The 121,896-nt window shown below is 47.0% G+C and overlaps 1 protein-coding gene across 2 annotated transcripts; it reads left to right on the top strand.

Annotated features, from left to right (window-relative positions):
• Positions 1-2,063: 2,063 nt before the first annotated feature.
• LOC135366873 (serine/threonine-protein kinase 17B-like) lies at positions 2,064-110,068 on the top strand. Of its 2 annotated transcripts, none has more exons than XM_064599830.1 (8): positions 2,064-2,434; positions 23,785-23,902; positions 96,777-96,989; positions 97,084-97,222; positions 98,896-99,022; positions 102,744-102,792; positions 106,095-106,274; positions 107,505-110,068. In XM_064599830.1, exons 2-8 carry the CDS (start codon positions 23,787-23,789, stop codon positions 108,088-108,090), a joined length of 1,410 nt encoding a protein of 469 aa, XP_064455900.1. In that variant the 5' UTR covers positions 2,064-2,434; positions 23,785-23,786; the 3' UTR covers positions 108,091-110,068. The 2 variants fall into 2 exon arrangements, with proteins under 2 accessions (XP_064455900.1, XP_064455899.1); XM_064599829.1 differs by lacking the exon at positions 2,064-2,434 and adding an exon at positions 20,882-21,151.
• The last annotated feature ends 11,828 nt before the right edge of the window (positions 110,069-121,896 follow it).

The following is a 121,896-nucleotide window of genomic DNA, read 5'->3' as shown; positions in this document are numbered from 1 at the left end:
TTCTTCAGCACGAAGAGGAAGTAGGCTCGCCATGGTATGTGCAATGTGCTGTCGAATGCGTTCGAACGGTTAGAGTACACATTCGTGTTCGAGTGTTATGGCATGGTGTTCCCCTCCCCCTCAAACATATAGGAGACACACATTCAAGAAACGGCGCTGGTGCTCGAGCTCTGATTTCCTTCAGGACTCGCTCTCTCGATTCCAGCTCCCGGTTGGCTCTTGCTCTCCTGCGGGTGCTAATGTCATTGGCCGGATGTTCGTTGACGTCACAGCTACGTATATATACAGTGTCGTCTACGGAGAGCTCACTTGCTGCGCGCTTTCTTTCAGTCTGAGGCCAGTACTCTTGCTTTCATAGCGCGTATAGAAATGTTTTAGATTCTTTCGTCCCGGAACATGGTATGATTTGTAGTGAATATATATGAGCGCACCCGAAAAGTATACACACAATGGTACAGTGTTGATGCAATAGAAGTGTCCGTTGAGTTGAGTTGAGTTGATAAGAAAAAAAATTGAAAAATAGACACTCATAGGGAGCCGGCTACTCTTACATGCTGATAAAACGCATTCCGCGTGCGAAACGTTTGGTCAATAGTACCAAAAGAGCGCAGAATAATTTAGATTAAGAATTTATTTATTTTATTTTTGTCTTAATTGCCCAAGGGGTATTACATAAGGAGGAAAGAGGGGAAAACAAGAATGGAAATACGAATGGTAGATTGTACATATTTTTAGCAGTTTGATATTCTTGTAACGATAGTTTGCACGCAGAACATCTACGTTGTTATTGTGTTAGTTAAAAGCAAGGTGTACTCTGAGCAGTTACTTGTGTACCTAGATAATTATGCTAATAAAATCTTCTGAACAGAATAATGGCAGTAGTATCACACCACGCAATGACAAAATGTATCACATAAAACAGCTCTGAATTGGACAGGATTGGGTATAGTAACACGAGAAGGTATAGTAAGCCTGAAGTTCGCTATGTTGTATAATATAGCGTATAAATTCAGGCTATCTGATGGGTGAACTCCATGGTAAACAAGCCTGAGCATGGGCTCAGGCTGGTTTACCATGGAGCTATCTTGTATACTACATGCTTTCACGCTCATTTTAATGCAATCGCCATACTTTTAATACGTGTGCCATACGAAAAAGGAATTAGATGTCAAAATTTTATCTGAATTAATCTGAGCGCCGTACGGTCACGATACAGATGAACTGTTATAGTTGCTGTCTTTAGCACTGATGCCTATCAATCAATCAACAATCATACCGTTATTAGAATCAATCAATCAACACACATGCCTATCGAAGTACCTCCGTATTTTGGATGCTCAACGGTGATTTCTTAGGCAATTTGAGGCTTTGTTTGTGTCTGTCCCTTCTATGTTGTTCCAGCCTCAGAACATCAGTTTCCCTCTGGTGATTTCTTGTCACATATGTGGAAATCTCACATTTTCCCTACATATCTTCCTTGCTTCGCCAATTTTGTTGCCGCTGGCAACATCGCGGATATGATTACATTTTTATTAACCTGAGCATTACAAAATTAACTTTTCGCTGTATGCGCTCAGGACAAGGAAAGCTGTGTTGGTGGGTTCCTGTTTCTACTGCGCGTAACACCGCTGGTACCAATGCAGCTTTTCGAGCCTATAAACTAAAAATAAGGCATGTATCAATAATTTCTTGAGTGGAGCCTCAAGGTACACAGCAATAGGAACGAATGGGGACAAGAGGCTACAGCAGAAAAAAAAAAAAAAAAGGAAAAAGGAATCATTATGCTTTCTTCCTTAGAATACAAATCTCGTGTTGTGAGCCTTGGTGTTTATCCTGGCATGTAATTCACCCCCCTCCCCTCACCAGTCTTCGGACACTTCAACCTGCCACGTTACCTCAAGATCTGGCGAAATCACTGCTGTCTGACGGCAGTACAAATTCGGAGAAAAGAACCACTTTGCGTTCGGTCAGCTGTGCAGCGCATTACTTCCTCCACTTTCCGAGAGATGGCGCCAAAGGTGCTATCCTCCTCGAATCACCCTCGGCATTCATTTGTTCCGTGCTGTGTTGTGGGGAGGTAGAGGAACGGCTTGCGACCGGTTATTATTTCAATGACCGTTGTGGCCGTTGGACGTACGTTTGCGAAAAGCACTATCGATTTGACGTGCTTACACGCTACCATGGCTTATTGTTTGCCTCCAGTGCCTCGCGTCTTTTGAGTGATAGGTTCGCGGCATCGCAGGTAACTGCCACCGTAGTTCCGTGCCGGTTTTGACTGTGCTCGTTTGCGTGCCTTTCCGACGTTGTTGTGTGTTCGAATCAACAGTGCCGGCTTCAACAGTTCTCTTTCCTCTGTTCGTCGCCAGCAGCGATTTGAGTTCACTCGGATTATTCTGGACACTTCTGAGCAAGCGTTACCCGTGAACTTTTACAAGTAAGTTTAAATATCGCTGTGACATGCGAGACGTTTTGAATTCTGTTTTGCATGCCCAAGACAACTGCGCCGTGAATTGAACTAGGTATGGTGAAATGTGGCGTACAATATGATCCATTCAAACATTATATTACGTGTTTGCAAATTTACGATGCAAGTTACGAGCGATAAAAAAAGTTTTACTTTGCGGGCAGCAGGGCTAGCGGTAGCTTGGGGATGCGTGATGCCGATTGCGATGCACTCCCCTAGCTTTTTAAATCGTTACCTGGAAGGTATGCAGCTGTCGCCCTCCGTCGTTACGTTGGCTAGACAGCCTCGTGAGTTCGGTTTATAGAATTTTTAGAAATATTTCACGCGTCGATCATTCATGGCAATCATGAGCAAATATTCACCGGGCTTATTTCCCGTTGGTATTTGCGACGAGTAAGGTACATCAACAGAACTACAGGTAGAAACACGTTTGAGTTTCGGTGATCGTTTTATAAAATGGAGATGAGAACACATGTGGCGCCGCATACACTGCAGTATTTCCAGAGAAGCACTTCAAGCGAGCAGGTGATTGCGTTTGTTGGGCACAAGGTACGAAGTGATCCTGTCGGAATTGGTATCACACCAACGCGTCATTATTCCTGCGCGTGTGTGTGTGTGTGTGTGTCCGTTTTGCTTATTTTTGTTGAGCTGCTGAACGAAGCGCATGGCCAACCTGTATGCAGCGCTTTTGTTCTCCCTGAAACTCATGGCTGTTTAATGCATGCTTCTTTCGCTCTTTTTGTTTCTCTCGTAAACTCCTAAATTTCACGGACGTTTGTAAGTTTGCAATACAAGTTCGCAAAGGCGTCAAACGCGCGGAACTTCTCGTTATCGCACGCGTCAATATCTCCGCTATCAGCCGATGCGGTTGTTGTTATTGTTAGAAGAAATGCCTCTGCGTGATTCGTCCACCAGTTTTATCGCACTGGCAGAACTTTTCCACAGCGGCGTTATCGATGGTTATCCTGCGGTGCGTGGAGAAATGCCTGGTGGTCAGGCACAGAAGCTTCGTACAGCATGATCCCGTGGTATGTCCCGAAGCGTGCACCTAGAAACACAGATCGCCAACTGGAATCTGGTTTTCTCCTATTGGCAACCTGCACACCGTTGCTCTCATGGAGTTTGCTAAGAAGCATGACCTCAATCGCGACTTATAAGTTTCAAGGCTCAGCAAGTACTTTCCTGAAATAAACTGTTATCCTTTTTTGTTTTTCGCGGCCTGCGCAACAGCTTCACTCGGGCCAGTACTAGTAGGGTCTGCAACATGGTATTTGTGATGCAGGGAAAATATATAGCTTTACAATGTTGCGACATCCTTCAAAGTATTTTCAGCTTGAAAACACCGTCTACATGCGCGAGTCGCCCCTAACGACAATGGCTCTATTATCTGTTTACATTTCACCTGGAGCAAGCACGGGCGTGCCCCTGGAGCTGTCAACGGGTGATGCCTATCTCACGCCTCGTTTGGGTTGTGTGTTTTGAGAGAAATCGAAAGTAAAAGCACGCTATTGCGCGCCTGAGAACTGCGATTCTGTCTCGCTTCGTGACCTAGGCCACATACCGTGCTCGTTTGTTGAACAGTGACTGAGTCATTCTTTTGAATGAGAGACATATAGCAGCAGTCGTCCCCGCTTGGTTAGCTTGCCAAAGCTTCTTCGAGCCTCAGTTCTTCTTCCTATTCATCTCCACTTTCCAGACGTTCGTCCTGGGCTTGTGGCGTGGTACTCAAAAATGGAGATTGAGAGATACTACTTTGAAATCCGTGTGAAAGACGTCGACATCGCGCACAATTGTTTTCTCTGTTTTCTAAGTCAGGTCCTGTACGGAATCGTTCTTCTTGCCCGCCTTGAATGAGCCTCACTGGGACGCAGGACATTCTGGATTCGAAGATCTATCTCTTCCAGTTAGTCTTCAAGACGACAGTTGGCGTGTCTCTTCAATTTTCAGTTGCTTTGGTGCCTTGCCATCCAGGTCGAGGCACTTACCCCATGCCCAGCTGTTCAAACGTGCATTGTTTCATTTTGCCGCACAAAAAGTTGTGGTTAATACCCGTGGGAGTTTGAATACCCGTTCCTAAATTTTGACAAGCGCGCAGTGTAGTACACTGTCCGCAAACAATAGAGTAGTGACCCGTGGGCTCTTTTGCACAACAACACTCTGGGGGAAACTTTGCAGCGCACTGTTGAGCCAGGTACATTTTGGGCAGGAGACCCGTCCATTGTGCGAGCGTCCTATACGGCGAGGATGACCGCTTCGCTCCTTTTGTGGCAGCGGCCGTGTGCGACTGGACTGCGGGCGACAAGCATTGTCTACCCTGTCGTCGCACGGTGGCCTGGTCACAAGGAATGGGACGATGATAGGAAGGCTCAAGGAAGTGCTTAGTGTAAAACTATTTATAACGTTGAAGGAAGGTGTGGTATTGTAGGGGTGCTCAACGAGCGTGTGAAGACGGGTTCTGACAGGTAATAAAGCTAGCACATGCCTTGACGTGTTTCAGTCGGGATTCGTTTGGCTTTGCTCCCCAACGAGCCAGTGTCGACTGAAAAACTTCCTTGAAACTTGTTTCATCGTGCGATGGGCAATTGAAAACCGTCCTCTTCATCCAACGGCTGAATTAAAGCCGTCATGTCATGCGAGACGCCGATATTTCGAACTGTTCGATATATCGGTGAGTGGCATTTCGCGGGGCTGGGCTTCGTTGGGTGTACTGGAAGTAAATGTTACCTGGCTTTAAAATGGACAGTCGCGCGCGGGAAAATGCCAACAGCGAACTTAGACTAACCTGGACATGACCGGCCGCTGAAATTTGGCTGTCCTTCGCTAAAACGACTTGGACAGACATCGAAAACCCGGGAATTTGGCAGGTTAAGTAGTAATATCGGATTTCTAAGCGCGGCATGGGTCATCTTACGAAGCAATCAAGCATTTTCCTTGTTTCGAAACCGTGAATGTCGAGATCGGGAATTTCGCAACCGGGATTATCGAGGTCCTCCCGGCTTCGTTTCTTTTTCTTCTTTAAGGTTTGAAGGGATTGTTCATTTGTGCAGCTGTGGGATTCTCAGGACTGAAGCACTTTTATCGCATTCATACTTTCCATGTATAGCTGCACTCAGTTATACTCGCATGCCGACGTAGTGCATTCAGATTCGACATTAACAACGAACATGAACATCGGTGACATATTTCGGCCCGCACATTTTCAAAGATGCTTACTTCTGTCTCGCTTGTATTTCTTTTCTGGCTGCAGCGTATAGGAATGGCAGGAATTTAATTCGAAGTGGCCTTCGGAGGAAAGTTTACAATGACCCAGTTCGTGTCGCCAGGTATATGCCGTGCAATGCAAACACCACGAACGACATTCTTCAGCCTCCACGATTTGCTGCGTCACGGAAATGCAGTTCGATTCTGCTTTGGCGTCAGGATAAGTCATGGCGATCACAGGCTTAACCATTCAGATTCAGATTTGCATAATGCGGGTTCCGTTGCAGCCTGGACGAGGATGACGTAACTCCAAGTTTTATGAAATGAAAATGGCTTACATAATGAAGCCCATTGCAACAGTTGCGAAGAGCTGAAGTCTGATTGCTGGATCGTAAAGATACGTTGGGCGACCTTGCCCCCTCTTCAGCCGTCTGTGCTCCCGATACGGTTGTCCGTTGTGCACTTACATCCATGTTGATCTGTTTTGTCACTGCTCTGACTCACTTTGCACTCGTCGGTCGCTTTTTATGTTCCAAATTGCCAGAGATAAGATACACAGGGTCATGACTCATGTGGGAGAAGCAGGTTAGGGTCAACAAAGTGCGTGATAAGCTGCTTGTATGGGAGTTCTTCTTTCTCGGCTGCCGTCCTGTGCTGTGCTTCAAGCCCGGTCTAGAGTATCCCACAGCCGTTAAATGATGATACCATGAGTTGTTTTCCCCGCTGAGTTCCATAATGTACAGTACAATGTAGTACATCCTTTACCAGCACCATAGTGATTAGGATGAGCGCTTTCCACGCTGAGACTGGGAGGGGGCGCGGGTTCGAATCCTGTCACCGGTTGTGCTGTCTGAGGTTTTCCCTGGGTTTTCCCGAAGACTTTCCCGACGAATGTCGGCACAGGACGCATACTAACCCTCCCCCACTCCTTCCTGCTGTCCTCTCACCATCTGTCCACATCTGTACGCTGCTCATAGCCACAGTTGCTTCGCGGTGCTAACATGGAATTAAAAAGAAGTACATCCTAATACACACCAGTGCGACTACGACTTCGGACGTGAGGTCTCTGCTTCGGCCTACTCATATAATCTTATCTTACCTAATCTTATAATCTATCAACCTCATATCTCATCTCATCAGCCTACTCTCACGGGATCGCTGGATGTTCTACTTTTCGATGGTATCGCAGTGTCATTTAATAATTCAGCCGCTCGTTTTCGTGAAGCGTATATAGTGTAGTGTGCCGGTGTGGGTTGAGCCTAGAAGCGAACGAAGGGCGAACGGAAGGACAAATGCAACGCAACGCACGTTTGATTAAAGCGGCCGTGTGCCTTGCGGGGCGTCGACGATTGCTCACCAAAAAACTGCTGAGGCTGGACAATTGCTCACCACAGAACCGTTGAAGCCGGACAATTACTCACCGCCTCTTTCACCACACTTACTTATTGTGATTTTATTTCGCGTTTATGGCGTTTGACGTTTTTTATGTTCGCTGAACTTCTTTTTTAGCTGTCTAAGTAGCAGAAGCGTATACGAAGAGGGGAGTCAAGTCCTGTAGATCACATAAACAAAATACAGAAACCGACACTGAAGATTTTTGTTTAAGTTTAATTTTACTTTACTCCACGCGAAAGCTTGTACAAATTAAACTTAAACAAAAATCTTCAGTGTCGGTTTCTGTATTCTGTCTAAGTAGCATGAAATAAGTCTAGGAAATTCACCAGTGAAGAGGGTGAGGCGAGAGGCAGGCACGCCTGAAGCGTCTTTGTCAGGACCTGCGTCCATGGGGCGTTCCTATAGGAATTTTTTTTCCAATGGGAATTTTTTCCACGTTGCCCCCCCTCTCGGTACTCCCATGCCTGCGTCACCAGGATCTTCCAAGACACAAGTCGGGGGAGATTTAAGAGCACATTACTATTTAACCACTCAAATCCACGAATTTTCTATGTCTGTCCAAGTCGGTTTGACGAACGCAAGCCACATTTTAGCGCCCGATTGGCTTAGCAGGGCGGAACAGTAACATGAACTGTACGCTGAACTGTAGGCTGAACAGTACGCATTACGTTAGCCCAAGTTCAGTGTTTGCATTGCTATGTCCAGGTTAGTTCGCTTTTGACAGCTTCCTGCGCGCGACTGTGCATTTTATAATCGGATAACATTTATTTACAGTGTTTATTTTGCAACGGGAATTTCGATCACTTTATTTCGAGGTACACCCAAGTTTAGCTAACATAAAAAAGTCAAGTATGTGAGCGTTATCAAACAAGAAATAAAATCACATCACATAAAAACGTGAAATAAAATTACATATAAGTGCGCTGAAAGAGGCGGTGAGCAATTGTCCTAGATCCGTGCTTCGCAAACTCGAGCCAGTGCAACTTTTTCTGCGCGAAAACGACCAGCTGAATTCGCTATAAAAGTAAGTTCTACACTGGGCGAAGCAATAATTTTTCTGCTGGCAACTTGTTTGTCCCCACATGGTATCCGGGAGTGTATAACTTCTGAGCGGCGTCGGAGGGAAGCCCTAGAAAACCGAAACCTTGAAAGTCGGACATGCTTGTTTCCGTTTCTATATAGCAGGTCGAGATACGTTTCCCTCTTGGCAAGAGTTTACTATTGTTCCATATTGTGTCTGATAGCGCCCCGACCTCCATAAAACTATGTTTTGGTCGCATGCCACGGTTCGCATGACGTCATCCGTACGAGAGCGCCACTGCCGCTAGCAGATTTGCCGCGATAATGTATAGGTCCTCAGGTTCTGACTGGTCCAGGTCTTCACCCACATCGCATTCACCGTACGTTTTGGTATTTCAACGTTACTGTACTGTATTAATACGGCAACCCAAGTAATTTCCATGTTTTCAACGAAAATAGTCCTCCAATTGCTCTAATTGAAAATATAGTCTCGCAAGATTGCTTGGTCCCTGGCCACATTCAGCCCACCAACACTCTGCCCTCAAAGCTCTCTTACCTTTCTTTATGCCATAGGGCTTCGATCCTTATTGTGAAGGGGTTCATTATTTCATTTCTCGCATCACCACCAGCAACGGGGTAGAGTATTGCCCCTGGCTATGAAGCTCAACATTCATCATCTCGCAATAAAGTTGTTGTTGTTGGTCCTCTAAATAGTGTAAAGGGAGAGCTAACGGAAACTGGAACCAAACTTCGAGGGACCCACATCATGGCGGCGGTCTCGCCTTTTTTCGAAGCTAGTGCCCTCTGTCGGAATGACGTCAGTGAATAAACCCTATACAAGAAAGAAATTGCCTAACTTTCGACGTTCTACAGAGTAACGTCAGCACACATGCACGCAGGCAGGCAGACAGGCACGCGGCCAAGTTTATACGTCGGCCCACGCTGTCCAAATTTACGTCGGGCTTCCAGCTTAGCTGTGAAAATTTTGACTGAGTATACACGCTGACACGTAGTCCTCTGCGTGCCCAGAATGTATGAGCGAGACGCGGAAGAGGCTTCGAACTCCGCTGACTTTACAAACAGATGACGTCAGGGGGTTTGCTGACGAACATCCTTGTCCTGCGTATAAGGGGAATGCCAGACATTCACTCGCCGTCTTTTTCGCTTGCTGAGAGGAGGCTAACTGAGTTGTGCCTGACACATTCTTACGAGCACTGACTTCTTCGTTTGACGTGCTTAAAGCCCGCACAGTCCTGACAAAAAACAAACGAAGCCACGTGCTTTCTTACGATGCTCAGAGCCATCGGATTGGATTGCTAGAGTTATCGTTGTCACGACGACGTCACCGTAAGGAACTTCCGGTTTCTTTTATAACAATCGGTCGATACAGAATTTACTGGCTTTATCATGACTTTATAAAATAGTATTCAACAATCATTATACCCCACATCACACGTCCTCGTGATGTCCAACGAGTTGCGGTATACGCCTTCGTCATCGTGAAACCGAAACCGGATGTGATCTTGCCGATCGTGTGTGCGTTGCTTATCTCAAAAATGACGGCGCTTTGCTGGGCGGAGTTTGCATTTTGCGTCTGCACGTAGCTTACACTGCAACTACAACTCCTAATTTCAAAATAAATAAAACTAATAAATTAATAAACCGACGATAATGGGAAGGCCTATAGAGTGTTTTTTAATTGTGTGTTAGCGCCGCGAAGCAACTGTGGGCATGAGCGCCGCACAGATGTGGACAGATTGAGATAGGACAGCAGGAAGGAGTGGCAGAAAGGGAGGTTAGTATGCGTCCTGGGTCGACTTCAGGGGGAACTGTGCCGACAATCGTCTGGAAAGGTCTTCTGAACACCCAGGGAAAACCTTAGACAGCACAGCTGGTGCAAGGAACCCACCACCCCCCCAGTCTTCAGCACGGACTCGGCTACTCTGCAAAAATGTTTAGATGGGTGGAATTGTACGTCACGATTAAGACTTATGAAGTGTGACTAAACTTCGTGTCGAACGAACAAAGTCGATAGAGTTTGAAATCAGGCGAAATTAATCGCCATACGAAACGACGACAAATTATTTGGAATTTTCAGTTGTCATTCTACACCACTCTGCTGTTCATTGCTTTTCTTAATCTAGGCCCTCCAACGCAACACAACTAAAACATGGTCCCCTTCGAAGGTCTCTCTTAGCAGGCTCTGTCGATCGGTTCCCTCACGTATAGCTCTTTTTTTATTACCTAATTGCAGGCTACGTGGGAGAGGGTGGTAATGACAACCTTCCGTCGCTTCCTGTCAGAATGGTCGTGGTCCGTAGTAACCTTGGCAGAAGCATATTTCCGCCGCAGGCCACAGCCAAAGGTCGCTCTTCGTGCTCCGTGTAACTGGATCCAGGACAAGCAGCTCGCCCAGCCGCCGTCGCTGCAGCTGTGTCGCGGCGGCGACACTGCAATCTTTATAGCGGCGACGACGACTGCATGGGCCGACGCCATATTTCGGAAATATGTTTTATGAGTCCCAGATTGATTGCGTGCCACGATAAGCTATAAAATGGGCCCCACCAGACACAGGAAAGAGGCATGTGTTTCGGTGGTTACCATGCTTATTGTGTCGATAGTTGAGCTTATTTTAGCCGCGTGTGTTACTTTCTGGGGAGCATGTAGTATACTTCGGGACAAGTGAACTCCTACGGGTCAGCTCTGCGCGCGAATCGAAAGGCGTCTGTGATTGACTTTGGCCGGTTCATGGCGCCTCCGAGTTACAACGTAGTGCCCCGGCATGCTTCAAACTGTAGCTTCTACACTAATCGGGTGTACCTCGAAATAAAGTGATCGAAATCCCCGTTGCAAAATAAACTACCATAAATAAATGTTATCTGACTATAAAGTGCGCAGTCGTGCGCGGGAAACTGCTGACGGCAAACTTAGACTAACCTGGACATAAAAATGCAAACACCGCACTTAAACTAACCTAATAATGAACTAACCAACATGCTGCTCAGTCTTGTCCGACCTGCTAAGCCTAACGGCTGCTACAATGTCGCATTCGTTCGCCTAAACGACCTGAACGAACATCGAAAACCCGTGAATTTGAGTGGTTAAATAGTGATGTAGTGTTTTTAAACACGGCATATGATCTTACGAAGCAATCGAGCATTCTCCTTTATTTTCCTGTTTCGCGGACGAATGAATTTCACGCATTTTACGCTTGTCTCATCCTACAGTTGCCAATACGAGGAATTTCAAGAATGATCTAATCAGCCAACAATACAATAATGAATTTCAAGTTCGGGGATTTCGCTACCGGGCATATGGAGGTCCACCCGCTATCGTGGCACGGAAACACTCGTCGGACGCGACGTACTTAAAACACATTTGCATGTCTTTAAAGCAGTCACATCAAATTACGGCTGCTGATTACGATACGGCTGCTGAAAGAATTGCTATATGAAGCAAGCGACCTGGTGACCACTCCGCATGCCTGGCGTCCGCCATCATCCCTCTCTCAATGTGCGGGCTACATTCTCCGCTGGCGGAGATTTACCTCTGTGACTGTGACTCCCCGAACGGGGATTCTCCCGGCACACCCTATCATTCCCCAAAATCTAGGAAAAACCTCCCAAAAATACGTGCACGAAGGCCAAAATACCTTCCAAAGAGGCCAAAACGCTAGCAAACATGGGTGTCACAACCCCCTCCCTCTCACACCCAGGGTGTCGAACCGAAAGGTTATTTGTTCCGGTTTTCGTTTCGGTTCAAAGAAAACGGTTCAGTTCCGGTTCAGCTCCGGAGTAAACAAAAAATAACGGTTCGAAACGAGTTCGAACCGGTTCAGTTTCGCATGGTGTAAGGAGAATGGATTGCAGCGAAAATAATCCCCTTTATTCTTTATTTTTCTTTTATTTTTATTCCAACTCCCTTTATTCTTTCCAACAGAGAGAGAGAGAAATAAAGAGAGAGGGTCCAACCATGTGGCTTACAGACAAAAACAAGGAGCCCGTCTTGCGCTCTGGCACATTGTTGTAATGTGAGGTTTCTGAAGTTTCCTACCCAAACACCCATGGATGCCATGTATTGTGCACTTGAGGTCTTGCGTTACATACCCTTGAGGGCCAAATAGTTCAATTTTCCATTTGGACCGAAAACATATTTTCGAAAACCGAAAACATATTTTCGGTTCCACTCCGGAGCATAAAATTTTGTTTCGGTTTTCGTTACGTTCCGGTTCGTCCGAAAATAACGTCTTTTTTTTTTTTTTTTTTTTTCACTTCAGGTTTTTGGTTTGCCCCGAAACCCTGCTCACACGACTTACCTACTTCCGTCCACGTCTGTATGCCTCTCTAAGCCACAGTTGCTTTGCGGCGCAAAGAACGAATGTCGCGAGCATACAAAAATCCTCTAGAAAGAGGTCGACTTGTTCCCAGTGGTATTTGCGGATTGTTCTTCATTACTGAAAGCACCGTCGTTTAGCATTTCGCTCCGTATACATGGCCATCTTTAGTGGGGGTTTGTCCTTGAAAGTGTGCCTTTGCGACGCCGAAAGGGCAGTCTATTTGTATCTTCAGCGAGACGGGAAAGCGGAAAGGAATGAATGTGATAAGCCGTCCGATGGCATGCGCTCAGTCCCAGTTTCCTGTGCTGAGTGTTCACAGCTGTTGACGCTCCGCATTGCCAAAACAATCCGGGAGTTCTTTAAACCCTGAAGGCGTTGATGGCCTTGCCTTTCCGAAGGAGTTGTTGAAGCCATGCCAAGTCCCGTTATGTGTTCCGGGCAAGACTATGGACGCCATCGTTCATCGTCGCTTCTGGCGCTGCCGTTCTGATTTGAGAGTTACTGTGCATGCAGCATATCGATCCTTGGTCTTTGGGCCGAAGTCCACACACGTCTGAGCTTCTTCGTTTCTTCCTTTTCTTTTTTTTTTTTTTTCGCCAGAACTAAAGGGGGCCTGATAATCAGTGTGTTGATACAGCAGATCATGGAAGGAGATGATCCACCAAGTATCACTCTATTCTGGAGTTGCAGATCTTTAACTGGTTCGAGCACTGACAATCCTTGAACCAGACGAACGTTTCGTGTAGACGCAACAAAACACGAGGTTCAGAACCAGCAAACAGCAGAAGTAGGCCCTATAGAGAGTAGAAAGTATGCCTTCTATCACTGTTTCTGCAGTCCTTTATAACCTCCATTCTACAGACTTACATTCCTCGATTGTCCAATAAGCCTTCTCGCCGGTTCTGGAGCCTTGTGTTGTGTGATCTATTCGCAGAGTCTCTCCTCGCTCTGAACAAAATGTTTCCAGTCTCAGTGTCAAACCAGCCAGTTTGCTATATCCTTCTTGCATCAACAACTTCGTTGAAGTATTTTCGCATGAGTAACATTCATACAACGTTGTAAAGGAGATAACTCTACACAATTTTCTTTCACGTACCGCTATTACAGAACGGGGGGAAAGGGAGCTCAGGCGGGTGACGCGACTTCTGCGAGCCCCCTCACCGGCTCATTTGCAATAACGTCTGGCTCCCGTAGCTTTCACTAGCACGCTGTCCAAACGCGAGACGCTGCAACTCAAGTGAAAATGTTCCCGTCCACGTTCACCATCAGCGTGATCCATTATGGGACCGCAAATAACACCTCGACTGCAAAGGCGCGCCATAACGAATGAGTGGAGACGCGTAAATCCTTTTCCGCCGTCTGTGCTGAAGGAAGCACTGAGGCTGTAATTCCCGAAAAAAAAAGAAAAAAGAAAAAAAAAGAACGACCGTTTGCAGACGATGGCATCGCGCATCCATCTATAGCTTGCCGCTGGTGTGTGTTCTTGTCTCGGTGTGGTTGCGAGGCAGGTCGTTTCCGCTGGAGGGGCGACCTTGAGTCACAGCTATGAGTCATAGCCTGTGCATCTGCTGGGAGGCGATAGGCAGCAGGTGTTCACCCGATTTGACGGTTGGAACCGAGGGTGGGTGCTGCACATGTCACTCGGTTTAAACGTCGTTAGTGCAAAGATGGATCACTTCATAATGGCAGTTGTGGCTTTTGCGAAGCTATATAACAAGTCCAATTTTTTTTTTAAAACCACGAGGCGCGCTCCTGTAGGTTTAAAAGAAAGCCGTTGCGGCATTGTGTTCTGCCACTCAAGCCATTGCGTTGTACTGACGCATGATCCTTCGTATACTCAACGAGGCAGTAGCACTGTAGGTACTGGGTATTTTGGAGAATATATTAAGTTTTTGAAATTCAGTGCATTATATTCAGTAAAATAGTCAATTCATTTGAATATATATTCAACGTAAAATTTATTCTATTTTTACGGCACTGGTTGGTTGGTTTCGTGTGTTCGAGGCCACACCTATCCAAAGCAACGGTGGTCGTAACTTCTTTGTCTTGTCAAGCATGGTACGCACTGGGCCTTTACGCAACTGGCGCATCTAAAGGTCTTCGCGGTGGCACGATCTATTGCGAACCTGTCGCTTACTGGATAACTTCTTCGTCTGTTCTGCAGTTGCTGTTGAATGTAACCGCCCGTTTCTGACCTGTCTTTCGCATTGTGTACCATAACTGCTCATAATCCGAAGAACTACAGCTCTGAAGATATGGAAAGCGTGTCAATGTGCTATGACGTCATTCGGAGGGAGCTTGAAGCCTACGTGGGCGCCATCTTTGTCGGGCAAACAAACAGCTCGCCCACGTGACGGTTGTAAAACAATTTTTCACTCGTAGAGTTGCTCTTATAAGTTCAGACAGGTAGACATAGAGATCTGGATCTCTGAGTCAGCAGGACGGTTGCAGTTCTCCTACGCGATCTTTCCCGCGAAGTCAGTGAAACGTGAAACTGCGTTGCCTGCCTTCTCTTTATCTCGGGTTTTGTTTGCCTCTTCTGATATCGAGTAAGAGGGGGCACAAAAATATGGGCTTGCTAAGGCGAGGCACTTAAGGTTGCCCTTACAGAAGGCAAGATATGCCCTTGTTTTCAAGTGGTAAGCCTTACTTATTTCCCCCACGTGTCATTTCATTGAATAGACTGTCGTTTCTTGTCTTACAGATTAATTTATTTCATTATTCGCTTCATCTGGTATTTTACGGTGGCATACCCTGCTTCTTGCTGACTAGCCCAGAATACGACAAACAAGGCCGTCCTGGTGTGATATATGATAAATAAATGTAGCCCATGTATATTTCTTTATATTCAACCGTGAACCCTTTAATTTGAACTCGCATCTATCTCTTCAATTATTTTTTTTATTGCGTGTTGGCGCCGCGAAGCAACTGTGGCTATGAGCGGCGTACAGACGTGGACATATGGAGAGAGGACAACAGGAAGGAGTGGGGGACAGGGTGGTTAGTATGTGTCCTTGGCCGACTTCACGGGGAACTGTGCCGACATTCGTCCGGAGAGTCTTCGGAAAACCGAGAGAAAATTTTTATGTATCAATTTTTTATTTGTCTCGTGTAAATGTAATGTTGTAAATGTAACGTGTAAACGGCACTGATGTAAATTGGCCACATTTCAACGGTCGACGGCTTCATAATCAAGCCTCGCTGCATCTCAGGACCTTTCTTTTTTCCTTCTTTTTTTACGTCACAGTCGGCGGCCCGTCCAGTTCATTCCGCAACTTAAAACTGACATAAAGAAAGCATCCTGCACAGTTCGTCTGCGTAACTCCAAAACTGAGCCTCCCAGATCAAACGGGCGCAGGCCAGACCACGTCGTCCGACTGTCGGCGGTACTCGTTCCCCCTCGTAATGCTCTTGCTCCTTTTTAAAAGACAATGGCAAATGCACACGGACTGGCGACCTCCGTTGGAATGCACTCTATCTCTCGGGCCGCGCTCTTTGATACACAGAGGGAGGGGAAAAGGTTACGGGATTGGGGTCGATATCGACGGCTGTCGTCTCGTAAAATCATTATATCGTCCTCTCCATACTTCATCCACGGCCACGTTTAGCTTCCGGGTACGTATCTACTGTGTGCGTGCCGTCTGTTTTTACTCCGTTCTCTTTTTTTCCGAGATTTTACGATGTTCCTCTCTGTCGAATGTCTTCAGGAATGCACTTCGCGGTCTCCTGCTACGAGCTGTAGTCCGTCTGCGGAATTGAGTGTTGAGCAACCCTTTACATCGCGATAGAAGGTAAAGCTGTTTCTTTTTGTCCCTGGCAGTCACGCTCATTGTTTGCGCTCTGTAAAGCGGTTCCAACTGTTTCTTTGATGGAAAGACGGGGATGCAGTGAAGGCCACCTGCTTTCGTTTCAAACGGTTTAGGGCATTGTCTGTATCTCGTGATGTGCAAGAAATACTGGTCGAATTGACGTGTACAGCTTTTTAAGAACGCGTGTTGATGCTTCTCCTGTCCTGGTGGTGACGGTGAAAGCGGTAAAAGGGCTCGCCGTCGTCGGCCTCACAGGTGTGGGCAACTTCACGACTGACGCTCTGGGGGACTGTGCCGACATATATCTGAAAGCGTCTCCTGTCCTGCCTATGCCTAGCCTGTGATCGGAGTCAATGGTGTGACGTCCCTGGTAAGTCTGTTTTGGAGCCTGCTTCATGCGTCCAGCCTGTTAGTAAGGCCGAGACGACGGCGAGTTGATAGTTCTCGTATATAATCGGTTGAACGTAATTAGCCAAGTCGTTGTTCTATTCAACGTCAGCTGCCTCGAAGACATTTATATCCGCCCTGTTTCAGCAGCTGGTTTCTTCAGGGACTACACGTAAGGTCGACCCCCGTTTGATCAAGACCGATCGTTTGACAACTCGTCGATCCGTCATTAAGGCTGCAACCTGGCTTTGTTCCATTCAGCGAATTGTAAAAAAAAAAAAAAATTAAAACGCAACGGATGTCCAAGCAGTTCGGCTCCGAGCCACTGTGTCCATAGAAGTGTTATGAAATCTGCCGCCGTGATTATAAAGCTTGCGAAGGACACGCGGTTCGTTGCTTCTCCTATAGTGCAGGGTGAAGAAGGTTGACCCAAATCGGTTGTTGCTGGTCGAAGTAGAGAGAGATTATAAACAATTCAATATTCACGGGAGCAATCATGTCTGGAAGACAGGAGTAGGTCGTTCAGTGGGAAAGGACACCACTTCGATTCGATTTCAACGTCGCTAGGTCCATTAAGTCACGCAAAAAAAGTTAAAAAAATCGTATGCAGGGGGTTGTCTGTACCAGCGAAAGCAATGCTCCTGCAGCGAATTAGCGTTCCCTGGGAATGTTCCATTGTTGTCGCGCAGCGCGACTGGTGGGAAAAAGAAACGGGAAACGGATTCGATTGCTGTCTTGTTCTTCGCTTGTTTTAAAACGCCGCGCGGAGCTGTGGGAACGGCGTCATCATCCGATGTGGCTGGGGGTCACGTGGGTGCGTTTAAGTCTTCGACGACTGCGTGCCGCTCTGGGTACTCAGCCTGGATACTCACTGGGGCGCACGCCCTCGTTTGCAATTCAATTCAATTTGTATATTTTTACTGCGATCATGAACACCCAGGATAGTAATAACTATAGCCGAGTGTATCAAAGCATGCACTCGGTGGTTGTAGCCAAGGCCGTGCTGAAGACTGGGAGCTGCTGGGTTCGAATCCTACCCGGTTGTGCTGTCTGGGGTCTTCCCTGGCCTCTCCGGTAGACTTTCCAGCCGAATGTCGGCACAGTTCCCGCTGAAGTAGACCCAGGACGCTTACCGTACCCCATGTCTCCAACTCCTTCCTGCTGTCCTCTCTCCATCTGTCCACGTCTGTACACCGCTCATACACACAGTTGCTTCGCGACTCTAACACGGATATATTTTTTTTTAATGAAGAAGTGAGGATTCTCGAAACTTTCCCCCATCGTTGTTCAGGATGTCATGGAGTAACCCTGGACACCAGTGCCGTGCACTTGGCGCTCTTCTTTCCTTTCTGAGGGCCACCGGCCTCCTTCACGAACTGTTGGGATTTCCTTCCCTCGTCATCCTTTCATGTGAACCTTTTTGGAAAGGGGTAGGGTCCTGCACTCAACGCAGGGAAACATCCCACATCACCATCATCCATTCATCTATGTTGTTGTTGTTCAGGATGTGTCGGGGACCACATGTTTCTATACTTTGTGGAATACACGGTGACTCTGCAACTGAGCCGGTCTCAAGGCCGCAATGTAGGTTTTCGTGCCTTTACACTCCACTTATTTCAATGTGAGTACCTTTCCCTGTTGATCGAGAGCAGCTGAAAAAGCACAGAGGCGATCCGCACTCCGTTGCAGGCTGAGCGTCTGCCAGGCAGGTGCTTCCGACAGACTCGACACGGCTCGCGTCGCGCGAAGTATATACACCTGCGCTCACCTTGGCGACGCCAATTATATTCGGCAACACACGTGCACTTCTAGAATTCCACGCTTCCCATCCGTAACTATTTTACAGCTCCGGTCAACCTTAATAATAACACAGAAAAAAATAAAAAATAAGTGGTCTCGTTCCGGAACGCGATTACAGCAACCCTTGGGGGTCATGAGGAAATGTCAATTGAACAAAAATTATTCTGTTAGTTTAACGCGAGGATTTTGTTCACTTAACATTCCCCCAGTTCTCCGAGGGTGGCTGCTGGGAAATGAGACCTACTTTTTTTTTCAGTGTTATCATTAAGGTTGACTGGAGCTGTACAGTGTGCCATAGAAGGAATGCCGGGCGACCATACCGCGCGACTACCTCCACTTTCACTGCCTCCGTCAACAACCGTGCACGAGTAAGCGCCTGAGGAACGTGCCCGTCGACGGAGTGAAAAAAAGCTCCAGTGGCGAAGTTTTTCGTCTAGGGCGCCCCGAAATTCGGCTACCGCCGGCCGACGACCTGCGTCAATCGCGTTGGAGGTCAGGGTCTTGCTTTCCCGCGGCCTTTTTCCTCGCGACGTTTACCCTCTCTTTTTCCGCCCCAATCTTGTGCCCTCAGCGTTTCAGACATATCTGGGCTGATGGTTTCGACTGCGGTGACTCATACCGTTGGGATGACTGGGGTGGCTAATAGGAGGTATGAGAATAGAACAAGGGGGGGGTTCAAACACGGGGATGTATGATTTGCAGCTTAGTCATGTCTGTGCAATGTCGTTTCGAGCTGCCCATAATGCGTCGTGCTGACAGTCACTGAGTGTTTTTGAATGTTTCCAAATTTGCGTGCAATGTGAGGATGACGAATGTCGTAGGATATTTGACTGCGTCGATTCTGTTGCAGCTTTCGAGCGGTGGGATCTCAGTGTCAAACGTATCTTTGGCACTTCGCATTGCGCAATACAGATTTCGTGAGCCACGCAGTCAGTCTCTAATACCCTTGTCACACGGGCACATTTACGGCCTTTTATCTCAACTGTTTTATTAGATAGGGCAACGAGTTCGATGCCGCAGAGAGCGCGAAACAGTGCTGCGTGAATGTTTTCTATTTCAATTGTGGAATTTCCAAAAGGCTTTGAGATAAGAGGTCCTGAATGTGCCCGTGTGTCATGGGTATAAATTGTATGCCATTTAAAGCTGTACATCTCCCTTTCAGCTGATCTGAACCATGTTTTCAATGTGTAGTCTCACACTAGGGCTGACTTGCTTCCCATCGCATTAAACGCATTGCACCAACATGAATCGGATACACCGATCGTCGCTTTATGTTGCTATACCGACGAGAATTGCTGAATAAGTTCCTAACTGCAGATTGTAGAATTTACGGTATCTAATCCAGCTGTATTGTGTGGCCTTGGGCTACAGTCGAACGTCGAAAGACAAGCAAAGTGCAGCCATAATGTGCAGATAACGTAATACCGTCAAGATGGAGACACAAAGCAAAGCAAGGTGTTACCACACCACACGGGTCTTGCTGGTTTTTACAAGTTGGTCTTGAATACGTGAATCTGTACAACCCTGAAAAGTCCTATTTTATCATATTTGTTTTTATCTTTGTTGTGTGCGAGTTTCGGGTAGCGATATCGCCGAGAAGAGGATGAACATATTTCTCAGGAAAAAAAAACTTCCTGGCACTTGAGAGCGATACGCATGATTACGTGAACAGGGGCTCAGAGAAATGTAACTGGTAGCAGCCTTAAAATAAAAAACATTCCCTTTCGCGCAGCTGATATATAACATCCCCGTTGTATCAGCCTCATGGCTGTTATTCATTAGAAGGAAGAAACAAATCAATTTTCCCAGAACGAGCTTCTCGGATGAAATATTGCGAAGATTGCTTTCCTGGTTCGTGTCCTCAGATATCTGTGTCTCTTCTTTCCCCCGCATTTTTTTCTGCAAATAAACATGTTTGCGCAGACATATTTTTTTGGCACGCCCACCTTTTCAAAACCCGATATCCCCCCGTTAGAACCAACGCAGCGGACTCTCTAAATTGAAATCTGTCCAAGATAGACACGGCGCAGCAGCTCAGCAGAAACAAGGCCATTGCCATCATAATCCGTCTTCTGGTATGCCGGAATGTTTTCCCACCTACTTGCTGATATTCTATAGTTAGCGCCATCTCTCGACTATCTCCCACGATTTCACCTTCAGACTAACCGTTTAGCTTTTTATTATTTATACGTCTAGCAGCCTAGCAGATTTTTCAGCTGTGCGTGTCTCTGACTCACAGTTCCCGTATCTGACCATGTTTGCTCTTTCTGCGCGTGAAATACAGAGAACAGAGATTTTGCAACAGTGCCAGCGATATTAACAGGGGCTAGCTCACTCTCACTGTGTGGCGCCTTCCACGGTTGCCTACCGTTATTTTGCTCCGGTTTTTTTTTTTTTTTTTTAAGGGGGCGATGTCAGCAAGTGCGGGACCCGGGGTGGATATTTCTGGCAACGAAGGTCTGCTCTTGGAGACTCGCAGATCTCTCTTCGCCGGGCGCAGTCCGAGCTGGCGGGGCTCACGGGGCGGACGTTTCCCTTACATTGAAGAAATTGCTGCTAGTTTGTCGCTTTCCCATAGTTTCCATAGTTCGTCACCACCGTCCGCCCTGTGGATCCTCGTCGTCGTTAGTGGTGTGAGTGCTGAACGTGCCCCTCGGTGTTTCTTGTGACCCTCTACTTGAGGCACCGTGAACCTTGTTGTATACGCCATGGGAAAAGGTGGAGACATGGACGACAACGGTAGGTTAGCATGGAGAACTTTGTGTTGACGTGTCAGTATACCTACTCAGTGCTGAGATAAGAAGTTATCTTCGTCACCTTCGTCGTCTTATGGCAGTTCCTGAGTTAGCGGTCCTATATGACTCCGCGACTTTCCTATATGGTCCTATATGGTTCCGCTAGTTTGCTCCATCTTACTCATTCGATGGGGGGGGGGGGGGGTTGACATGTATTTATTATAAAAAAGAGAGAGAAGGGAAATGTTCACAAGGGGGATGGAAAGGTGGAGGACTCATTCGGCTTCCCTTTCATACCCTTTCATAATCTCCTCTTCACGATAGGCTAAATTATGTTTTGTCTCGTGTAGCATGTTAAATTGAACGCGAATGTGTTGCTTACCTGTCCTTACAACATTTTCTTCACAACGTTTCGTAGTCGCAGACACACATGTGATGGTCTGTTATTTGGACGCATGCTACCCGTAGTACTTACCTCTATACCATCGGAGGGCGATGTCATCAAAAACTATGTCATCAAGGGAACGGCGATACCATTCGCCATCACGTAACGATGAACGTTACTTCTAAGTGTTTCGAATTGCGAAACCAGACACTACACGTCGCTCTATACGTCAGTTCGCAATTTCAAACTAAGAAATTTCAAAGTAAAACAGTTTATTCACACCAAGTAACACCCATGCTTATGAAAAGATGACTGAAGCAAGCGAACTGATGAATGTTTATGTAAATCTCTCGGGGGTTTTACATTACGCATATACCCATACTTAATTTTGTCATTGCTCTATATAATTGTTTGTACGTGCCAGCCGTTGAAAGTTCTTCATTAGGCAGTATCAACTCGTTTGCAATGTGGATTATGGGAATTCCTCACGGACCGTCGTACAGTCAAAAGTTCTTCATTCATTATTATTATTATTATTATTTTTTTGTGGGCGTGCAATAACTGAGACAATACCTACGCCATTGTTTATGGATTACTTCTAGCACGTGATTATATGTCACCTGCTATTCTGGCACGTTGGTCACGACTCAGTATATCTGTATATACCGTCAGCACTTCGCAGTTGCCTGTATTTTCCAGTTTCTCTCTCCTATAGTTGCACCTCTGTAATATTTCTGTGTTTGATATCGAGGAATGATATTGAACACAGATATTAGATGGATACAGTAGATAGATAGCGCTGAGGGTCCGAAGTTGGGGAAGTCGGTACATGACAAGTTCACACCGCCGCAGCCAGTTTCTGGCTGCGGCGGTGTGAAGATAGATAGCGGATAACCATCGATGAATTATTGATGTGCCAAAAAAAATCATCATCATGATCATCATCACCATCGATGAATAATCCGGCACGCGAGGAAGCAAGCGCAGCTTCCTCGGTCGCGTAATTTATTGATGGACGTTCGACCTTGTTTCCGTGCGGTCTTCCTGTTTCGGCGGAAATTTTTCCCGACTTTGTTCGCGCTCATTTCTAGTGACGTGTGTGGGTCGCATGCACTGTGCCGTTTCCTGGATGCAATGCGTTCCGGCATTCTGAGCGACAGTACCGTGTCGGTCTCGTTAATTAGGCCTAATTAGGCTTATTCTAATCGGACGCATCGTGTTCGTGCGACAAGGTATACCACTTTCGTAGAGTACAGGAGTTGAGATTTATTTGATGAAGATAACGTCAGATGAAAGGATAGCTTGCTAAGGGAGTTAAAAGCTGACGAAAAAATCGCTAACGATGTCAGCACGAACAGGCGTTTGTCTTATTATTTTGGAAGGCAGTTAGCCTTATTAATTAACTATTCTTATTGGTTAGGAAGACACGCATGTGCGTTTCATGTTGAATTCATGTTTTGAACGTTGAAAGATGTCATATTGCACGCGGGCATTTTTATGGCGTACGGGCGCGATTGCTGGATGTGGAGATTCTGGCTGCACAAGTGTGGAGCTGGCGGCTGCAGCTCACTTGTAGCAACAAGTGGTGGTTCATAGCACATATAGCACCAGCGGCTGGTGGGCTTAATGATTGCGCGACGACAGTAGAAGGAATGAAAAATCAGAGGTGACTATGAAAGGATTGAAATCGTGCGGTTGGTCTCAAGGTACTCGTACACCAGTGATGGAACACACCACTTGCTTCTCTATATTTTTTCTTTTTCAATCGATCAATTCACCCACAGTTTCCTTTCACCAATGTCTTCTTTTCCACATTCGGCTGACCAGGTGTAATGACATTGCTGATATCGTGTATAAATTGACCTGCGCTAGTAATGGCTACTGGAATAATACGTCGTCCCCTCCGTCTTGGCATCGACCCGTACATGGGAAAAGTTAAAAGCACCTACGCAGCTACATTAATTCTGCCGACGATAGAGTGGTATGTCGTGCATAGAGCGATGCTTCACAAACGATGGCCTTCCATTTTTCCTGCTCACGTCATTTGAATAGCATGGCAAGCATTCCATAAACGCAGCCTCATGCGTCGGTTTTGCTTTCCCTTTCCTTTTTTTGTGTCTCGTGCACGACGAAGTAGCTGAATGTTTATGAATGGTGTAGAATTATGTAACCACTTGCGTGGTACCACCTGTCCGTTGCCAGTAACACTTTACGTGCAAGGATTGATGGATGAAAATTGATTTCTCACGCAGAAATGACCAACAGCCACCAGCAAGGGTTCCTGTCGGAGGCCAATTGTCCTGTCAAGGTCACCGTTCGGTCGGACCCCATCACAGACCACTACATCATTGAGCCCAGACCGTTTGCAAGGTGAGTTCCCTGAGAGATTTTTTGTCTCATGTATCCCGATGATGATTGAAAGGAAAAAAATGTATCCTGTTCAAGCTTGTTGTATACTCCTGTCAAACAGGCACACTTAATGCCTTAAGGTGCTAAGCCCGCTAACGAAAACTGTGATTGCAGCGATATAAGGCCTTCGCGGAGAAACTGAGTTCGCAAAACTCCGCGAACTCCAGCCTATATACTCTCGGACGCAGAAGGAAACGTGATATTCTCGACAGCAGGCACAATCGCCCATGCGCGCTAATTGTCTTGCCGGCAAAACTGGACTACGCTCCGCAATATTTCGCGATCGCCTCCAAATTTTTGCACATCAGAGGGAAAGGCTTCGTCGACAGAAACGGAATCTACAACGCTTACAAATATATAGAAGGAAATATATCGGAAACCTCCAGGCTCCAACAGTGCGTCCTGTTCACCAGCAGATTGCTATTGAACTGCAAACATCGGAGTTTAAAGAAATACTGCAGCAGGTACACAGGAAGATCGAAAATTTAGCCCTAGAGTATGAATTTACATGTACATGAACATACTCGTACCTTGCCGTTGAAGCCCAAACCAATTCATAATTTTCTGTTGCTGTGCTGTTTTTATCTTCCTTTTGTTTGTTTGTTTGCTTTCGGGAAAAGCAAGCCTATATCACTGCTAACCTTTCCCTTCTGTTTCTCTTTTTTTTTTATCAGCATTAAACATATCCCCTCCCCCCAAACCAACAAGGAATGACATCACCATAATTGACCTTTGCCATTGCCACCTGGCGGCGTGCTACCGCGAATACCGCCAACATACCAGCTGCGGTCTTTCCTCAAGCCCCATAGTCACGACTCTGTGCGTCATGGAGGCATGATGCAACGTATAGGCTCCACATGATGTCATTCCAGGAATGGATAGAAAGTCTCCCGATTCCCTTGTTGCAACAGACAGCATCGCGTTTCACGGATGCGATCGTGCCTTTTGCCGTGAAAGGCGACGCTTCTGCGCAGGTGTGGGATGTTTGTGGCACAGGAATGGCGGCCCAACTCTTTTGTTCCCCGCCGGTCGTTGTCTTCGTTTACGCCGTCCTTTGTTGTACGTTCAGCTCGGATGCCCGCGCTGACACATAGGGCCTTTCCTTTCCTTTGGTATCGCCACTATTTATGTCGTGCAAGTCGCAGTCGTATCTTCAGCGCCTTTTTGTATAGGCAGAGTGGATGCGCGTTGCAGAAGGCCAGAACGCGTGCGTACCAATATCGAAACAGGAATGTGGACGTCTAACGAACAATAAGAACTGGTTGTGGTGCCAGATCTGTGGTTCTGTTCAGTCCGTTTTTGATCTCTCTAAATGCCGGATCGAGAATACCTATTTGGAAAAAGCAAGCGCCACCTATGGCACGCAAGGGCTCATGTAAACTTAGAGCTCATTGAAACATTATGAGACGACCGGAGGCGGAGGTACAGGAAGAACAACAACATTCCGGGTGTGCTCAGCAGCGGCGCCAGCCGGGGTAAACCATAACCAAAGCAGACGACAGAGCAGTGTCCCTCAAAGTTCCCATGATGCTTTGCGCCGCACGCTTGGTGGCGCGCGCATCTTTTTTAAAATCGTCTATTGAAGCCATATCATTTCTTATGACTTCGTCTTCTTGTAAAGTTGGAGGTAGGCTTTTTATCGGAGCGTGAGGGAAGAAAGGCAGGAGCGGAGAAAACAGGGCCTAGCGTACAGGGATTCACCGCACTGTTATGGTTCTTCTCGGTAGTCCCACTAGCGCCTAGGGCGTAGTGCGCTGCAAGGAGCCACCTCAGCAGCCTTGCAGGAAGCGTTGCCAAAGCTATTGAGGAGTGCACAAAGAGCTAAGGATCACTATATGAGAGGAGATTCGGTGGCCAGTGTTGTCCGAACCACGTAAAATACTGACGTCTTTCTTGTTCTTTCTGCTTTTCTTCTTTAGAGCAGCATTCCTGGTGGGCGATTCTCTCTCACCATCTCTTTTCCTTCTTTCCGATTTGTTTTACAAAGCCTCTACCACATCCATGCCTTGACCAGAAATGTACCCCCCGGAGCATTTACTCCGTCGCCGCTATGGTGCGGGCGAAGTTCCCGTATGCAGATCATGCACTGTCCCGCCTATACTGTGCTTGCTGTTGCACAGGGAAGTTGGCGACGGCCTGCGGGTGGTCGTAAAAGACATGCAGTGTCGCTGTATCTCTACGGGCGCGAGGAACAGGCGGAGTCGGCTCTGTCCCCATCGTCGTTCCCAGGCCGGTGTATGTCGCTTCGGTGCCAGAAGGGGCAAGTGATTCGCAGTCACGTAATAATGGCCGGTCGTCAGGTTTCCGCCGACACGCCCCGAGCGGTTTGAGTTCCCCTCGTCTGGGTCACGGAGTGCCACGAGAAGCGAACGACGCTCGCGGGCTCCTTGCGTTGCGTGAGAGTGCGCGAATCGGGGAGGGTATCGACATCGGCCCTGTCCTTGATGAAGCTGCGCCATGTGCATGTTTCTTTTTTTGTTGAGATTTACTAGGCTGTACATCGATTGTGACCGATAATACTAGAGTTTCATTCGAGGAGGCGTTCAGATAAGCAAGTACTAAACGAAACGGAAGCAGGCTTCTTTTTGCGTGAGTCGGGAGCTACAATGTATCTTGTTCTTCATTTGAACATTCAGGCTTGCAGATATTGCAGAGTTAGATGCACCGAGTGTCTTTTTCCTACCCATCTGTAGATAGTAGAGTTTACTCGTTGGTGTGGCCCCACTAGAGGGCACTGCATGTAGCTTGCAAATGGCGCGATCGCTATAGGTAAAAATTATCTATATCATCTATAGGTCCGCCGAAGTTTAGTTTCGTTTTTCGTCCTCTACCGTATATGCTATTTAGAAGACTAACATTAACGTGGTAAAAATAATCATCGCACTGTACAAGAATACCATCTCACCAAAGAAACACCATCTCTACACGTACTTGTCCATGTCGTCTCTCACTCAGACGCATTCCGACGTTTCCGCACTAGTCCACAGTCAGCCTAAATTATTTTCATTGTGCAATCGTTTGGAGTCCCTCTTCTTACACGTATTCACTTTCCAAGTGAACAGGTCGGCTGAAAGCCGAAAACGAGAAAGAGGCGGTTGCTTCTCGTCCTACAAAAAAAAAAAAGAGGAGGAAAGAACACAAAGACACGTAACATGCGATGAAGCTGTTTCTCTCGGATATTTCATCAACTTGCAGTGGACGCGTGAATGCATTGTGTGAAGAGCAACAGGCCGAGGGGTACCACCCCGTGTAGTCCGCTCTAGCATCCTTCCTGGTCTGGGCGAACTCCTTTTGTTATGCAGATGAGAGCAGTCGTGCCCGGTTTCCGAGGGTGCGACCGTGATGGGTGCCTGATACGGTGTCTGGGGTCGCCGCCGCCACGGCCCCATTACCTCGTACACCGCGCGTCATTACATAGCAGAAGAGGTATACGCCAGAGAAAATGAAATGGCAACTGGTGCCGGGGTACGTGTGGACTCGTTGTTGTAGCTGTTGTTCTCGAATCGTTATTTCGACTGGCATTAGAAAATATGGGCTTCGAGTTGGGCGTCGTCGTCGTTGTTCTACTTCGCTGTATTTTTATTATTATTTTTTTTCTCAGGGTCGTAGAAATAGGATTACAATGATTACTCGGAACGAACAGGAAATTGCGACTAACTAGAACAGACGTAGCCCTCCTCACTCTAAGAAGAAAAAAAAAAAGACTGATTTTAGTCCTTCGGTGTGCTTAATGCATTGCCATAAAAATTAGTCCCTTTAGGGAGTAAATGAATGTCACAAAGTGAGAACCGCATTTCACGCTCTGTTCTAATACTCCCGGGTACATACTTCATGTGCAGGAACGGAAACACTTTGAGTCAAACCGTCAGCCTGATATGTCGAGTGACATAAAATCTTACGACATGCATCGGGCACAATTTCTCAAGAAAGAACCGCTAAATATTTTTTTTTACTCTGTACGGATGGAAAATTGCTAGGTCAGCTAAGTTATATAGCCTTACTCCATCAAAATCACGAAGAGCACATATTTACGTAGACTCTCGCATTCAGGAGACCATTTGCGAAGTTCAGTGACTATTTGTAGTCATGGGAAGTAAATTTCGTTGTCAGGGGACTAAAAAGGGACTAAATTACAATCTAGGGGAATAGAAGCTGCAAATACTACCCGTTTTACTCCTTTTTTTTAACGATTGAATTGATTAGATTAGATTAGATAAAGCACGCGGTACCATGTTTGTGAAAAGGTGCAGTCCCAGCATGGACCTCCCCTTTCGCAAAGACACATGTGGAAAGAGCCGACTAGGCACAAACCTCAAGTTGTTTTTGTCTGTACGGTATGTTGTGTAAGTTACCGTACAGATACGGTACAGATGCGGAAAATGCTACACACTTACTTATGGAGGCAGTCTAACAACCCAACTCGTTTTCTACCTTCCTCTTTAAAGCCGCAGCTTCATAGAGCATGCCATCTTGTAGGTGCGTCCGTGGCATACCGTGCGTCCGGTATGGTCATGTGGCACCACGTGATCGCCGGACTGTGTTTGCTGCACCTTGAAATTCTGCAACCACCAGTAGCAGTGCAAAAAGAAATTACACCGGTTTCAAGAAAGCACTAGAAGGCCTTCGATAAAAGTTTAATACAATTTTTAAAAAAAAATTATCCCAAAAAATTTACCTTCAACGGTGGTATAACTAAGGCAACAACTTTTGAATGAGTTTGGCACAATGGCCAGAGAGTAGAGACGCAGCCCTTTTTCTTTCTTTTTTCTTTTTAATTTCGTTTATTATTACTGCCAGCAGCATCAGGAAGCGCTTTTATAAAGATTGTGGTTATCCGAGTTTGTTAATAAGGGGCTGAAAACATTGTATACTGAAAGCAGTTTCTCCCTGTTTGGGCCCGGAAGGCAACTTGGCGTTGCGTTGTTTGTTTGAAATGATTGACAGTACGCGTGCACGCAAATTCAGGCGCCGCGACAGATCAAAACTCTACATATAAACAACCTTACTTCCTGACGCATGACGCTTGCGAGGCAAATATAGAAGTGTGCATGCTCCCATTGGGTGTCAGGGACCTTCCCTCCTTCCGGTGCCCTTGGAACTTGTATTCGTCTTCATTACGGCGGCGTCTGAGGCGGCAATAAAGCTGTGCCCCAGCAATTACGCCGTTCAAGCCGGAGGAATTGTCATTAGGGCGACGAAAGGGTTGCCCGTGAAAAATTGTGCACACGTTCTCTGGCAGGCGACGCACGATGTCCGCCATTTTCATTGAAAGAATTGCAGCGTCGAATATCCCTTTCGTCGAATGTGACCGTATTATCGCTGAAAAATAAAATTACGTTGTATGAAGGTTGTCATGCAGGGTTTTTCTTATTCCCCCTTTTTTTTTATCGCTGAAGCTTGAATAATGGTTACATATGGCTGGAAAAGTGACTTCAAATAGCTTGAGACATGCATTAGTCGAGCAAAAAGAAACATCAACCTTTCTGTCTGCGGTGCCGTTGTGTCGATCCACAAGATGTGCTTCAGATTCAGCTTAGGTCAGCTCGATGCGGTAATAAATATTTTGAAATGCATGAAGCCGGTCGGGTTAACTCTAGTCAACTGACCAGCTTTCGGAAAAACGGAAATACCATTCATACCAGTATAGCGAGAATGGGTTGTAGTTTGCGAGTGTATAGTACGAAAGTCTTGTATTATCGTTATCATTATTATTACGTGTTTACTATCCACTATACTTTATGACTGCACGTTCGCTGTCTGCTTGAACCTGACCAAAGGCCGCGGTGGCCATCTCCTTGGTGTTGTGGCATAATTTAAGTGCACATCTGTTTTATATAGGTGTATCCAGCTCGTTCGTGTTGCTACATGCGCATCCTTACGGAAAGTGCCCTTGTCTCTTCTGCGATTCTTTTTTCTTTTTTCGTAAAGTCCCCCCCTTTTTTTTTTCTTCAGCCTGTGTAAGGAAACTGCTAGTTATTATTAACGCGAGACACCGATACCTCTTCGGCTAGATCTCAGCGGGTGATATATATAGTTGCCGCATCTCAGTTTACCTCAATACGTTTAAAGGTCGGATGTATGCAAATGGCACACTGCAAAGAGGCATTTTTACGAGTCAATACCTATTTTAGACTTTCCGTAGCGGAAGCCGTGTCGAGGAAGCCAAAATGGCATTTCCAAAGCCCACGCCCGTGGAAGCTCCCTGAAGTAAATGTGCTAGGTTTACGTCGATAAAGGGTTGAACACCATATATCAGTCTGAAAACGGAACGAAAAAACTGCAAAACAAAACAAAAAAAAAAGTCTCGTGGGTGAATTTAATAATGAGAGTACGATCGAGTGCGTAGTTGGAAGCTGAAATAAACGAGGAAAGTGTAATAAATATTATCGCGAGATGACCAACCACACATGAAATGCAACGCGCGCGTGAGAGAGAGAGAGAGAGAGAGAGTGACAAGGTGTGGGTTATGCCGTGGGTACGCGTTTGAACATTTGTGATTGGTCATTAAGAGTTCGTTGGTCCGATCTGGCCGGCGAACCCTGCGACAGCGCAGGCACGGCACCCTTTTACTTCGCGACCTTGTTGTGCCACACGCGCAGTGTACGTGTCGAAATCTCTGACGTCATTTATTCTGCATGGCGAAAGTGGCGTTATGAACAGCCAGGCATTCACGTTGTGTTGGCTGTTGCTTCGTCGACGCGGCGCATTCTAAGTGAATAAAAAGAGGCAGAGTAATAAATTATCGCAGTATCGCAGCGCCTACAAGCGTCGTCTTGCGACAGCTCACTTTATGTGTTACTACAACCTCCCCGCTCTGTCATGGAACGTAACGTCGTGGAAATTGGACGTATGGGGCCTTTGCTCTTCTGCAAGGCGTCAGCAGTTACCAGAGCGGCTGTTTGTCCTGCACGGGGTCGTAGTCAATCCTGGTTGTCAGGTCAAAACGCAGAAAGAGAAGGACACGCAAGTTCTTGTAGTCTAGTAACATTCCCCTGAGTCTGAGGAGCTATGAACAAAAGACGTACACAAACCGTTTTGTGTTCGTCCTTTGTTCACAACTCCCCAGACTCAGGGAAACGTTACAACGATTGAAAACTCACCACGCGCCGCGAGGAAGCAGTAGCCAAAACTAGCCATTGTAGCCCATTCTGTAGCCATTGGTGGGCACGCATCATATCATTTATGAAATGAGCAGAGCGGAACCATTGCCCAAACTTATGCTCCACAACCATCTGAAAGCACCCAACTGGGATCCAAGTAGCTAAATCTGGCAACCCTGATAATTCAAAGCCAAGACTGTGTTGAGAGCCCCCTGTATAGAAACCGGCCTGTATAGATGCTGAACCCGGAGCCCTCGCTGCCCGAAGGAAAATGCTCGCACCGGCACATTAGGTCATTTTCTTACGGGTCATGTGTCGTACCGCAAACGTCAGTACGCACCCCGCAACAAGAGAGTAATGGAATGACCGACGACCCACAAGCCGCAACGTACAATGAAAGCGGATAAAGCGTGAATGCAACCGCTAATTCAGCCGTCATGCGATCGAGTCGAGTCTTCCGCAACCCTTCATCGTCGGAATCGGCCACCACGGTCAAGCTTCAGACAGTCACCCTCTCGTCTACATAAAAGGGACCTGATTGAAAGAAAAATCCGTTATTCACTTCTTCACCGGCGGTGTGCTGCTATGGTGTGCGGGTGGGCGGTGGCATGACCTCCATCGTTCAGCAGTGACGCGAAAATTGAAGACCTCGTCGTGAAACGCGCTCATTAGCTGTTCCTCTGTCTTCGAGAGGATGAGGTCAGGAACACAAAGACCGCGGCGAAACAATAGATTCGCCTACCCTGCCTTCCTCCTCGTGCTGTTATGCGACCGGAAAGTAGGTCCACTGGAAATAGTTAGCGCTGGCGGTATAAGTCACGGGCAGAAGGCAAGGCGTGTCTCTGCTTGTTCACGGTGTGTGTTGTTGGTATACATCTGCGGCAGGAAGGCCGTAGGGGATGGACTCGAGCGGACGAACCACCGGACGAACGACGCACTCTTGTTTCGAAAGCGTTGCGGCGGTTTGATATTGGGAGAGTAAGTAAAAATTAAAAGAAAAATCGGGGCTCGGTGAAGGCAGCGGAAACATTTGATGGCAATATTAAGCGGCATGTAACTGCATGGAGAAGACACAAAGTGTAGGCTACCTGGTGAATCATAATAGAAACGAAAACATCGAGACAGAAATCTGTTGCGTCGTCCCTGTGTGTTCCTCTGTCTCGTGGTTTTCGTAACTGCACTCTTGAAGCATTTGGTGTTACGTTTCATTGAATGCGAGACTATACGCTTCGGACTGTGACACTTTCCGCCCTGGCGCGCTTTCTGAAAGACGTAGGGGCTGCGGCAATCTTTTGAGACAGCAAAGCTCACAATGTCTCAAGAGCGACTGGGGGTCCTGAATTAAGACGCACCAAATGTCCTGGAGTAGCTGATTGCACCGGAACGGCCAGTCTACATGTTTTTCTTCTCTATACCTCACTCCGTGTGCGACATGTTCACTACTCTTACATGAGGAACAACGCAAAATAGGAACTGGTATTGCGCGAAGTGGACACCTCAAATACCATGATAAATTGTATCAACCCCATCGCCTTCTTTTTCTGGCTTTTCTCTCGCTGCCTGCAGCGGAGTCGCGTTCGCCAGTGAGGATTGGTTTCGTACACATTATCTCGCTTCACCAATTTCATTACGATGTGCTTAGTTTTTTTGTTACGAGCCGTGCAGTTCTCCCTTGACTATCTCACTTTACCCATTGCATTCCCTCCCCCTCTTTCCTCCTGTTTTTTCTTTGTTCGAATAAATATATCCCCCCCCCCCCCCCACCGCATTACCCCTGTTTCTTCATCTTCCTTTTTGTTTGAATGCCTTTGCTCTTGGGAATACGAAGCCTATAACATCATGACTAACCTTTCCCTTCTTGTTTATTAGCATTAAACATATCCTCACCCCCACGGCATTAAGATGTAGGTAATACTCTTACACGATGTTGCAGTTCCTATTACGCGGAAGTTTATTAAACGTTACGAGCACGCATGCACAAACATTCCAAGACACTGTTTGCACGCAGAGACACGATTACATAATGCTATGGCGCCCCTGAGGACTATGCTGCTTCAAACACGAGGAAAACAAAGTTCACCGCGTCATATTAAATTTTCCTCAAACACAAAGTTTATGCAGAGAACCGTCTAACATGTAATTTTGCAAAATTTTAGTCTTCTTTATGTTTCTGTCGCTTTTAACGGTATAAACACATGTTTGGTTGAATATATGCGTTCGCATGCAAGGATGGCTGTGCTGCTTCGGTGAGTATAGGGATGCATAATTACACGCACTCACATTCAGCGAGACGAAACAAGAGCGGCGGCACACCGTCTGCTCATGCATATTCCGAGCGGAAATGAGTCAGCTCCATTTGGTACATAGAGGGCGTTCACTCACCGCGTGCGATCCCTGCTTCCGATCCCTGTGGAGTGCGTCCGGGCGGGCGGGCGGGGGTTCCAGCTGGGGGTTAATTGGAAGAAAGGGTTCCGGATGAATTTCCACGAGGAAGAGGGTGTTGACACGTTATCATCCTGCGTGGGACGGTGCCTCGCAATTCAACCGCCGGCTACCGGTTGGGAAATATGTACATGAAAACGAGAGTTTGCAGATTAGAATTCCGTTCTGGCGTTGGCATACTTAAAGGGGTTACGAAGAGAGTTTTACTCTTTTGTGTGTGTGTGGGGGGGGGGGGGCGAAATCTTAAATAATGGGAGAGGCAGGAAAGTGTTTGTTCTGTTGAAGTACTGTGAGGGTTTATTTTTTTATTTTTTTCGTTTTGCGTGTGAGCATGGTCGTTCGCTTAATCGCTTATATACTTGAATTTTGTGACAGCGCTGTCTTTGGGTGTCCGCCCATTTCATCGAACGCAGTTTCATCGACGCACCAGCTCCCATGGCATAGTGGTTAAGATGATTGCTTTCCACGCCGAGACTGGGATGTGACACGAGTTCGAATCCTGTCACCGGCTGTGCCGCCTGAGGTTTTCCCTGGGTTTTACGAAGACTTTTCAGACGAATGTCGGCACAGTTCCCCCTTAAGTCGGCCGAGGACGCATACTAACCCCTCTGTCCCCCACTCCTTCCTGCTGTCCTCTCTCCATCTGTCCACGTCTGTACGCCGCTCATAGCCACAGTTGCTTCGCGGAGCTAACACGGAATTTAAAAAAAGTTTCATCGACGCCGTTTTATCGAACGCCATTTCATCGACGCCTGACCAAGGTTACTTCAGGAGAACCTTTTACGTATATTTCACACGTTGCAGCAAGACAAAGCGGGGGCCACCGATTCGAAGAAACGACATTCGATGATACGGCGTCACGGCGATCATGGACGACCATCGGCATCGTCAACCTCGTCTTGATTGATTGATTGATTATTTAAATTATTATTATTTATTTATTTATTTTATTATTTATTATTTTTTATTATTATTTTTTATTTAAACCTCGTCTTCTTGATGACAGCCTGCATCACTCTCCTGTGTTTGCGCTAGCTGGCTTGCTCTATGGCTTGCTTGACGAAAAATCTGCTCCTATGCATTCCGCTTACCATTCATAACCTGCCGTTCACAACTTCTTACGCATTCTGCTTCCCATTCGCAATATATTTCTTGTCTTAGCAATACGTATACGATGCCCAGAGGAACACTTCACTGTCGTTTCTGCATTATTCGCCCATGTAAATTATCTACCGCGACACATTAGGGAGGCAGGCAAAGCGACGACGAGTCTCTCGGCTCCCGTGGTTTCATAACAGCCACTGTTTTTATCGCAGCTACTTCCAAACAAAGAGTGAGCCGAGAAAAACACACTCCTACGCAGAGACCATTCACCAAGATAGATAGAAAACCGCTTTCTGCCGGGCAACCGTCCAAATCAGGAGGCACAACACGCGGGAGCGCACGGATCATGAGGTTTGCTTTTCGCAACCCTTTTGACGCAGGCCTGCCTATCATTCGCCAATTAAATGCTCTCGCTATTAAGGAATGCTTCTCTTTCTTTTGTCCGTATTGGCTTTGGAGAAGCGGATGCTGCTAATTACTGGTCAGATAATAAAGTGTTTTTCTTCTCTCGTCGCGCTAAAATTAAAAAGAAGGGATGCCAAAATCCACAAAGTACCCCACTGGAGTCTCATTTGAAGCCACCCGAAATCCAAACACGTGCTAAAGGAAATAACGCGTAGGCGTCAAGGGACCTTGGCATTCCGATGCTTCGCCTCCCATAACAACGCCTTCTCCAGATGAGGCTGTAATAAAAACAACCGCTTTCGATGAGCTTGCGCAAATGCCATTCTATACACATACCCTTTCATATAGCTGAAAAAAAGAAAAGAAAAAGAAACAATTGCATAGAAGAAGAATAAAAGAAGCGACGAATATTCTGAGGGCTGAAATATATCCTTCCGGTGTTGTTGCGGATGGTGTTCATAACCTTGACAGTCGCCATGGGTCGAACAAAGTCTGGCTTTGTGTGGGAAACTACGGTCAAGGCTCCAAGAGTTTGGCACCATCGAGTTCGTAGAGCGCGTCTCCGAACAAACGTTAACCGTTACAGTTACGAGTTAAGACTTCTAAGTTCCCTTCCTAAGTTCCTAAGTTCCCATGAGCCTTTGCGTGCCATAGGTGGCGCTTCCTTTTTTTAAAAGGTCTGCTAACAACAACAACAAGCTACGCTAGCTAACGCTTGTCCCATCCTACAGTTGGCGATACAAGGTCTGTTGGTATCAAAGGCGATCGCCACTGTCGCGGAGCGAATTTCATGTAACCTTATGCTCTAGCTACAACAATTTTCGGCACCCTGGTGCCACATGTGCCGTCAACCAACGTCACAGCGGCATAGCATTACATACAGGCGTGTATACACTCACGTGAGGAATAACTCAAGAGAGGGAGAGAGAGAGAAAAAAGGAGCCTGTCCGTGTGCCGCAAACAAATCCTCCATGCAGCGCTTCTTAAAGACAGATGTCAGACGGTGGCATTGTAGCTTAAATTAGCCTGGGAAATTGCACGACTGACGCTTCCATTTATGGGCCATTCATATAGTAGACAGCTAGCTCAGCGGGAAGCTTTGGTTGCTTTGCATTTGGCTCACACGAATGTTTGTCCTGTTTTGCTGTGTGTCCTGGAAATGGAGAAACGTGAATTGTGCTGCGGCTGACGAACGGTGGTAGCCTTCGTTTATGGCCGAACTTTCAGAGCTGTTCATTCTTGAAGAGGAAACAAAGCAAATGCAAGAGTGTTTGCCGAGCAGTGGTATGTGACCGGTTCTGTCAGTATCTGTTCTCCCCTTGGCACGAGATACATCCTTCCAGCGTATTATTAAATCGACATGTAGATGACCGGTATCGATAATACAGAACGCCTGCAAGTGCTTAATCCTGTGCTATCGGTGAATCGTCTTTAGTCATCTACTGTTAGTATTCAGTAAAGCTACAACAGATACTGATGGCCTCGGCTGGGGATGAGCCACCCGTTACAAATAAACCATTTCGTGTCTCGTCCGGGACAAGGCCGCAGTGGGATTTGTGCAGGCAAGATTAAGCGTATTAAATAAAGTCACGATACGAGGAAGTCTGCGGTTCGTTATCTGTGCCTATCGTTCCGTTCCACGGCACGTGACATTCGAAGCAGTCTCGGAATTGGTATGCTTTATTCCCTCTCCGTCAATATTATAGGTTTGAACTATAATCTCGCAGACGGTAAGCGGTTAATGTTGTCGTGTTACCCTGAACGGTGCCGGGCGCAGCACGGATGAAGAAAGAATTTTCTGTCTGGCAAGTCTGGCAACACGCGTTGCCGCGAGGCTCCTGCTTCGTGATTGGATGGTATACAGAGCAGACGACGCTCATTGTGAGGTCGCACGCGCAGGAATGTCGCACGGTGTCAAACACGTCTGGACGAATTGCTGTAGTCGAATGTTTCAGGAAGAGACGTCTGCAAGGTGGCACGCTGTGGTAACTTTTTGTAGGGTGCCTCAATACTAGCTCCCTCTGCGTAGGGTGAATACAACCGCGTCGTCTGCTACGAATTTCCGCCATCTTGACTCCCACGCACAGCTCGCGATGCGCTCACAAAAGTGTAGCTATACGCTTAGCGACACACAACATTTTAGAGTTGAGTAGATATGTAGTAGCAGAGGAGGTTTGAAAAAGTTGGTGACATCGGTACACAGCGTTCATGCATGGTCAGTGTCAACATGGCGGCATCCGCTTCTACAAAGGGTGACTGCATTCTGCACAGAGGGAGCTAGTATTCATGCACCCTAACTCTTTACGGGTTTAAGTGTTACCGGTTAGACAACGTGTCTGCAGCTAACGTATATAGAAGCTAGATCTGTGTAATAGCGTTGTGGTCTACTTTAAGAAGATGTAGCTTCTGAGGCAAGGTTGAATTACGATCGAAGGTTATCGTCTCAAAACTTGACTCTCCAGTAATATGTTTTCTATAGCGTACTTTGTGTGTATTAAAATTGTTCAGTGCGTGGTACAAAACGGAACCGTGACCTTGAGCGCCGGACCGTTGCGAAAAAGAAACGGACAAACAAAATCGTTATTCATCTACAAATACGGTACAGTGACCGACGTTCCGCTATCGCGTTATCGGCGTTGATTTCTTCGTTTTTTTTCTTTTTCCATTTTTTTTTCTTTTTAACTTCAAGACCCACTACTTCGATATGCACTATTTGACTTGCTGCCTCGGACTTCAATACACTGTAGGTAAATACGTTGCTCTCCGTGTATGCATGTTCTAAAAGTAAACCGGTTCCGCGCGACGGCAGCTTCCGAACGAATCTGCCTGTCTGCACGAATACATTTCCGGATAAAGGATCACCGTAAAATTGGAGGTTTGCAGTGACGTGTGTGCGTACAGCCGGTAGGCACACACTGAGGGTCACCTGTCGTACAATTATACTTGAATACGTTTTATGTCTTCTTTATTTTTATTTTTATTTTAAACCCTAACCGGATTCATGGATGCATCCCTGGCGCTCCAAAGAAAAAAAAAACTCCTTGGAAAAGAGTTCAAGGTGGTCGGCGCTACTGTTGCGGATACATGTAGAACAATTAGGTCTGCAAATTTCCAGGCGGTATAGTATTTTTCTGTTTGGAGTTCGCGCTGGCGTGCACTTCGAGGGTATTGTTCTTTTGTCCTTCGCGTCCTTCGGAATTTATTCGCGCCGTGGCTCTTTGATGAGCCAGAGATAAGAGGGGTGCGGTTTTGGTTGATGAGGTGCGAAGGTATATCGTGAATGTCTGTTTTTTTTTTTTTTAATTCCATGCTAGCGTCGCGACGCAACTGGGGCTATGAGTGGCGTACAGACGGACAGCAGGACCGGAGAGAAGACAGCAGGAAGGAGGGGGGGGGGGGGCGGGCGGGGAGTTGTTATGCGTCCTAGGCCGACTTGAGAGGGAACTGTGCTACATTCGTCTGGAAAGTCTGCGGGGACGCAAGTGTTTTATTTTTGCGGCGGGAGCGTCACTAGGTTGGGATATTATCGTTCATACTGGCGTCGTGCTGCTCTCGCGTCCCGCTGCATCTACAACTATGAAAGCGTCAAACGGAGAGAAACACGAGACAGGAAGCACAAGGACAGGACAGGACACGTTCTCAACGACGACACGGTCGATGGTCTCGGGGGTTTTCCTTCGTCTGCAGTGTACCACCTCGCCTGCACCCTAACCCCTTTGCCAGTGAAAGTGTCGTCTGCAACTTAAATAAGGTGAAAGGTTAGACGCTACCCACTACAACGACATTGTGTTTCTGACGCATGCATCAAATATAGCTGGCGGTGGTTTTGTAACGTTACCGAGTGATCGGTCTTGCGACATGGCGGCATGGTACCTATGAGGATGTGGAGCGTGTGATCTGAACTTTCTTCACGCAGGGAACTCTACAGACATTTGTAAGTGTAGGAGGATAGACACAGAGAATACGGCTGCACATCACAGCCGGTGCTATACAGGTCGAACGTGAGCTACCTCCCAGTCTTAGAGCAGGAGGCGGTTGTCCTTAAAAAAAGAAGAAAAAGAAACAAGAGAAAAGAAGAAGAAGAGGCATCAAGGCGACAAGAAGTTGTTTCCGGAAACCGACTGGAAACGCAGGGCTGCGCGGCACCGTTCGATGTGTCTTACACAGCAAACATGGCATCCATTTCATCATCAGCTCGTGGTTGCGGCATTAATTTTACTAACGCCGGAAAACTCGTTTCATTTTGCACCTTCCCACTTGGTGTACATATTGCCGGGAACGGGAGCGCCAGCACTGTGCGGTACATTACGTAATAGGAACTCAAGCCCCTACTTTGCTTTATCTTTAAATATAGTATCGGTTACATAAGGTACACCTGGAACTTGTGGTGACTTCCTCGCGGAAGTTGCGTAATCTGCGGCATGGCCACACGGAAACGTCCACAGCACCCTTACAGTGTTTACCCTTGGAGCACGAATGGCAGACAGTAGGACACTCTACAGGCCTGTCTCGGGGCATGATACACATCGTGTCCAAAGATGTAGTACAACTGGAGCCGTGCTTTCGAAACAAATTACGTCGCTTAACAACCTGCTCTATAACAATTATCGGCCTTCTCGCCGCTGGCCCCTGTACCGACTAACACCTCAAGGGCCGGTCCCTCAAGGGGGAGAAACGCGTTCGTACTCTCTTTGTACAGGTACGAAACTAGAAGCACCTGTTGCCACTTCTTTGTGTTTGTATCTTTGGAGTCGAACGGCGACGTTAGTGCCTGGGGGAGCAACATTTAAATCTGACCGACCCAGATTGCTATTGACCCACGATGGAGGGTTCGTCTTCAGTTACTCGGTATTGATGGCGACGGCTTTTGTTTCGGTTCCCGCATGCGTTCTTCCTGTCGGGGTGTAGGTCACGTTTTGGAACGTGTGACAGTCAAGATGATTACTATTTCGGTTCGGTCCGTTCACGCCTGTCGACGGTGCTTGTTGAAGACCGTTTTGACGGTTGCGTTGACAGGGAGTGAAAGCTTCATGTTGCGGAAGGACATTGTAAAGTGATGATGGAGGAAGTCGCTATATTTTGCGGCATTTCTATCTCTGTTCAGTTGTAGTGAGGGACTAAATAGTAGTAGTCAAAACTCCTAATAGTCAGGGTCGGGTGTCTCCTCTGTGATAGTTCCCTTTTGTAGCTCTTGCACGCATCGATCTGAGTCTTCTGGGAACGGCGGATAGCGAAATATGTACTGCAAAAGTAGTAACGACGCATATGTGGAAGAGTTTCGGTTCATTTGAAGTGTGACATTGCACATCTGATGTGCGGTATTCGGCGTGAAATCTCCATGACATTTACCGCCCATGACTGCACGTCAGATACGCAAGCTAACGCGCTAAAAGGTCACGCAGGTTAACGTACCAAATCCGCCCAAGAGCTTCGCATCAAAATGCAGCGCGCAAAATTTTGCTCAAATACGAAGGTAAATATGTATAAGGTCACGTGTGACGAAGCTAACGGCAGTTCGACTCAAATGTTCCTGATGAACTCGTGCAAAATAGGTTCGCCTCCCAGAAATGTTCCATTGTGGTATATAAGACTTACCTTTATCACCTTCAGCATTTCCCTCTTTGCTCAGGACGTTGATTCGACGAGCGGAGAAAGAAAAGCAAAAACTACCTTACAAAAAAGTGCCAAATAGGCCTGAAGACGCGCGGTGTATCCTACAGACCGTGTTGTGACACGTATCGTATGAATTATCGCATTGACACTTCACCACAATTTCGTAGTTTTTATCCTTGCTTTATTCTTTTAGGAAAGTTATTGAACGTCAACAGTAGTACACTATTACACATTACCTCTTCACATAAATAGGTAGCCATGTAAATAATGGAAGGAAAACGAACATTCGTTCTGCTGAACACAAACAACGAACACACAACACTGTTCAACAATTCAACTGTACACGAACAACTGTTCTGAGGCTGAAACAACAACAGACGGACAGAACACAAGCCGCAGGGTGCCCAAGAACATGTCTGGCTTTTTCGACGACGGCCATTAATTAAAGTGTGCGGTTTGATTTTTTTGTTCTAATATCCCGCAGCAATTTATTCTTCAGCGCCACATTGTGCCGAGTAGATTTCCGGGACCATTGTTTGAGACTCCGCGGACTTAGTAGTCACCCAGGGCCAGGTGTATGTCACTCGTAATTTATTGCAGAATGCGTAACGAACGAGAGACACATACCGCACTGTGGCGTGCTTCACGCTGTGTTCACGTATTCATCAACGATGTGCCGCGCCTGCAGGCTCCTCCGACCTCCCACGGTACCCCTAATCCACGCTGTATGTCGTCGTCGTGACGGCTGACTCACCCGCACCACCGTCCTGGGCGCCCTCGACGCTGCCGCGTGAGTGAGCAACACGAACCGCACCTCGCCGTTCACGGACTGCCCCAGCTATAACACGGTAACCTACGGCGAGGAGCCATTTTTCACGGCCGGCCCCGAACACTTCATCTTCCGGCACGCCCGGTTCCAATGGCCACTGCTTCTTCTCTGGAACAACAGTTCGGGACCGATGGGATCCGGAACATCCGGGCACCGGCTCCGTAACCTTTAACCCTCTTTAAGATCCATAAGGCTCGCAATTAAGTCGGCTTGCTCTTGAGATTACAATACGATGCCGTTGTTCCTCGCTGCGTCCCGCTAGGCAATAAACCTTGGCCTCCCACTCGCCGTGCATGGTACAGCTGGGGTAGCCAATATATTTACCGTGCTTGTGCCGCTCAAAGAAGTGCCGCCCCTTGTAAAAATGGTCTTAGGCAGATTTGTGTTTATGCGTCAAAGCTCGGAAGACAAAGCCAGAGGGGTCTCGGGCGTTTTTTCATCCGTACTGCGGACGACGTGAGAGAAAATAGGCTACGGCGCCCTTATTATTGTTGTGCCGAACGTAGTGCGCCGTAAAACCTACGCTCAGGGGGCACAGCTACGTCACTCAAGTCATGGTTGTGCAATGGGAGTAAGGGTCAGTTTATTTCAATGGACGTATAGTGTATCTCGCTCGTACAAAAGGAACCGCACGCGATGCTTCGATGACCGGGAATGTCTTTTGGTCGTACAAGGAAAACTGCACTTCTCGGGAATACTCTCACATGCTTTTTCCTTTTTTTTTTAGAGAAGAAAGGCCTTTAATTATATTCCGAGCTGACCGAACAGAATAGGATTTCTGCGCGTCCTTTTGAAGGGCAGAACAAGCGACACCGTGATGCCTGGCCAGTCGCAAAAAAGGCCTTGCCTGTTTTCCATTTCCGGCATGGCGTTTGCGGGGTCGTACTCCACGCCCGACCGCTTTGTGTATGAGGCAAGAGACGTCCGTCGTGGTCATGGGGAGTGAATCGTGTGACTGCTGTGGGGCGTGGTCAGCACTGCCCATTTTATGAAAGTGTCAGCCGGTCGTTGCTCCTCCAGTTGCATGCTTGGACACCCATCTTTGTATGCACATGCACTTGGACTTTCTGCTCTTCCATCTCGCAGTCGTGTCACCAAGAGCGACTGTACACGTTAGATCCGCCCGGAGTGGGACCAAGGGGTGTGTCTGTGGGTCTCGTGAACCCTGCTGCATCTGTGTGCCTGGTTGGTACATGACGAGCTTTGTTAGGCGAAAGCGCGTGATAGGTCTTGGCTTCGTGGCCTATGACATTTCATGAAAATTCCCGTAATTTTTCGACGTTTTGTTTTAAATACCGGTTTTACCGGTGCGGGCCGAATCACAGCGGGAAGACCCAGGGGCGGATATAGGATTTTTATTAGCAGGGGTATTAGCAGGGGCAGGGAATATAGGACAGCCTGCATATACACTGCCTAAGGTCAATTGTAGAACTCAGTGACGACGACAGAAATTAAGGGGCACTCCCCACCGAGACAACGAAACACTCTTCGAACCACACTGATACGCCAAGTCTTGTTGCCGCACAAGGTCTAATTCCGTGGCAACCCATTTTCTGTATGACTATTGCTGCGTTGTCACCTCACGCTCAGCATTTCGAGACAAGCATCTTGCGCTGTCGCCGAAACAGCGAAGTGACGGGAGACCGCACGGATGCCGCGTTCCACGCTGCTCCTGTTGCAGACAGGAGACCTCCCTGCAGGAGCTGTAGGAGCGTTGTGTGTCAAGAAAAGCGTGAGTGTACACTGCTCCTCTCGTCTTTGATGGACGTCGAGAGTAAAACGCTGCAACAGCTTACTGTGGGCTGTGTCAGGTTACGGTCGAGCGCCTCTCGAGCTGCGGCAGCAGGAGGCCGATCAGTCGGTCGTGCAAGGCACTACGGCTTCCGCTACCGGGAGCACTAAGAAAAAAGGCTTCGGCCAGCGGCAATCGTTACGCCTCGAAGAGCGCATCACGGACGCTCTGCGATGTCCATTCAGTGGTTGCTGGATGGTCCCGTGATAGATTTAATAGGGGCAGTTTATTGCAGCTTCCGGATGCAGGGGACACAGAGTAAAGAGAGCAGGGCGCACGACACGGTATAATGAGGCTGAGGATTGCAGACAAAGGCGCCGTTTATCGATTTGCCCGAAGCGTTCCTGTCTCCACGTTCTTAGTAGTACTTCTGGAAGATATAGTTAACAGTGTGATTATCTGCTTTGCATATTGACTTTCTCGGTGTCTTGTGTACATCGCTCACTTTGCCGATAGGCATAGTGAGGACGCACCTTTAGGTAGCACAACTTTTCATTTGGGGTTTCATTTGCTCACTTGAATGCGTTCCATGAAGTAACGCTGAGCCTGCTTTTAACCAGACATAGGGTGTCTTCGCGTGTATAGGGCGAGAGAACAGTACTTGCGTGAGCGGAAGTCTAGCAAGAGCTTCTCGTCCACGAATTAACGAACGGACAGAGTGCCGTCTCTGATTGTGCCACCGGATCTTGACTCGCGACTGAGCCACATGGAGGCAGGTCTTCTTTTTTGTAGTGTTTCGCAGCTTTAAATGGTGCCTCTAGCGCAAGATCTTCGGGGCTTCCGCTTGGACTCTTCCTAGCCTGAATCTCTGAACGTGCTACTCGTCACATGATATCACATGATCGGCTTCAATGGGACCTCAGTTCCGAGGAACAGTCTGTCTTTGCTTGCGATATTTGCAAATTCCGATGGTGACCAAATTAGACACGGGTTTCCAAAAGTCGCTAGTGGCATATCATCATGGCACCCAAGGGTCATGCTCCCCTTGCTTAATTGTGCGACCTTCCATTTCTCTTTGGTGCCTTCCGTGCCACAGCTCGTTCGCGATACGGCAGAGAAAGGGAAAAGGAAAAATCTCTAAACACAGAGCAGCTTAAAAAGGGGAAACTTCATAAATTATCGTCGTGTGTGCAATTCTTCCAGACAAGTGCGACCATAGATCTCACCGAGGTGGGCCTTCCAGAATGCTGGTCACGCTCCCTCTGTGCAAGAGGCGACAGTTCGATGGGCCACCTCCCTCGAATCCTCGTGTACTTCCTCGACTGGATAGCAATCGGGCAAACCTCACCCACGCATACATCTCCCCAAAAAGCCATATGCCGTTACAGAGCAAGCGGTTATCCTTTGGACTCGTGCGCAGAATGTATTTGGACGAGTTCAGTGCTCTCCGCTGATCATGGCACGGCGAGTTCCATTTGATGGACGCCGAGCTGAGAAAATTTTGAAGTCCACGCACGTTGTGCGTCGTGTACCAGATGGGCTATAAATGTCGGATAGTAGGAGATTTAGCCCACGAAAAGTGGCTTTCACTGCTGCTGTGCGAACCGATGAACTTGCCGTCGTGGTCAGCTGCAAAATGTCGGTTTATTTTTGTGCTTGTATCACTGATGGCCACTCGGCAGCTCGATTAGGCTTGAAATGAAACTGCGCGAAAACATAAACATACTCGGCAAAGGGATCGACATATCGACTCAATTAATTATATATATATATACGTATACTACTATACTTATATATAATTAATTATAATATACTTAATTATAATTAATGCACCACTTACGACTACCCTTGTGCGCATGCGCAGCCACCTGCTGGTGGCCGCCATATTAATTGAGGAGGAAGCACTTCACATCATTGGTATAATATCTCATAGCGTTGTCTGTGAGTTACGCGCAACAGCAGGGACGCACACATGGCAGAGATCCGTGCAGCGCAGTGCGGTGACGTGGTTACGGGGAAGCCAAGCGGCCTTCTGGTCGGCCTTGGGCGCGTGGCAAGGTCCCCAGAGGTTGTCCATAAATGGCTCCCGGTCGCGCGGGCGACTCCGTCATGCTTTTAATGCGCGGGGAAAAAGAAAGCCCGCTATTATGAATCAGATGTTGCTACGGCATATAGTTGGTGGGCGTTGTCTGCTCGAATGCATCCGGGCAGCCAGCGCTTATTAGTTCGATATGAACCGTTAGCTTTGTGTTACAAGGTTGAAATTTAACGAGCGCGAATGAGGGAGTGATCAGCAATTCTCCGAGCATCCTGTATGATCGATATGTGGCACTGTTTTTGTTACAACCCATTAGCTACTGTGCATGCGTTGCCGAAGCAGATGTATTAGGCGTTTTGTAGATCGAGCTCTGCCCAACTGATATATCGTGATGTCGAGGACGATGAAGGTAATAATAAGCAGTGTAATAAGTTATATTCCTTCCTGAGAACATTATGGTGGCAGCAATACTTGATACCACGTGGCCACCACGAAGTGTTAAGCTCCAGGATGTAAAAAAAAAAAAAAAAAAAACGCGCGCTTGCGCCATGCGCTCTTGTGGCGCGCATAGTGCCTTCCAGAGGAAGCAGAAGGAAACCTCGTGGGAATGTGGACGGTTCTATGTCTATGTCTCACGGCGCCAAAGGCTTTTCCTTCCTTTTAAAGCGTCGCTCGTCCATGCAGGATATGGCAATGAACACGAGAAAACTGCAGGCATGTATAAATATACCCTGGATACAAAATGGACAAAAATCTGATGTGCCCATTCCCAACTGTGCGTAAGCCAAAGACGAGATATCTTGATTGCTCATAACAATATTCTGATCATTAAAGGCTTCCTGGGACTATTGTGCTGCTGACAGTTTAGCTCATACCTATCCATATCTTACGCATATTCTGGTGCAGAAAGATTACAGTGTACAGGTCGATAGAGTAAGTCTATATAAAAATCATTCTGGAAACACTTCGGTTAATCAAAGATATAGGAAGGCACTGGAGGAACTCCAAGCAATCTTTTAGATATACAACGTTCCTGTGTACTTCCAGCATTCCTGTGTACTTCCCATGCTGCTATCACTGTTTTTGTGCGACTTCGGCGTATATCGAACTGCCGTTCTGTATCGAATTTCCCTGGTCCTTTGGAATTCATTATAAGCGGGTTTTAGTGTGTATACTGGGTCTAGTATTTTTTTTCGTATGTACTTGACTTTAGTGCACGTACTGTGTCCTGCAGAAGAATTGTCAATTGTCAATACAGTGATCGTACGAGCGTACGCAGGGTCTCAAGCATAAGAAATGTACGAATGGAATAAAGACATCCTCAGTCTGCATAGTACAGTAATTGTTTTCTTACGAAGCCTTGGAAATGATGACTCCACTGATGACGCCCATGAGCATTACAATGCGCGTTGTATTGTATTATGGTTCGCTAAGGAGCTTGCCTTGCACATTGTTATGAAACATTCACTACCCGCAGTGCACGACGTCATATTTGAAGTATGCCAGTTATCCGATAGAAAATCGGTCCTCTCATGACCCGCATTGTTTCATTGCTTTCAGTCGTGATCCCGCGTAGTATGTGACGTCACTAATGTACTTTCTTTTCCTCTGTTACAGGTAAGAAACGTTTGCGCAGTCTATCGACATCTCATCGGCTTCACGGTGCAGTAGCGGTCGTCAGGACCGGTATGGTTTCATTTACGTGTGCAACATGTGCTGTAACTATGTAATCCAACCCGTCTGGAAGCCGTACGTGATTTAAGCAGTGCTGAGCACCTTTGCAAACGTCACACATTGCACGCTCTTGGTATCATATACTTTGTTTTTGGCTGCCATCTCTCGCATGAACGACATCAAATTATGGTATATTTTGTTGCAACCTGTTATTTGGCGTATCGTCAGAATCAACTTAGACCACGTAGCGTGCCTTTTGTTGTTACCGTACAGTATCGTTTTCGATTTCGCGTGGTGAATCTTGGACCTCGTAGCACAGCGAATGCCGGTGCGAGTGCATGGTAATATGGGGGTAGCTCTACATGTATATCTGTAATGACACTCAAATGAGGTAGAACTGTGGGTAGTTTCAATGACCGTTTGAGATCTCATCGCATTACGGAAAGCAACTGCAGAATCAAATCAGCTGACCTTTGCTCTTTTGATATCCTTGTTTGCGTTTTTGCTGTTTATAATTGGTAATTTGCTATAGTTCGCCTTTTCGCGCTTACACCCTGAAGAAAAAAAAATAGTAAATTGGGCGTCTAGTCACAGCTTCTAGTCCCCTAAGTCGCAGTTACTCTCTGTTTTCGCCCATTATCCCCGAAATTTTCTCCTCAACACGGGAAGTAATCCCGAACCTCCCCATATAGACTTCCGGGCATTTAATTCCTAAGGGGTGTAATGGTTGAGTCAAATCATCTATAGGCCCCTAAAGGACTAAGGCTACAATTTTTTTATTTATTGGCCTCAGATGTTATGTTTGTCGTTGATGTCCTTCGCGATAGTGTCCGCTATGGTCTAACGAAATGTTGTGAGAGAAACTGAAAGGAGATAGAGAGAGAGAAAAAAAAAAAGGTGTCCGGGAGAAGTGTGAACAGCTCGGTGTTATTGCAGCTTGGTCGGATACCACTTGACCGTGGCAGCCGCGATATGTTTAGCCTTACTATCTTTTAACACATAATCTTTCCGACACGTACTCCGCTTATGTCCAAAGGTGCGCCTTCGGCATTCTACAGAGGCTGGTCAGTGTAGAGGTACAGTCGGCAGTGCCCTGTCTAGTGTCAGGTTTATGACGTCGTAATAACTTCAGCAACGCATGCAGGAATTCGCCGTTTGTTCATTTGCGAAGCTCTGTTAACGTGCACACGAGATGCTTATTAGGAATGGGCAACATAATAATGAGACATTATTTCCATGAAGCACTCCATCAACTCTTGACGGCTATCTTTTACGTACGAAGATGGATTCTTGCACGCGGGGTCGGCCATTGTGTTCCTGGGACAAAGGGAGGTGGACGATGGTTATTGGACACGTTGATTTGTGGAAACCGTAACCACGCCCCCTTAGCAACGACTGGTCATTCTTGATTACGTTCGGCAGGCCATTAGCTCGGGGCAGCTCTGTACAAATCAGTCGCAGTGTCCGGTCTCACTCTCTTCGGTTAAGACAGCAGAGAGGTGGCATATGTAGGTCGGGCGTTTCCTGGTGATCGAGGCAGTTGAAGGGACTCGGGTCGGGGTTATGATGGAGCAGCACGTCATGTGGTCATTACAGGTGACCTCTGATAAAAGTGAGGCACAGTGCTTCCGTACAACCCGTCTGTGGTTCGCTCAAGCGTGACAAAGTACATACTGGTTGGTGTCGGGAATGTACACAGCGCGAAGAACAGAAAGACCACGAAGTGTACACCGGGGCATGCTCTGGTAGCGAATGTAATGCATACTATCTGCACCGCCATTTCACCTCCTCTTGACATCGCGCTGCTTGGAATGCAACAAGTGGCTGAAATCCATACAATAGAGGAAAGAAAATAGTGGGACGTCCCACTGATATTTCAACGTTCTTCTTTTCTAAAATCATTATTATTATGATGATGCGAGACGTCGCTTCAAAGGGTCACCCGCAGTAACCTGACTCAGCAGGAGTTGAACGCTTGATGTCGCCTGTGGCCAGAAAAGACCTCCTCAAGGTCTGGTCGCCTGGAAGCCATCATGAGTGGTTCGTTTTAATAAGGGATCGATGATCGTACCATAGAGGCCATACGTGGGTGCCATGTACAGAAGAGGCCCACTGCTGTTGCCCAGCGATTCCCACCCACAGGGCATACTCCTACTGTGTCTTCGGGGAACGGGCTCTGTGGGCCGTGCCGTCCCGCTCAGCAGGGGCCACTAGAAGATGACGCGTGTGCATCTTCAAAGGTTGCTGGGGAGACCGTGCTGGGTGCAGCCACCTACTTTTACTTTCAGAAGCTATATAACGGAGTGAGCATGCGCCCAGCATCGCCGTGGAAGATTGCGTCCTTGACAGTTGATTGATTTGGAGTGTCGTCGTGTGGGTAGCACCGTGCATCAAAGCGATTATGCGCATGATGGAGAGTTACTGTTCTGAGGCTGGAGGCACAGGCCTCAACTTGCCTATATGAACGTGAAGGATTGAAATGTGGCAGTTGTCTGGGAGAGCCACACCGACAGGAATCTTAACCACTCACATCTTGATAGCCGGTTAAATGCGTCAGCAATTGCGCTACACTGACACCGCTCAGGTGCGAATAGACCTCTACCCCAGAAACGTCATCATGACGTTGGTAGACAGACTGACACCGAAACAAATCGGAATGGGAGGGCTGGGTTCCACGAATGGGCACTTGTTCGCTCCCTCCTATTAACAGAAAAGTAGCACCGAAGGTTGCGTCCCTTTCAGGGACCATGGTAATCCCCTCAAGACCGTGGCTTTCCGGCGCGGCCTTGTTCGCCCCTAGCTTCGAGCATAGTTCAACTCTACCAAATTGGTGGCGCTGTCGAACACTATGACGTCATTCGTTTCCAAACAGTGAGAGTCCTATTCTGTGTCTGGACAAGCAAGATGATCTCTAAATTCAGCAGGCTGTACGGTTCCCTTGTACTTCTATAATATCATCTTGTTCGTGTACACTGGATCCAAGAATAAGATTATACAGGATGCACATTAAGCCAACGACGATGATCCGTTCACTGACGTAAGCGAGACCTCACGAACGAGTGCCAAGTAGTACGACGAAACGTGTCGTTGATGTGAGGCTGTCGAACTGTGTAGTAACTTTGATCTACTTTCCCCACTCTTTCTGCTCGTCTGTCAAATACCGACCACATGCAGTGGAAGCGTTACATCAGGAACATGCTTCGCCTCGCGGAAGTCCTGTCAGCGGTGTCAATTTGTGTGCAAATCCCGACGGAAGTGATTCGTGGGGGACCTGTCTCCACGCAAGGTCCTCTGTGGCGGAAGCGTACGTCCGTGCATCCCCCCCCCCCTAACTCTCGGCCGCGTGCCAAGTGGTTTCCAGAGGGGTCGGTCCTTTTTGGCAGGTCTCTCTTTCGGAACGGCTGGAACGCAACGCGTGTGCTGCAGAAAGGGCTGCGTGATAAACAAAGTACGAGGAAACAGACCGTGTCAATGCCTGCATTTCTGGGGGTGCTCCCGATCGGGGCATCAGGAATTCCGGGTTAAATTTGTGTCATCATCGATGTAGATATCAGTGCGTGCCAGGCGTTTTGTGAAGGCCGTCGTGGAAAGCCGGCGGAACGGCCACGGAGTGCAAATGTCACGTTCACCGCGTGCGGAGTGTTCACCCACGATTTCCTTCTGTGCGAAAAGCGATTCCGCACGCATGCCGTGTGATCTATCTTCTTTCTTTCTGCTCTCAAATATTGGAGAGCTTCAGTTGTAGCGCACGCAGTCGTCTTGCGTACGCAGTAAAAAGAGTATGTAATGGAAGAACTCAATTCAGGTGACCTTTCTCTTGCGCAGAGTAACTTGTGAATGTTAATGTTGAAGCGTCCACATATATGAATTAGTAGAGATGGGCCGAATCCAGAATTTCCCGAATCTCAAATCTTTCTAATCATTTTTTTAAAGAGTTCAAAAGCCAGGAAAAAAAATCACTTCTACTGAAACGTGTTTTGAAGCAGATATCTTTGTTTCATGAAAAACAAATTATAGTTATAACGCCGGGGGTATCCTCTAAACACCAGCCTTTACCTCATTTTTCCATATGCATACCTACCCAACATGTGTTCACGTATGCATACACTTTATTATTATTTTTGGGTGATACAAGTCCTTTGCTTGCATACACATATATTTTTATATGTATTTGTGCGTGCAAATCAAAGGGCTTCCATATACGTGTTGACAAATTGATGAAATATGCAGTATTTTTAGTAGTGGTTCGAAGGTACCGAAGCAACTTTGAGGAACCCGTCGTCTGCTCCGTTCATGTATACTCACAACCTTACAAGCTGATGAACGAGCCATTCTGACAACCGGTATACGGCTATATGTAATTAAGAAAGTTCATCAGCGCGCATGACAATACTTCTGCGGGACAAACTGTTCTGATGTCGTGTCCCAGCAATACCGCGGGTGATGTTTTACAGTGCTAAGTCCGGGCTGTAGATGGCGTCGGAGAAAGCGTCTTCTGGTGGTTCATCGCTATGCTATGGTCTGTTCGCTTGAAATGAAGAACGCCGCTTGCTTGTGTCTCGCAAGACAAAGCGAAAATGAGACTGCAGATTACCTTGGGGAATATGGTGAAAGCGGCTAAATCAAAGCAATGACGCGATTCACACGTGTTCGTTGGGCGAGAAAATGGGACGTTAATTCGCACCAAAGTGCATTACCCGGGTGAGGAACGTATTAACAACTCGTGGCAAGGCTACCAAGGCTGTTGGAGTCATAGGCACGCCGCTCACATCTACATCGAGGTCGTTCTCCTTGCAGCGTGATACGCTTTCTCTAACCAGTGGACGGTATGTGGCCGACTGGCATGCAGGTCAAGTGAGCGATTTGGTTAGATGTATGATGTCGCAGATGACGCATGCAGTTATCTTGGCATTCTGGTTGTGCGGGTCAAACGCGTCAACTAGTGAGGAACAAACGGCAGGAGGGTCGAATTCGCCGAGGCACGCTATACTAAACATGGACACGCAAACACTCTTGAGGCTCTTGTAGCTCATGGAGGAGCCATGCTGGCGTGGTGTAACTGTGCCATATCCCTTACCGGAAATCAGGAGGGTCTAGGTTCGGGTCCTGACGTCAGCACCTATTTCCATGTTGTACGTATTTCATTTGGCAGAAGAGCTGTAAGGTAAGGATGTGGGGCTTGAAGTCTGAGGGTAGGACACCACGTGACGACTAGCGGTTGGTGCCTTTTCTGATTGGTTCGTGAGAGCGAGCAGTAATAAACATACGATGGCCCTGGTGAAGCGTGAACCCTAAGAAAAAAGAAGATAAGGTAATTTTGGACTAGGTGCATTGAAGTTTATGCGAAATATAGAACCTATTTGCAGTTCTGGGAAGTAAATTTCAGAGTCATGGGACTAAACTGAGGAAAAACATCAATCTCGGGGACTATATGCCGTACTTGATACCCTACTTACTCTCTCTCTCTCTCTGTCTCTTCTTTTTTTTTTGAATGTATGTGTAGACCGTTGCTCCGGTATCATAAAAAAACTTCGTTTCAGAACCATACTGTAGTCGTGTGCAACCTAACAACGTCACGTTGCAGCACCCGTCTTACGCTGGTTCATATTGGCTACAGTAGCCAGCCGCATCACTCTACGTCGCAAGAAGTAGTGCGACGACACCGAAACTATCCGAGTCATATAGGCAGCGCCTGGTGTCGCTGTAGTACAATTTCTCCGACGGAGTAACTCCGTTATGGTTGATGGAATACATTTCCAGCTGTACTTACGTTGAACGTGGGTACGGGCGCGCATATAGGGAGGGAGTATACTGCGGCACAGTTCTTCCGCAGTGTTCCATGCGTTACAGAAGCCATAATGTGAACGTGATATTGCCGTGCCGTGAAGACTATCGCGATGTAGAATGGTATCGACCTCCCTCAGTTCGCGCAGAGGTCGACAGAATCGCCCGCAAGCAGAAATATGGCGCAAAAACCCCGAGAAACTCGGAGGCCATTGTTACACCCTACGCTTCGTGAAAGAACCCAGACCGTACGGTGTCCTGCTTCTTGCAGTTTTACGACCTTCACAATTTAAGGCACACTCCCATGCAGTGACAGAGAAGTTCTTTGCCGTCTGCGCGCATAGTGTATACGGCGGACGCATATCCGTACGTGCTGTGCTGCATCCAATCTGGGTCAAGTTCGCTGGCAAATAAACAACACCATTTCGGTGTGTGTGTGTGTGGATTTGACTGAGTCACACGTCAGGAAGATGATGGGTGTTGCAAAGGTCGCAGCCTTTGCCAAAGGTTTTACAGCTGTCCCCGTGGCGGAGGTCGCTCGACCTCAATTGTGTTTGGATATATCACTGTGTGGGGGTGGCAAGCGGGAATGGTTATCGCAAATGTCTGGTGTGGGCTGTCGCGGACAGCAGGGCCTTGACCCTTTCCATAGGCGTCATTGGCTGTGAGCTTTCGAGAGCTTGGGTGTGTGTTCCGAGGAAGGTAATGGCGTTAAATTATTTCCGAGGCATATACGAGGTGGAGTCGTGTAGGTATGCAAGGATGATTTTAGTCGTCAATTAGACAGCGGTTGAGAGGTTTCTAGGCCCCGCTTGAACGAACGTTGGGGAGGTTCCCTAATGCTGTCCTCACAGTAGCCTCGGTAGTCCTTCGAATACAAGCTTCTCGGAGCTGCTCGTGCGTGAGGAGCTGCCAGAGGTACTGGGGACCCCACTGAGAAATTTCCTCGACATTCCTGCAAGCGGGGCCCGCAACTTCTTACCATGATAAGTATTAACCGTGACGTCCATGGTAAGAAAAAACAGAGTAACCTTAGTCATTTGGGCGTCTAAATGCATTGCCAGGACTATTAGTGTTTATTTGCGGGGCCTCAGGGTCGACTGTAGTGGCCGTTGGCAGTAGCCACTACAGTCGCCCCTGAAGAAAGAGCGGAACTGGCTCCGAAACGTCGGGTATCGCCTTCCCGTACCTTGGTTGGAGATCGTTTCGTTTTTACCCAACCAGACACACTGGTGTCGAAGATGCTAAAGTTTCTACCAATACGCATTCGAAATACGTGAGACTGACTGAACAGATATCGTGGTCACCCGGCTTAAGTAGCAAGAACATGAGACAGCGAGCGCGGGTGGAGGATGGGCAGCTTATTTCAGGTTGCATCTGTAGAATCATCCAGCGTGGATGTGACTCACGTTCCAAAAACGTCGCCTTCTGTCACAGCAGCGATCGCCCGATTGTCGCCTGCTATTTTTATAAACGGGGAGCTCTCGGCATGCCGACCCCGCGGGCTTATCGGTCGCGCCGGACGGATTCCCCACTCGGGTGACGAAAAATATTCGGACGCACCGAAATTGGCTTTTGGCGAGATGTCGACACGGACGCCTCGCCATCTAACTGTCGCGTTCGTCGTAGTGGCGCACACGACCAAGGGTACTTTTGCTCACCTGGTACTGAATGTCCACGTTCGCCGTCACAGTCCTAGACTGCGTTTTGACTGCGAACCACGAGGAAACACGTACCTTCTTACGGTAAACTCGTTAAAAATGATGTTTTTTTTTTGTTTGTTTTTAAGGGGGGTCTTAGTAACTTCCGTCAAGAGCACGGTGCCCCACGTTCCAGCACGTCTGTATCAGTCCTCCCGCTGGCGACTCTTTACGGGTTCCCTAACCCGTTTGACACCGTGACGCGGAAGTGCAGTCTCACACTATCTCTGCCGGTTGTATTCTCGTTTCTGTCGGGACACACATAGCTCTGTACTAGAACGTGCGCAAGAGGTCGCTTTGTGCCGAAGCCCGCCGATGCACCGGTTGAATGAGATGCATTTTAATTAGACGGGTTAGGCAGAGTGGCAAGAGGGGTGGAGGTCGGAAGTCAAACCAAAAATTTTGGACTCGCCTTCTGGGTGCGCCGTGAGCGATTCGATACCAATCGAAAGGTGACAGCAGAAATTTTGGTTCGGGTCAGTTCACGCGTAGCTAACGGCGTACATCTACTAAGCTCTATCGCGCCGCTTTCGTTATGTGTGTGTGGGAGAGATTTACCAAATGAATTTCACATGTGTACTGATACAACAAGCACAACACTTAAGCTTTCGTTCTGTTTGAGAAAATTTATTAGACGACTGCACATTCTCCGAGACAACGTAAGAGCTACAGTCGCAGAGGTGTACCTCCACCACCGGATAATGCCCGCCAAAGCCAATCACAGATCTGCTTACATCCGTTTGCGGAATTGACCGGAAGTAGCAGTAGTATTGTTGTCTTCTCTGTCTGTGTACTTATATGCTAGCTTCATGCTATACCACGGTCACTTCACTGTAACAAATATTTGACACTCGGTACCAGGAATGCGGAATGTGGTCACCCATTCGATTCCAATTCCATTCAGAGGAATGGGGATTTGTGATAATTCCATTCCTTTCAATTCCTCGGAATGAAAAGATATGATCAATTCCCACTCCTGGAATGGCTCGGCTACCCGATTCCATTCCTTTAATTCCATCATGAAAGAAAAAGGACTGCTAACCGGGCTCGGTAGCCCAGCAGTGCTACAGGAGATTGACATTGCCCTTGCATCGTAAAAGCGCAAAGACTAAGTTGGAGTTGGACGGACGAGGTTATTTCGCTCTTGACCGTGTGCAAGTGCGGTGCGTATGGGCGCGAAGGCAGAAACCAGGTGTTGAAACCAAAACTACCACCGGGACGCACAGACTGTTCCGTTCCAATTCCATTCCTGTGAAGAAAAAAAAAATAAGGCCTAGTTCCATTACATTCCATTCTTTGGGCAGTTTCCGTCATTCCATTCCAATTGCATTACGGGCTCTTATAAATCTGGAAAGATTCTGAAACTCTCGAGCGGCAACTCCGCAACCCTTCTCGGTACTACTTAACAACAAGTAACACTTGCTGCCGACCCACTTGGCGACATGTTCAGGAAGCTTGCCAGAAGGTGTTAATCTGCCCTGTTTGTTGCGCGAAAATGGTTATGATCTTGCCTAGAATGCTGGGTGCTTCGAAAGAAACGGAAATAAATGCGTAAAGGAGGCCACACGTTCGGGAAACATTCCAATGACCTGGGCACCTCGGCAGGGTTGGGGTTGATGCCTGGCTCATCCAAAGGGAGACCGAGCATGTGAGGGGCGGCTATTCTGGGCGAGCGAGCGAGTGAGCGTGCGTAGGCGCTACATCTGTGTGCCTGCTGCTGTCCAGCCGCCTAGGATAACAAAGATCCTGCTTGTGTAGCGGATAACAGCTTAGACCGGAAGTGACCTTGCGCTCTGCCTGACCCTTTTCACTTTGACTGCGCTTACGTGTGCACATGCAAAGCACCCGAAAGTGGGCGTCATATGAACTCCATAATGGTCTGTTTCAGTTTTTATTTTATATTCGATATACAGCTGTGGGCCGTTGACACCAGCAGCGGTTAATAAAGGAAGCGCTGTTTTTGAGCCTGATCTCAAAATATGATTTGCTGTAAACCAACGAGAACCGGGAGGGGAGTGAATGTTTTACCCTGTTTTCGTACAAGCGTTTGTGCACCATACCTTTCTGACAATGCAAGATTGATAGGTCTTGTTCCATGTAGAGTCTAGTGTCTAGACGCTATACATGGAACATGGAATTCTTGCATTCCTAGACATGCAGACTGTCTGCGTTAGTTGCGAAAGGATAGATGCACCTGCAAGAGAATGAATTGATTGATTGATTGATGTTTATTTATTAGTGCCCGTGAACGACGCGAACGTCTACGTAATGGTGCACGAACAAGAAAGAAAAGGGGGAAAGGCTACAGCAAACCAATGGAATTACAACTGCGAAACGCGCCAAATTTAAAAGTTAGGATGTTTATATTGTTAGTGAGCCTATGCAAATGAGCCGCTCACTTCTCAGCTCTTGGCCAACGTCCCAAGGATCTTTATACAAAAAAAAGTTCTTCGGTGGCACCACCTGTTCACAGATTATTCGGGGAATTCAAATCATGCGTCAGGGAGGAAAACCGAAAGTGTATAACTTAATGGCTGGGGGACATATTGTGCTCTTTCGGTAGTCAAACGAGTGCGACGCGACTCATGTGACCAGTGGTTTATCCAGAATCCCAAGCATGGAGGGGTGTTGGAAAAAATGGGGGGGGGGGGTCATTATTATAGTTAATCATTACACCTTAACATATCATTACCGACATGTGTCTAAAGCCGAAATCGCAAGCGCAACCCCTGTAGGGGTTACACAGATGAAAAGGTTGGGGGGGGGGGGGGGGTCATAGAACACTTGGGGGTGTTGGGGGGTCTGGATAAATCACTGCATGTGACTATTTCATCACATAGCTCAGAAGTGCTTAATGTTTCGCAGTTGTAATTCCATTTGTTTGCTGTAATCTTTCCCTTTTTCTTTCTTCTCGTTCATAAATAAACAATCAATTAATCAATTATGGCGGTTATGGTTGAGTTGGGTTGACTTTTAATGTAAAAAAAAGAAGAAAAAGAGGGCGCGGTTATGGTAATTATGAGCATCACGTGGCCCAGAGGCAACATTTACTACTGTGTCTGAAGATAGGCAGGACGCTGTGCATATAGACAAAAATGTCGGAGTATAGCACCACGTGACGCATGTAGAAGTGTTGCTGACGCAGTATAGGTACCGCGTCGAGGTTGTATACCGTGGCGAACATGTCTGCAGCAACAGCTGCAACTCAGAGGTTAGTTTCGTATTGTTGCACTGACTTATTATCAATGGCTTATTATCATTCTGGCTGGAATGGAATGGATGGAATTATGCCTTATTATCAACACTTGCTTGTGATAAAGCTTACACACATTGCTGGAGGTGCAGTGGCTATACTCTATACATTTCTCTCTCGCGCGGATAAGGTCCACCTTTATGTAGGAGGAGATATGTTCTAATATCCAAGAATACGTTTCAATATCTAACATAGTCTCTCTGTGTGTCTGTATATGCTGTCATTGATCCCGTCACTTTGCGTTGTCAATATTCTGACGCATTTTGACATACGCTGCCCTCAACTGTTTAAGCGCATTGAGCATCCGGCTTGCAAGTAGGGCCGGTTTCTGACATGCGCAACGAGAGGAGGGCCAAACGGATTGCACTTCCATCATCTTTGCTGTGTTTGTATCCTGGCTGGCAGGTTCCCAAATCGGTCACTGGACGCGTCTTGTTGCTTATTGGCAGGTGAATCCGTCCCTGCTTGCGGCGGGGACGGATAAGGGAGCCCCGCCGTAGAAGCACATAATCGAGTTACAGTCACGACCGCGGACGTGAATTTGCATAAGGTTCTCCTCGTTTCTCCATCGTGCTCGTGCTCGCGAATATAAGGAGCTCTGCGTTCTTGACGTCTCTGGGCTGTGGCTCCCACACGCGAAAGACGGATCGCGAGGAAACTGTTATTGGTTCTACTTTGATGATAGTTTTAAAACTGTTTTGATGCAACGTGAAGCTGCATTAAAGAACGGCGCCTGATGAAAAAGGCACCAGCAGATTGGGAACATAGGCACACCAGCAATATACTGAAGTACATGAGTTTCAGTTGCTTGAGCTTCGAGAAACAGCTTTCGGATATGGTACCCAAGCGTTTTGGGGCTCCGAAGACATAAGGAGACATTACTGGGCATGACGCAAAGCGTTGTTTGGGATCTTGTTATGCGCACTGAACGAAAATTTATTTCCATGGGGCCCCAAAGCGCTTGCGTACGCTATGGTTCCGTTTTCGTTGAGAGTCGAATGTAGACACGTAACTTTGATTAAGTGTTAGACGCTGGCGCTGTGCGTAATCGGTACTACTCGGGGCTGACGTACATGAGTTTTTAGTATATACTAACTTTCTTGTCTTACATACCGTAGCCTTATGGCTGGCTTCCCGTATAGAGCCGGATGTGCAGTACAACTGCACTGCAGACGTCCTAGGAGCCTCAGTTCCACCTGTAGCTAGAACAGCACATGTTAGTGTCTCCACACTTGCATCACATGTACTGTGTGCTCAATAACAGCCTACACCTGTTCGCCTACATTCAGGGTAACACAAGATAATATTGCATGAAGGTGCAATCCAACTTGATAAGCACCTTTGCTGGTGTTGAAGTTGTTCATTATGAATCTTTCATTATTATTTCGTTGTAGAAGACATCTACCCAACAGTGAACGATTTTTTCTCAACACGCAGTTCAGTGCCTAGAAAAAAGGAAACGCTAATAATAATAATAATCAATTGGGGAACAAGTTACCGCATCTAGTCCCTCAGATGTTGCAATCACTCCCCATTTAGTTCCCTTACCGCGAAATTTACTCCCCTGCATAGTGTCCCTAAACATCCATACATTTAGTCCCGAAACGTAAGTACACAGATCGTTATCTGCCGTGGTGATTTTTTTCCCGAGACATTGATGCAGACAACACGTTTTGGTGGTACGACTGTTTGTGGGTTTTGTTGATCAATGGTTTCTGTGTTTTGTGACAACTCTGTTTTCGAACGTTTTTTGTGGGAATCACCACCACCATTAACAATCATCATCGCCATCATCATCCTCGTCATCGAGAATAGTGAACAAAATCAGCAGCAGCATGTAGCATGCAGCACAATGTACCTGGTGCAAGTGATGTGGAATTGCTGCTGGCCGCACACTAGTGAAGCCACAATCTCAATTTTATGTTTTCTTTAAATCAATCAATCACACAGAACAAAGACTACGAACTCACAGTAGTACACTGCACGTGCCCTTCACTCTTTTACCATGGACAATGATTGACCAGCTCCCGTGGCATACTGTCCCCCACTCCTTCCTGCTGTCCTCTCTCCATCAGTCCACGTCTGTCCCCCGCTCATAGTCACAGTTGCATCGCGGCGCTAACACATAATTTAAAAAAAAAAAGTACAATGATACGTGAAAGACGCGGCCGCGCCGTATAGGCGGTCAGCCACTCTTGTAGACGTGTATTACAAGACCACGCCTTAGGTACTATAGTATCGAACCCTCCAGCGCAGCCGGCTTACCGAAGCGATGAAGGCTCGTCTGCGCGTAATCCCCCGACTGCACGCTTTCTTCGACTCAGCAGGGAGATACAGCAACAGCGTCCAGAATATCGACGACGTCTCTCCGATAAGGCCCCCTCGCACTATACTTCGCGCAACTGAGTTCCCAATTAGCATTGACGACGCATCGAACTTGCTTACCCAGCGATCTGTAGTGAACGATAAAAATAAGGTCTCCGGTCTGTCGTACGGTGTGCCGAGATGATGAAGGAAGACATGTCAGTGCTGGCAAGGTGCGTAGAAAGGGGCTCGGGGACGAATGAAGGAAATACGAATATCTGCAGGGCTTTATGTAATTGAGCGTTTCTCGGACTCGAGGGCATGCGGGGAGAAAATGATTACTGTATGTTAGTTAGGTACGTCATGATTGGTGTGGGGAGTGCTACTTCACGCAGAGATCCGTATATAGGAAGTCATTTTGGGGAGTACACGCGTTGGTATTAGTCCTTTTCAGGACTAAAATGCGAACAAGCTTACGCGAAGTTTTATTATGTAAATTTTAGGGAGTACACGAAATTTTAGCGAGTATTTGCAGCGTTGAGGATTAAATTTCGTGGTTACGAAACTGAAGATATGGTTTGGTTTGGTTTTAAGAAAAAATAGAATGGAGATTTTGGCTTTTTCACTAGTGTGAGGCCCGCAACTCCACATCACTTGCACCAGTTACTTTGGTGGAAAACTCCTGGAATGATGATGCCAATGAACGTGAGCACGATGACGGCGATGATGATGCTGATGCTGATGATTTGTGCTGGTGATGATTTCGACAGAAAACGAGCACACGCACACTGAGATGTCACAGAACGCGCAAACACGCAACACGCAAACAGTCGAACAGCAAAACCCACAAAACACACATAGGCTCAAAACGTGTTGTCTGCATCAATGTCCCGGAAAATATGGGAAGTCACTGCAGCCTAGAGGAAGCTGTGATTTCTCCCAAATTTACTCCTTTTTTCTCAGTATCTTCCTTTGTTTTTACCACGATGCGCCGTATCCTGAACACATCAACAAAAATTTCAGTACCATGCACTTTCAACAGGGTACCTTTGCACCGTTCCTTAAAAACAAGACATGCTATCTATGCCGTTTGCGTAACTCATCGCGTGACTGAACCCTGGATGGCGCATTCACTCTTCTTCTTTTTTTCTTTTTTTTCGTGCTGGATAGCTCTAGTATTGTCTGCCTTGCGCGGCGCCGAGGTCGTCGAACGGCCTTGCCTCCGGCTTTACCTATCAGGGCGGATGGTTTGGAAATAACCACAAACGACCTTGCTCGCATTTGTGGTGGATTCTTTCGCGGCAGCGTTCTTTGTACGCGATTCCTGTCTTTTCCTGAACGTAGATCGAACGACGTGTTTGTGATGGAACGAGTCTCGATGCGATTTCAGTTTGAAGGGCGTTTCTTTGCTGTGCTGAGCGTGGGAGTGGGACTGGTAGTGGTGGGGACAGCTGCCGCGTTCAACCTGAACCGGCACATTCGCATTATACGATGTGTTGGTTCGCGGACGGATCCAGGTTTCGTGATTTCCTTTCGTATAACCGGTGAAGGGTTAGTAATATCAATGTGTTTTCTATATATCGAATTCTATACTTCGAATTTTGAACAGGCTGCAACATGGAGTACTGGCAAATATCTTTTTTTTTTTCGTGTTAGCCCCGCGAAGCAACTGTGGCTATGAGCAGCGTACAGATGTGGACAGATGGAGAGAGGACAGCAGGAAGGAGTTGGGGACAGGGGGGGTTAGTATGCGTCCTGGGCCGACTTCAGGGGGAACTGTGCCGACATTCGTCTGAAAAGACTTCGGAAAACCCAGGGAAAACCTCAGACAGCACAACCGGTGACAGGATTCGAACCCGTGCCACCTCCCAGTCTCGGCGTGGAAAGCTATCATCTTAATCAATATGCCACGGGAACTGGTAAATATCTTTGAAGAATTTCGGAGCTACGTCGGACTTGCGCAGGATGAATATTCGCTTCGTGAAATGAGGATGTTGTCCTTCAGATTCCGATCAGCCAGCGAATGGTATAGCGTTCACAGAACTTTTTACACCTTTCGGGCGTAAATGCCTTGTCCTGTACGGCGCACACCTTTATGGTGTAAGTTTCGCACCACGCAAAAGAGGGGTTTGTGAAACGTCCTTATAAATGGTGTATTCTAAAAAAAGGCGCCGATTCGAAGGGCATTTTCTGCAGAAAGCACCATTTCAGTGTGATGTATTCCATTTAAAACACGGTTTGTTTCAAATGGGCGTTCTATAAATACCTTTCAATTGAGTCTGATAAAAAAATGGCGGATACACCCATATACACGCTGAAAGGTGTAAAAAAATTACTGTATGTACTGGTGACGTGGAATCTTGTTCCGTCAGATTCAGGGCATAGTTCACAAGGACTGTTGGTGAGGGCTGGCGTGTGTCTAATTTTGGCATGGCCTCCACTTCCAGAAACTGTCCACCTACGTAACGAAGGTGCGGACTACGCCGTACAGACATAATCCAATCCAATCCAGTTCCTCAGGTTTACCATGCATTTGTTTATGCTACTGTTTGTCTGCTGCTCTACGGATCTGCCAATGGTCAATTTATAACATGGTGAAACGCCGAATAAGTCGGCAGATAATTCGGGCCCGTTTGGAACAATCGTTCGTTTACGCCAAAGCTTCCCTCAAAAATGAAAATAAAGAAATAAAAAATAACTCTTGAGGTTACCGCAGTGATCGCCGTCACTTGAGACCATCAGCGCCAATTTCCAGGCTTTGCGAACCGAGTCCCGGATGCCCAACGAGTCAATGGCCAGAGATTGAGATAAAGCCGCAACGAGACAACATCAACTCTGGAAGCTTCCTTTTCTGGTACCGTGGGAATCGGCGCTGACCGTTGGCAGTATTCTCCAGCGACGGAGCTTCCTGTCTTTTGGAGTCCCCGCTTGACACAACAGCGGAGGCTCTCTCGTTCGTCTTCATTTCTTGGTCTCTCAAGTATTGTTTTGGGGTCTTAGGATAGAACCTTCGCTGCTGAATGGGAGAGAGAGAAGAGAGAAGAGCGTCTCTGAGACTATCTCTGTGCCCCCTGCAAGAGGCGTGTTCTGCGGTGTCTGCAGCGTACGGTCGTCAAAAAACATCCCATGGCTTCAGCTTAACTGTTAATAATAATAGCTTTACTTCGAATATGATAATTGGAATGCTTCACTGCCACAGGCGATACCTCAGCCCAGTGGTTCTCAACCTTTGTTATTTGAGGGAACTCGTGATCGTGCCAGCACAACCTCAAGGAACCTATTGATTGATTGATTTTAAAAGAAAAAAATGGAGAACCTCAAGGAACCTATTATACTTGGGCAACTGTGTAGAAGTGGGTGAGCGAACTAGATGTCGTACAAGTAACAATTTTTTCAAATTTAATTAAATATTTAATTATATAATTAGTTAAAACTTATTGTTTATTACTTATATTTACTATATTTAATACTTATTATTTAAAAATTATTGATTTGTTTAGGTATAATTTAATTGTTTCTGTCCGAAGTGAGCCTTGCTATAGACGGTCATGTTACACTGGCGGGAGCCGTGCAGTGCGCGGAAGAAGTTTGCAGAACCTCGGTTGAGAAACACTGCTCTAGCCTATCGCGCGCGGTAACCTGGTGAAAATTTAATGACGTTCTTCGCGGTGATGACAGAAATGCTACATTGTGCAGAAAGGTTAGTATAGTGCTCCTGTAGGGCGTAGCTTTGGCCATGGGGGGGGGGGGGGGGGGCGGGGGGCGGAGGAATATGTTTAATAGGGTGAAAAAAGGAAAACGGAAATGTCAGCCAGGCTATTGCCAGCTTGCTATTCCGAGAAAGAAAAGCCATGGCCGACCATGGACCGAGTACGTTGGTCATAGAGAGATAGCTATGGAACTGAGACAGGTCGTCATATAGGGTCATATGGGCCATAGGGTCAGGTGTTCTATAGTATAGCTGGGGAGAAGACGCGGCAAGTGCGCGGGCAATGAAGAGGGATGTGTTCCAAATTTTCCAGGACATATGACAGCGATGGCACCTCGGCGGATCCACTATAGGCCCTGCTAAGGACAGTCCCTACAGAAAAAGCTATTGCGCGCCTTCGCAATAAGAACCATTTGGAAGGCAGACGTTTGCAAAGTCCTGACACCAGTACTCGCGAGTGGTGACGGTGAAAGGGCTAGTCATTGTCGGCCTCACAAAGGTGGGTAACGTCATGACTGACTCCCTGGGGTCATGTGCGTCATGGGCCGACTTCTAAGGGAACTGTGCCGACGCATGTCTGACGAAAAACCCCGGACAGCACAACCGGCACTGGGACTCGAACCCGGGAACCTCCCAGTCTCGACGTGACGTGGCCAGCACGCTATAACCCCTGAACCACGCGTGCTCGCGAGGTTCACTCCATGAACTACAAATACACAGCTCATTCGACATGCCAAATCGCGTGACGTATACGGACAAACGATTTTTCAAATTCTCTCCAGGTACTGTTTATGCCACGGCGGACGCGGAAACACGTGTCGTGTGCAAGATACACGTTTAGATTAGTGCCTCACTGCGTAAAATATACTGCATTTAAAATGCTGACTTTTCACAAAACAAAAATTAAAGTTATCGCAAATCTAGGGTGTATCGCCGACGAATCGGAGGAGTGCTCTCGGCGAGTGCGATATATATCTCCAGTTGAAATCCCCTAACCCGACGGGTTCCGCCGTAATTTGTGCCACGCCCGTGCCCCATTCTGTGCAGTCTCTTGGTATAGGCAAGCGTTTGCTGAGACAAAACGCTTTGCGGGGCGTGCTAGGAGAACGGAATCGATAAACTAACGACTGGAGTGACCATGAGTTAGACCATGAGAAGGCCGTTTGGGTGTCTACCATAGGTGGATTCTGGTCGTTATGTGTTCTTTGACTGTTCATTGGGCCGAGCGGGAACTTCCTCTAGCTCTCTCTGCGTGTGTGCCATAAAAGTTATCCGCCTGTCTTCATCGACGAGGAAAAAAAAAAACGTCGATGAGTGATATGGGAATCGAAATAGTTCCGGTGCTGTGGACAGGGTGTGTGCTTGTAAGCCTTTGCCATATAGTGACGCACGCTGGAAAAAGGTTATGGAGCTGCCCTTCTTTGTGGATTTCTGAAAGACATGTGGTTTAAGAATGATGGATATCTGCACTGGTTTTTGTATTTGTTTCTTTGTACGCTTGGTGCATTCTGGTGACGCAAGACACTGGCTCCTGAAGAAGTCGGGAAAATTTGGCCTCTACGTCGTGTAGACATAGCCAGACACCCTACCCTTTCAACCTGTAAGAATCGAATTCATCACTTTGAACCGGGAATAACGCTGAGGCTCTACAAGTTTGGAGACTGCTATACGCCAACTAACTTCAGGATTCGTGGCGTTAATGATGACGTGATGACAGCATAAAGAATGAACAAACGTCTTGAAACGATAAAACTGGTTCACGGGTATGCAAGACCTCCATGGGTCACCGCAACGGTCCACTGGCTACTGTACTGGCACCGTGCGTCAAAACGTTTTGTCCGCTTCGGTGTCCCAGGAACATTGCCGATGCCTGGCTTGCGGGTGCCACGGCCCGTGTACTTTATAGACACTAAAAGGCCGGCTGTCCAGTGCTGCCAGCTCCTACCGCAAGAGGCGACGGACAGAATATCGTTGCGCAGTGACTCGTAGCTTGAAATATAACCTTATAGCTTGCGTGCTTTGGCGACTCGTCCAGTCGGTCAAGACCTTAGAGACGTTCACTGCATGTTTTTGTTGAACGGGGTACCGAACGCAACTGAACCGAGTCGTGAATAACGAGCCCTCCATCTAATTCGATGTTGGCCGACGCTCCGGTAACGAGCAGCGAAACATGTTAGTATGTACGGCTCGCATCACAGTTAACATGAACACCGTTCCAGCCTGCGAAGCGGGAAGAGAGCCTAGCAGAGAACAACGCCTTCCTAACGGGGGTCACCCCCTCTAACTGTAAATATATGACTAGAACACCCTCCGCCGTCATCTCTATGCTAAGCACAACCAGGAGCCACAGGCCTGAATGGCGTTCAAGTTAACCCTGACGCAAGCTGTACGTTATTCTTCGCGTTTATCCAACCTCCGCCGTCGTACAACGATTCGTCCGGGATAAGAAACAAATTCGCTGTTCGCCTTTACAGGACGACGAGATGCGAGGACATGATATCGCCCATATCTTCGTATTCGTTCCGACTCTTTCGTAATCATGTCATTCTTTATAGCATTAGAAAAGTATACGTCCATTTCCAAAATTACTGACAATCCGTTGCGCTGCCTTTGAAGGTCTGTCGGCAAGAAGGAGATACAAATAGCCGTGTCTTCGGGTTTCGCTATCCGGCCTTTTATTGCTGGTGTTAAATTTATTATCTCCGCGGAAACGACGGGTTGGACACTTATTTTTGGCCGCCGGGAAAATGGCATTGGCAGCCTCGTTGCGTGCCATTAAACTGTATCTGGGGGGACGCATAGCTATAATGGACTTGCACTATCGTTGGGCCGAGCCCTACGTTGCCTTTTGACAGGTGCCACAGCATGATTAATAAGTTATGCAGGACGTGAAATAAATAATCCACGACTAAAGCCACATACATCTCTGCGCATTGCGGATAACAGACAAAAGAGTTTATCAGCGCAAGGAAGGCCAGGGCCGACGTATACGCCATTTGAATAATGCTTAATCGTTCAGTACCTCAGAAATTAGTTTTCTTTTTTTCTTTTTTTCATATTTTCACACCTTCGAGGCAGATCATCTTTTGTGCAGTTAAAAATATTGTTAGTCATTCGACCATATGCCATGTAAGTGTACTGTAAGCATATTTTGTAACACGGTGTGGTAAAACATTACTGTGCAAGTGACTGCGAACTCTGTTGCCGGTATATGTGCCGAAGCCACGTGCAGTGCCTTTCTTTTCTTTTTTTTTTTTTTTTGTTGGTTCCAACCTCTTATGTAGGCTGAAACAAATATTAAATAAACAAAATAAATAATCTATATGCTGCACAATATTACGTTTTTTAAATATTTTTTTACAGTGCACGACCTGCCCTCGAGGTAGCAGATCAAGTTTTCTGTATATATTTTAAAGCACATGTTGCGTTTTTCTGTAAAAATTGTCCATCGTAAAATTGGCCGTGCATCGTGCAGTGGACTGTACTCTCTTCTGGCGAACCACGGCATCTAATTAATTGCCGTTCGCACAGCTGGGCGCGCCGCAGTCTTGCGAGGCGTGTCCACAGCATGACGTCTAGCAAAGGAGTCAACGGGTTAAACCGTGCACGATAGCCATCGCCGCAGAGCACACTCGGCGTGGGAATGCAGGTCTGAGTAGTGTGTCTTCGGCTACGTGGGGCAGCCGGTTTGTTTTGTTTGTTTGTTTGTTTTTCGCCAGCCGTCCCCTGTGTGCGCGCTTCTGTAAGGTATATGCGGTTCAACGGATGCTGTGGTGTCCCTCAATTACGATACTTGTGTAACAGATGTCATCGGATATCTCTGGTGCGTTGAGGTTCCGTGAGTCGCGAGGTGTATTGATGGCAGTTACCTCTAGGGGATCGATAAAAGAGACAAAGCGCTGACACGCTGGTGCATGATCAAGGACGGGAACCTGAGACAGGGATGAAGAGACGACACAACAAATTCAAATTTTGAGAATTTGTTGTGTCGTCTCTTCATCTCTGTCTTGGGTTCCCCTCCTTGACATCTAGGGGAGCGGGGAAGAGGCAATTGATTACGACAATAGGTAGTGTTACGATCGTCGTTATCGTCAGCGCCATCGCCATTGTCATCATGGCCGTCATCAGCCACGAGACGGTTCGGAGGGGCAAGACTATGGTGGCAGTTGGGTTTGTTACGGTGGCAAAGCAAAGCCAAGGAGCATGACAGGTCCACGTGACATTCCGATTCCTCTGGTGGTCAGTGTTTCTCTCAGCCACATTTGTTTCGTCGTCATCTCATGTCATCTGCGTTACTGCCCAGAGCTCTCGTACACTGTGGCCGTGCCACTCTAGGGGCAAATCCCAAAATAGTGAGAATAAAAGCAGCACTTTACTTCATGGTACATGTCACCATATCCTGTCACAAGACACCCCTGTAGGGATCTCCTTATCGACATTATCAACCGGTCACCTTGATCATTATACATATGTTTGCTTATTGCCCAACCGGTTGCAATCACGACTGCCTTATCCTTATTGGGTTCACCTTAGTACGGCGGCCGGAAGCCGCTCAAATGAAGCCGCGAATAGTGACGTGGGTGCGACGCCGCCATTAACGCCACCTCATGATGAACGACCGTGCACCTGTCATGTGGACCGCTTACCGTTTTGATGGGGAGCAGTTATGGATTGACCGTAAAGATCACCGCACGGCATCAAGGCGTTTGCGCCCACATCGACCTGATCGCTTGCGAAAGAGAAAATGATCATACTGCAGAGCACACTCCGGACCCCTTTGACGCCGCTTAAGTCCCACGGAGAGACGAAATTGCCGCCCCTGCGTAACCTACTTGCTCTACGCACACGTTATGAGTCAGAGGTCGCGGAAGATTTCCCCGAGGTGTGGATTGGGTGAGATACACTTAGAATGGTCCCACGTTGTTCTACGGCTGGGTCACATAGGACTTGTGCGTGGTGCTCGTTGACGTACGTGGAGTACCACGCTTAGTAGTTTTGCTTGCTTTGGTCAGTACGCTTGCGGTATACTTTCCGCTTCTGACGAAGGAAGACGCGTGAAAGCGTATGTCACATCAAGGCTCATTGTAGAAGTCATGCAAGGACTGTCTCCAGGAAGTGTCACAAGAAGGAAAAAAAAAGAGAAGAAAGACACCGGTGTTATCTCCTGGACACATTCCCAATGACATGCTGGGGGCTGTCACGCTAACATTGGCATCTGTTCTCGCTTTGATGACAAGGGCAGACATATCCAGTTGCAATGTTGTCTGCTTTGAAGGGGGAACTGGTAGAAGGGTGGTAAAATATGCAGGGCCGGGGAGGACGTCCCGCAGCTGGAGAGTCAGTTCCCAAGGGCCCAGTCGATATGCAGACACAGCGTGCGAAAATGTCCTTGTTATGTCCTCCGTTCGTTACCGGCCGACATCGCACCTTGGCGTGGTTTCTTGCTGTGAGCTGCCGTTTTTTGTCAGCATTTCGTTAGCAAGGCGTGAAGAACGTAATTGAGCAAACGTACAAGATACGTGCGTCTGACACGGAAAGAGGGGTCGTAGAAGTGCCCTTGATATTGATATGACCTTATTCCTTTGCCTGTGGTCTTTGTCGAATCGCTCTCTTCATATCTCAAAGTGCTTGGACCTCCTCCCAATTCACTCCGCCGCTGCCTTCGAAATCGGAACGACCTTCTGGTACATGCGTCCGCAGGTGAGGAATGCTCCCGCAGTCAATATATCAACATCACTGAAATGGTCGACTGCTGCGAACTCGAATTGTAGCGTCGCATTTGCCCAGGCAGCCAGCCAAAAACGTCTGGTCTAGCTGCAGCGGCAGCATGTCTCCAGTGGCCATAAACCAGGACTAGTCGGATGTTCGGAGTTTCCGTACACGCTTTCAAATAAAATCAACCGATATCGAAAATGTCTACACTCTGTTTCACCATAAGCACGCGGGGTGCTACGGTCTCCCGCGTGGATTCCGAATAGGCAAGGAGACAAGAGGTCGGAGAGCAGCAATGAAATGCCTCATCCGGACGATGCGGCGCCTTAGCCCGTGTCTTCATGATGCAACGTCTGGCTGGCATAATAAAAATCCCGGTCGAAGACCCCTGCGATGTCTCGTCGTCCTGAGACAAACTCCCCGGTGCCGGCAAATTTCAGCGTTTCCTGAGCCGGGTGCCTCTTGTGCAACAGCGCGTGCAACAGGGGCGGAGAAGGAAAGAGGAGTTTTCGGTTGCCCGTCGCACGCCTGATATTGACCAGATACGCAAGAAACGTGGATCTTCTCGACAGGTGGGGTAATCGTCTCTTTAATGGGTCGGTGGCGACGAACGACCTTCCCCCAAGGCCGGACGTGAACGCCAGGTGAGGAGGAGGCTTCCGCCGCGCTCGTATTTTTCCGTCCAGGGGCAAATCACAGGTTGGCGGCAACAATGGATGCTGGCGAAATCGTGATGAGTGGCCGTTGCTACCTGCTGACTCGGGAACAGGGTAACATATGACTGAAAAGACGATGTTTGGGATGAAGTATCGACCGGTATCTGAACGTGGTTAAGTGCAGGAAGATGTCGTCCAGTCCTGCAGTGTGCTGAAAAAGTCCGTCGGTACATATAACACGTGTAAATCTATACTTAAAGTCTGTGGCAATGTATCATTTTTGTACGTGTTAGAGCGAGCCCTTGTGTCTAGACGCTCTCCGGTTGCACCAGTGTTGAGGAACTTCCTCAGTGACGTCCTCAGTAGCTTCGACAAGGCTTCACGCACGAACCGCGTTGAGGACTGTAGCGCGTGCTCGAAGCATTAGGGAAGCTATTGAGGACGCTACTGAGGAGTCTGCTCAATGTTCGAGCTAACCCTTCCTTGTGTGTGTCGTATACTGTCTTAGCTGCTGAGTGATCATTTCCTTCTGGAATTTGCGTTTGATCCCACTCTCCTTTTTGCACTTGATTCGCTGCTTAATTGCGCCTCGTTCTTCTATTTCGAGACGAATCGCTGCGCAGCGGGAAGCCATAAGACAATGCTTCTATGCCAGGAAATCCTGTCTGTAAAAACTGTCTTGTCTCATTCTTGACCACTGCTAAAATTATAACTTGAAAGGCCTCGCGTGCGCTGTTATTTTTAAGACATTCCCATCACGGACCCGTCGGTGGCACGCAGCTGCCGCAGGACATTGCGACGGCCATAACGAATTCGTTATACGGTTACTGGCATAGGTATACGCCTTTCGTAACTGCGTTTATTGCCAACTACAGGAAGAACTGAATACCCGGAAGGCTCGAGCCAATTATGAAAACACTGCAGGTTCCAATATGGCACCCCCTGGGGGAAATGGCAACTGCAAAGCTATACAGCAATACGTTCGAGTTTCCTTTCCGTAATGAATTGCTGAGCCCAGATCGTTAGTGATCAAGTGATCGCAATCAAATCCTTGTCAAGGTAATCTCCGGGCCCCCTGGCAGAAGCGTGGATGCGAAATACCTCTGCTACAAGAGAGAACTAAATCGCGTTCAAGGACTTTTATCAGCGTCGCTTCGCATTTTGTTAAGCGTAATACAGTTTCGTTTAATCCGTTATCGCGGGGTAACTAACGTTGCACCAGGGGATGACTGTCGAATATGAGAGAAGCTAGAGGCTCGCTTGTGTACCCGCCGGGTGTTTGTGTACACTGGCCTGTTTTGTGACAACCATTTTTGGGATTATCCCCATAGCATATCGTCGCCACCGTTATCGAATCGAATTTCGATTCGAAAGCTTCTCCATAGTTGATGTGACCAGATATGAAGCTGCCGATGCTGAAGCACGATAATGCTTCCCAATGTAGCACAATGTACTGAAGGTACGAGTGCATAGGGGGAGGGGGATAGATCAAGGTTGTTCTCTTCGTGGGCATCTTTGTGACATGGAGTGCCGCGCTCACACTGATACGACCTGCCAGCGCCGACCACTATGTATTAGAAGAACTTTCAGTGCGTTGTTGCGCTTGGGTTCATGTTGTTCACTGACGATATGCAGGCTGCGTTGGAAACATTTATGTATATTTTGTGAGGTCGAAGCGCCGTATATAAATACACTCTGACAGCAACAGGTAAACATCAGTCTTCAGTCATCGTTGTAGCTTAAAATCAAACCAAATCATCGTTGCGGCTTGTCCCTTCCATTCAATTCCACGGCGATTCCTTCTTGTAATTGCATTCACTGCAGTAGTTTTCTCGAACATATTGTTCACGTGCAATGAAATATTCTCGAACAATGTTTCAATTCAGACACATTAATAACTGTGTTCTTTTATCCTTCCAGGTAATACCCGTTTGCTGTTCTATGTCCCCTGGTCACTGGTAAGCTTATGGCTGTTTGCGATACACTTATTCCGCACGCACTCTCGCTGCAAAGTTTCATGGCGACTCCCACGCAGACGAAATATCTCGCGCGTATGACTCCACGGTTGTCGTGTCAATCTCTACGGAACACTGCGAGCCGTGTTCCCTTCACACATTCTCATGGTCCCGACGTTCCACATAGTCGATGTTCCGTGCTTCGTGTCGTCTTCGTTCCCGTTGGTGAGGTCGCCAGACTATCCGGTGTACGGTATCGAAAACATGCACGATTCGACGGCTCCTGCTGGGAACGGCGGCATCCCATAGCCTTGAGTCTCATGACTCACCGAACGCTTCCGTTCTGGAGATCATCATCCCCGGGGAGATTGATGATGCAACGGCTAAAATCCGTTGCACTGGGACGCGGAGAACCAGCATATATTGTGTCATCCTCGAGGATAATCTCACAGTATGAATCCGCAAATGTTGTGGAAACTTTTTGTGTGGTCCACCATTCGCGATGACTGCTCTGGGTTCGCGGTATTGCCATTGCACACTGTCAGAAACGTTTAGTCCTTCCGGGGAGTAGATGCATTACCCCCCTTAGTCCCCTTAGCATATTGCATTGCCTCTTTAGTCCTTTTCAGGACTAAAAGCACGGAAGCTTACGCGAAGTTTAGGCAGTAACACAGTAGCGCAGAAGGGAAGACAAGGACGACGAAGTGACGAGGATAAGTTGATAAGTTGGCATTAAAAAAAAACATGGAGAGTAACGAGGACAAGAGTTATCCTCCCAATATTTTCCCCAATAAATCAGTTGGAAATGACAAGTCATCGTCGCTTCAGGTGGTCGAAATTATTTTACTCCGAATTATGAAATCACTTTTCCTCGTCACTTCGTCGTCCTTTTTCTTTTCTTCTGCGCTACTGGCTGAAGACTGGATGCTGGAGGGTTCGAATCCTACCACCGACTGTGCTGTCTCAGGTTTTCCCTAGGTTTTCCGGCAGACTTTCCAGACGAACGTCTGCATAGTTCCCCCTGAAGTCTGCCCGGGACGCGTATATACTATCCCCCTATATCTCACTTCCTTCCTGCTGTCCTTCCTCCATCTGTTCACGTCTGCACGCCGCTCGTATAGCCACAGTTGCTCCGCGGCGCTAACACTGAATTTAAAAAAAAATCAATTCAGTTGTTTATTTTTCTTTGTGCTGCTATAAACATAACGAGGGAGTGCTACAAATTACTCCTGCTTTTGTTAGAATGCAGCTCAAGGAAAAAAAAAAAGAAATCGGAAATAGTTTCTAGCTATAGTAAATAGTTTCGCAGTGTCCAGGGAAGCGCTGTCACTTCAGCAGCTTCTAAAACTGCTATATAATCCCACAATGCTTGTACATACCGCAAACGTGGCTTTGTTCCATCATTGTAATGCTAACACCGTATTCCGCGGCATCGCCCATGGCATGCATCGCTCCACGAGATGCTTTACAGTGTGGGTGGGCCCGTACCTCCACAGCACTGTACGGTGATGGGAAACAGAATGCACTTTTGTTTTTTTCCTTGATGCGTATCACCGTTGCGACTTCATAAAACGCATTTTTTTTTACGGTCCGACAACGCGGCAACCCGCACTTCACGCAACTCAGGTTACAGCGCAGTGAACTTGGAGACATTTCGCCACGGTCGTACGCTCGCTTATGTGCCCTTTCCAAGAAGAACTCTTTGCTGCCTTGAAAGAGCCCTGCATTCCGGGCTCCGTGACATGAGAAAGTTGTGCGGGTATAAAAGCATCATACTCGGCCCGGCGCGTGTCCCGCATGCAAAGACGTTGGTATGCGACCGAGCGTAACATCGTCTGCCTTGGAAAGGATGAAAAGATACATCCATTTGCATAGTCTCTTGTTAAGCCGGCGCTATGCAGTCTGAGAAGGTTAACAGGACGATTGGCCTTATTGATAACCCGAAGGTGTCTTCAGCTATGACATCGCGAATGTTGTGAAGGAAGACTTATTGGTGCCCTGACCCGCAAAGACGCCTTCATACTTGAGTAGCTATTCAGTTCTTCGCGGCTGATCTTGCGAGCAGTGAGGCACATCGTCTCCGCTTGCCCGTACTATGCGCGGACTTGTTTACAACTTTCCTTTTATGCGAAGGTTCTTCTGGGGTTGGTAAGCATAGCAGGGATCTACATCCGTGAAGGAAGGGATGTGCAGACAAGGGTCAGAGTCACGGAGGCGTCGCGAAGTTTTTCCCATGTTTGATTAGGTGGCGAAAATAACTGCAGGTGCCGATATGCACTCATGCATGTGCATGTACCGTTACGGTAGAAGATTCAGAAAGGAACTCGTAGAGTGGCCTACGGGCAAGCGGATAGCGCGTGATAAGGGATGCCTTGGGACCGATAAATGGATGTTCCTTTTTCACCTGTACAGGAGCGCTTGGCGGACACTTGGCATATCGAAAGAAATATAGAAGAGTTGATAGATGTCATAGGGTTACGTAGTCTATACATGTACACACTATAAGGAAAGAAATGTGTAACTTCTCCTCCTCTGGGGGCTAAGTAACTATTCGTCCTTTTCGGGGATAAATGCATGGCAGTTTATGCAAAGATCAGGGACTATTTTCCGTCCTACAGGTTCAAATTTCAGGGTCATAGGGCTGAAGGGGAGTAGTTGCAAGAAAGAGGACAAGAAGCTGCAATTGCTTCACCTCTTACTCATTTTTATTTTTTCTTATAGTTTGTAGTATATCTTTTTTATCGCCTTGTCCCGTACTGCTGCAGAGTATGCGTTGTTTCACAAGATTGCACTGCAGTTGCACGCGATATCGCCAACAATTAAACGTCCAACATTTTCTGCTGCGTGCTACATTTTCTGCGTATTAATCACAGTATTGACTATACGTAAGTTCTGCAACATCCAATCCATCGTAATTTGACGGGCGCTGCCGTTGAGTTCCTGGAATCCCATCCCCCCTCTTTCGCATCACGTTTCCGATAAAACAAGCTTACATAACGTGGGTGGTACCTCCTAATGCTTTTCTACAATGCTCCAGTTTTTCTGCGCATTATTATCCATACTTTTTGCTTCTTCTCCCAGTGTTCCATTCCATAACCTCGATAGCATCTGTTTGCACTCTTGCAGTTATATAGGCTACAGCGATAAGCGAGCCGCGGTGATCATATAATGCGCAATAAATGGCCCACTATCGGTAGGCGAGGCATATAAAATATACGGCTTCGCGTGGAGGGTGAAGACAATAGAAGATAAGGGGAGCAACCTCTCAACAGCTGCCCGTTGTGTCTTGGTGTTTACTTCATTCCTGTACTATTGTTCGGACAACGTGCCAGTGTCCGAAATGCACGCCTCTGAGTCAGTGCATACGATCATGCGCTCTCAAGAGAGAGGACGACGTGTCCAACCACTTTCTTTCCAAAGGGCTCGGCCAGTGGGCTTATCTGAGATTCGGGCGTGAATGAGCTCTGATGGTGTAGAAACTGTATGCATCAGATCTCCCCGTGACATGTTTGCGTCACTGCATGTGATGTTGGTGGGTGGATGCGTGCACAATTGAATTGGATTGCGGGCATCTACAAGGTGTGGACTATGGAGGATATATATATATATATATATACTGCTGGAGTGGCGCCGTCCTATACATCCCTGTAAGCAGCGGTGAAGAGGGGCAGGTCTCTTTCATTTGCCCTAGGATTCAAGATGAATGATCGATTGAGTTACCAAGGTATGGCCGTTATACGGCCTAGTGGAGATACAGGGGCTGCCTGCCGCCCGAGCTGTTCGGCAACTAGCCGAACAGCTAGGGCTCTATGTGATGGTACTACTGAAAGTAGCTCGCCGTTGTCGGGCTCACAGACATGGGCAACGTCACGACTAAAGCTCTGTGGGAATGTGCGTCCCGGGAAGACTTCCAAGGGAACTGTGCCGAGATATGTCTGACAGCGTCTGAGAGAAACCCAGGAAAAACCCCAGACGGCACAGCCGGCACCAGGATTCGAACCCGGGTACCTCCCAATCTCGACGTGACATGGCCAGCGCGCTAACCACTGAGCCACGCGAGCATTACCTCGTGCTCTACAGCGGAGCGAAACATTCATTGTTCCTGACCATTTCTGTGCTCTTACAAATGAAAGGTTATTCCTGGGGTTTGTCTTTGTGCTTCGAGGGGGTGCTTTGTGCGTCCGTACGCAATACACGAGCCAACCATGCTCGAAAACTTAAGGCGAGGTCTACGTTACGGCGGAAGCTCCGCCTTCGTCAGGACGAAGGATTCGTCCTGACGAAGGCGGAGCTTCCGCCGTAACGTAGACGTCGCCCATAACTTTTATGTTTCAAAAAAAAATTTTCTTTTTTTTGTTACTTCTTCTGTCTCCCATTTATCTCGATGTTCACTATAATTACATATATCCTCCTTCGTGTGGTCTGTGTTTTCCCGTTGATGGCGCGATTCGCGCGTGGTGGTCACCAGAGGTCTATGCTCTCGAGAGTGGCTACCTGTTGTGCATCAGCAGTAACAGTGTACCTGATTGATGATGGCTGAGGTGTTTTAGCGATGTTCTACACCAAACTTTAACTATTATTAATAACAACTGTCAGTAATTCGCGGTCTCCAACGTGCAAGGAAGCTGAAGTCACAAATGAGAGCATAGTACATACTGCCTCATGGTGTGTGCTGTTCGCACTACTTTCAGGTATTCAACTGTGTTTCCCTTTCCCACTTCTGCTTTCTTATTCTGGGCGACTCCTGTACCCTCGTGTCCGTCAATACGAAAGAGGTCGCCACAGGAATTTTGATTACACACCATCGAGGCTTATCAACTTCCAAAGGCAGTTAATTCGCGACCGCAGACTTGATCGTGATCCAATTCGTGACTCTCATTAGTTAAAGATTATTAATTACGGCGTCGATGCGGACGTATCGCGTGAAGTGCCTCAGATTTAAGTCTCTTTACTGTGGCATTTAATTGTCGGTACGACCGATATTTTTTTAATGACTTCTCTTGCACGATCCGAGATAATGCTAGGTTGTCGAAAAATAAATCGATACTCGCCGATGCTCTGGCGACAGCAGTGGTTGCTTGCCTTGAAGCCGAGTTATGTGTCTCCTGCGCGTTTTATAAAAGTTTACACACTACATTTTTCGCAACATTCTTATACTGAACGAGGAGCATTATGCGGCGATCTATATATTAATTCCCATTTCTCCTACGGTTTATAGTTCAGCCTAGCACACGACCTCGTGAGCTGTAGGAGAGGATTATACAATATTTCCTGGTGACGTGGCACTTGTGAAAAGGGCTCTTGAAGGCGGTTAGGTATAATGACACGAAGAAATGCTATTTGTCATGCTCGCCAGAGTTTAGGACCTGCCACCCACGACGAAATACGGCTTTGTTTCGCCTAAATTTATAGACTATTTTCTTATTCTCTTTCTTCTTCTTCTTCTTCTTCGTCTTCTTCTTTTCCATTCTGCACTGAAAGAGATGTTATTCGAATTACTGGTTACTAAACCATATAAAGCGAGACCAGCGACATGGCTGAGCGGGTTAAGACGTCCCGCTCCTTGGTGGTAACCAAGGTCGGGGTGAAGACTGGGAGGTGGTGGGTTCGAATCCTACCACCGGCTGTGCTGTCTGAGGTTTTCCCTGGGTTTTCCAACGACTTTCAAGATGAATGTCAGCGCAATTCCCCTTGAAGTCGGCCCAGGGCGCATACTAACCCCCCTGTCCCCCCACTCCTTCCTGCTGTTCTCTGTACATCTGTCCACACACCTGTACGCCGCTCATAGCAAATAGTTGCTTCGCGGCGCTAACACCGAATGAAAACAAAAAAAATATATATATATATAAAATGGCAAACGGTGTGTATAGGTACAGATGAACGGTACAGATGAAAAAATTCGGATATAGAGGGCGTTCTGGGGCCACATCATGGACAACGTATATACCCCGAGTGTCGTGCCCAGTGTCAAGATTGGTACTCTGGTACTACTTTACTTTACTCTGGTTCTACTTTACTTTACTCTAGTACTACATTGGTACTACTGGTCTCTGCGTGGGACGCTTGCACGTTCTTTGTGTTGTGTGGTCTCTGTTACTGCTCTTCGTGTATGTTGTACATACCGTAGGTCGCGCGTACGTAGGAATTCCAGTTCACTGAAACCTGTCATCGTTGTATGTCACCGCGTTCGAGCTCTCCTACACGGTGCGCATTCTCGAGCATTGCAGACTCGACGCGGGACTCTTAAATGAAGGAATGTCACCGAGCTGCATTTCTGTTTGCTTTGCATGCCCGTAGCGTGCTCATGTCCGCGCGTGGCTGCCTTACGGATGACAGGCGACTAACCTCACGTCAAGGCCGTGCCAGGTCGCTAGTAAAGCAGACGTTCAACCCTTTACATGTACACGTTGCGTGTCCCACAACTTAAACATTCTATCGAAACCCGTTTGTAAAATGAAATCTCCTTATTTCCATGTCCAACGTGTCATCGTTGCATAAAAGACGTTACGTATGTAGAGAGATAGGATTCAGCTCTTAGTTGGTGGCAGCCGAAGAGAAAGTGATTTGATAGATGAGCATTGCATGATTACCTTTCGGACAGTTTTAAAGCGAAGGGAAATTGATTATGGTACAACCTGTCGCAGCTTCCTTCCCGTGTCCTAGTTGTAAATTGCCCACCTAGATGTGGATTAGCTTCAGGGGCGCTGTGTGTTGTGAATGGAGTTTCAGCAACTGACACGTGGTTGAGACTAAGTGAAACGTACATGAAAGTATATATGTACTTACACATTATCAAATATTTGTGCCAATGTGCGTAGGAACTACTTCTATGTCTGTATTGGTCAGTTTTGTAAATCGTAATTTTGGGTCAGTTCCTGGTAAACGGCCTCGCGGTGTATCACTAGATGTCGTATCCGCCTACTGATTCCATGGTCGCGGGTTCGAACGTCGAGGACGCCAACAACCTGGCGGCATGGTACAAGTTCCTGAGATGCGCCATCTTCCGGGAGCCACGTTAAATGCGGTGTGCCAGAGATTTTGGCGCACGTCAAAGAACCCTCAGGTGGTCTAAATTAATCCACAGATCCGACCACTGTAACGTCGTTCGTGATCGTAGTTTTCCCGCGACGTAAAGCCGGCAATTATCAATTGATGGTACCAATTGATTAATTAATTAAATCATCATCATTAATTGTATCATTATTGTATCATCATTAATTGTATCAATCAATTAATGGTACAACAACAACAGATACGCTGATGATGATGAATGGGGAATTAATGGTGAAATGAAGTGGTGCCTTGTTCATCGTCGTTTCTTTCCTGTTGTACGAAGGGCATACCTATCATCGCAAGAACATTTTATTTCGTGTTCGCGCCGCGAAGCAACTGTAGCTGTGAGCGGCGTACAAATGTGGACAGATGGAGAGAGGACAGGTGGAGGGAGTGGGCGACAGGGGGTTAGTATGCGTCCTGGGCCGACTTCAGGGGGAACTGTGCCGACATTCGTCTTGAAAGTCATCACAAGGACAAGGAGAGAGAGAAAGAGGGAGAAATGGGGACGAAAAGCCGCTCTGGCTTCATTTCATGATCTTTTCTCTCTGTCTCTCTCTCTCTCTCTCTCTCCTTAGTCTTACGGAAGTTCATTTACTGTGCAACGGCGTGGCAGTAGAAATCGAAATATCTTCAGCCTTGCAATCGATTACTTGCAAGCGTGACACGGCAGTCCGTATTATTCCAATTCCATCGTTACATTCAGCACGACAAAGGCAGCTTATGACGTCGGAAAAAACCAGTTGCCGACTCCATTACTTCCAAACAAACGTCGACCCCTTGGAAAATGTGCGTTAATCTTCCAGCGAGACACGCCCTTAAGGTCGTTCATTTGAAATGATATTTGCGTAACGATCAATAATGCGACGCGTTTTACACTACTGTCAGTTTGAATGATTTTCCGTTCATTTGCTCCCATTGTATGTGTGTTTAATGGTTTACCGATATACTATTGAGCCTGGCTAACGCCCCTTCCGGCTGACCTTTCCTTTCATTTTTCTTAATAAACATTACCCCCCCCGTATAGCATCCTATACACTACATATAGCAGCAGGAGGCTCATTGTTTAGCTTTCCTTTGCCTTGGTTTTCTTCCTTGGCTTGGCTTTGGATTTTCATCGCCTCCCAGGGGAATACAAGTGTGCACTTGTGCCGGTGCGCCATTGCATTTCGCGGTCGCTCAGGAGCTTTGGACTAAAAACATTTTCCATAATCTCTTACACTGGATGATTATCAAAACGATTAAACATAGTGAAGACAAGAATCAATCGAAAGTTTTCAATCTTTCGTGCTTACGGAGCAATGCAATATGGGCGCCAACGAAGTGAACGGCCAAGCCATTGAAAGCCAGCTTTCAGTGAGCAACGCCACCTAGGTACAGAAGGTCTGCTTATCGCCTCCTCTCCCTCCTTCCTACATGGACACATAGAGTCAGAATTCGTCTGCTATTATTGCGATTCGCTGTTCTGCGAATTCAAGAACTCGCAAATAATTGCAACTAACTTAGAACCCGTAACCTGTATCTGTAGATAAAAAGTGGATTTAAAAAATTCGCGTTTAGTACCCGGATACGTTCAATCACTACTCGCAGACGACGGTGGCACGTCTCCATGGCTACGACTTCTGAGGGCACGTTCGTGATTGGCTACCGCCGCTGAAAACACGATCCTGATTGGCTGACTCTTAGTTGTGACGTCACGTCGACGAGTGAGCGTCTAGGTGCTGTTGCTGTGACGGGTTCTGAAAACGATAAACAACACTCGATCTTTTTCCGCCCGAAGTAATCACGTGGGCAAGCAGGGAAGGATTCCCTGCTTGGCTCTGTGTATAGAACATGAATTATTAGTTACTGAATTAATAGGCACATCCTTCACTGTTAACCAAACTGAGCAAGCTGCTGTCGACGTCGACCATTACCTTAAACGTTTTTCGTCGACAGAGCCCCCGTAGTTATCCCATCTCCATTCGAACCTTAGCTTCTTCTTAAACGCAAGCACGCCGCAATCACTCTTCGCGAGACGAGACGCATTGATTACCCTTATGAGCTCTAATTGCTTCGAGACCATTTATTGGACCAGCTTTTTTTTCTTTTCGATCCTCATTTAGGTGAGATAAGCGACATTAGATGTAACGCCGCGATAGGAGTCGATGCTGAATGATGAGAGTAGCTTAATTTTCTTATCTTTTTCAACCCGTTGCCTGCCTGGGCGCACTGAACTTCTCCGCCGAATGTGATCGACCTTTTGGGGATAAAGACCCCGGAGGTGAACGGCGGCAGTGGTTATATCGTGAACGATAGTAACCATGTGGTCCTCCTGTGGGCGAGTCGCTGGAACCCCTGAGGGTGTCGAAAAGATTTCACCAGGTGGCACTAAATGCATCCATGCTGCTCTTTGACTGCCTCTGCAGGGTATCGAAAATGAGGCCTCTCTTTTGGCCGCTGCGGCGGTTATTTATTGCAAGTATAGGAAGAGACTGGATGAATGGGTGAACATCTCGCTTCGGCAGAGCATCGTTTCAGTTACAAGATATGCAAGTAGACGTGCCATTACGTTAACAAATTGCGGAAAGCGCGCCCTGCACGAGCCTTTCCTCCTCCCCTCCTCTTTCTCCTCTTTTTTTCCTTACAAACAAACAAACAAGCGAGCCTTTCCGATCTGCTGCCTTATGACCTTATGTGTGTGAGCAGTCGTAACTAATGACGGGGTTTCGGAGCTTACTTATGGCGTTGGTTGCTTGTAGTAGATTGGTGCTTCGTATTATGATAAATTTATTGCGCTTTATAGAGTGTAATGCAAAATAGGGGGCAACTCTTTATCCTGGTGTTGATCAAAGACCCGACTGATGTTTCGCACTGTTTTTTATTTTGACCGTAAGAACGAGTAGTATATTGCATGATTAATTACGTTTTCAGAGAGAGAGGAAATTGTGAAGAAAATTACATCCACCCACATTACAATTATTCTCCATTTTATTTGCCCCTGGAAATTTACTTCCCCTGGACCGCGAATACTCCCCGAACTTCGCATAAACTTCTACGCATTCAATTCCGAGAGGGACTAGTGGTCGTGGATGTAGTCCAACGGATCTGGTCCACAAAGGAACTAAAATTATTCATTTTCCTATTCGATAGATTTCTTACAACATGCGCTTTACCAACTCCTCATCACCTTGATCACCCATGCTTTACTAAGTGAAATTCATCACCATCATAAATCACTTTTCTAGTCCACACAGATGCATAGCACACGGATAGCACCCAAACGCCACACGTCACGTTGCCATGTTCCTACAACCAATTAATGATCTGTATCCCCGCGACTGATCCATAAGAGTATTTCCAACTTCATCATGTTGGCTGATTGATTGATTTGTAAAAGAAAAAAAATGGAGATGTTAGTCTTGAGCAACTCGGGACTGGCTACTCCAGGACGCGTTATTCAGAAAATAAGAAAGGGAAACTACACAAATCTATACACTTTGAAACGGTATGGATGAAAACATCGCCACAAAATTTGGCACCAAAAGCAACAGTGTAGGATAGTCCACGTGCGAAATCTCAATGCACAAAAAACAAAGAGCATCACAAAGTGTCAAAGAGGTCCGTCGAGACGAGAAATTGCACAAGGGCACTTCATTGCACTTCATCATGTTCTCACTCTGCGTTTCGTAAAACCATATTGCGGAGATATTAGACCGCACCACTATACTGCACACCCACTTTCGCTTCGCATACACGGAAGTCACTCTTTTCCGTTAGGTGCGTGCTTCGATACCCGTAACAACATGGAAATCCGTGCCCCTGTCACTCGCGTTCGAATCATTATTATTACGGCTCCATTACGCGTCCAACCTGACAGGTGAACGACGCTTGCGATATCATCAAAGTTGTTGATCGCCTGCGCGACGCGCCCCAAAATCTATTGCGAAACCTCCTTTGTTTCTGCAGATACTTCCGAGGGGTACCGTTTTCTTTTTCCTGAATCTCCCGTGCGCTATGGAGCTTAGTGAGTGTTTTTCTTTCCCTCCTTTTTATTTTTTGCTCTTTTTTTTCCGTTGCACAGATGATGACCGGCGCTCGTGAGCAGCAGCGAAAACGGTTTTTAGCGTTTCTCTCACGAGATCGTAGAACGTGAAGAAAAACAATGTGCAAGTTTCCGGCGATGCAGAATCAAAAATAACAAAGACGGTTAAGAGCAGCCTACTGCACGAAAGTCTTGTTTTTAATGTATATAGTAAACAGCTGATGCTCTTAACCGTCTTTGTTATTTTCTCTCACGAAGTAGACCGCAACACAATAGCTCCCGTCGCGGCGTCGTGAGCGTGTGCATATGCCGCGCTATGATTGCGATTATTCCGACATTTTCTCCCCCCCCCCCCCCCCCCGTATAACCTTTCGTAACAGCGACGGCGAAGTGAGAGAGAAACAAAGAGTCGTTCTCACGAAGACTATATGCAAGTGGGGATGGAAAAGCGATGCGACAAGCTATCGTCTGGTTGAATGTGAATGTTCCTTGTAGCAGTCGAGCTTTGACTTTTGACTTTTCTTCGGCATGCCTACTGGAGGTCAAGATAAGATTCATTTGTAGGTAAGGAACAAAAGAGGGGGTATTGGAGAGTTATAATATTGCGCACGCAAGTACACGTACGAGCGATAGCGTCGAAGTGGACAAAATTACTCCACAACAGTGACGGTGGTAGGTGATTACAGTGAATAGTTGTTCCAGGTGAATTAGTTTTAGTGAACTGTTCGGCAGTCAAGGTTGTTCCAAATAAAGAGTTGGCTGTAAAAGTGTGTGGAAAGAAAAATGCCGGCGCTAGACGTGTGACACGAAATTCTGGACCAGTCTCGTACCTTTGAAAAGGTGCAGCTTCAGACGCACAAGGGCCACGCAGAAATCCATCCTTATGTAACCCTTCAGGGACCTTTTAACAGTGCGCCTGACTGCGTGATGCTCATCGTGCGCTCTGGGGACTGTCGGATATACCGTGCCTACGGGTATTTGTAAGCAATGCTTTGACTGAAGAAGAATATTAGGGCGTTCTTGTATATTCAAAGGTGTTCTCGATACCGGTTCCCAAAGCACGATATGTAAATCACGCTATAGTTTCAGATGGGATGCTCAGCTTGGATTTGGCTGAGTCCCTTCTCGTATCGTTTTCGTATACTGCTTACGATCTCCTCAAACTTCCCATTGGCCCGGTTTCCCCGACGACGATTAATATTTGAACCGAGATCAGCGGTCCCTTAACTTGAATTTAACGCTTAACTCTGATTCACTAACGGGAGTTATTGTCACTGAAACTGTGAATGGTTCATTATTTCATTCCCCACAGCACCACCAGCAATACCACTGAGTGTCGCCCCCTGGCGATGAAACTTACCTTTCATCATCTCAAATAAAGTTGTTGTTTGTCACTGAAACATTCATCATGTCACCAACTATCGTTTGCGTAAAATTATTGAGTGTTAACTCCATGTTTTAGCAATTAACCCTTGATCTCGGTTTAAAGTTAACCAGCGTTGGTTAATTTCTATCAAATCTGTCGAACAACTTGATCGACATTCGACAAAAGACAGTATTTGACGGCGGAATGCGTCTGATATAGTCTTTTCGAAAGTTACGTATCAGGACGTTTTGTTGTAAGGTCTGGCTGTGCACCTAGCTCAGTCGCCGAACTGTCTGTGTTTTTCTTCTTCAGAACCGCAGACATCTGCAGCTGATCGCAGACGCTGCGCGTGATTTATAACACATCCTGTCGCAGGTTATGTAAGGCCTAAGACACCGCCATCTGCCCGCATATGAAGAAGGCATTGTTTTGATAACAGGTGCATGCTCCCTGCTCCGAAGGAATAGCGTTGCCCCGTAGTTTGCGCAACTGGTCACGTACGTTGATATTCATGAGGCTGGGGAAGCTGTTAGCCTTCGAAGAAACAAAGCTGATGTAAACGATGTGTGGCTCATCTACGCTTTTCTGCACGAAGCCAGGAACTTTAATCCACTTACGGAAATACGGATCTAAAGATTTGCTCTGATACACGTTGGCAGTGTAAATACGTAGCAAGGACTGGTGGCTGGTATTGCAGGCTCCTTGTGCGGTATAGACGACGGAGGTATTTCGAGAGAGCAATGCTTTACTCGACGGGAGGTGTAATCTGGTAGCGAGGGATTTGTTCGTATACCTAACCGGCTCTGTTGTCTGGTAGATGCCGATAGATAGCAGTGGCGGTGCCAGACGATGCGACATCTGGCGGTGATGTTGTATACGTCGTGCCGTAATCCACGTAAATCCTGGGATATGCAAAATATAAAACACTGAAAGGTCCACGGGGGAGGTAGTCGAAATGAAGTTTGAACGCTTGCGGGCTTCTAGCTTTATTAAAAAAAAAAAAGTTTTGGTGTAGCAGGCTGAATAAGCTGCCAGATGCCAACGGACATGGTATGTTCAAACAGGCTTAAATCTGTAAAATTACAGCGAAAGCTAGCGCTTCCTCCCACGGTACCCCGCCCGCAACGGAGTTCAGAGATTGGCTTAATACTTAGGGAGGGGGGGGGGGGATATTTATTAGAACAAATGAAAAAAAAAAAAACGGTGAAAGGGGAGCTAAAAGCAGACGAGGGCAAAGTGGGAACACAAAACGCAAGCGCGACTATACCAACAGTTTATGGACTCCGAGATACATTGAGAATGAAGAAAATGAATGTGTGTGATTTTTTGTTAATAGTAGCTTGCCAGGTATTGGCTAACTTCGCAAGGAATCGAAAAAAATCAGGTGAGCATCATACCGAACACGAACCAACCCGTCGGTAAAGGATACAACATTGGCATACAATGTCCGTATTTTAATGTAGTACTTTAATTCGTAAATGATGAGAAATGCAAACCGAAACCGAAATGCGAAGAGCAGAAAACAGAGCTCCATGCTACGGCGGTTCGTCCGGAGGAGGGTTCCGTGACGCCACCCAGCGTTGTCTGCTTCAAAGCCTGCGTTCTTTCTCCCTTGCCGGATGCCGGTTGATGTCAGCAGTGTGTTGCTTTTAGCGCCTTAGTAATAATTCGTTTGAGTAAAATATGCGCAGCTTTGGGCAGAGATATTTCGTACACATGTTCGTGACATCCCAAAAATTACGGATATACCACAACCTTTGTGCTGATTTGGTTGTGAAGTCCCACTTTAAAAAGAAGAACCGAATTTATTTTTATTTTTAAATTAAGAGATAGGTGTGTTAGGACTCCATCTATCACCGTAACTGCAAGAGAGATGACTCGATCGTTCAAGGAGGTGGCGCTCCCAGTGTACATTAAAGATTAAAACCAACCCCCTATAGGTAGCACGTTGTACCAACATGCCCGAACTCAACGTTCGCACTCTCGACTGTGTTTCTCTTGCAGCACTCCAGCAGAAAATATTAACAAGAAATCACGCAACATCGACTATCCGAGTTCGGCACTTTGAGGTCTTGTGCTCAGCCTTTTGTTTGGGATCCAACGTATACAAGGCACACCTCTATTTTCTGTGTTATTAGAGTCGTGCGAATATCCGGATTTTTCGCATACCAATGCGAATAATTGTGCATTCCATTCGAATTTCGAGACGAAGCGATCTCTCTTCCGAAACCTACTAGTTTCGAGGCTTCACTCCTAAGTCCAAAAACGTGAGAAGAGAATGCATAAAATAAAATGCATACAACATCATAAGGAGGATCCGCATGCACATATCACGTATGGATATGCTGCATATCCGTATATGTGGTTTCCCTGTTTGATTCGGTTATGTAATATTGGCTTCACTTCTATAACCACTTTTGACACAGCCCTATATTTGTTTCCTGATAAACTTTTTATTATCTAAATATGCAATGACGACACCTTCCCGTATCGAACACCGCTTCCTGTTGCATGAATGCACCTGCGACATACTGACGCTATCGTTTATTTATTTGACCTTTACCTTCTTTTTTTTTCCCCCCACCTGGAACATCACCTGTGTGTTTCTCACCCAAGTCACTTTTTTCGCCTCATTGCCACCAAGCAAGCCTGTGGCGTAGAGCCAGGAAATCTCCGCAGAAAATAGCAGAGAATCATTGTTGAGTGACTTGCGACTCTTTCTGAAGGTCGATAGAGACGGGAAAAAATGCGGTTTGGCTTCGAGCAGCTGCTTCCTATTCCACAGGTGTGTGTGTGTGTTCGCCTCTGTAATTACCGGGGCCGCATCTGGGTAACGGTACATTGGTGTAGATGACTGCTGTTGCGGCCCTTTTATACGAGATACGGAAACAAGATTTATGAATCGCGCTGTAAGATACAGGATATAATAACGTCCTGACGCATTGCGATATCGCATGTGATGTGGTTCCGGGCAATGCGTAATCAGCGGAAACTAGAGCAGCTCTAGAAGAAGAAGAAAAACGTTCAACATACGCCGTGCACACAATGTTGCCTGATTAATGTCATTATTCTTGAAGAGACTGTTTGTTACTTACTCAACGTGTAGTGATCCACATCCACCAGCGCATGTTTGAGCTGTTTGATTTTTATCGCGAACGTTTATGGCACCCGTTGACCTTATTGTTAGGCTGCCCTATTTCTGATGTTGTTTTTTACGCGTGAAGAAATCAACTCCGCAGCTAAATACATGCTACAAATTCAATTCAAATGGGATCCATGAACTATTTCAAGTAGCCCCAATTCATACAAACCCTGATGTAGCCTTTCGCAGTTAGAAAGCCGTTGAATACTTCAGAATCTGGGGTCTGTAACGAAGAACGTTGTAACCTGCGAATTCATTTGTTGTGCACTATGACAGGCAATGATAATGTATTGCTTTGTTGTTGTTGACATCCCTTTAATGTGAATGTTCCGTAGTTGTTAACACAAAAAAGACACAAACTTGTGTCTTTCCGCAACTTTATCGTTACTTCCTATCGTTTGTTAGTTTATCCTTTATTTTCTAATTCTTTCCTTTTCTTCCTTATTTATTTTATTCTTCCTTCATTTATTTTTCTTTTTTCTTTGCGGAATAGCAAGCCGACCTCCCACTTGGCTGACTTTCCCCCCTTTTTTCGCCTTTGGTCTAATAAATATATCCCCTCCCCTATCGATTATATCTTAAAATTACTGTTTTAATGCAACAGCGAAGTCTTAGTTCAATTGTGCAGTTCGATTCTACTCACTCCTATTCCCTATTTGTCTTATCTTTGACGAGAAATGCTCAATATACGCTCTAATTTCGTATACTTCACCAACGAGACATCGCTGCGCGAAGACTATCTGCCATTTTACGTCCGTTCTCTGTACATGAATTGAACACTTTTTGTTGCTGTTCGCTCCGGGTAAGGGGCGGCATCACATGCTTTCTGCGCTTTGGCAGCCCCGAACTGAAATCCTGCGCCCGCTCTTTCGGCCCCATTCATAATTATAGGTGTCTGCCTTCCAAAACGCTGGGCAGTATGCGAGAGTAATGTGTTCCTGTCTTTGTAGGGGGCTCCGTATAGAAAGTGAAAAATTAGAAAGTGGGCAAGGCTGCTCAAGGTTCCGTCAGGTCGCTAGGGATTCCACCGGATCCTCGACTTATTATAAGACCCCGTTGCGTGTACCAGTTGCGAGCAATGAAAAAGACGATTATATATGGTGGGGCCATATTTCTATGATTGCTCCCACTCGCTTCTCGTATGAACAAGCGGAGGAAAGCGGGATGCCGTCTGCTTCGGCTAATGTCGTCTGCTTCTGCTAATCATCGCAGACGATTTCAAACGTTGGTTTTTTATATGGCTACCAGTGGCCGCTCATACGGCTCCGCAATCAGCCGTATGAGCGGCCGGTCGGATTGGTCGCGAGGTTGGATTGGTCGGATTGGTGAGCGGATGGTCGCGATTGGCGGACTCCTAATGACAACGTGACGTCATTTAAGCGGTCACGCTTCACTTATCTATAGGTGGCGTTGCAAACGCTCACTTCTGAGATTGAGACTCTGTTTGCACTCCTTTTGTTCTTGATTGCAAAGAAATTGGATCTTGTAGAAATGGTATACTAGTTGCGGATGCCAGAGAACCCGTTTGAAGTCGCTCGTGTTGTTCTCATCACATCGCTCCAAGGGGACGTCGGCGTTGCTAGCGGTCGTATTACTATAATGCAGGTCCTGACATCCTGACCGTCCAGGCCTTCACGGTATTCCCTGGACCACACCTATTCGATCGTAGCACCGTTCATTTGGCGTTTCTAACTTATTGTTCTGTGTGAATATTACTGACACTGTATCCCAGTAATTTTCATGTCTTTAACGTCAACAGTCTTCTCAACAGATTATTGCAGCGAACGAAAACCGAAACCAAACTTCGCCACACATACATACTGACGCCAGCCTCGCGTTTTCGAACCAAGTGCCCTCTAGGGGTGTGACGTCAGTGAAGAAACCTATACTGTTGAAGTGGCACGGCAATAATTTGAAGAGATTTCAACGTTTGCTCTGGGCTTTGAGGTTTCAGTCGGCTGCGTACTGTGTTTGCCCAACCTTCTCAGGTATCATGGTACCCCCCCTATTGGTACCATGCCGCACCGGTTTTCTTTTGTCGGTGCGCATGACTGTACAAGGGAGAAATTTCCGCTATTCTCATACCACTTTTTTTGACGTCGTCGATTGTCTTAGCGTACGACAGCGACGATGACCTTGAATGCATCATGCCTCACGAGCGATTCCCCGCGCTGGGCGTTTTGTCGTGAATTCCCAACGGCGAAAGCGCTAAGAAATGACACGCGGGAACTGCCATTGCGAGATCCCGCGATGACGTGCCAGTAATTTCCACGCACGCCGGGAAGATTTCCTGCATTGTTTCTTATTCTTTTTCTGATTCTGTCTTCTTCTTTCTTTTTTCTTCTTCTACTGAAATCGTGCTCAAAGAATCGGAAAAGAATGTGCTACTCGCATATACCAGCCTACTCGCTTTCTTCGTTATTTTTGCCTGCTTTATTTCGAAATCTTTTGCTTTTTCTTTTCATCTTTTTTTTTAGGGTTAATTACGAACAAGGATGTTAGACAGATCATGTGCAGTGTCGGAATTTAATCTCTGAAGGCTTTGTCCCATGGACAGTTTATCAGATAATTGAGCTGAATTGTGTATTGTTCTCAGCAGGTTGTAACATCTCACGTGGGAAGGATTGCTTCGTGTCGTGTGGTTGCGTTGTCAGGTGCATGTGTGTCAAACATTTGTCGGCTGTACATAAATGCCCAATCAAGAGCGAAATTTTACTCCCTTTGGGGACTAGATGTATCGCACACTACCATTACACCCTTTCGGGACTAAGTAAACGGATATTTCTTCTGCGTTTAGGGACGTTTTGCAATTCTTGGGAGTCGGGGTCGGGTGTGTAAAGTGGCTACTAATTGCTGTGAAGGTAGCTTCTCAATGTACCCGTTATTCTAGATGTGCAGTGTCCATTTCATTGGATCGCTGGAGCTGTGCAGTGTCATATAGTATATTAGAAGTCTGAATTATCCGTAGAGGTTTCAATTATTATACTTTCGGCGCTTGACCATCACGCGTTTGATTATTCGCAATTTTTCCGGTTTCGATGTTGCAGTTTCCTGCACAACATAAGTGTTATGAAAAAGCGTGGGGGGCCTCCAAAGCGACGTGTAGAAAGCTGTTGCCAGGATCGCTTGTTTCTGGAACCAACGAGACCGCGGTTAATTATAGGTCCAGTGCATGGTGCTTCTGCTGCATCTGGAAGTTCTCCCATATAGGCAAAAAGACAGCGAAGACCTTAAAAAAAAGGTGAATATGCCTTTTAGAGATGTGTCAGCTTATACAGGTGCTTGCCATCATAAAGGAGTAAACAGTACACCCAAGTAGTGCAACATATACATATATTGGCCCAGTGTTTGCTGGATGTCGGTGATACTGGTTGGCTCAATACTGGACCAATATTGCCGATATCCTGCTAATATTGGTCCAAGATGATGTGCCGCGCTTGGCCTGCTTCGTGTTATTCGCGACTTTTCACTGTCGCTGAAAGCCCTGTGCCCCTAAAGCTCGCGAAAGTCCACTCTAATTTGGAAACTAGAGAACCGGGAAGTGAGTATAACTCGATGTTCCACTCAGCAGATACAACGGGTGGAATGTTATTTATAGAATACATAATACGCCACTATTGAATGTCGAACCCATCAAGTGTACGCAACGGAAGAACCAATGATCGATAACGTTACCCATTGTTCTTTCCGCACGTTATAGGTTATTCAGGGTTCGCAACGAAATCGAAACCGTTAGGTTCAAATCGTGTCGAACCCAGTGCAATTACCCCCCTCACTGCATCGGAGCCCCTGAAACGCAAAGACGTCGTCTGTGAAAACAGACACGACTTAACGAGGCGGTTGAGAGACAGAAAGAGAGAGAGAGAGAAAAAAAAACGCATTGTTCTCTATGACCACCTTTTTTGGGGAGACTGTTGAAGGACCTATCTGTGGTACGGAAACTTCCTCGCATATTTTTGGTCATGTGCTGGTTGGCGGCGTCTATAATTTGGGCGAATTGTCTTTACGGGGAAAAGATCCTCGACCCCGCGAGTCTGGTTTGTTGCCCCTTCTTGCAAAGATTTCAGGGTTCAAAGAACGCCTGCAGCTTGCGCCGCCTGGTTCCCTTTTGCCTAAACAAATATTACCATTCGCGATCGTTTCAAATCGTTCCATCGGACGGGACGTATCATTACCGGGCTGCTTGCAATGGCAAGCGAGCGAGGAAGTGGTCAAGAGGTGACGAAAGCAGACGCCTGAAACGGGTTTCCTGCACCATTACACGCCACCATTACATCTGCGTGTTGCAGTCGTTTGCGCGTACACAAACTCTCCTCTTCTGTTACCTTTCTAATCTGACGCCTGTGAGAAACGGGAAGGGGAACAGAAACTGAAGTTTTCCTGACAGCAGCACTATGTGGTAGCTGCTGGAGACAGGATTACGTAACATGGAGTTAGTGGGTTGGAATCCTACCACTGGCTACGCTGTCTGAGATTTTCCCTCGGCTTTCCGGCAGATTTTCGAGTAGAACGTGGGCACAGTTCCCCCTGAAGTCGTCCCAGGTCGCATACTAACACTCACCCCTGTCTTCCACTCATTGCTGATGGCCTCTCTCCATCCGTCCACGTCAGTATTACGCCTGATATGGTCACAGTCGCTTCTAACACGGGATAAAAACAACGGTTTGGTTTCGATTCGTGCAACTGACCATGTGCATGCGCGACGCCAAGCTGTGACGCAAGAGGAGCGGGAACTACGGCCGACCCCATTGGTTCCCGTAAGCATGTGATCCCCCGTCCGCTGCTTCACTGGTAGTGAGACCTGCCACGACTTCAGAACCAAGTTCGCAAGCCTGAAAGGCAGCGGGGAAAAAACATGGCTTAGCGGGCAAGACAGAAAGCCTTTGGGAACAACGTTTTGCAAGGTATCCTTGGCCACATGAGCCATGGTGACATTTGAGATTTGTTGCAGCCAGTAAAACCTACGCTGATCCGTCTGTCACGCTCAATGGGGGATCGAACGGTCGCCTGCCTAGATTGACGGGCACGTTGCTCGTGGAAGGGATGCTCAGCAGTCCACGCAGTTTATCGAGTTCACTGCGGCTGTCGCTACGATTCCTCCACAATTCCTAGTGATCATTACTGACTTGCCGTGTCATCTATAGTTCTCGAGAACAAAGGGGCCTTTAGCCGCAGAGACTAATTATCTAGTGCTGCCATATCATTCTCTTCTCCAGACTTGCCCACTTGTGTTGTGTCTTGCAAAGACAAATGTAAATTGGAAACGACATTAGCTCGGAGGTACGCTCTTCGCCCCGTATAGCGACTGTTTCTTCCTTTGTCTCCTATACTGAATGGTCGGACGCTTCTGTCCGTCTTCCTTCCGCGTTTCTTTTTGCGATCTCCGGAGCCAACGGCCGAAGAACGCGGACGCTGGTTTGGGAAGTGGCGATTTCCGTCATGCTTGCCGTTGTACCACCGCCTTTATTTCCGCCTTGCCGTCTTCTCCGTTCCTCTTCACTTATCCTGTTCTCCGTAGCGACGTGGTTGGTTGATCGTTTCGTTGGTGGGGCGTTATTGCCGAGCGATCTGCCTGCCTATATTTCAAGACAGGCGTGGATATACGCTACAGACCAGCTCCTGTGGCATGTAGGATGATCGCTTTCCATGCCGAGACTGGATGGAAAGTGACACGGGTTCGAATCCTGGCACCAGCTGTGCTGTTTCAGGTTTTCTCTGCGTTTTGCCGCAGACGTTTCAGACGAATGTCGGCACAGTTCCCCCTGAAGCCGGCCCAGGACGCATACTAACCCCCCCCTGTCCTCTCTTCATCTGTCCAACGCTGCTCATATCCACAGTTGCTTCGCGGCGCTAACACAGAATTTAAAAAAAATACTTAAGGACAAATCAACTGCTGCAGGTGAAATCCGCCCACAAATTTTTAAACTCCTCTGCTATTGGCTGAGGCAGACAACGGCAAGCCCTTTCAACATCACCACCACCACCACCACCAACATCTTCGCCCAATATTGGATCAATATTGGCCATGTCGGCCCAATATTGGACCAAGATTGGGCCAATATTGCCAATATTGGGCCAAGATGTTGTGCTGCTTGGGATGAAACCTCCGAGTGAGAAAGTAGTGCGCCCGCATGCTTGAAACATTTGCCTGTACACTGAATCATGTTGCGATCCGAGACGGCGCATGAAAATTACATTTGCTTGCTTTTAAAGCGGACTCGTAAAATATTCGCGTTGGCAAAACGCGTGAGTCTGCTTTCCCTGTCTGCCTTGCACTCTGCCATCCTCTCGTATGCCTATCTCTCACTGTGCGAACTACATTCTCCTAGGCGGAGATATACATCTATGACTGTAGCTCTTATGTTGTCGCGGAGTATAGGCGTGTGATACAGCTGTGTACTGCGAGACAAAGCAGTGAACGCAGCGCGGAAGTCCAAGGTTCACTAGTATAGTAGCTGAGGTCAATGGAAGATAGAATGCGGAACGAACACTTACGCCTCACAGGACATCATTTTCATCATCCACCTTTCTTTTGTTCATTGTGTGCCATTCAGGTAATGTAGCCCATGATTTCGTTGGCCGTTGATATTCCTTTAGATATTGTTGTGTAGACAGATCAGATATTTTGCTAAAGAACATAACATGGTGTATCCTTAGATGAAACGCCGAAGAAGCAGCCGAACTAGGTGATTTCGGTGTTCCATTACTGACTTCTGTGTTCCATTACGACGTGTTTCATTGCTGGCACCCTGAGATTGCGGACAAAATTTGACACAACACGTACGAAATGCCAAACAGAATTTGTCCCCAATCTCAGGGTGCCAGCAATGAAACATGGCATACTCCTTCACCGATTTATTAACTCAAAGTCTGATGCTTATAATGCTTCTGATGACCTTGTTCCTTTACAAGTAATGGGGATGCATGAGTGGAAGCACGCGAGAAAAAAAAAAAAGAAATCACAACAATGCCGGCGCCGTGCAACCAGAGGCCACAAGCCAACAATCGTTGGAAGCAGAAAAACAATAAGGCGAAGAAAAAATAAACAAAGAACGGGCTAGCTCTCGTCTCAGACCCATATCCTCTACAATCGCAGGTGCTTTTCGCATGCCACTATACTGGTGCAACAAATTCACCCCGAGTGTTCTGGGAATGTTTTTCGGGGGGGCGACGGCAATTCCTCCCACGCCCACCAGCGTCAGTTAACAACTCTACACAGACAGTGGCGCCGCCGTAACCTGTTGCGGCGACCTTGCCAAGGACGCCCGATTTCCCTCTCGGATGCCTCTCTTTCATCATCGTGCATTTTCCTCTTTCCCTCTTTCTCTCACGCTGCCCCACCTTGGCACGCGCTTTCCCTGTTACGCATTCTTTTCAATTTGTATTTCTTTTTTCGTCCACCTTCGTCTACGTCTGCGGATCGCATAGGTGTGTCCTGCACCCGTTGATGGTCCAATGAGAGAACAGATGCAGTGCCGCATAGTGAAGTTTATCGTAATTTTCGATAATACCTGGCTGTGACCGGAAAATGTCGTGTTGCCGCGTTTCGTCGCTGAGTCGGAGCGGAAAATACGAAGAGGTTTTTTGCGTGACGTAAAATATGAAGTTCCAGCTTCAGAACATCAATTTACATTGGGATCATGAGCGTGACGTCCGGAAATAGTCGGGAAATACTGTCTGTGTTTTCCGTGGATTCTGGAAACCTTAAATACATGAACTACAGTCACTATGTAAGCTTATATAGTGACTGTAACCTGAACGTAGTCGCATATTTTTAGATACAACTGCACACTGTGAGTTGAAATAGCGTTGCACGCACGAAGTGGTAATGGTACTATGCGGCTTTTGAATTTAACCCCGTATCGCGTGAACCATGCGACAGGAGACTTGCCTGTACATCAGGCACATTTACAACTTGCAGTATACGAGTTTACGAAAGGCATAAATTATTATACAGCATTAATTAAAAGTAGCGACACAATTCCACGAAGTACGAATACGTAGTTTTGTTGTACATGAGGGCGATGTAGTGTCCTTTATTTATTTATTTGTCTTTTTGTTATTTCTTTTTTATCTTATTTATGTTTTTTGTTTAGGGAATAGCAAGCCGGCGTGCTGCATGGCTGACCTTTCCCCTTTCCAACTCCGCTTTTTGTTTCGGAACGTAAAGTTCTGGCTCGCTTGGTCCGTTCTGTAAGGATGAACGCAGTTTTCCGTTGTTACCGTGCATTCAGCAGTGTCGTCCTCCGGTGAGCGCATGGAAGAATGGTATTCCCGTGATTTGCGGGAGCTGTGTTCCGGCCGACACGCGTGTTTGCTTCCATGCCGCGCCGGCGACAATGGGCCACTACCCGCTTGTACTCAATCGATCAACGGCAAGGACACATACCTTTCTGTTTTCTACCGCGTTGTTCGGTGGCGGGCATTATCGTCTATGGCATTTCGCAAACGCCCCTCTATGGTATGCATACATAATGAAAGCGGCTTTTTCCGTTACGCGAGAGCGAAAGTGCTCGTTTGACTTCCCTCCCTCTGTCTCTGTGGTCATCCACACAGTGTTCTGGCTGACCACCCGCCTTGTGAAGCAACGGAGCTTTTGTTGTGGAAGCATTTTGAATGTTCGATTAGTGCCGCTTTTACTGCTCATTGGTGCTATACCGCTTGCGACACGTGGACTTTCCAAGATGCCGCCCTGACTGTGGTGACTCGGAAAATCTGGAAAAACTCGGAAAAACTTCTTAATTGGAACGCCTTCTCCGTAGCCCACAATATCAACCTCTCAGGAGTGCGCACTTACAGTGCCTCGAAATCACTTACACCCTTGCCCTCTCACTATGAGAAAATTACTTAGTCAAATATTTAGCCCATGCACCAACGCCCTGCTCTAAAAGCACTGCAGTGACCTTTCTGGACACATTGTAGTACTCTGGTCCTCACTGGGAGTTCATCACCAAATTACCGTGAGCAGAGGGAGAGGTCGCCCGTAGTTGTGAAGTGCTTCACTCATCACCACCAAAATAAAACCATGATCAGGATTGGTCATTAGTGGGCTCTGAACCCTGATGTTCCCCACCCTATCACCACCACCACCACCACCACCACCACCACCGTTGAACTGAACGCATTAAGCCAATTCAACTTAACCTCGAGAGAGAAGTGACACCGTCAACAGTATTAATCTTAGCATTAATGTATTTTCTGGGTATTGTGAGTCACGTTGGTGTTTTCTTATGTTCGCAGAGGCAAGTTTGCCACGGTGCGCCGATGCGTCCACAAGGCTTCTGGGCGGGACTACGCTGCCAAGTACATCCGTAAGCGTCGACGAGCATCTGACGTGCGGCACGAGATACTGCACGAAGCCCTCGTGCTAAGCCTCTGTGAGACGTGCCCCCGTGTCGTAGACCTCAAGGAGGTCTTTGAGACTACCAGCGAGATCGTCCTTATCCTGGAATTGTAAGTCCATGTTGCAACTCAATTTCTATGACAACCGTATGTGGCAAACAGAAACTAGGAGATGAAATATCGGTGTGAATTGTTCTTACAACAGGGCATCTGGAGGCGAACTGCAACATGTTCTTGACAGTGAAGAGTTCCTTCCAGAGGCAACAGTGGTACGACTTATGAACCAAATCCTAGAAGCCGTCCGGTACCTCCACCAGAAGAACATAGCACATCTGGACATCAAGGTATGTCCGTCTTAACTTAACGCAGGAAGCGCCCTCTACATTAAAATACGGAACGAACGCTTGTGGCCCCATTTCAGCCTAGAAAGGCGCGCTTCTGTTTGACTTATGCCTGGTCTTGATCGCATGCAGATGTTCACCATTTGGTTTGTTTTTGTTTCTTCGTCACGTTTAGGCGCGAAAGGGTCTCTGCTTTTATGAAAGGGTTGCCGTCTGTACGACTGGAAATTCCGGCACCGCACTGCAATTGGGGTAACGAGTTCATGGACGGCGACGACGTCTAGTATCCAATTCTTTCTTCGAACAGCTGTGACGGATGACGTAATGAGACGCTGGGTTTTGGTGTATTACACGTGCTAGCTGACACGTTCTCGGTGCTGTTGCTCCGATTTCGCTGAGGAGTTTATGAAATGCGGAATGTCAGTGTCATACACTCTCTAGTGCGTCACGGCGGTCTTGTAGAGATGGCACAAGAGCAAACACTACACATTGCGCTGCAGAGATCAGAAGAGAGTTTGTTCTGCAAGTGTTCCCCTGTCCTGAGAACCGCCTTCGCACGTCGAAGTAGAAGTAGAAGTTCCTAGTTGAGCTCCAATTGTGTACCACAGCAGAAGGTCCAGTTCCGTCGGCGCCTACCGAAAGTGCTGTTACATTTCCCTATCGTTCTAAATCAGAAACCCGAATACACTCGCAAACCCACAGTATGATCGCATCCTTCTTTAGTTCTTCCGCGTGCTTTTACCACCACGCGCACTCACAGCGAATAAACCGCTTGTCCTACTTATACAGTCTAAATGCCCAAATTAATGATTACGTCTAATCCTCGCAATCGGGTAGAAGCTGTATAATCTCTATCCGATCACAAGGAAGGTCTTAATGAATATACTGCAATGACAAAGGCACAGAAAGGTCACACCGCATGGGGTGAATGACAGACGTGTGCTGTGCCATGAGGCATTGACCGTAGATCGTGACGCTATCCACGGTCATCATCGGGACACATGCTAACTGAATCAAGTGCGCCATAACAAAAGAAACCGTCAAGGCGGAAATACTGCAATCCCCCCCCCCCTCCCCGGTAAGTTTTAGGCTGAGAGTGGAAAGTAATGACTTCTTCATTCTCCTTTATTTTCGTCTCTCGGGAACACGGTTTCTCTTTCGTCCGGCTCACTTCTTCTGTGGGCAGTCACGGTGGTGGAGACTTTGATGGGAAATAGACGGGTTGCCAGTCAGCCTGCTATTATGAAACGGGGAATGGGGGTTCAAGGACCATTGCGGAGGGATCAAGGTCGGTCCCCGTAGGGCGTGCCACTTTCCGGCTATTTTTTGCGGCTTGCCAGGTACCCATCAGCTGTGCCCATGGCAGAACGTGGTTGCTGAAAGCGGACTCACGACTAGAATTAAATATCCCCGATTGGCGGATGATACGTATGCTGCAGACTCCATCTTGCGGTAAACTGAAAAATGATGCGTAATATAAATAAGAGCGAGGAGGAAGATGGGTCAAGGAACATCCGTTCGACATTGAGTGAACTCTGAGTTCAGTGTTCAGCCTGAATTGATCATGTCCTGTCTAGCGTGTGAAAATATCTGCCCTGAGTAGCTTTCTCTGGACTGGGTATTGAATGGAGTAATTTACATGAGCTGCCATGTTTTGCTTTTCTTCTTTCGTCCAGCCTCAGAACCTGCTGCTGACCTCAGCTTATCCTCAGGGAGACATCCTTCTATGCGATTTTGGCATCTCACGCGTCATCGGAAAAGGCACCGAAATCAGAGAGATCGTCGGCACTCCAGACTACGTGGGTAAGTGTCAGCGTATACCAATGTTTCCGCGAAGACCTCGAGGTCTCGCTTCGCTGCCCCGTCAAAATGTGGAAACGAAGCCCAACAATGTAAATACTTTTCCGCCAGACATATAAAAATCTATCGGACAAGACCGCGTTTCCTTCAGCAGACATCCTGGCGGGTGTTACTTGGCTGTTCCACTTTGGGTTGGATGCGTACTTGCGTTTCTTGAAGCGGGAAAACCGCCCAGATGAGTACGATGATCTTCGACCCGATTATACAACGGTGTCGATTTGTCTCCCCCCCCCCCCCCATAGGTCAGGGCACCGATATCTTTACGGGGTGCCAAGAGTAGAATGGTGGGCGTTATGGCTTCCCACGATGACGATACGATGGAGAGTGGTGTAGGCGATCTTGAAAAAGCGATATAGAGCAAACATTTGGTCTACATGTGTCACAGTGAAATAATGTCCAAGAGAGTCACTGTGTCTTCGTCCTTGTTGTGGTTTCGCTATGACCTCGTTGGAAGTAACGTGCGCTGCCCTTCTGTAGGGTTCTACACTATACTCGACGCTGTCTTGACTGCTTCCAGTAACAGACGCACATTCGTTTGTTGAGATGTACCCATTTCCTTGTCGGCACACACTCCGCAGGAAAATAAGGAGGATAAGGTCTTGTAGACTTGTCAACTGTCCTCTCGTCCGTCGTTTAATACGAACTACGCTCAAATGTTGCAGTTGCTTTTCGCGCAGATCATCGTCCGGCTAGGTAACACGGAACGCGCTCACGTAATAAATGAACGCGCGAAAGGCAAAGACTTCCGAAATTCTATAGGGCTATCTCGAGGACAGGACATTGGCCACGGCCCGCCTCCGAGGAAATTCCCACAGTGCCGTCTTCAGTAGCTTTGGCAGTGCTACGCATGAGCAGCATTGAGGACTGTCTCCCGAAGGCTACTGAGGACACCACTGAGGAATCGCCTCAGAGTTTATGCAAGCGGGCCCTGTTAGAGTTTTTTTTTTTTTTTGCTGACTTATCTGTTCTAGCTGCGCGTCAATGGCAGCTGCGGGTTTCTTTAACGACATCACGTGCTTATCCAATCTTGATGACACGACTAGATGAACACGTAGCCTCCGGTTGCATAAGATCGGAAACGTTCTTCAACAGATGTTTCCCGCCATTAGATCTGCTCGCGAAATTTCCGAACCATCGCGTGCGCTTGGACAGGATGTGCCCCATGAGTGTTCGATAGGCGTCTACATTGAAAACTGGTGATGTTGCACAACGGATAGTCTTATTCTTCAGAAAGCATTCGTGTGTGCATTCCCACACGATTGCCGTGTGAGGCGCGGGCGCTCTCCAAATCTGGCACCCGGCCGGCTTCTTCGCAAAATTATGGTAAATATGCTCCGCATAAGTAATACTGAAAGCAGGGCCCAATAGAGTTGGGTGCTAGGAAATGGTGTGCGCGCAACCAGCTCGACCGCTTTCTCGGTTGTGGGATTTGTCGTCTGATTTCCCCGCTGGCGTCAGGAGCGTCATTTCTCGACAGCGGAGGTTGGCGTCCGTCTGGCCTTGGCTACGAGTTTGTTCCACTGCTAATTACAAGGGCGTGGGGCTGGGTTCCCGGACGAAAAGTTTTTCAGCTGTTAAGGCTACCACTTTGTTTTGGCAGGGAAAAACCCTCTGTAGTTTCTGGTCTTCCGTCAGGCTATGACGACAGCAACGCGCGGTGACATTCCCCGACTTGATTTCCGGCTGCTGCCTTGTTGAAGGTCCGTCATCGGGCTGCTATTAAGCTCCGTGCATGTATCTTATCAGCATGAAATACGCGGTATAGCCCCTCCCCCCTTTATGTTCGATAATAGTGGAGCCAAGTAATGGGACAGACGAACGCACAGTGCTGGACAAAAGTTTACGGAACACGCTTAGGCGCATTCCTTCCTCACGTGACACGCTGGCAGCGAATGGGACCGTACAGACTTACAGACATGTAGCTAGGTAACCTAGTCACCTGTTTTCAAGTTGGCGCGGTACCATTTGCTGCTGGCGTGTCACTCTGCGGTGGCTATGTGCCGGAGCGTGCTCTGTAAACTCTTGTCCAGCACTGTACGAAGACGTCTGACAGCTCCGGCGACATGACCGAGTGGGTTAAGGCATCCGCTCATTCACTCTTTTAAAAAAAAGGGTGTACTTCAACTCCTTTTTCTTGCCACATATATCACTCCCTTTTGGAGAGTACAAGGGAGTAATATTACTCCCTACCGGATAGTAATATTACTCTCCAGTACGGAGTTAAAGCCGAACCCCACTCCCATGAAGAGAGTCAGGAGACTTTTGTGAGAGTAATTGTACTCCCCAAAAGGGAGTGATGTATGTGGCTAGAAAAATGAATGAAAGTACTGTACACCCCCTTTTTTAAGAGTGTTGGTGGTAGCCAAGGTCGTGCCGGAGACCGGGAGGTGGTCGATTCGAATCCCACCACCGGCTGTGCTGTCTGGGGAACGCTACTTCCTGCTGTCCTCCTCTCTCCATCTGTACGGTCTGTACGTTGCGCATAGCCACAGTTGCTTCGCGACGCTAACACAGAGTAAAAAAAAAATACAGGACGGTTACAACTGTGTAACGCGAATTTCAGCGGCAGCTGTAGTGCATGGATGTTGACACTTTTATTGCTGATATATATATATGCACGACTACTTCAGAGTAACGAGTACCGCCTCGTGATCTGTGTGAGTGAGTGGTCATGTGTAGAGCTGGGATTAGCGGGACAAAAATAGTGCCAAAATCGGGACAGGAAACGCTGAAAAATCGGGACACTTTCCGGAACAACGTTACCCGTTTTTTTGGGTATGCCAAAAATGCTTTTATTAGCTTTGGATGATTTTAACTTGTTTCGCATCGCCGAAACTGAGGGTTTCGTGATACGGCCACAGCGAATCCCCCGAGACCCTGCCGTTGACAGCTACCGCTGTAAACAAGAAAACGCCTGACAGCGTAGACTACTGCTCTTTGTAAATGTATAGTTTTCGAGCATTCGACTAGGCGGGCCATAGCGCGGTAAATGCGTTATGGCGAGAGCCATGCGAAGACCACCGTGAGAGCAAGCCTTATCGAAGTTAGTGTTCAGTCATATCGGTCATGAAAAAAAAAAAAAGTGCAGCGGTTCAAAGTTGCTTCATTCGCGCCTGGTTACATACCACACCAGCCCAAGCGATCCTCCCGGAACCGGCGTCGTAAATCATTTACCGCCTGCTAAACATTCTAATCGCCAGCTGCACAGATAAGGGTGACGTCCATAAAGCGGGTTGATGTGGACGGTGTGTAACCCCTTTCACTTTTCATACGGAGGTCGTTCATCCTTGCCGCAAACGAGTCGTTCTTTCAAATTCATAGTCTGATAAAAAGCAGTTACACAGAACCTTAGTTGGCGGATAAGATTTTTTCGCGATAGGCTGTTCAGAACGGAACAGGTTTGTGCATTACCCTGTCTGAATCGGCGTGCACGTGGGAGACTCATTTGGCTGCGGCACGGCGCAGCAATTAGCGAAAGACACTGAGGGCCTGAAAGGATGCTGGAGGCTGCCCACGCCGGTCCTTGGGCCTGAGGGCCTCATCTCTCCCTGCGTGCTATCCTGTGACGTAATCGAACGTGCTTCCGACACTGTTTGACAAACCTGAAGCAGTGGTGGTGCTGCGTCACATTCGTTAAGACTTTTTTTTCTCTCTCTCTTTTCAGCTCCTGAGATCTTGCAGTATGAACCCATTAGTCTAGCAACGGATATGTGGTGAGTATTTCCGTCAGTGTATGCCGGCAAGTTCCGTGCACTTTTCATGGGGATTGAAACATATGGTATTGTGTAAGACGTATACGTCCCTCGTGCCTCCGGGGATTTTTATTTTTTCATTTTTATGCTTCCTAGTCGAAGGGGATGTGGGTGAAAAACGGGTTTTATGTTACTGGGTAGAGACAGGTAGTATCATGTGAAAAAGCACACCTTCTAGTGGAAAATAAATATTTAAAAAGGGTGCCACTTATACATCAGATCAGCACGAGACGGTGAGTTCCAGCGCTGAGTGCGAAGTGGTCCTCTTTCGGAGATTTTTGAGTTTTACCGAAAGTTGACGATGACGCAAACCAGGTGATAAAAAACTGGTTTGACCACGTTTAATCCTAAAACACCAGGTTCCGAGTGTGTTTATAATTGGAATTTTAATGTGTACACAGGGGCGGATCTAGAGGGGGGGGGGTCCGGATGTCCTGACCTCCATCCCTTCAATTTCTGTCTTCACATAGTGTTTAATTGACCCTAGATCGCGTTTCTGGCATGCTGTTCATGGCGGGACCCCGTCCTCAGAAAAATCCTGGATCGGCCCCTGTGGGTATACCGTGCCAGGAAGACTGCTGAATTGTAGCTGAATGCTGGTTGGAGTTCATTACACTAACATTACGGAATGCACGGCTCGCACAAAAGGGCTGCAACAAGGCAATCACAAGACGCGGTCCGATGCGCACGCGCGGCAAACATCCGCGGAAAGCCAGGCATGCAGCTCTAATCAGTGCGCGTGGCTGGGTAATCGAGGAATATTCATGCCCGAAAGAGTGAAATGTGTGAAAGAGTGGAAGAACGACAAGAATTTGATTAGTCATGTTTCTTTATTTTCTTTTTCGCGTTCCCTCTATGCACGCTCAGACTAACCCTTCTGTCCCCCTCTCCGTCCTACTGTCCTCTCTCCATCTGTCCACGTCTGTACGCCGCTCATAGCCACAGCTGCTTCGCGGCGCTAACACGGAATTAAAAAAACGCTCAGACTAAATAAGAACTAAGGGACTAATAAGGACTAACGGAATAAGGACTAAATAAGAACACAGCTTCGCTAGCTCGTCCGCTTTGCATCTTACTCGAAACGAACGAACAACAACGAACACTGCCCACGAATGCAGCCAAATGATGTGTGGGGATTGAAGGGAAAGTTCGGGAGAGTAATTGAAATAAATGATGTGTGGGAAAAGAGTCTAGACTCCAAACAACTTGTCTCGGGGCCCTTTAGCACGAAACCGACGTATGTGTTCTTAAGGCCGACTCCCTTCTTAAGAAAGTCTATGGGGAATTATTGTTCACAGGCTTCTGGAAAAACTACCTAAATTTCTACGCGAAACAGGTACAGGCGTATTCCTTCCGAGTTTATCTAGGGAACGACGTATTTTTTGAAGGCCTGACGCGATTCACTGATTCTTGGCGAATTAGAGTTTGTCACATTTTCAATGCATGGGAGCCTGTGGGAGATGCAACAAAATCGCTTCTCTCGGCATGCCGCCCGCGATATTTGGGCAAAAATGATGTCATCCCCTACAGTAACAGTCGGGGAAGTGATTGCAGTCAACAAATGCGACAAGCTTACTGCAGTTTTCCAGATCCCTGCGAATGAAAATAGTGGCTTTGTCGTTTGCTTGCATGTTTTGCAAGCTGGCGTAGATTACATAACTGCCTTAAAGCGCGGGCGAAAAGCAAAACGAAGAAAACAATTTTGGGATGGTGCAGCCAACTCTATGCGGAAGCGAATGTTAACTAGACCGCATGAGCGGTCAGATTGGAACCACGCGTGGTCATACGCATCGCACGCGTAATAGAGCTCGTTCGAAAAAAAGTGTCTTGTCGAAGTGTGTATAAGCCGCTTCCCAACACGCCGACATAGTATAGACGCGTGCGATCGGCGATCTTCGCCCGCCCCCCAATGGGCCCAGGTCGATAGGCTATGGTATCGTTGGCTTTGTCTGTATAGACCACGTCCGTGGGAGTCGATTCCGGCGCCGTAGCTCTATCCCCGCCGCCCATTGGTCCTACCACGTGGTCCTGCCGAAGTCGAGGCGCGGAAATCTCGTTGTCGCTCACCGACGTTTGTGCGACCGACATATGATATGCAAATTACCTCCTTGAAATGGCAGCTGTGGCTGTTGCAACGCGCACAGTATGGTGGAACGCAGGCGAAAGCTGCCTCGCTTCAGTGGCAACGAATATCTGGATTTCGAAATGTTCACATCCACAGGTGGTCGTGATACAGAGGTCACTCTTTGTCAGTTGCACCACACAGCAGTAAGCGTTGTTCAAGCTCTGTTGGAAAAAAATAAAGAGTGAAAAAAGTCGAAATTCTAGGGAAATAATAAACACCGAAAACCTTCGTCACAGAGTTATCCGTATTTTATCGTCAAGTCCAGTAGCAGACGCGCTCGAACGGGGAGGAGCAAGCAGGAGAATTTCCCCATTGATTCGAGTGACGTCAAGGCCAGGATGGTCACGTGCGAGCGCAGTCTCTTGCACCTCCTCACGTGGTCTGCGCAGCGGTGACGCGAAGCGCGGAGATGACCGCGGGAGGTGAGACCGGGACGAATTACGCGCAGTTGAGGCTAGGTGAAAGAGAACGCCCCCGTGTCGTCATACTGACGTCGCGCGTGCGTCTCTCCGCGTCCGTTTGAAACTCCGCGCGCGGGAGTTTCAAACCGTGTGGATTCCAACAATTTATTATTCTGGGAATAAATTATGCCACTTCTGTCAGCGAAAAATGAAGCGGAGATTCGGTAATGCACTATACGCCGAAGCAAAAATCGACGAATTCATGCTTTTAAGGTGAAGTGTTCCGCAAGAGTTCAAGAAGAGTTCCACTTCGTAGCTCGTCTGCTTTGCGATGTGGGTTGGTTGTGAAACAAATGAAAGCTTAGCCGGTCACAGTCGGATTTTGATTTTTAAAAAAAGCTCCATTGTGGTGCTTTTTAATGTCTTTTATTAGTATGCCATTAAAAGCTTCAAAATATGAGACATGAACCACACAGAGACAAGATTACTATTACCATTTACCCATTACCATTACACTATTACCATTTACCCTCCGTTTCAGGTGCCTTCCTAATACACACAACTTAAATACCTGTACGTTCATTAGTCATACACTACTAATAAGCGACGATAACGACAATAATGATAATCAGAACTTGCTGGATTTTTCTATATCTTACCTTAGCAACTTTTGCTGACAGTCCTCTTGATATGAATGACATTGGACTGAGCAAGCCATTCAACTTGTATTGTTTCAGGAGCTTGGGAGTTCTTGCATATGTGTTGCTCTCTGGACATTCACCGTTTGGAGGGGATACGAAACAGGAAACATTCTGCAACATTACCAATGGCAGCTTGGATTTCCCAAAATACCTGTTCGGGCAAGTGTCGAGTGCAGCAAAAGATTTCATCAAGAAACTTCTCGTCCGGGAGTCAAGGTGAATATTACATTCTGAACTGTGTATGAATACAGCAGAAAGCGGCACAGGCGAGCTGGTTCATGATGAAATGATAAAAACCCGACTAGGTTTAACTAAAGACGAAACATACATGATCGTGTGTAGAGGTGCAGTGCCTCGGGATTGGGAGCGCATGTGAGGCGATGTGTTGTCCTGAAGGGTATGCAGGTATGTAAACCATTGAGACCGCTATCAGGCAAGATAGAAGACCTGGGCCGAAAGTTGTAGCGAGAGAAGGCACATGAAATATTAATAACTCTTTATGAGGTTAAAACAACCTCAAAGCATAGCTCAAAAGCAACCTTAAAGGAGCATGAAAGTCACCCCAAAATATTCTCGTTTTTCGCCGTGTCATCCTCTGCAACAAATAAAAAGAGCTCCTGCAAAAGAACGATGAGCGCAGGTGACCTATAGAGCATGCGCAAGGCTCTGTTCTGCGCACCTTTAAAAAAAAGCTTTCCACGTGCAAAGAGTGCATCGTCGAATGACAAGACTCCGTGACACATCATGGGCTCCGCCATGTGACAGTTGACGTCCAACGGCACAGCTCAAGCATGTATAAGCCGCGTGTGAGCTGAGAAGAAAAAAAAGCAAAGAAGAAAGGCACCGAGCAGTTTCTACGGCACGCGAGGCTCGTATCTCTCATCCACGACTGTCTTCTCCGACTGTCTTCTCCGACTGTCTTCTCCGACTCTCTTCTCCGACTGTCTTCTCCGACTCTCTTCTCCGACTGTCTTTTGTCAGTTTTATTGCGCAGTGACAATACATCGCAAATCAAATATTTTGCATGGCGATTCCTGGTGGACAGCTTTACAGATGAGACAGGGTTTCGAGCCATGTTAAATGTCACTTCCATGTGCCTTTAAAGGAAGCTACTGCGAATTCTATAGTTTCTGTAAAGCATTCGTTGGCACCTGTAGAGCGCCTGTTCAGTATATTGGGGGAAATGGGTTAAAAATGGGGGGGGGGGGTGATGTGGGAATTTGTCAACAGTCAAATGCCTTAGGTATTCCACTAATTGGGAATCAAAAGCAAGAAATGCTACTATGCCTTTGTATCACCATATCTAAGGACCTTTAAAACACCCGAGTGAAATGGAATTAGCTATGGCACGCTCTACATTGTAGACCCCGTAAAGGTCACCTCGAAAGTTTTGCATTCAGGCACTGTACTGTGTATCTCACGTTTCTGGTTTCTCTTCTCTTTTAGCAAACGTTTGACAGTGGACGAATGCTTGACTCACCCATGGCTACAGCAAGACAACAACCCCGTTGTTCCACCGTTGGAGCACGTGGCCGAAATTCCCCAACCGTCTTCCCCCCTCTCCACGAGCTCCGCCAGCTCCTCGGACTCGTGCATGGAATCGGACTGTGGTGAAGGTTCCGACACAACCGGATCTCCAGCTTCAAACACTGAGACAGAGGCACACTCAGACAGACTCTTTGAAGAGTACCCAGCGATTCCTCCTCCGCTTCCCAAAACGCCGCCACCCAGTCTCGGAATCATACACCGGGACCTTAGTCCCAGGATCATGTCAAGAAGCCCTCTCCTGGACAGTACAAACCAAAACAAGCAGACGTCTAGCATTCACATCAACGTTACACCGCGTATTCGACATCAAATTGTCGTTGACCACCACAAGGTTTCATCGTCGACCATCGAGCGTCGAACGGCCACGGTCCGCCAGGAAGTGGAGACTGTGAGGATGGAGTTGGATGGACTTTCCATTAATGGCAAACGGCTCATGTTCAGTGATGAAATCCTCGTGGACGAGCGGGTTGGTGTTGTCTACTGAATGTGGACTCTGTCTTGCTGTGCCACGTGTGGTGCACTAGTACATACACCAGAGACACTAAAGTGACCAAGAACTTCAACCCAGTTTCTGGGGCCATGCTAAGTTATTATCACATTCAGGTTGAGTTTGTGAAACTGAAAAGAAAAGATTGAGGTAGGAAGGTGAGGCAACAGCAAAGCTTTATTGAGTTGTTCTGATGAAGATTGCAGCTGGCATCATATTAGAGTCTTGTTTCTGTGCAGCTTGGCAGAGACTGAGGTGGGATGTTTTAACTGATTCTTTTACTTCCCTCTGTGTTCTGCTGTCCTACATCCGCTATGCAGTGTATACTGCGTAGGTACCAAAAGTGTGGATGGATGAATGTCTGTGTACATATGTTTGTTCTTCTGCCAAGCTTGTGCAGTACCTTGTTTCAGAGTACCCTGCTTCGGAGTATTATACCACCGAATGTGGTGATGGAGAAAACTTGTGAAAACATTTTTTTTTTTTTTTTTTGGTCTCTGTGTCATTTGTTCAAGGAGGAATTGAGCTTCAGCTACGAGTTGGGTTTCAGAAAAAGCTGTCACTGTTTCCGGGTTGTCAGATTTTCTTACGGTTTTCTAGTCTTTCTCAGAAGGTGTGAATGAAATGAGCTTGGTGGTAGTTGAGACTGTTCTTTGATCTAGGGATATGATTTACTGAAGTTTCACTTTATTGCTGTAATGTTTTTCAAACGTATCACTCTGCCCCGATGTCAAGTGCAATTTTAGTACACTTAATTTGAACTTGAAAGTGTGGTCAGATGCGTAGTTTAAGATGCACACTTTTACTGTCTTTAGCCCAACAGGTAAATTTCTTTGTCAATTTCAAGGCAAAGCCAGATCTCTTCTGTTAAATCTCCACTTTGATACACTTTTTCGTACATGTATGTTTATACATACGTTTGCGCAAGGCCTCTGGGGCCTTAACACGTTTTTGTATGTTTTATGTGCCTTGCAATTCGAAAATCTCGTAGCTCTACTTCTACATGTCATATTGCTTCTGAAGTATGCTCCATACATACAAGGGCGATATATTTTCTATTTCATGTATTTTCCAGTCTGGAACATGCACTAAAAGTGCACACCTCATGCAAAGCAAGATCAGTTGTATTAAGGGCATTGTGTTGAATATTTTAACCAACCTTGAAACATTAACATTGAAATGAGCTAGTGCAGAAGACCATTCTCTGAACATCCACATATGTTGTAAGCTTTGTAAAAACACATTTAGAAATCACTTTTAATCTTACTATCCATTTCACACTTAGGAACATCAGGTTCTTTGCCCACTGGGGGAGGTGTCAGAGCAATCTTCTCCATGTCCTTTTCAAGAAGCAGTGCGTGTTATAGGCTGGACATGCAATACTGCCATCTTGCAAGAGTGATGTGTGTTTGAATAGAAGCCACCAATAATGCTGCGGGGAGTGTTATTTGTTTGATGAGTCTCCTGTTGACTGTAACACATTGAGAGTCCCTCCTTCGGACAGGAGACAGAGGAGGAAGTTTTACCCACCAACAAAGCTTAGTCTACACCCCTGCCATAAAACATAAGCCCAACCAGATGCATGTGCCTTAACATTACCCAAGCACAAAAAAAAATTTTAAATGTGTACCTTGCATAATTTTATACAGAAGTTATTGTTCAAATTATGAGGTTACACTATGCATGACTGGTCTTTCAAGATGTGGCTATGGCTGTAAATAAGCTTCTTGCCAATTGCAGCCACTAAGGGTTAGGACTACACATTGTGTACCGAATTGTAAGTTTGAAAAACATTTTTGCGTCCAACTTCCTTAGAATTGCATGCACGTGGGCTTGTCACGTACCGTTTGCATAAGCCACAAAAATGTCAGCATGTCTGGGATTGCCCCCCTAGGAATTTTTTTAACTGTAGTTGTTTCTTTGTCTTATTTATTTTTGCTTTTTGAGTTGAATTTAAAAGTGCCACAAATAATAATCATTGTGTCTTGTCTTCTTTATCTCGAAAGTGCTACTTGCAGAACCGCAGGCATGTTGGGGCTATAACAACGGAAAAGCATGGAGGTCGTAACGAAGCCCTCTAGCAGGAACGACTACCCTTGAAGGGGTTGTGACACTTATTGTTACACATATAGTAAAAAATGTAACTAACTTATAGGAACCCAAGCAAGCAATGGCCGATAGTTGCCCTGGGACTAGCTTGGTGACCAACGGGTAATTTATTCTCTACATCTGTTTGTTGACCTGCTTCATGCAGAAACTGACATACACCTGGCGCGAGCATATAGTCTGCTTTGCAACCTATGTGTTGTCATCCAAGACATACATTGACGCTGTAGGATAGCTATGTTGGCAGTCTCGGGATGCGGCTGTAGCTCCGCGATGGTGTCACGTGACGCACTGCATGTCTCAGTTATATGTAGCGGGAAAAAAATTCACCTGCATGCCTTTTGGCAAGAGGTTGGCCAATGCTTGGCAGTAGGTTGGTTTACCATGCTTGGCATTAGGTTGGCAAGCTGTCGGCCATGACAAGAAACGAGCGTCTGTACAAGAAACGAGCTCTTTGGCCAAGCACAAACAGGTTGGCCAGCCAAGCTCTTGCCAAGCTTGGCCCTATCTCTGTTTGTCACTTGGGAAGGCTGTAAAAATAGTTGCTGAGTTAGTTATCTTTTAAGAAAAACAATCAATTAAATGTCACTCTCAAAAACTTTATTTTTCTTTACTGTGGAAGCATAATTATAACACTGTGTGATAAGCAGAGGATTTCTCACGTGTGCCAACAGTACAGTGAGACTTGGTCTAAGGCTAAGATACTTTTCAAAAAAATCATCTAGTTACTCGAAAATAACTAGTTATAGGCACAAGTTACTTGTAGCTTAGTTATTGGCCTCCCAATACTGGAAAATTGGCATCTCCAATACCAAAATTGATCCATCTCCACTAGCATCTCTACGAGTGTGTCAGTGCAGGAAAGGTCATGCGCTTATGAGAACCCATGGAAACTGCCATAGGTGTCGCTCCTTTGACATCAGCTTGACATCAGCATGTGTCCAAGAGCCTGTATCTCACGAATTGTGACAGAAAAGTGAAATGCATGCATGATGTAATGGATCACATATACCAAGGTGTCAGAAACCCTTCAATAGAGCATAGGGTAGCCCAGGACATTCGCTTCTACTAATGGCTTATAACTAAACTTCCATGTTTCCAGGTTTTATTTTTGAGGTGGTGCAAGGAGTTGTTTTCACGAGATAATTGTTGTACTGTGTTGAGGAGTGGATGGTTATTAGATTTTTCTTAGGCCAAGTTAATGAATTGCCACTTGGCCATTGTCAAGGTGTTACACATGTATAGGGAGTATCAAGGTTGCTCCAAAGGTCCTTTCAGCACAGTTCATGTAATTTGGTACTGCAGGGTTGTCTAATCAAAATATTCTGCAAAGCTTCCAAGTGGAGCTCAGGTTGTATGTTATGATGGATTTTCCCGTGGTGTGGATGGCAAAACAAACCAGGAATAGTACAGTGCGAAAAGAAAAAAAAATCTGAACGAACTAAGCAAATATCAAAGACTTCCCGGCAATGCATCAGCAGTGTCGTTACCTTCGAGACATTTCTACCAGTCCATCATAACTGTTCATGGTCAGTATACAATCCATAACACAGCAAACTGTAAGCAAAGAGGGAGACTCTTGTGGGATAATCAGCTTGAAGCATCTGACAGACTACACCAGGAAAGCACTCTTGGATGACAAGGCTTTGAGGATATCTAACAGTGGGGCAACTACAGTATGTGCTTTTGACAGACTTTATTAGAGATCGCGTGGTCATAGTAACAAATGGTAGTAACATTTGGGTGGGATCCTGCACAAGAACAGTTTACTACACTCCAGAATGCAGTGAAGCTACAGCTATCCTGGCAAGACAGGGAGTGCTGAAAGGAACAGACCCAGGCAAAAATCTGGACTGCTCCCAAATGGTTCCACTTGAATCTGGGCTGCGTTCCAATAGCCCGGTTAGTCGACTGCCTAGCGGTCTAACCGGAAGTGCCGCCATGTTAAGTCTCGTTCCAAATCTCGCCAAGTCCGCTATTCAGTCGCCTACCGCCTAGTGCGCATCGAATGCAGTCTAGTTATACGCCTGACCATCTGACAGCGGGAAGCGCTAATACCTGCTGCGCTTGCGCCGTACGCATTTCTTGCGTGAGCAACGAGATGGCGCCACAGGCGCCTCGGCTAGGCAAGCCTGTTCCAATAGTGACTGACAAGCAAAGGGGTCTACTCAGCTGCCTAGTCAGGCGGCTTCGCGGGCGCGAGGTATTGGAACGCAGCCCTGGAGTGGTTCCAGTTGACTGTGGCTAGCAATGAAGGGCGTCTCTGCTTATCATGCTTCAGCCTTCAGCAGCTGCATCCCAAGTGGAAATTGCAAATGGTTGGCAAGTCATTGGCCAGAGTACAGATCCGTATCAAGAAACAGGCTTGCTGGTCGATAATGCGCCAACCAGTGCCAGCCTAGCTATTGCCAAACTTAGTCCAACTTTTGTTTGTTGCTTGGGCATAGTTCACCCATCGTTGCTGTCAATCGTTGGGCCGCTATCTAGCCGACAACGGGCCGACTATTGCCCAGACTTGGTCCTACACTGGACTTGTGTTGGCCCCATGGCTTAAAGTCCGGTCTGCTACACCAGCCCAAGTTAGGCCGAGTTGGACCAATGTCAATCCCCAAGCATGGCCAACCTTTCTTGGCAAGGACGGCGCAACGACTTTTAGGTCGGAGGCATACGTCGGCCCGGCATTTTGCCGACGTTGTTTTTCCCCTTGGTGTGGCGTGGGGCGTGGAAACTTCCGCAGGTGGAAGCTGTGTAATATTACGTCACAGAGGCAAGCCAGCCACCGTCGTTTCAGGCTGCCGTCTGTAGTCATGTGCTGCGTACCACAGGGCGTAACCACCCGTCTATATGTCAACCAGCCTATGGTCCTGACGGAAAGGGTCACCGTTGCGGGTTTTTGCCCAGAAGATGTTCAGATGAGAATGCTGCTTTCCAACCTATGACGACTAAGCGATGCCCAATGTTGACACATTTTTGAGGTCATACCATAGGACATTGGGCTTCCGTACCAGTTGACTAAAGTGCCTTTTTAAAAGCCATGAATTGTTTGTAGCATTCCAAGTGAAAGTGCCAGAAATAGCTCAGTGTTATAAAACAATACATAAAATAAGATTCAGTAGATTTTAGTGCTATTGGCGAAAGGCTGGCTGGCCAATGGTTGGCATCCAGTCGGTCAAAGTATTGAGCCAACAAAGAAACAAGCATCTTGGCCAACCATTCCACGTGGCTGGCAGGAGGTCGGCAAGACGTAGCTAGGCCGACCAATGGATGGACAAGGAACAGATCCGCACTGCGGAACCAGCTTATTGGCCAACCTCATGCCAAGCAGGCCACCTTGGCCAGCTCTGCTCCGTTACTCGGGTGTGCAGTAAACGGACGACGTAACATCCTCATAGAATGTAGCACCCATTCGTTGCAAACACAGAACCACGACATAAAGTTGGTTTCGAGGAAGCACTGCAGATGTCGAAACGTTATCTGGCCTATAACACAGCCATAGCAAGCCAGAACATTCAGAAAGTGGCACATGAACCACCATGACAAGTGCACTTGGTCGTGCCAGAGGTACCTTCTCTGTGCTTTTTTCGTTTTTTTTTTTTTTTTTTTTTTTTCAGTACGGGTGATGTCGTCACGATTACTGAAGTGATACTGTATTATTGAAGTCAACGTTTGCTTAGATGGGTTAACGGCAAAAAAGTGAGCACTCGACATTCTCTTCACTATAACCAACCTCCGCACTCATACTAAAGAATGAAAATGCGAAACAGAACTGAGGTGTGACCCATCTCCAGTGTAGGGTAGACTAACTGTGAACGCCAGGCGCGGCAAGCTCGCTCCTCAACCTTTTTGTTTGTTTGTTAGTTATTTGCGTGACAAGTGCAATTATCTTTCACACAAGCCAGTATGGGAGGGTTTACTCTATGTACTTAGCTGCAACCACTGAGGATTTCACGCTTTCGTGGCTAGCACTTTACCGTGCATTCGTCATTGTCCGTACACAAACGAACAAGAAAACGAACCTGCGAAGGGGCATTTTCCTCCTGTAGCTTCTCTACAAAGCAGCGGCGTCCTGCGGGGAAAGTATCTTGCAACACTTTCAACGACATGCTCTTGTTTATAACACACTCACACATTTATGTGGAGGACAAGTGAACATGTCATGTGACTAGCATCCATGATTGACCAAGTTGGACTTTGTTGGTTCTTTGAGAACTTTCTTCTAGGCACACACAAAAAAATCAAGGGTAAGCTCTGTGGGGGATTCGATAAGACATTGTCCCAAGTCATCTCGTACAGGCATTCTAATATTAAAACTATGGAGAAATGCCTTATTAATGCGTGCCATATTTCTCCGTCCTTATAAAATACTCACACCATGGAACATGCACAATTCTGCCATTTTAACAGGGACTTGTACTGGCATGAGTTTGACTTAGTTTGAACAATCTTACCTTTTATTGTACCTAGCATTTCTGCAATCCAGTCTCATGCAAGCAATGTTCGTTCTACAAATATCTGCCGTCCTGTGGCAGTTATTTTCTCGGTAATGCCCTCGGATTCTTGCTTCCCAAACAAAAGTAGAAAACGTTTTATAGCTATTATCTCTCCTTCTGCAAGAGAGCGTCTCTCTGCCTCGGCTCTTTATTTCCATCCGGATTTCATCTTTTGTCGACGTGTATTTATATCTACAATATCCCGCCACGACATTCCACACATTTACAAATAAAACGTTTTATTTAATGAGCTGAAATATAAATAAATTAGACACACTCTGTACATGAATGGACATATTTGAAGTGCGCGGTACAAAGTGACGTTAATAAATAGAGTTCAAGCGCTTTATGTACCCTGTTCATTATGCAGCTCGCGATCTTCCGGCCTTATCAATAGACGATTTTAAAAAGATGCGCGTGCCACCAAGCGCGTTGCGCAAAGCAGCATGGGAACTTTGAGGGACACGTCTCTGTCGTCTGCTTCGGTTATCGTTTGCACCAGCTGACGCTGCTGCTGCGCACATCGGGGATGTTGTTGTTCTTCTTCTACCTCCGCCTCTGGTCGCCTCGTAATATTGTAAGACGCTCTAAGTTCCCATGAGCCCTTGCGTCCCACAGGTGGCGCTGGCTTTTCTAAAAAGGTCTATTTACTTCTTGCATCTCACAAGGTTTATCTTGTTAATCCTGGTATCTTTGACATGATGAATATCCATCGTAACCTTTCCCCCGAACACTCCGAGGCCAGTCGCAGACGCCGTACCTTTCATTAAAAATGAGTCCTTTGGGACATTGAAACCGGAACGGCGTAAACCTGTGACATCGAAAGAATTCGGCGCAGTTCCGCGGACTTGTGAAGAAACCCTCGGATTCACGACACCTTGCGACGCCATTGCGGTCGATCTCGACGCCAGGGGCAGATGGAGCGCTGGAACAAGGTACGTTCTTGGCCCAATCGCACGTACCAACGGCTTCGTTGAAACGAAGACCTGGAGGACAACGAAAGGGAAACTTGTGTCCACTCTGGCACACGATAAAGCGATCACAGTGGTCCTTGTCGCGAAACGTTCCGTTCTTGCTGCAGGTGTCCTGTGGATAGTCCGGAAACTCGGGGTCTTGTATGATGAAGTCCTCGTTGGGAAACGGATCTGGTGGTTCCGTTTCTGAAAGGAATAACGCGTTTGTGGTTTATTTGCTGTCTTGCATAAAAAAACAAATATATATATATATATATGTTTACAATTCAAGCGTGCCACAATCCCAGCTGTGGATGGCCGTTTCGAGCTTTTTGGCTCTCATCGGCACAGCGTATAGGGATGTGACACACGCTTGGGTCGGCCCAAACACTGTGTCTTGCAGACCAATGGTGGAGATGGTGCGAACCAAGAGACACAAATTGTGCTGCTCCAGTAAATCAACAATCTTTGTTGACCAAAATCCACCGCTACCAATACCCTATCATGATGTCACTAATCTTACTGATCTGGGGGAGTGACGTCATAATAGAAGCACGTATTTGTACCGGTCCTGTTTATACAACTGCATAATTGTTGTTGACAGTGGAGCAGTAGTTTGTGTCCCTCCCTGTTCTGGGCAAATCCCTGGCTCATATTACTTCGAGTTGCGTTCACCGTACAGAGAGAACGCTTACATGCACGACGCACAATATTGTCCTTTGAAAGTTAACGTAACTGCACCGAGTAGACACCCGAGGTACGCAGGATCGCTTCATGAGAGCAACTGCCCCCCTCCCCCCCCCCCCTCTCCACCCGAAGGACATACCTGCAATTGTCAACGCGGCGATATCTTGAAACTGGGACCATAGTGCTACAAGCAAGGCAAGATGTCCTGTACCGGAATAGCATGACGTGGCAGCACCATACTTAGACGGCATTAGACGCTCCTGAAAAAGCACATCCCGTAGAATCAATTGATTTGCAGTCCTATGTACAATAACACATATGACACATGGCTTTACGGCATTCTTTGTTTGTCATCTCCACGTCTCGAACAAACCCCTGTACGCTTTTAAAACATAAAGGAAAAGATAGTTCAAGTAGATTTACGCGTAAGGGTGTGTCACCCTATTTGTGTTGCGACATGCTGCACATGCCGCTTTCACTGTTTACAAACAGAAGGCACAACCGGAAGTTGTCTAGGGTTCCCAGCGTTAGCAGCTACATGTGGCGCCACGCCGTGTCACCCACTTGAGTTAAACCCTTTCACTCTTTGTAAACCGTGAAAGAGTTTAACTGAAATGAGTGACACGGCGTGGCGCCACATGTAGCTGCTAACGCTGGGAACCCTAGACAACTTCCGGTTGTGCCTTCTGTTTGTAAACAGTGAAAGGGCGACTGCGGATAAGTTCGGCCACTTGCGGTTCTTTTGACGTGCACCACACAACTGCACCGTATAACACGGCCAACGTCAATCACTGCACAGATATAATACCGTCATGACTCCTAATTTGCGGGTATGTCGAGGGTTACCTCCTTTTTGTGACAACTAACATACCTTCGTAAGTGCGAACTCTGATATCATCTCTCCCGAAGGCACGGGGATCGGCCCCTGCTGAGCAACGCCTCTTGCATAAAGATATTTCCATTAAAAGAGGATGCCTGTCTAAGAGTGTTAGGGAAATTAATGGCACTTTCGCGACCTGAGCAGATGATACACAATTCTGTTCTTATTATTAATTGCCGCCACGATCAGCAGGTGTTCTACTGCTCCATGCAGTGTACTAGAATCATATATTTTTCTTTATTACTATTCACAACCTGCAAAGTGACTGGACAAATTACGTCATGCGTTATCGGAAAAAGTCATTGACAGGGTGTCGCGACGGCATGTAAGCCAATGCTCCCTGGCCAATGCGCCCTGCACACTGCGCTCCTAGCTCTCTTTATACTCTTTCTCTCGTGGCGTTTCTGTAGAAGGCATTCTCTTGCAGAGTCAAAGCGCTGCAGTAGGATAGGGTTATCGTCTAATGGATGTGCATGAAAATCATTGTCATATCCCCTCAAGAAACGAGGGATGGGCACGGCATTCGAAATGTCCACTTTGCATGAGGCACGAGTTGATCATTATGGAGAACTTGTCATTAGTACAGAACACATGCAAGCAAATTGCAAGAGCAAAGTCACGCAGAGGAATGGCGATTGTCTCAAAGATGACCGCCTGCAAATTACAGCTTTGCTTTCAGCATGGCCATAAGAAGTTTCCTGCAGTGATGTACCAAAGGTACCTCAAAACTGTACCTAAAGAAAAGTATCAAGTACCCGGCATTATTAGTACTTCATGCAGAGTACAAAGCAGGCAAGTGTACTTCAAGTGCTTCACTCTCTGGTAGTTATGTTTTGATTTTGAGCAAAACTTTAGCAAGGATTTTCGGCAAGTGCTATGAAGCCCTGCTAGATAACTCCTTACTTGTGAATATGAAACAAATGGCATCATTTCGCAATTGATATGCACGCACAGGCAATCAACTGTGCTGTGACTGTGGCAGTCAGCTGTGGGAAAATCCCGTTAACACGAAAGTACTAGTACTAATAACTAGTAAAGTTCTAATAACTTGACAACATTTGAAGCCTGTCAACAATGGATTTTCTTCTAAAAAAATGCCCCGTCAATTCCTTCGTGTTATCCAATTTTTGTCTGCAGCCCCAGCCGGGTACTTGAGTGCCTGACAGGAAAGTACCAAAGAAAGCACTTTAAATACAATACAAAGTACGCAATTTGAAAAGTACTCAAAGTAAAGCATAAGTCCTGAGAAGTATAGTACTATAGTACTTCAACTACACTTCAACACTCGCGATCCGGTGAGACGGATATGCTATTGCGTCACGCGACCACACGAATCCCACATGTACTGCTAACATGCCTCCAAGAAATATTATCTTTTTTAACGTGCAAGTTACAAATAATGCACCGCAGAAAAGGTCGAAGACGCGCATAAAAATGGTGACGAATTACGCTGCCTTGTGCTACGTCGGCTTCAGCAGGCGTGATTGGTGTTGACGTTGAAACATAACGTCAATGTATTTGCATGTTCGTGTGGGTGTCGGTGGCGTTTGTAGGCGGTCTCATCTCAAATTATTATATTATGTTTGTGTAGGTCGCGTTTCTCATAACGCCTTTGGTCGAGTCAGGGTATATGCAGATGTCATCAGAAGTCGGTGCCGGTGAAGCGGTGGGAAAGATGATGAATTTTATACGTTTCCATTTTTTTCTTTCTACTTCTAATGTAATCTAATCTTTTCTCTCCATATTGTTGTTAATTTTACTTATCAACTTATGACGAATTTTGAATGTTTTTCTTGGTCTGAATGAAAAGGACGCCGTGTCATCAATGGACGTACCCTGAAACGCCAAATAACAGACCACTTGCATCTCGGCACGCCGTAGACTCATTGGTCGGTCAGTAACAAAGTCAATTTTTTACTTTATGGTTTAAGTTTCAAGCAATATGCAATGACGTTTTCTAAGACTCTCTATATAAGGCCCGGTTTCATCAAAGCCGATTAACATTTGAACCGAGATCAACGGACCCTTAACTTGAATTTAACGCTTAACTCTGCTTCACTATAGGGAGTTATTGTCCCTGAAGCATTCATCACGTCATTAACTAACATTTGTAAAAAAGAATAAAGTGTTAACTTCAAGTTTTAGCAACCCTTGATCCCGGTTCTAAGTTAACCAGCGTTGGTGAAACCTGGCCTAAATGGTGTTGTTCTACGAAAAGAACCATTTGTGGCGTTCTGCCACATTTCAGGAGGGTGTAGTCCATTTAAAACACCGTTTCAGGAGGATGTTTTGCATGGAAACTTTTGCAACACTGCTTGACACTGTCCAACACTGCCGAAATGCCGAATAAGAAAGGGTGTCTATTGGGGTATTAGGGCTGTGCGAATAGTAATTGCGAAACCGGAGCGAATATCTATATGACCGAACCGAGCACATCTACAGCGTACGTACATGATATACATGCCTACGGATCTCTGCATGAAGTAGTACTCCCATTACTTTGGTTTCTACCCTCTCCTCTGTTTTTTTTATTTGTATTTGTATATAGCTTATTCTTTTTCATTTATTTTTTCGCTTCGCTTCGGAACTGTCCGTTTGGAAGACACATCGCATGGATTCGATTACGGAACTCCATATATTCGAATCGAATGTTCAATTATTCGCTTCGGTATTCGTAATATCCGAATATTTTTGTCTACAAAAACATCCCTTTTGCACGCTGAGAGGTAGAAAACCAGCCAGTTCGACTTCGTCGAAACTCACATCCCCATTTTTTTCTTTACCACATCACCATCACCAGGTAGAAAACATTTTCTTCTCTTGGTCCATATACGACCGTTATATAGAATCACTGGTTGTTGTAGGTATACGGCGTTTGATAAAAATACCGTCAACAAAGGGATATGTGAAGAAGAGAGATCGCGGGTCGCCTGGTCCAATATGTCTTACTGGTACTCTCGCTACCAGCGGCATGGCCGAGCGGATTTAAGGCATCTCGCTCGTTGGTGGTAGCCAAGGCCGTGCTGAAGACTGGGAGGTGGTGGGTTCGAATCCTACCACCGGCTGTGCTGTCTGAGGTTTTCTCTGGGTTTTCCGAAGACTTTCCAGACGAATTTCGGTACACTTCCCACTGAAGTCGGCCCAGGACGCATACTAACCCCCCTGTCCCCCATACCTTCCTGCTGTCCTCTCTCCATCTGTCAACATCTGTACGCTGCTATTAGCTATTAGCTTCGCAGCGCTAACGCGGAATAAAAAAGAAAACTCGTACTGTCGCGTCACGTGACATGACGAACATGCACTGAACACCGTGAGAACGTTCCCATAGGCCAGCAGCATCCTTCTGGAAGCTCTCTCTCTTATGATTTGCAAACTATAGCGCAAGGACAAAATTCTCATTACGGACGGGTCAAATATGTATAGTCGATGGTCAAGGGCCGGCTGGAAGGAGGAGAGCACGGTGGTTAATTGGTCATTTTGGTCTCGGCTCTGCGTGGGCGGCGGCGGACGTTCACGTGGGCTGAACGCCCTGCGTTTCAGTTTACGCCGCGAACATCTTACAACGTGGGAGAGACTCGGAAGTGGAAAGGCTACCATCATCGTAGTGACCGCTACTCGGAGGTCCGCACGTAGTCGCTGGGCAGTAGTACCCATACAAATAAAGCTATACTTCTTCAGTGTACTATCGTGGAGAAGTGGAGGAGTTGATATTTGCCCATAGAGTATCCGTGCCGCTGTTATTCACTCTGCTGTACAGTTCAGGTTGACGCTGTCAACCTCTCTGTTAACCATGCAGTTCTCCTGAGGTTGTTTCTAATCCCGACTGCGTCTTCGATTGGATGTTGATCAATTTCATTTTGTGGGCAGGCTTAGTTCTCTTGTTGTTCCTCGTATGCAGTGCTGGACAAAAGTTTGCGGAACACGTGCTCCAGCGCATTCCTTCCTCAGGGTGACACGCCTGGTGCTTGTTCCACACATGTTCCTGCTTGAAAATTCGTACGGTACCATTCGCTTCTAGCGTGTCACTCCGAGGAAGAAATGTGCTGGAGCGTGTTCCGTAAACTTCTGTTCAGTACTAAACCTATACCTGCACAAGTATACCTTAGAAATTTGTCCTGTTGTAGACATCGTATAATCTATGAACTTAACAGGAGTGGGCAAGCTAGCTGCTATTGGCTTAATCTATGTTTGCCCTCGCATATTCTCTTCTTTATCACCGCGTAATCCAGACGTTGACCCCCTGTCGTCCTTTTGCCATTCGGCTTCCTGAGATAACCTAACCCGACTATGGACAAAAACGAGAACGAAACTTAGGACGCCGTGCCCTCCGGCATGTACTGTAGCATGTCGCCACATATATTATTAAGACACTGCGCTATAGTCTGTGCGATTGTGGGAAGTGATAGTGTCGGACGTGACGATTTTATGACTCCCTTCTCGGTGACAGCAACCCGTTTCCGCACTCTGATATGAGAGAAATGTAAATTCACCCTGAGTGGTGGCTATATCAGCATCGCCGACACTTTATCTTCATGAGAAGAACTGGAAATTAAACTGAGACTGACTTGAAATTCTTGATTCGCCCAACTGCGCAAGTATCCTGGAGAGAATGAAAATCAGCTGGTATTTGACCTGCGCGCGAAAGTGATGTGATGTGATAAAAAAAAAAAAAGAGAGAGAATCAGGA

The sequence above is a fragment of the Ornithodoros turicata genome, chromosome 8, assembly GCF_037126465.1.
Source record: "Ornithodoros turicata isolate Travis chromosome 8, ASM3712646v1, whole genome shotgun sequence".
NCBI classification, from domain to species: domain Eukaryota; kingdom Metazoa; phylum Arthropoda; class Arachnida; order Ixodida; family Argasidae; genus Ornithodoros; species Ornithodoros turicata.
The sequence above is the reverse complement of the archived record's forward strand: the minus strand, read 5'-3'. Positions and strand labels throughout refer to the sequence as shown.

Bases quoted from the DNA above. Each gene is read 5' to 3' on its own strand.
- LOC135366873 (XM_064599829.1), top strand. From the start codon at position 21,121: ATGGGAAAAGGTGGAGACATGGACGACAACG. The intron at 99,023-102,743 runs GTAAGTGTCAGC...CTCTCTTTTCAG, and splicing joins CGGCACTCCAGACTACGTGG to CTCCTGAGATCTTGCAGTAT. The intron at 102,793-106,094 runs GTGAGTATTTCC...GTATTGTTTCAG, and splicing joins AGTCTAGCAACGGATATGTG to GAGCTTGGGAGTTCTTGCAT.